General features: G+C 42.3%; 2 protein-coding genes across 5 annotated transcripts in view; one reads left to right on the forward strand and one right to left on the reverse strand.

Annotated features, from left to right (window-relative positions):
- Positions 1-31,441: 31,441 nt before the first annotated feature.
- Positions 31,442-85,805, reverse strand: HSD17B2 (hydroxysteroid 17-beta dehydrogenase 2). 2 transcript variants are annotated; one of them, XM_037040317.1, is made up of 5 exons: positions 85,401-85,802; positions 54,861-55,073; positions 46,148-46,333; positions 34,172-34,309; positions 31,442-31,882 (listed from the first exon to the last, which is right to left on the reverse strand). In XM_037040317.1, exons 1-5 carry the CDS (start codon positions 85,666-85,668, stop codon positions 31,521-31,523), a joined length of 1,167 nt encoding a protein of 388 aa, XP_036896212.1. In that variant the 5' UTR covers positions 85,669-85,802; the 3' UTR covers positions 31,442-31,520. The 2 variants fall into 2 exon arrangements, with proteins under 2 accessions (XP_036896212.1, XP_036896213.1); XM_037040318.1 differs by lacking the exon at positions 46,148-46,333 and having other exon boundaries at positions 85,401-85,805.
- A 28,345-nt stretch (positions 85,806-114,150) lies between these two features.
- Positions 114,151-117,107, forward strand: part of SDR42E1 (short chain dehydrogenase/reductase family 42E, member 1) — a 10,149-nt gene continuing 7,192 nt past the window's right edge. Inside the window, exon 1 of one of the 3 annotated variants that reach the window (XM_037040321.1) lies at positions 114,151-114,326. The gene's annotated coding sequence lies outside the window, so the exon portion shown is untranslated. The other 2 variants (XM_037040319.1, XM_037040322.1) reach the window with 2 other exon arrangements.

Raw genomic sequence — 117,107 nt, forward strand, 5'->3', positions numbered from 1 at the left:
GTGTCTCCTCTCTCTCTGAATCACCTTATTTTTTTTTTAAATCCTCACCTGAGGATTTGTTTTATTGATTGATTTTTATTTATTTTTTTTTTTTAGAGAGAGAGAGGAAGGGGGAGAGAGAAAGAGATACATCAATCAGTTGCCTCCCATACACATTCTGACTGGGACCCAACCAGTGATCAAACCCACAACCCAGGTATCTGCCCTGACTGGGAATTAAACCCACAAACTTTCACTGTTTGAGATGATGCTCCAACCAACTGAGCCACCCAGCCAGGGCTCTGAATCTCCTAAAATTTTGATTGCTCTGTGACCTTAGCTCCCAGGTGAATTATAATAGAAGTCACGAATTTGAAGTTAATCTGGCTCTTTTTTGCATTGTGACAGTAAGGGCAGTGAACGTTTCAGCTCTCTACATCCTGGGGCAAAAGTTGGAAGTTCTTACCCATACTCTGCTAGCACCACAATCCATTAATTTAGGGACTATCTTGTTCACCCTCATTTTACACAGCATTACTTTTGGTAGACAAACCCATTTCCCAGTAAAAGAAGAGTGACAGTGGACTTGTGCCTCTGGAATTCACTGGTCTTCATCCATGCCCCACAGACAGGAGCAATAGGTACAACACAATGGTGGAATGGTCTACTTAAGACTCAGTTATGGCCCTAGGTGGAATACAAAACTATCTTACAAAATGTAATTAGTGACCACTTAATGGGGCTGTTGCTCTGATTGTAGTCAGGATACAGGGTCCTTCTGAAAAAGTCCAGCCATTGTTAATATAATGAGAACTGTTTGTGCAACATTGACATAACCTAGCAGCCAAGGAGAGTGGACTGGAATGTGCTTGTGAGAACAATTGATGACTTCACTGTACCAGTCAGGGGGAGGCACTAGAAGTCATTGAGTGAGCATCTCTACTGTTTGGCCCTCACATTCAAAATGACCAAGCTAATAGAACAACACACTCGAATCAGATTTTGTGTTAAGCTTGAACATTCCTCCTTAAAAACTGTTCAGATGATTCAGAAGGCTGCAGCTATGGACAGCTGGTGATTGGCAGCTTCATCATGACAGCATGCCTGCTCACGCATCACATCTCATGCAGAGTTTTTTGGCAAAACATTAAATCACCCATGTAACTTAGTCCTCCTACAGCCCAGATTTGGCCCTGTGGCTTCTGGCTTTTCCTAAAACTAAAATCACCTTTGAAAGGGAAGAGATTTTAGACTGTCACTGAGATTCAGGAAAATATGACAGGCCAGCTGATGGTGATTAGAAGAACTTGAGTGAGGTCACAAGGTGCCTACTTTGAAGAGAACTGAGATGTCATTCTCTTATGTGCAGTGTTTCTTGTGTCTTCAATAAATATCTCTTTTTCATATTACATGGCTGGATACCTTCTGGACAGACCTGATATGTGGCGTGGAATCAAGCAGAGATGGGAAAGTGTCTCCTCTCACTCTTACACTCAGTAGTGCACTGAAAAATGTTTTCCTTCCCATATCTTAATTTTGAGCTGTGTTTGGAGGTCTGACTTCCCAAGGGAGAAGTGCTCCCACCAGGGATTACAACAGTATTAGAACAGGAATTGAAACAATCTGGACATTTTGCCACTAAACCAATAGGCAAAGGCACTTACTCTCCTGGCTAGTACAGGAGAACAAAGGGGTATCTGTGCTGTTCCTACACAGTGGGTGCTGGAGAATATGTAGAAGCCAGGGGCATCTTTTAGCACTTCCATGCCCAGTGACAAACTTGAATGGGAAAACAACTGCCTCAAACAGGGAGGAGTGATGTGGACCCCATTCTTTTTACTTCTCACCTGAGAACATGTTGATTTTAAGAGAAGGGGAAGGAAGGGAAAGGGAAACATTGGTATGAGAGAGAAATGCCAATCAGTTGCTTCTCGTATGCACCCTGACCAGGGATAGAACCCACAAACTCAATTTACAGGCCAATGCCCAATCCGCTGAGCCACACCGGCAAGGGCTGATTTAGACCCTTTAGGCCTTGAGGTTTTGAGTCACCTTACAAGGTAAACATCCTAAGCATCAGAGATCCTGGCTGAGGGAAGAGGAAACATGGAACGTGAATAGGAAGAATTAAGCTTACTAGTTACAGTCTTGTGGTCACTTACAAATTACCGAGCAATTATGCATAATTTCTCCTATTTTTCTTACTGTATATGGGATTTAGAGGGTTACTTTGCTATTAAGTCTTAAAATAATATTCAAATGGGTCTGTGACTAAATTCTATGTAGAGTAAGTTACATGGTCAGGAGATGAGATGAATAGTGTGACCGTTTCCCAGAAACTGCCATGATGTCTGCTGGGACTTTGTCTCCTCATTTTGGAGAAAGGGTGAGAACATCTTTTATACAAAAGATAATTGCAACTTGTTTAGTAAAAATAGAGTTGTTTTTCTTGTGGGAAGTTTATGTTTAGAAGTGCATGCATGTGGATGCTGAGTGGCCCAGGGAGACAACTGTGGTAGATAATTAACCTGTTTCTCAGACTCAAACTTGCCCTTCCATACAGCTTTTGGTGCCAGGCTGGGATTCAGCAAACCCCATTTCTCCTTTCTAGGCTGCCTCCTTATTGGGATCAGCCAATGGAGGCCCAGATGGAGATGGCAAGGCCAGAGGAGGAAGGAGGAGCTTGGCTCTTTCTGTCTGCTTCTTTCTCTTTGCTTCCTATTCCTTTTGTCACCCCAAGACACCTCTTCACCCCAGCAGACGCTGGTGTTTCAGTCACAGTCACTGATACCCACCACTTGGTGCTCCTTCCTCAAGTGTGCAGTACCCTGGCCCACAGGACTCCCTCCTCCCTATTCAGCTCAGATGCTAATACTGGCCTTACCTTGAGTTTAAGCTCTCGGAGTTCTCTCCAGTCTCCTAAAATTGAACAATTTCATTTTTTTCCTCTACAAGTGACAGCTTCCTGCATGATTCCTTCAAATGTTCTCTTTTTGCTTTTTCTGTTTTTTAATACCCAATTAGCAATCCTTTATATTGAATTTCCTCTGTTGCCATAAGGGAGGCTTTTATCTCCTGACTAGATTTTGACTGATACAGACTCATCCCAGAGCATCTGTGAGCTCATGGGTTTGGTGGGCTGCTTTTTCTAATCCGTGTTCAAGTTTACGGCTATTAAAGTAAAAATGTTCAACCATTTACAGCTTCTTGGAAGTTATCTCATGTAACCAGTAGTTAGTATGCCACATTTGGGGAACCACTGTCCCAGCACAGTAACACCCATTGACTCCATTGCTGCATCATTCACATTCATCTCCTTAATTGTCATGCTACTGTCCTCAGAGGTAGGGACTGTCCCTTTTTCCCATTTGCCCCTGTGCCTAGCAAGGAACATGGCTCATATTAAAGCTTTCAGTAAATATTTCTTCAGTGAATGAACAAATGAATGAACGATAGTTAAATGATTTGGAAACCAATTGACCTACAAAGCCTACTTAAACCACAGTGCTTCCCTGGCTGCTGTGGCTCAGTGGGTTGCGTGCAGGCCTGTGAAATGAAAGGTTGCCAGTTTGATTCCCCGTCAGCACATGCCTGCACAGCAGGTCAGGTCCCCAACTGAGGACATGAGAGAGTCACTGTATCTCTCACACCTCAGTGTTTCCCTCTTTTCCCTTCCCTATCTCTAAAAATAAATAACTAAAGTCTTTTAAAAAATTAATTTAAACCACAGTGCTGTGGAAATAAAGACTAACCAAATGAGAAAAAGACTATTCAGTACATTCCATATAGCAGGGGAGTCAGCCACCATCATTTGCATTTTGGCAGAATCAAAGGCAGAGGAATGGGAAAGCCTATCGTGGAAAAAATGAGAAAAGGCCTCAGGTATGCCTTGATTGAAGGCTGTTGGCATGGCGGAGCTGTAGGAGGCTAACTAGAAGCAGGGTATACTATGTCATTGGTTAGAGATGCATATTTGACCTCTGGTTGGTCCTAAGATGGAAGTAGGGACAAAACTTAGAGAAGATGTCACTTATTAATAAATCCTTACCATTTGGGGCTTATTGTTATAGAAGTTATTGTTTAGCTTCCTAGATTGTCCATGGAGATTCCACCTGACCTCCTCCTACAAGGCTGACTCCCCAAGTTCAGTGGAGAGAAAGAGTTGGTTTCTTGGGCAAGTTGCTGCAGGGTATGGGTCCAAGTTCTATTTTATAGATAGTCTGGCCATTGTTTGTATATTCGGCCTCTCAGTGCTTAAGTTTATTTCTAATCATACTATAAAATACAACTGTTAGATCACGATTCTGTGGAAATATGCACTCAGTTTCAGAAGACGCCACTAGTGACATCAGGGATATTTGTGGCTCCAGCCATTAGCCGAGGAGCTGCCTATGCTGGAGGCAGACACTTCAGCAGTTAGTGTCGCAGAAACAAGGCCACCAATCAGGTCATTGAAAAACTCTTGCTATTCCAGATCTTGGGGAGGAAAACTGAATACCACTGGCTAATGGACAGAGAAGTCAATTTAACAGATAATCATCATTTCACTCATCGATTCACTGACATTTATGTTGGTTGATGAACTTTATCAAAGTGAGCTATTTGGGGAGGGAGAGAAGATGGAGTAATAATGGTTTCAAGAAAATCTGTAGAGCCATGGCGGGCATGGCTCAGCTGGTTGAGTGTTGTCCCACAAAGTGAAAGGTCACTAGTTCGATTCCCAGTCAAGGCACACGCCTGGGTTGCCAGCCTCTTCCTTGGTTGGAGTGCAGCAAGAGGCAACCAACCGATGTTTCTCTCCCACATTAGTGTCTCTTCTTTCTCCCTCCCTTCCCCTCTCTCTAAAAATAAATCTTTAAAAATTTTTCAAAATCCCCAGAGAACTTTCAGTTTTACATGTTTTTTATGAAGATATCAGTTTCCCCACTTGCCCATGGAAACACACTTTCCAGTCCCGGTCTCAGAGAACACACAGGCACCATATCATTTGAGTCCAGGGTATGTTGGAAATCCTTAAAAAGAGTCTGCATTCTGACATGTCTTCTTCCTGTAGGAGTACATTTACGTGAGTGGTTTATTAAATTATTTGCTGGCTCTGTAAGTTCTTATATGCTTCTCAGTACACAGTAAGTTCTGATGTTAACTTCAATCATTATGAAATTATTAACCCGTCATGTACCCTGTTTAGCTCTGTTTGGACAAAGGAGCCATTTGTACAGAAAGGATACCACTTTCCAAAACAGCTCAATTTTATATCCTAGAGTTACCTTTTTTTTTTAACACATTACACTTATTTTCTCTGTGGCATATTTTCCTTTGCCCAAAGGAAAAAGTTGCCCTGGGCTTCAGAGATTCATTGTAAAGCAGAAGTCCCTGGACTTGTTCATAAAGTCACACAGTTTTCCATAAGGCACATTGAATCTGGATGGTACATCTTGCTATAATATCTCTTACATCAGCATTGGATGTGAGAAAATCCTGCTTTCTCATACCTAGCAGAGGTAACACTGTGTCGCTGCAAAATTGCAGCAGGATCAAATAAGATCATGCAAATAATAAAGATGACAATCTGACAAATACTGGCAGGCTGTGATTTCCAGTAACTTCTCTCCCCCCTTTCTCACTCGCATTGGGCTCTCACACCCAGGTCCCCTTCTCTGACCTCTGACCAGATCATTGTCCCTGAGTCCCTTCCCCACATATAACACCTGTGTCAAATGAATTCTATCCTTGAACCTGACATTTGTCATCTTGAATTCTCATTTAATCTCAAGGGGATGGCCACAGTTGAAAATGGAGAGCAACATAGGACCAAGTCTGCAGTTCAAATCATAGACCGGGTTCTAGAGTTCACAATAACAGAAAACCTGACTGGGGTCAGGAGTGTGAAGCACAAACTCACACTCGACCATGGGAGTGTCTATTAGGTGTTTACTCAGGAAGGGAGCTGATAAGAGTGAAACTAAGGTGTTACCTGAAGGGAAATAAAGGAAGGTGGAAGCATCTGCTCTGCTGGATGGTTCCCCAAAAGAGTAACCACTGTGACAGCTGTGTTAAGAAGATCTGTCATTAAGTGCCAGCAATGTACCAGGAAGATTTCAGACATTATTCATTTGACTTGGCCATGCACTGAATTAAGGGCCGGGGTGTAAAGCATTATATCTATTTTACCCTGAAGAAACTGAGGCACAATGAGGACATTCAGTAACCTACCTAATGTCTCACAGATGTTAAATGACAGAGCCTGGATTTAACCCAGATCTACTGACCTCAAATCCCATGCTCTTATGTCACACTGTAGGAAAAAGCAAAAGAATAGCAATGGGAAACACAAAAAATAGCCTAGCCCCATAAGAACCTGATTTTTTTCAAGTAGACCTTTCAGAATTATATCGTACTACCTGGCATTTTTTAATGTTGCCTTTTTTAGAAGTTGACTTTCTGCAGATGATATAAGTTAAATTCACATTTGCAATCACTTTTTGACACAAATGATTAATATTGTAAGTAAGTTATTCTCAATATTAATGATCCCATATTAAGAAAGATTATACATGTGAATCTATGGTAACAAAAACAATCGGGAAAACAATTTTTTAATGAGTGCTCACTTGGAAAATAACCATTTGTCATCACATATTCAGTTAGGTCAGATTCCATGAAATATCTAATTTGAAAGCAAGGATTATGCCTCGGTCTTTTTTGTCTAGTTCCAACCCCAAGTTCCTCAGGAGAATATTGTAAAAAGTAGGTGCTTAATAGATAAGAGCAAGTAGAATGAAAAAATTTTCTTATTTACCCAACTTCATATAAATGTTTTTTGCCACTCCCTTCTGTGAATTTGTTTAAAATGTTGAACTCCTCAAAGATTTGTGCATACTTCATTGTTTCACAAGATAATTCTATCTGCAGGCATGTATTCAAAAACTCAAAATCCTCAGTTGTTCAAGGCTTGAGAGTAAATAAAGTAGAATATTAGTATTTTCCCCAAGAAGTCAGAATTATGAAATTCTTTGGCTTCTTCTGGCTACCTATGGTAAAATACAAACCAGATATAAAGACAAACTACTGAAAGAACTACTTAATTTTGTAGCAGAATTTAGACAAAATGTGAAGACCCAGGGTAGTCTTTACGACAAGCAAGAAGTTCTCAAAGTAAGAAAATGCAAAGATCAAATCTGAAGTGTTGCCAATAAAATTTGTTCTCAGGGTAAATTTTGAGGTAAATCCTCAAAGTCAGGGATGTGACTGTGAAGTGGCTTTCCCATTTTGAGATGTCAGGAAGATTTAAGGGTATGCCTCCTAGACCCTCTTTTATATAAGAGGGATTCCAAAAAATCTTTAGCACATTGTCAGAGTTTGGGGTTAATTTGTTATACAACAATATAGAAGTGAAGCACCAACTTTAAAACATTTGCCGATCCTATGTGTACAAGGTGTGGTATCTCTATGTTTCTCTCATTTGCATTTTTTGGGTTGCCAGTGAGTTTGAGAAGCTCTTTTTGAATCCCTGTGAATTCCCTGTAAATTGGCTAACAGGGTTTAGAAGGGGGGAAAAGGTTTCTCTGAATTAACCCGAAGAAATCAGCCATGTGGGATCAACTACAGTGCAGATACTAATGGAAAGACATTTCCAAAGAAGAAAACAACCCCAGAATGTGGGGTTGGTGGTTCGTCCGTCCTTACCCAGTACTAGGAATGTTGTAGCTAACTTCGGGAGACTTATTCCACAGGTTATGGCCTCTGTCCCTTTGATTTTGGGGACGTTGGCATTTGGATTTTAGAAATTACAATCTCAGTGGTCAAGTGCACAATTCTGGGGTTGCTGCTATCGTCTGTACCAAAAGTGGCAGGAGCCCTAGAGCCTCCAGCAGGAATCGAGCAGAAAACCAGTGGGTCAGAAGCCTTGCTAATTAAAAGAAAGTGAGGCTGAAACTGTGCTCATGTTGCAGTGGAGACAGCTGGGTGACAGCAGAGGGGCTTCAGAACACCCTCCAGCCCTGACCAGTGTGGCTCAGTTGGTTGGGCATGTCCCGAAAAGCCAAAGGTCACTGTTTTGATCCCTGGTCAGGGCATGCATGGGAAGCAACCCATCCATGTTCGTCTCTCACATCAATGTTTCTCTTCCCCTCTTTCTCCCTCCGTTTCCCTCTCTCTAAAAAAATAAATAAGTAAAATATTTAAAAACAAAAACATCCTCCAGCTCCCATGGATTGGTAGTCAGCAATTTTCAAATCAGGAATTGGATGTTTCCAATGTTTATACTTGAGAGCAGAACAAGACAAATAAATACCTGCAGACTCTCTGAGCCAACTCCTCATATACAGAGAGATAACAATAAAACAATCCTCGAAATGTATGCCAATGAGTTCAAAGGTGTGAGGAAGCTAAGAAAAGCACTCTCTCTCTCTCATGAATGTGAATTATGCACATAGGAAGCTGACTGGCTTTTAATTCTTAAAGTGTTAGAATTAGTACCATCTTATTTCAAAAAATTTAATTCGTATTAAATCAACTCAGTATACAAATTCTAATATAAGCTCACTCTTCATTTCCTTGATGAAGAATAAATACTTCCATCCTTAAAATAGAAAAGTGTGGGAGAGGAAAAATGGAAAAGTCTTTCCTTACTGAACTTCCCTGAAAAGGGGCCAGGAAAGAAATTGGCTTCAAGTTGAAGGCTTTTAAAGTACTGGTAACTCTTTTGAAAGGTCGGGACCAAATCTTCACACTGCATAGGTCTCTTGTATTTTGACACTGTCAACTGTTAAAATGAATTGTTGTTTTAGTAAGTATTAAGGTATAATTTACACGTGGTAAAATGCACCCATTTGAAGTCTACAGTGTGATGAATTTTGACAAAAGTATTCACCTGGGCAACCATTACCACAATGAAGATATGCAATGTTTCCATCCATCCTAGAGATTCCCTCCTGCCTCTCTTTACTCCATTCCTAACCCGTTGAAGGCAATCACTGATCTGGTTCTGTCACATTATATTTGTTTTCTCTGTTCTAAAATTTTATACAAATGGAATCTTAGAGTATGTATTTTTTGTTGCCAGGTTCTTTTGCTCGCCATAATGTGTGGAGATTTATTCATGTGTTTGCATGTTTTGGTAGTTTTATTCTTTTGATTTTTGACTAGTATTCCATACTGTGGCTATCCAAAAAATATTTTATTTATTCATCTGTTGAAGGTCTGTGGCTGCCTCCAGTTTTGTTCTATCATAAAGGTGTTATAAATATTTATGTATAAGGTTTGTGAAAATATATTTTCATTTCTCTTAGATTAATACCTGGAAGTGCAATTGCAGGATTTTATGGTACGTGCTTCATTTTATAAGAAACATAGTGATTTTCCAAAGTGAGTAGACCATTTTACACTCCTATCTTTAACCTCTTTGAGTTCCATTTGCTCCTTATCCTTATCAGCACTTAGCATTGTCCATCATTTCAATGTCAGCTATTTCGTTTTGTTTTGTTTTGTTTTTCCCATTAAATGCAAATAGATGTGCACTTTTATGTAACCCATTCTGTAGTGCTCTTGGTTTTTTGAAATTAAATCTCAAATTTATGAAAAGAGTCCAGAGAGGCTGGACAGCCCAGCAGGGAACAAGTACAAAGCATTATGCACATTAATAAATTCAATCGGCAGAGCCAAAGGCAAAGGATTTCATCTGGGTTTCTCAGGGTAATCAAAACTCATGTTTGCTCTTGAAGGTTGCAGAAGAATGGCGAGGAGGTAGGGACAGTTGGCTCTGAGGTGAAAGGGTTCGACTTTTTCAGGGAAGCAGATACTAAACTACAGGAAGGCTGCCCTTAATCTGGGTCATAATCTTATCAGCCAGCACTGCCGACCAGGAAGAGGTCAAAGGGAATGATGGGGACTGCAGCACAGCAGAGAGGAGCAACCCCTATGCACCTTCACCAGGGGGCACTGCAGACTCAGGTGAGCTTTCAGAAAAACTCCAAATCTAAACCAGTAAGCTCAAGTTCCCCAGTTTTAAATACTGGCAAATAATTCTAGATGTCTCAAACACTGGATAGAGACAAGCCTGCCGACCCAATGTTTGCACCCTTGCCCTAAACAGACCCAGTTCTCCAGAACAGTCACTGCAAAACAGCCGCAGGACATCCTTCCTCCCTCCCTAGGGCCCCCTGGAATCACCTTCCCAAACCTGACAGGGCCAGATCTGCCGTGTTTTGCAACCCAAGCGCCTCTTCTGACAAACAGTCACATATACCCTCGCACACATCCACACCCCTGTGTTGAGAATCTTTATATCTTCTGGGTGTCGACAAAGCCGAGATTTGATGAGCTTTGCTTTCCTGAGGCCAGGATGATAAAAATGTTTGTTTTTGTGCTTGTTTTTCCAAACATGAAATGGTTGTTTTAAAATGTACACACATCTCAGATGGCTTTACCCTTGGCCTTGTATGTGAGGTATGCTCAGTCCCCTTCCACGTGGGGGTCAGGTCCTTCATTCCAACCCTGGCTTCCTGGTTGACACAACAGCACCGACCCCAGGCTCCTCCATGGCTTCCTTGCACTCATTCCCTGGGGCAGCCAAAGTACCCAGACTGGGTGGGTGGCTGAAACAACAGAAACTTGCTCACTTTCAGTTCTGGAGGACAGAAGTCGTCAGTGAAGAGGCAACTTAACTTGCACATGACCAATTAATATGTCTTTTATGTCCTTCTTTTGTTTTATGACACTTGTTGGGTCTTCCAGTTCATTGTTAAATGCAGGTGGTAAGAGTGGATATCCTTGCCTTATTTTCAATCTTAGAAACCTTTCTCCTAAAATAGCCAGGACATATCAGCAATGAGGGGAAAACCAGAGAGCAAATCTTTTCAAGAAGAAATTTCAAGGGAAACAATTCATCCCAGATTGTTAGGTTGGTGGCTATTCCATGCCTGCCAGGATTACAATAGCTTTGTGGCTGGTATCCAGAGAGGAGTATGACATTTTCTCCCTTGATTCTGGGGGAATGGATATCTCAGGTTTTTAGAAGTTATCTTCCAAATTGCCAAATTTACAAGTCTGAGGGTGCTTCTATTATTTATCCTAGCCAATGTGACATGGGCACCTGAGGGTCTGCAGCACTGAAATCAGAAGCCTAATTGGTTGCAAGGGAGGCTGAAACCTTCTGTCCTGACGGTTGAGGCAGAAACATCCAGGACGTTAGCAAAGGAGGTAACAGAAGGCTTCAAACAGCCTCCAGCACCCACTGACAGGCAGACCGCAACTTTTAAATCAGAAATGGAATAATTTCCCAATTTTATACGTAGCAGCTGGAGAGCAAAATTGAGAAAACATGAAGTCTTTTCTTTTTAAGAGTCATAGATCTTTACTGACTGAAGTGTTTTCATCAAAGGTGCATAATATTTTGGTAGATCATTTACCAAAATATAATTTCATCAGATATAGATATGATATAGACAGATATGGGCAATATAGGTATATATATATATGATGACACAACCTAACTTTGATTTATTTAGTGAGCCATGAATTCTTTTACAATGAAAAAAATCTTTGAAAGTCCATGAAGTAAATATACTTCAATTAGTCACAAATATTTTATTTCAGTCTATAATATTCCAGAATTCAAACATAAAATCTTTCAGGATTGAGTATTTTCCCAAACCTTGCCTCTTAATAAGTTTGAAAATAAAAAAGAGTAAAAGGGGAGGAAAAGAAAGACTTGTTGGATATTGCCCAGACCATTCATGTCTGAGGACGTTACTACATGATTCTCTAGGAACTTCTAGACTGAGGATAGGATGATAGAGAGAATGTGGGTGGCTTGTAAAGCTGGTGCCTTCAAGTGTATGTACAGAGAGGCCTGGTAAGTGCGGCAACTCAGCAGAAAACCATGGCCCTGCATCACATATACAAAGTTTTTCAATAGCATCCTTGTGCAAATATTTCCCACGTGTCATAATAATATCAGTGGAATTTCTAAGACAAGAACGTGCTTATTTTTTCAAGCTTTTGAATGATGTTACCAATTTTTTATCAATATTATAATCTAAATCTACTGTGTAAAACTTTGATTTTGCTTACAAAAAAATCACTATTGCATTCCATTTTTTAAAGAAAAGTTTCAAAAGGCATTAGTGTTTTGTTTGGTGTAGGAATTGTGAATGGCTCTGAAATCATCTATTAAATGGTTACCTGTTCACCCTGTGTATAAAACTTTCACATAAAACAAATTACAGAAGTCTTTTTAACTTACTCCTCCTCTTAGATAATCAGAGATCCAGAAGGTTTTTTTAAAAGCATTAAGTAGATTCCAGTGATTTCAAATACAAAAAAAAAAAAAGCAAAAATCACAAAGGAGAAAAAACTTGAGTATAAATTGTAATAAATCATATGGGTTAAAAGCAGTCTGATTTAAAACTTAAAATGTAAGAATTCATATTGTCTTTATTCAAAAACTCTAATTTATCCTAAATTACTTTTAGTTCAAAGAATCTAATGTAGCCTAGCTTACTCTTTATTTTCTTGCTGAAAAATAAACAGAAAGATTTTTTTATTTTAAGGGTAGGGGGAAAGCAGGAAGGAAGGAAGAGGAGAAAGGAGGGAAGGAATTTGGGACAAGGGAGGGAGAGAATAAAGGAAGTTAAAAAAAGGAAAAAAGAAAAGGAAGAAAGGGAGAAGGGAGCCATCAAGAGAAGCAAAGAGGTCTTATTCTTTCTATTCTCTATCTGACCCACAGAATCGTTAAGAAATACTATGACGGTACTGTGTATGCTCTAAGATTTGGGCCAGTTGGTTAGCTTCGAGAGTAGCAGAAATGTGGAATGAGTTCACATATTTTGATCCCAGATTCTATGCTTTTAACTACCCCAACTAGGCTGCTTCAAGATCCTGTGGACTTTGTTTTGGAAAGAACAGCAGACTGTGCTGGAAACTGGGCCCAGGACCTGACTGTGAGAATAACATAGATTGGTTTGACTCACAACCTCAGCAAATTTCCTGTGTCAAAATTGGGCCCTGATTAGGAGGAAGTGGGATGGAGACATCTGGGTGGATGCACTTGAGAACATGCTGATTTTCAACTTAAAGTGTTGGAATTTATACTGTCTTTATTTAGAACTGATTTATGCTAAATCACTCTTAGTTCAAAGAAACTAATGTAGCCTAGCTCACTCTCTATTTTCTTGCTAGAGAACAAACCAAAAGATAAAGAAAGGAGGAAATGCAGTGGTACCCTTGAACTCTCTGAATCTGTGGAACTGACCCATTTATTTTTACTAAAACCCATCTTTACCTGGAATATCTCCCTGACCTGTCCTGACTTCCTCACTCTCCTATAGGCTTCCCTTGTGAGCACTCCCTGATTAATCACTTGCACAGGAACCCCATCTCCGATTTGGCTCTACTAACCAATGCTCATGATTCAGGAAGGAAGAGGTCAAAGGAGGAGAGGAGAGTGTCCCCATGCCACCCCTTCTAGTGACCTACTTGGACAATGTGTGTTCCTGTCCTTTAACTTTAGGCATTCCTGGGCTAGAAGTTCTGGTTCCCAGGTGGAAGACTTCGACTAGGGATTACAGTAGCTGTTTCACTAAACCTAAAGTTACAGTTGCCAATCTTTTTGAACCCATCATGCCTGTAGACCAGTAGACCACTATACCAGCAGGAGAAATTCACGTGGATTATCCCATGAGAAGACAAGTTTGCTGCTACATAAGCAGAGCAAAGGGGAGTATGTATGGCGCTCCAGGAATCTACTGGGGTTTCTCCTGTTACTTCCATGTCCAGGGAAACAAAAAATGGCCATTTGCATGAACCGCCACCTAACAAGGACTTGGTAACCAGAGTCGCAATTTGCAGAGATAAGGCTCTGAGTTACCTCACTGGACAGGCAACTAGACAACCAGAAGTGCTGCCAAGTGTGAGGGGAAGCTAGAATTGGTGGGAAAAGGAGGGGAGTAATAAATATTCATTGTACTATCAGACCCAGCTGCAGCAGTAGGGTCTGTAACTTGTCTCACTAATCCTACTACTATAAGGGGTTTGTTTGTTTGTTTGTTTGTCATTTCAACTGGCCACCACGTTGTAGAAAAGCAATGACAGGATGCAGGGCATTAATGTGGAACACAGGTAGGTCTGAGTAGTGTAGAGCGCAGACTCTAGCAGATGTTATTTGTGCCCTGTCCCTTTCCCTTAGACCTTCCCATTTGGTGTACTCCAGCCAACTTCCAACTGCCAGAATCCACATCTCTGTGCTAAAGCCCTTTTCCAGATTGTGGGTGAGCATTCTGTCTGGGCACAGCACACTGGAAGTGCCAGAGACTTAACTTCTGGAAGCAGCCCCCAAGCAATCGCTGACCAGAGTTAATGTCAGAACATCCCATCATCACTCAGGAGTTGTGCGACACTATTTCAGAGTTAATTAGTATTCAGGAATTTAGCTCAAGTTGCCGTCAGTGTTGACTTACTAGATAAGGCAGCTTCCTGGCTGCTTTCCTTTATCTTCACTATCCTCTAAGTTTTTCCCACACCTCCAAAATAATTTGCTTGCACATGGGTACTCATCTAAGAGTCTGCTTTGGGGGAACATAAATTCACATAGCAACTTAGAACCGGGCATTTGAACAATTTTTATTAATAATGTAAAAATAGGCAGACAGATAAAAGATGAGGATAGATAGTTGATAGATAAGAGATTTCTTTCAAAAAACTTATTGTGAAGATTTTCAAAATTATACAAAAGTAGATAGAATATTATCGTAAATTCCCATGTACCCACTTTTCAGGATCCGGCAATTATTTATTTGTAGATATCTTGTTTCATTTATACATTCACCCACTTAACCTACTCTAGGTTATTTTGAATAGAATCCCAGATATTGTACCATTTTATCTGAAAATATTTTAGTGTATATGTCTAAAAGATAAGGGCTTTTAAAATAACTATTATCACTTGTAAAGCAAATAATTTCTTAAGTTCATAAGATATCCAATTAGTGTTAAATTTTCCAATTATTGAATAAATTTCATATTTTTTTACAGTTTATTATTAAAATTGAGATCCAAATAAGGTCTCTATGTTGTGACTGATTGATATTTAAGTCTCTTTTAACTATAAGTTCCTTAGTCCATCTCCCTCTTTTTCTTACAATGCATTTGTTGAATAATTACTTGATATATTTTAATTTAACAAAATATTGCTAAATCTAATGCAAATTATATTTTTACTTCCCATGAGTCATGCAATTTACAACCCAGGATTAAGCCAGTGCTTTGACAAGATTTCTTCTTTTCTTCAGTCTAATGTTGGAAACTTTTATTTACAATATCATGGGGGAGGCACTCTCAAAATGTAAATGCTTGGAAGCTGTGGAAACAGACATATGTATATGAAAGTAAAATTAGGGGCTCTCAGAAGCTAGATAAGTGAAGAGAATGAGAAAGCCAGCAATAAATGCCAAATTACTTTCTAAATCTGGAGATTGATCATGTCACTTTGCTTAAATATGTTTCTATGGTTTTCCATTGCACTGAGAATAAACTCCAAATTCTTACCCTGGACCATGTGATTGGGACCTGACTATGCATCTGACCTTATACGCTCTCCCTCTCCCTTAGAACACTACAATCACAGACCTTCTCTTCTAGCCTTTCACCACAGTAGGGTTCGTGCATGTGCTGTTTTTCCACCCAGGTAGTGCTGTCCCTGACTCTAAATGTGTCTCCTCAAGATAGAAGATTGAGCAGATGTGCAGAGTACTCCCCAGGTTTAAAAATGTATAGCCAAAGCTAAAAATAAGAGGAAAAATGCCCCAGTGTCCACCAGGGGAATTTAGGCACAGTAATATGCAGAAATCAAAACTGTGTGCCCTAGGAACATAAATAGTACAGCCACTTTGGAAGCCGGTTTGGAAGTCTCTTACCAAATTAAACACATTTTTATCATATGATCCAGCAATCACACATCTTGGTATTTACTCAAAGAAGTTGAAAACTTATGTCCACATAAAAATCTGCATATGGATGTTTATAGCAGCCTTATTCATGATTGCCAAAACTTGGCAGCAAGTAAGATGTCCTTCAGTAGGTGAATGGATAAATAAACGGTGGTACATTCGGACAATGGAACATTTTTCAGCACTAAAAAAAAAAAGAGCTATTCAAGCTATGAAAAGTCATGAAAGAAACTTAAATGCATGTTTCTAATGGAAAGAAGCCAATCTGAAAAGCCTGCATACTGTATAATTCTAACTATATGACGTGCTGGAAAAGACACAACTGTGGAGACAGTGGTTTCCAGGGGCTGGGGGCATTGGGGAAGAGGGGAGAATAAATGAAACATGGAGAACTTAGGACAGTGCAAATACTCTCTATGAACTACAATGATGGCATTATACATTTGTCCAAACCCATAGAATATATAAAACCAAGAGCGAACACTAAGGTAACCTATGGACTTGGGGTGATTGTGATGGGACAATGTAGGTCCATCAGCTGTAACAGAAGTGTTACAGTGGAGTGGAATGTTAGTTGGGGAGGCTGTGTATGTGTCTGTGAGAAATCTCTGTATTTCCCCTCAATTTTTCTGTGAACCTAAAGCTGTTCTCAAAAAATTTCTTTAAAAAAAAAAACAACTAGGGGGTTCATGCATGAATCTAGACAAGATAAATCTTTTGAGAACTATGCCTTGAATGGAATCACACCTGACAATACTTCATTTGAGTACGGGATTCTGGATCTAAATGTGTTTTTACAAACTTCGAGATCAATAGTCATTACCCTCCCTGGAAGAAGTACTGATGAATGAACTTAGAAAAGCAAAGACAGCATTGTGTCACAAGAGAAGAATTGGTGAGGACAGAAATCAGCAAAAGTTGGTTGGAAAAATCTAAATATGCACTGATTGTAAATTGTGTAATTATTTAGAAAGTTTTAATATTTACTTATAAATAACTTAATTGTCTGGTTTTAAAAAATAATATGAGAAAAATAACATGGAAGATGGCAAGGGAGCATTCTGAGAGAATTTAAGATCCTGATCTTATTCAAGAGGAGGCTAGAAATACAAATTTATGTACATATTATTTTTTAAAATATAACATTAAGTGCCCATGCTAAAGTTTTGAGTAACCATCAGAGGAATTAAAGTAGAATATGGTCACGTTAAAAACTAGAAGTCAAGAAAACTTAACTCGTCCAATAAGAGACAGAAAAAGAGAAATAAATAAGAAGCTTGTGGCATTGGCATAGGATAGACAGATAGACACATGGAATAGAGAATATAGCCCAGAAATATACCTGTATGTGTGTGGTCCATTTTTTTTACAAAGGCATCACAGCAATTCAGTGGGCAAGATCAAGTCTTTTCGACAAATCATGCAGGGACAACTGGATATCCATATGGAAAAAGTGTATGTTGATCCCTAATCCTGCCAATGTGGGCTACCCAGGTGTATTCATTTCTCAGAATTCCTCAAGACATATGCTTAAGGTTTGTGTGTGTGCATGTGTGCATAAAGTAATTGTACATTAAGTAATACTCAGTTTCTAAAATCTTTATTAGTGCCCTGGCCAGTGTGACTCAGTTGGTTGGAGCGTCATCCCATAACCAAAAGTTGCTGTTCGACTCCTGGTCAGGGCACAATACTTAGGTTGCAGTTCAATCCCCTGTCCAGATGTGGGCGGGAGGCAACCGATTGATGCTTCTCTCTCTCCTTTCCTCTCTCTCTAAAAAAAATGAAAAAAACAAGTCCTTGGTTGAGGATAAAAAAAGAAGAAGAATGAGATTTCATTAGAGATGATTATATCTAACTTCTCCACAACCTTTGTTCTCAGCATGTTACCTCCTCAGAGAAGCTCTCCATAATCACTCCCAACTGTCAGCCCCATCAGCATTCTCGACTGCACTGACTTTAGCCTGAAAGAAGTAAAATGTTTTCCAGCCAAGATCCCTCACCCTGTCACCCCTGCTCTACAGCAAGCCTCCATCTCCCACGTTCCCTGGCTCTTCCTCTACATGTTTGCCCCACTCCCTCCCACAACCTCCAGCACCTTGCACCACCCATGATCTCCTTGCTTCCCTTTCCAATCTCCTCATATTTTTCCACTGCAAATGCTTGCCAGGCTGCCCCTTACAAGGTAAATAGTAACCACAACCACTCCTGGTTGTTAGTTTGAACTTTGGGACCCCAAACTTGCCCTGCCTTCTGGGTGTCTGTGTAGTTTGTTCAGTACCTGATGAATTGCTGCTCAGGATCCAAATCACTTCTGGTGTCCTTCAAGCAGAAGGCCTTGCAGGAAGGTGGAATCAAAACTGGATTACTATGTTTTTTTCTCCAGTTGCTACTTGCTCATCCTCTTGAATCTGATGCTAACTCGGGTCTTGCAGGATGCATTCTAAGGAGGCAATGCCAGAAACTGTCCTTGGAGAACACAGAAGCTCAGCAAGGCTCACAGGCATGGTTGCAGAGGTTGTGTGTCTCACAATATGCCCTGCTAAGGCAGATGGAGGCGTCTGAAATCTAGCCTCGGCCCCCTTACCAAGCTATTCACGCTTGGGACTGTGTCTGTCTAGCAGACAATTTGTGAAATTGCTTACTAATTTTTAAAAAGTACCATAGAGGCCAGCATCCATCCTGGAATTTAGCCTGGGGAAGACAGGAACGGACAGTGGCTTTGGCTAGATTCAGAATTCCTGCAGCATTCAGGACGCTGGGATCCTGGGAGGCAAGGGCAAAGTGGCTGTGTTTTATAGGCTTCTTTGAGTAGGTCTGAAAGAAGACAGCCTGAAGACATGAGCCAGTTTTCAATGAGGCCCACTATCGATGTTCAGTGAACTAAATGATTTGCTAAAATCATCCACAGCCCCTTCCTGACAAGTTGCATTTGTTCACTCAGCTTTGGCCAACGATGCCCTCACTCCTTCTTAGGCCCATGTGACCTGGCCTATGCTCAGGTAATTCAAAACCAATTATCAGATCAAACAGATTCTGTAGCTTGTCACCTCAGACCAACACACAGGCTCCTCCTTGTGATCCAGAGACTGTGGACCTGGGTGCTGTGCCCTTACACTGGGGCTGAATTTATGATCAGGTCTGGGCAGAATTGTGCACCCACACAGGAATTAGATGGGGAATAGAGTCACTTCTAAAGAGTCTAGGAAGAGCACACATCTGAGTTAGAGTGAGTTGAACACCCTGGCATGTCAGGCAGTTATTCAGGGGAGAGCTGTTAGCCTTCTTAACACATCGTAGTCATAAGGGTTTCATCCTTTACTGGGTTCTTTCCAGAAGAGCCAATGGTGGTTGGCTTAGTAGTTGGAGCCCTGATGAAACAGCTAAAATCAGGAACCCCTTGGGTAGAGAGCTCTCTGGGCATTCAAACTTAATAGCAATGGTCACATGTTTGTATCAAACAACCTTATTTATTTAGTTGTTGCATGTTAGTCATCCCCCATTATACCACCAATTCCCAGAAGAGCAGGGTTCCATATGTTTTGTCTCCAGATGTGTCCCCAGTGCCTAGCATCATGCCTGGCACAAAAACCTGTTGCATTGGAAAAGGAGTAGGCAGGTAAGAAATGACAGAGAAAACCTGAGGTTTGGGGTTGAAGCAGGCCTCCTCCTTTGAAAAGTGTAGGCTAAGTGGCCAAAGGGGACAGCCATGGTCTGACTTGGCATTTGTACCCCTAGAGCACATCAGAGAAGACAGAGTTGTCAGGAATCACAAAGCAGAGACATTTGGGCTCCACTTGGGTCTGCAGGATATGGAATACATGAAATGCTTCCTCCACCAAACTCTACTTTGACTGGCATTGTATAGCTATACCAACTTATGTTTGGCTAGTGCTTGCATGGTGTATCTCTTTTGTCTTCTTACCTTCAATCTTAGGATGTTTCTCTTGCTGACACCCTCTCATAATGTCTTTGTGGAGACTGACCCTCAGAAGCCTGAGGTAAGTCTTGGTATGTTCCTGTCTACACAGAGACTCATTTCACTCTTATGTAACAATGAAGCAGAAGTTACAGGACACCAAGATGTAGAGAAGTCACGTGTTCCACTTTTCTTCTCCTGCATACAAATCACAATTCCAGGTGTCACCTGCTCAGCTTATAGCCTCTGCCTCCCTATCCTTTTCTTAGGCTTTTCTTTAACTGTCTATTCATAGCTGTCCTGACAGGGAAAATGTTCTATCCCCTCTGATCATTTCACACAGGACAGAAATGAAAGACTCATGATGACACTGAATGAGTGTTCTTTTACCTTATTTGAAACATTGGTAAGCCATCTTTTTCCCCAATTTTGCATACAGATATAAATGTCAAGTGTAATTTTCAAGCACAAAATTTTGTTGACAGTTTGAAAGCTGTGTAATTATAAGAAATAACATTTCGACAAGGGACATTGACACACTGCTTAAGTCTTCTTTCTTACTGCAGACAGACATGCCTTTGTGGTGAGAGGCACAGAGGCCTTAGTAGAGCTTGCTTAGGAAACTTGTAATAAAGTACTATACCACAAGGCCTCATGATCCTTCTAGGGGAGAGATTCTCCAATGGTTTCCAACAGACTTCAATAAAGCCAGGCACATAATAGATGCCTTGGAATAAATGAAGGATGGTTGCTCTTCCTCCCAGGTTCTAATATTCTTATTTCTTTTTATTACAACAGGTCCATGCACTGGATGGAGGGACCATACACTATAAATGTCACTAGCAGCACCCAACATAGCTAAGAGCAAACCTCCCATTTCCTTGCAAGCTTCGCTTAGCGCACAACCCTACACCTGATACAATCAAAACAACCCAGTGAAGTGAGACCAATGGCCCTGAAACCATCTAACTTATTTGTGCAATCCTGATTTAGGAAGAGCAAGCAAACATCCATCTAGAATGGAAAAATGGAGCTTTCTTTGACCTCTCACTTTCTTTTTTTTAAAATATTTTTTATTTATTTATCTTTAGAGGGGAAGGGGAGGAGAGAAGGAGAAAAATATCAATGTATGGTTGCCTCTCGGGAGTCCCCTGCTGGAGACTGGCCTGCAACCCAAGCGTGTGCCCTGACTGGGAATCAAACCGCGATTGTGTGGTTCACAGCCCGCGCTCAATCCACTGAGCTACACCAGCCAGGGCTGACCTCTCACTTTCTTTGACCTCTTACTCTCCTTCATTGAGAGATGTCTTTCCTCATGGCTAAGCCAGAGTTTTGAGTAGTCAAAATAGCTTCAGTCAGCCATAGAAGATGCTGTCTAGAAATTCTAAACCAAGCCATGATCACCATCAAGGGCTGGATGACAAATCAGTTTCTTCATTAATTGGTAGTGGCTATATGGAGCACAGTGCAGAAAAACCATCTGAGGCCTCATCTAGTCTTTGTGGAAAAAGATTTCTGATTGCTTAGTAATCTGTACCTTGGTTCTATTATGAAAAAATCATCCAAAACTTGGAAATAAGGCAAAGAGCTATCTGTGACTTTTTTAGTATCATGCCAGAACATTGTCTAAAAGACTATCTCAGGACCACTTGACTAAGGAAATGTGACTTTGCTCAACTTACCACTTGATATATTAACTAGGGATCCAGCTCTGTAAGAGTAAAGATTAGCCCTGGCTGGTGTAGCTCAGTGGATTGAGCGCGGGCCTGCGAACTACACAATTGCAGTTTGATTCCCAGTCAGGGCATATGCCTGGGTTGCAGGCCAGTTCCTGGCAGGGGACTCACGAGAGGCAACCTTACATTGATACTTCTCTCCTTCCCTTCCCCTCTAAAGATAAATAAATAAAATCTTTTAAAAAAAGAGTAGAGATTAATTTGGAGAAAATGTACAGGGTCCAAATTATTTTTATCCAGTAGAGATACATTCTGATCAGTAGAGAACATAGACGCAAAGATAATGAGTGTGTTGAGTGTGTTGCTCTGTAGAATCTTGACTAATTTTATATCTAATTTAGCAACCAAATTCTAGCACGCTTTTATTATTTTAAGAGCACTATATTTTATATATCAGTTTCTAAAATCCTCTCTGAAGCTAGCTGTGCCATCCTGCTGGTTCTCTCATTAATGGGTTAAATAAAAATTTGATGCATGCTCATTATGTATTTGTGTGAGATTTTAACATCTTCTGAAAATTACTCCTTGAAATGTGGAAGGAAGACAGAAGTGGAATGGAAGTCATGAGTTTTGCATTCCTGGCCTGGAAGGCCAGAAGGGGTGAGGGGTTTGAGAATGTTGCCCACACAGGCTTGCATTCTGCGGCTCGTCCCAGGCCCTCCATAGGCCAGGGAGCTAGCTGTGTCAGTAGAGATCTTCATGTGTGTTATTAGTGGCCTGCTGGGCCTACCCCATTCTCTAGCAATGAGAGAGACCATGTTATTTTTTAACACCAGAGGAAATTTTAGTGACCTAATGAAATCCCACCAACATTATGTAAGGAAGTGATATATCACTTCAAGCCTAACTCAAAGAAGTCAGTTTAAGTAAAACTTTATACAGTTCAAAACTTTTCCACATCCCAACATCATTCCTAAACACTCTGTTCTAGCTCCTGTGCCATCATTCCTACAGCACCCTATGATTCCCAGGATGGAGTAATTACTAACTAATGCTTATTGTGTGCCTACTATTTACCAGGTTGATAAAACCTGGTAAAACCTTCTAGGCACTTAATATAGATTAAGTTATTTAATATGATAACTACTCTAGAAGAGAGGCACCATTAATTATCATCCTCTCCATTTACAGATGAAGGTACTGAGGCACCAGGCACAAGTAACTTCCCCCAGATCTCATAGCTCATCAATGGCAGAACTGAGATTTGAACCCTGGAAGAATTCACCCCCTTACCCACTGCATGATTGCTCCTTTCACAAATTAAAACCTAAATGAATTCAGCTTAAAAGGCTCAGTTCTTGGGGTGATGGGAAAGTTCTAGAACTGGAGACTGGTGATGGTTGTACAACTTGTGAGTGTACTTAATGCCACAGAACTGCACCCTAAAAGTGTTGAAAATGGTAAATTTCATGTTATGCGTATTTTAACACAATTTTTGGAAATTAAAAATTCCATTCTACTACATACTAGCCATGTGACTTTGGACATAAGGTAACTGCTGAGAAGGTGATGATCGTACTACCTCACGAGGTTGCCCTAAGGATTGAACTGGTTAATCCAAGTAAATTGCCCAGCAGAGTTTCTGGCAGCACATAGGAAGCCATAAATGATTGTTAGCTTAAATATAAGGCAATAGGGATCATTATCAGGAAGTGTAAAAGGTATGAACTTTATTGTTTGTCCAGAAAAGACTCCCTCTGTTCTCCTAGGAGGGAGGAGCACTGAGGTCTGATGGTGGGAAAGCCCATCAGCAGTGACAGTTCCCGTTTGGATGCAGGAGTTCTTTAAGTCTCTACTACAAAGACTCAGAACCACACTGGCTTTCCCACCATCAGACCTCAAACTAGAAAGGACGTGCCAATGTGACCTCATCCTCACAGCAAATGCACTCGGATAGAAAGAAAAAAGAAAACAATGATCATTCCTACATTTATGGGACCCAGGTTCAATGCCAGGCATTAGTACAAAAACTTTTGTATCATTATCCTAGCTCATCATCACAACTTTATGAAAGTAGCATTACTACGGCCCCTGTTTTTAGAGTAGAAAGAAGAAAAAAGCTCCTAAGATGCAGAGAAGTTAAAAACCTTGTCTTTGGTCACCCAGCTATTGAAGAGCAGACTCGAGATTTGAACCCTAGACTATACACATCTTATTCAATTCTAGCTGCAACAACAAAATACCAAATCCTGGGTGGTTTAAACAACAACCATTTATTTCTCACAGTGCTGGAGTTTAGGAAGTACAAGATCAAGGTGCTGGCATCAAGATCTGGTGAGGGCCTGCCTCCTGTTTTGCAGTTGGCCATTTTCTCCTAGCCTCACATGGCAGAGAGAGAAAAGCACCATTCTCTCTCCATCCTTATAAGGACATGAATCTCATCACAATGGCTCCACTCTCACTACCTGTTCACCTCCCAAAGGCTCCACCTCCTCATACCATCACACTGGGGGGTTAAGATTTCAACATAGGAATTTTGAGGGGCACACCCAATCCATACAGTGTTATTCCTAAATGCCATATTATACCACCACTGTACTGCACTGCCACCAAGAATGGGACATGTCTGAAGCAGTAATTGCTCCAGAATTCAAAACACAAAACAAAACACTGCAGGGAAGGGGGAAGCAGTCCTTTCACCTTAAAGCAGGGAGAGACTACTAGAGTCCCCATTTTTTTATAAGCTTCCCTGGAAAAGTGTTCCCTTAAATGACCCTTTTCTTTCATTTCTCTTAACCTGCCCAGGTCAAATCTTAGTCTCGCCCCAGAGGGTATAACCCACAGCCTTCACTCTGGAGGAGGTCACATCAAGATCTGGGGTTATGAAGATGTTTTTCAGTAGAAACCAAAAAGAAGAGATGGGCATCCAGGGTCCATCCTACTGTTTCCCTGAAAGTGGAGCGGAGTCCTAGACAAAACAAAGAGGAGGAGAGAGCTCCTGGGGTGGCGCACAAGGGGAAATGTATACAAGATCCCTTTTTGTAGAGGGTACATCCTTCTCGAAGCCATTTACTCTAGGACTCGGGATTATATGGGGCTGTGTTTTAGGAGTGGGTTTGTATGTTGTGGTGATGATGACATAAATTAGAATGCTTGTGGTTGCAAGTAATAGAAACTGAGTTTGGACTGTCTGACCAAAATGGGAGTTATTTGAATATATATGAGGGTGGACCATCAAAAAACCTGGGGCTATCTTCTGGAGGGCAGGCCCCTTATAGAACAGGCTTCCCCTGCTAGGTGAGTGTTCTAGGAACCCATCTGTATCACTACACCAGCTGGCATTGTCATGAGAGGCTGTGTTCAGCTTCCACGAGTTTTTTGAAAACTCAGTGTGATTGGCCATTTCATGATGGGTGATTTATGAGCTCACCTACCCACACCATGCTGAAAGTTCAGCATTTTTTGACCAAAAATGGCAATGACCCCTCTGCTTCACCCTCCCTATTCACCCGATCTCTCCCTGAGTGACTTTTTTCTGTTTCCCAAGATGAAAAAGTCCTCAAAGGGAAACATTTCACCCATGAGGAAGAGGTGAAACAAAAAATGGCAGAAGCATTAAAAGGCATCAAAATCTGAGTTCAAAAACTGCTTTGAGCAATGGAAAAAATATCTCAGTAGGTGTATTGCATCAAGTGAAAAATACTTTGAAGGTGACTGAAGTTTAAACATATAAGAATAAATACACAATTTTTATAAATTCCAGTTTTTCAGAGTCTCCCTCATACATACACATGTGTATGTACACACACACACACACTCTTGATGGCAAGTTGACTAAGTCTGGCATCAGGTCAGGCTTGAAAAATTGGATTGTTGGGACCAAGTGTCTGCAGAGGGTGGAGAAAGAGGAAACACAACCATTACCACAACCAATACTCTTCATGTCTTTCAATTGATATTCTATATCCTAGGAAGGTCATACATTTGTTCATGATGCCAAAATTCTAGACGCTAAAATGCTAAAAAATGTAGAATCTAGACCTTTAGCTTCTGTACTGGGAGGAAAAGCATTGCTTTCCACCAAGATCTCACACCTGGGGAACAGGAAGATAAGTGGATGCTAAACAGTGCCCCTTCTCCCCCCACAAAAAAACATCTGGCCTTACAATGACAGAACCATGTATTGGCCTCCCCAACTTCTGAGTTTTCATTTGTTTTGCTATTCACCATGGTTATTCAAGATGAAAGTGAGTTTTGTATCCATCACTGATAATTTCTTACACGAACATTTGTCTTACCTAAAAAATTATACCCAGACCAAAGAGTGGTGTGTTTCAAGTGAGAACCTTCTCTACATAGAATCAGTTCATCTTGTATGGTCAGGGGAGAGAGCACAGGGCCATGCCCAAGAGGGCGGTTACACTACATCCATCAGTGAATCATTGCCTATTATCAAAATAGGAGGAAGAACAGGAAGGGAAGCTAAATAAAAATATCTCCGTGGTAAAATTTCTGGGGCAATTACCTAGGGCCAGAACACCATTATGTGGATGGAATGATGTAAGAGGAACAAATAATTTAGGACAAAAGCTTTCAGTCTACTTGTTGATCTTCCTCTTCCCCACAACTGGGATTCTCACTTTAGTCATCTCCATATTTTGCGATAGGGTAAAAAAGTTTTTTAATGACCCAAGACAGAATATTCTACCATGCTAGATGCAGTATGCTATACACAGTTATCCCAGCCAAGCATGATCCAGAATCTAGAATTGCCAGAGATCATCTGAAAACTTTTGTTTCTGCCCTGGGGCTCAGTGAGGATTTTGTTTCACCTTATTTCAGAAGAACCATGCTCACAGACTTTGGGGATAAAGCCCCTAAAGAAATTTTAACTGAAAGATGACTTTTCTGTAAAAGAGGGATATTGAATAATAATACTGCTCATCCAAATATCCTGTGCTTCTTTAGTCTCGTGTCTTTCTTTCTCCCCTAGGACATCGCTGCCTTGACTATTTTTTTCTTGCAAGCATTGTGTTATTCCTCATTCTTTACGGAACTCTTCCCTACAGCACATATTTGTCAGTAATTAATTCTATTGCAAAAGATAGAAACCCAACTTAAAATAGTTTAAAGGAAAGGTATTGGCTCATGTAACTTGAAATTCAATCCAAATGGTACATTTGTAATTATAGCTAGATGAAGGAGATCAAACTACATCATCAAACCTTGATTCTCCTCATAATTCTGCTCCATTTTCTTCTATCATGGCTTCATTCTCTACCAGACTCTCTTTCTGGTGGGATCTACAAACTTCGGTTTACTATGGTCATTACAAATACCCTTTTTCTCTTAGTGCCCATTAGTAATCCTCCCAACACTGGGAGTCATGATCCCATGGTTCCCTGTGGGTCATGTGCCCACAACTGAGCCAATCATTGGAGCCCAGGGTATAAATTGATTAGCAAGCCTGGATCACATGCCCGCTCTTATGGTGGGGAGGTGTGATGCCTTGAGTGACAGTCTCACCAAACCCACCCCCAGCAAATGCTAGGCAGGCAAAAAAGTAAGCAACTTTAGACTATAAACACATTGAGATCTCCTTATTTTAAACCTTCAAATTAGATTCCAATCTCTTTTCCTTCCCTTTGTTTCTTATTTCTTTTTTTTTTTTTGGAAATGAGATAGTAAATTTATTTATGAAATACACTTTATTATTTTTTTCTTTTTCTTCAATTTATTTATTTATTTATTTATTTTTAGAGGGGAAGGAGAGAGGGAGAGAAACATCAATGTATGGTTGCCTTTTGTGCATCCCCTGCTGGTAGTTAGCCTGCAAGGAACCGGCCTGCAACCCAGGTATGTGCCCTGACTGGGAATCGAACCGCGATCGTCTGGTTCGCAGGCCGGTGCTCAATCCACTGAGCTACGCCAGCCAGGGCATTGTTTCTTATTTCTTGATGTGTAATTCTGAGCTGGTATTGAGCTCAGAAACACCCATCTGGTCCTGCCATGGCCATCCATGCATCTGAGAAACCCGAGGGAAATATTGGCTTAAGAAACAAATTGGACCCTGGCTGGTGTAGCTCAGTGGATTGGGCTCAGGCCTGCAAACCACACGATTGCAGTTCGATTCCCAGTCAGGGCACATGCCTGGGTTGCAGGCCAGTTCCCAGCAGGGGACTCACAAGAGGCAACCATATATTGATATTTCTCTCCTTCTCTCTTTCCCTTCCCCTCTAAAGATAAATAAATAAAATATTTTAAGTTAAAAAAAAAAGAAACAAATTGGTAGAGAAACACTAATTTGAGCCACTCCAGAGCAGGTGTCTGGGGGTCCTACCCCTGAGTGGGCACTACTGTGTGAGCACTGGACTGGGGGCTACTACTGAGCAGGAGGTAATATTACCCCATCATGGGATTACTCTTCTTCAGAATTACACTATCCAGAATGGCATTCTAAAACAGTCTTTTTCACCAGTATGATGAAACTGAAGAAATGTCATGTTCCATTCTAATAAAATAGTAAAGTTTATTTTAGGCCTTTATTAGTTCCCTATGTAGTCAAAAAAATTATATTTTCACTGGATGCTTTTCCTGATTTCTCCCTGTTATCCTGAGTCTATTGTGAGGGTGGCCCACTTTCCTACTGCCACCCCTGGGGAAATGCAGAAAAGGACGAGATAAAGAGGAGTGGGTGGGGGTTTGCATGGGATTTGTATGTGATGCTGTGTGGCCAGGTACTAAATGTACCTCGCATCCTGCCCTTAAGAAGAACAGCAGGACTGGGTTTCAGGGAGGAGGATAAAATACTTTTTGCCAGAAGTCCTGTTTTTTAATCACCTACTCATCATGCCTTCCCCCAAGAATTCAACAAATCGTAGGCATACTGGGGGTTTCCCTCTGCCATTAGCTCTTACTGGTTTCTAAACAAGGAACATCAATGACTGTGCAGACATGGTCAGGGTATAGAGGCGTTTGGTCTGTAATACCTGTCTCTTTTTACCTGAGACTCGATAGGTATTTGCTAAAAATAAAATATATTTGAATGCTTATTAGTACTTTCAGGTAACTTGGTCTCTTCTGATTTACAACTAGATCTTCCAAATGGATGTGCCATGGAATTCAAGACCCACCTCTGCCTCTTTCTATTTTTCTCGCCCTTTTCCTCAGACTCTGAACTCCTAGGGCCTGGTATTTTTTCCTGGCACCAGGCAAGTAGCACTGTCTTGACTCCAATGAATTCCAGTGGAATTTCTCATCCTTAATTCAGCCCCCAAGTTCAAGGCCACCCTCTGGGTGGCCTTTGGTACACCATTCTCCCATTCACCTCTCAGGCACCCATATTCTTTATTCCCAGAATTTTTTCTTGTTTTTTCCAGGAGCCTCAATGGCATTTCCAGACCTCCCCACTCTGACCCAAACCCCTAGTCACAGGGAGTCATAATGGACATGACTCTGAGAAGCTGTCAGTCTTCCTCTGGCTAACATAGACCACCCCATGGTTTCTTTTCCTCCAAGGTAACCCAAAGAGAGTGTGGAAGCACTCCTGCAGAAACCAGTCAGCAGCTTCTCTGATACTAATTCTCAGACCCATCTGCATCTCTGTTCAGTACCTTCTGCCCATGCCTCAGAGTCTTTAACACCTAGAGGCTGCAGAACAGAAAGTAGGCCCCACACTCAGGTCTCAGCCTAATGTCTCCCGCTGTCCTCAAAGACGTCTCCCGCCTCTCCTGTGGCCTGGCCTGCTTACTCTACACCTTAGAGCTGTGGTTCTCAAACTTGGCTCTGCATCACCTGGAGGGCTCCTTAGGCCCTCCCCCAAATTGCTGGGCTCACCCTCAGAATTTCTAATTCATTAAATGAGTCAATAAAATAATGGTCCCTAGTAATGACAGTAGCATGAGTCCCCAGAACCTGTGAATATGTAACCTCACACAGTAGAAGGAATTATGTTGATATGATTAAATTAAGGATCTTTAAATGAGGAGACCATTCTGGGTTATCTGGGTGGGCCAATATAATCACAAGGGTTCTTATAAAAAGGAGGCAGGAGCATCAGAGTCAGAGAAGGAGATGAGAGTATGGAAGCAGACATCAGAGTAACGCAGGTGCAAGCAAAGGGATACAGAGGCCCTTGGAAGCTGGAAAACACAAGAAATGATGAATTCTCCCCTGGAGCCTTCAAAAGGAACAAGTTCTGCTGATAACTTGATTTTCATCCAGTAAGATCCATTTCAGAATTCTGACCTCCAGAACTGTAAGATAATAAACGTATGTTGTTTTAAGCTGCCGAGTTATTGGTAATGTGTTACAGCAGCCAGAGGAACCTGAAATGCAATAGGGTTGGCTCCTGAGAAATTGCATGTCTGATAGGTACTCAGGTGATGCTGATGCTGCAGGTGGAGGGACCACACTCTGAGAACTACTGGCGTATCATAAAACACACAGTCCCCCTCCTAACCCTGGACTGCAGGTACCACACACCCTTCGCCCTCTTAGTGCCTGAACCCTGTAACCAGAAGTGTTGGCCTTGACGACTCTTATTTCCCCAAAGTGCCTATGTTGGAAATCAATGCTTAGTTTGATTTTTTTCTTTTCTTTCTGTTTTGTCCTAAAGGAATGGTGGAGAACCTCTGGGCAGTTGCCGTTACCAGCCATTAAAAATATATTGAATTAGAGATGGACAGTTAGTTGTCAGATGGGTGGGTGGTTGGGTGGTGGATGGAAAAGGTGAGGGGATTAAAAAGTACATGTTGGTTGTTACAGAATAGTCACAGGGATGTAAAAATATGGCATAGGGAATATAGTCAATAATATCATAATAGTTATGTATGGGCCAGGCAGGTACTTGAAACATCAGGGGACCACTCTGTAAAACACATGATTTTCTAACCACTATGTTGTACGTCTGAAACTAATATAAAAAAATGCATGTAACATGTAATTGAAAAATACAATATAAAAGATATTAATAATTTTCTAACTATCTCACTATATTGGTACTTATTATTATATTTTGGAGAAAATAGCAGAGCACTGTCAGTTTATCTACTCTCCCCAAATTTCCATGAGCTTGGAAAACAGAAAAAGCACCTGCACATTCCTGAAAGGAAATGGGACAGAGGTTTGCCATGAGCAAGGTGTCTGGACTCCCCTTCCTTCATATCAAGCTAACATTTTTCTAATTCCTTTTGTGCCCCCTCTATTCACCAGCTCCTCCCCTTTTGCCTACGAGGTGAACTTGGCAACACCTCTCATAATAGCTGGCATAGCTCCCTTCAGCTAGTTTTCTCCACATGATAATGCCGGCTTTCCATTCTAGGGTGCTCAGGTGCAGGTGACAGGGATGGATGCCAACCAGCCAGTCACACAACCCGGGTCTGCCAAAAAGCCTCTGGGGCTTTGCTTGAAATAAGAGGCCTTGTCATATCACCTCCAGGGCCCCTGGTAGAGGAAGGGAGAGGAGGTGCACAGGACACTGATTATATACAATAACCCTAATACCTTGAATGAAATACAGTAGTTGTTGTGGGGTATCAGTGCACATTGAGAAAGACTCAGTTTGACTCTAGCCCATGACATTTCATCCTCCTCTCCTCCCTTTTCTCTCTCTCTCTTCTTCTTCTTTCATCTGTTTCACTTCCCTTGTATCAGATAGTGGAGTCCAACCTGGATTTCCACGTAAGCTCTGCCTTTTGCTAACAATGTGATAATGAACTAGGAACTTAGCCTCTATGGTCCTTAATTCCCTTGCCCAAGAAGCGGAGGTGAAGATACCTACCTCGGTTCTCTGATGAGAACTAGATGAGAGAATATCTGAAATGTATCTGGTGCAGAGTTGGTACTCAATGCTCTTCATGGTGGGCATTTCTACCCTCCAGCCTTCTCACCGCAGGTCCCATCCAACAAACAAAGTTCACGGGAAATGCAAGGTAGGAAAGCACAACTTTAATGGTGAGCTCTGGTTTCCCTTTCACTCCAAAATTACATTTCCCAGTTATTTGCCTACATGACCTCATTCTTCCATTTAGGCGTGCTTAATGTTCTAGGCGTACTATCTTCAAAGTTAAGAAATCTTTTGTTAAAATAATCAAATATGCCAGTCGGGCTAAAGTAAAAAAAGCAGAGCCATAAGTAAGTGCCTGGCCCCGGCGTATACAAGGTAAAGGGGCTCTTAGCCAAGATGGCGTGCCGGATATCCAGGAGCACAGGGGATACGTCGGAGCTGGAGTGCAGGTGTAAGGAGGTGAGAATATTCCGTTGCGCAAGGATATAGTCCTGGCCGTACTCCTCTTGCACGTCAGGGGTGAGGTGGTCCAGCATGTCTTTCTCCAGCTTTTCCAGCATTTCACTCGTGCCTGTGATATCTGGGATGCCAGAGGAAAGGGAGGCTCAGGTGCTGGGAAGGCCCCAACACGCACAGCGCACCCCTAAGGGGAAGCAGGCCCTTGTGAATTGGCTTCTGTTGAGAAGGAGCAACATTCCCAAACAACTTCTCAAATATGTGCTTTATAATGGTGGGGTGGGGTTTTTTGGTGTTTATTATATTTTTAACAGGAAACTGCACAGATAACTGGGTTTTCACAAACTGAATAGCCCACGTAACCAGCAACCAGATCAAGAAAAGGAAAACTATCCTCAAAGCCTCTATTCTCAGCCCCCCTCCCAGGACCCACTGTCTCGATGAACAGAACAGACTAGTTTTGCCTGGCTTTGGACGTTGTATACATGGAATCATGCATGATGTGAGAGATTCATCCATGATATCGTGTGGTCATTATCATAGCTGTATAGTTTTATATAAATATGCCATAAACTGTTTATCCATTAGTATACTGTGATGGACACTTGGGCTGTTTTCAATTTGGAGCGCTTAGAAATTGTGCTGTCATGAATGCTCCAGCACATATCTTTTCATGACTATTATATACAATATAAAATATAATGTACATACTGTAATATCTAACCTATGTACAATATGTGTGTACATACTGTGAATGAGTGAATAATAAGAAGATGTGTATGTTTTTAAAATCGATCTCCTCCATCTACAGTTTCGTGTGCCTTTCTACATTTCCCCCTTGTTTATACAAACATATATGCACATACAAGGCTTTGGGTCAATTCTATTTTACCAGAAACAAACAAAAACCAAAAAGGGCCATACTATGCATTTTTTCTAGGAGATTGCTTTCATGTTTGTTTGTTTGTTTTTGCCCTGTGATCAATGACTGCAGATGGAGACCAAAGCTGCAGAATTTTCCACTGATGAGCTTTTAGTCAACCACGTATCAACCTCTTTGATAGAGTCAACCTCTGTCAAAGGTCTTTCCAGTCCTTCCTAGGTTTCACTGTTTTAGGTGGCTCCACTGTAAACTGCCTTGCATATTATATCCTTTTGTATCTCGGAACTTATGTCTGTAGGTTATAGACCCCAGAGTGTAGCTGCCTGGTCAAAAGGCACATGCATTTTCAATTTTAATAGCTACTGTCAGATTTTTTTTCTTCCAGGAAGATTGCAGCAACTCATGCTCCCTCCTGCAAAGTATGTGACTGCTCAGGGTTGCTGAGAGGATGAGCCTTTGTTTGCGAGCTCAGTTGACACCCCAATGTCAGGACTGGCGGGGAGTCTCACTGTGAAATGTAAGCCAGTGGAATCCAATTATACTCACAGGAATATAAACATGGTTTCAATTGCTCATCTCTTTTTATGAAGGTACATGCCGCATTTAAAGAAATGATTACCCTCACAATTATTCTGGAGGTGTCTGGGTCATGAGAAATGTTTGCATGAACTATTGTTCCTCCAACTACCTCTCCTCCAGTCCCTGGTTTCACAGGAGCGGGGGTTCCTTTCCCTCTACATTTCCTCTTTAAATGCTCAGGGACTTTCTAACCTCTCTTGCACAGACCCTATCTAAACTCCCCGGAGCTCTCTTTATTGGTGTCAAAGCCCTTTGTAAACCCTCATCCACCACTTTTGACACACACCCACTCATCTCCTGCCACTTCGAGCTACACACAATTGTTAAAACTATCTCAGTTTACAACCCATCTCTGTCTCATATTGCCTTCCTTAGATAACCTCTGCAGCTTGGGAAATTTCTTAACTTCTCTGAGCATCAGTTTCTTCTCTATAAAACATGATTATTATAATACCTACCTCAGGTATTATAATACCTACCTCTCACTTAACCTATTAAGTGAGATTGTGCATGTCGGGTGCTTAAAACCTGCTAAGTATGTAATATGTTTTAGGTATTTGTATTGCAGGTACTAAGAAATCGGCTGTGTCTCCTTGAATGCCTTCAGAAACTAGTTGTGTCCTCGAGGATTCTTATTCTTGCCCCCACCTTCAAGCACTGGTCTGCAAACTTGAGTCCTCAGCCTTCCATTGGCTAATCTCTTGCCTTCAGAGAGCCCATCAAATATCAGCTTTCAACTGAGGTTAGTGTGGTGTAAAAGGAAGAATCCAGCACTACATCTTAGGATTTGATTTTAAATTCCCCACCACCGTGGTGCGCCAGACACCCATACCAGGTGTATATTACCCACCTCACCCCAGTGTCCTCACCTGGAAAATTACGTCAATTAAACCTGTCCCCTTCGTCCCTCCGTGGACGAACATTGCAAGGCTCTTAGGCTCAGGCACCTACTTGTTTTGAAGCCTCCAGGCTGGATGATAGAGACTTTAACTCCCCATTTGGCAAGCTCTTGTCTCATGATTGCCGAAAACATGGTCAGAGCTGCCTTGGATGAGCTATAGGCCGCAAGCTTTAAAAACGGGATCTCTCCTATGGAAATAATGGGAGGAAAAAAATTAGGTCTGATGTTTTCAGGTATGGTGATGACTTAAGAGTCCCTTGATAAATGATCCTTAATAAATGTCAGATATATGGGCATGAGACAAATGCTGTGGTTTCCAATGCTCTGGCTGAAAACTTTAACTTTTGGATAGAGGTGGGATTCAGGCAAAAGAGATGTTCTCCCAAGGATGAAGCATGCCCAACTAAAAAGTTAAAAGAACAAAGACAAGCACATGTGCAAACCTAGTGATGAGAATTACAAGAGGCTGGAAAAGCTGGTGGAACCAGGGAGCACTGGAGGTCTTCCTTCCAACCCTAGATAGTTGCACAAATGTCCTGGGGATTTAGGCAGAGCGACATACCCCTGTCTGGCATTTGCTGAAATGTCTATGGCCTTTTGAAGCCAGGTGGTTCCATTTAAAAATAAAACTTTTTAACTGAGATATAATATGCAATAAACTACTCATGTACACAATTTGATAAATTTAGATATATGCATGTACTCAGGAAACCACCACCACTCAATCAAGATAGTGAACATGTCCATCACACTCCAAAACTGCCTTGTCCCTCTTTCTATTCTCTCCCCTGCCTCAGAGTGGGTAAATATTTAGTGCATGATTAAAAAGAAAATGAGATGATGAAATGTGTGAAACAAAATATACACACAAGTATAAGTAAAACTGGGAAAATCTGAGTAAAATCATTATCAGGATGCTGGTTATAATATTGTACTATAGTCTTGCAAAATTCTACCATTGAAGGAAAATGGATAAATGGTGCATAAGATCTCTCTTACTTCTTCTTACAACTTTAGTAAAATCTACAATGATGTTAATAAAAATTTCAACGAAAAAAACAGCACAGTATGTGTACCGCCACATTCACTGCAATGTTATTTACAATATCCAAGAAATGGGAACAACCAAAGTGATCATCAACAGTTGAATGAATAAAGCAAATGTGGTACAATATATGCAAAGGCATATTATTTAGACATAAAAAGGTAGGAAATCGTGCCATTTACAACAACATGAATGTACCCTGAAAGCCTTGAGGGCATTATGCTCAGTGAAATAAATCAGACAGAGAAAGACAAATATTGTATGATCTTATTCATATGTGGAATCTAAAAAACAAAAATAATAGACAAAGAGAACAGACCAGTGGTTTCCAAAGTTAGGGGGTGGGGGTTGATGGGACAGGATCACATGGTAGCTTCTGGGTGCCGGAAATATTTTATGGGGCAAAATGGGGCAAGGTGGTCAAAGATGTAAACTTCCAGTTATAACATGAATAAAGTTGGGGATGTAATACACAATAAGCCCTTACCATCATTGACAGGTCTCCAACTTAAGGAAAAGAGCTATAACAAAACCAGTTTTACTATAGGTCAATTAATATAAAGAAGAGTTAAATTCCCATAGCATTTGAGCACCATTAGAATGAAACTAGTTGATTGAAACAGCTGTTTCATTATTTGAGGACCTACTACTGTACTGCATAGTGGTCATAGCTAATACTATATTGTATATACTAAAGTTGTGAAGTGTCTTAACAAAATTATCATCACAAGAAAAAAATGTGTAATTATGTGAGGTGATAGATGTTAACTAACCTTATTGTGGTAATCATTTCATAATGTATACATATCTCAAATCATTATAATGCACACCTTAAACTAATATAATGTTATATGTCAACTACACATCAGTCAAATTTGGGGGTGGGGAAGAACACAGGCATTGAAGTAGAGACACATGGAATAATGAATATCAGTTATCATCATTCTTCTTACGTTATTATTAGAGCTTTGGCCTGGATCAAGTAATTTCCTTTTGGGAAATACAGGCATACCTCGAAGATATTGTGAGTTCAGTTCCAGATCCCCTACCTTCAATGAAATGAATATTGCCATAAACCCAGGCATTATCTTTTTTGCTGGCAGGAGGTCTTGCTTTCAATACGTAAAAAACACACCTGTGAAGTGCAATAAAGCAAATTAAAATAAACAGAGGTGTTCCTGAGCTCATCCTTACCTTCCTGCCTTTGGAAGAAGGCTGTCTAGTCAATGGTTCTGTCTTTCTCATTCAGACAGACAGGCCTGCCAATCAAATACTTCATCCCCTGGGGGCGGAGATTGGGTTGGGGCTGGGCATGTGACTTCAACTGAGCCAGAGTCCTGATATACATAGGTGGTGGTTTTTAAATATTTTCCTGGCCACTTAAGTGTGATAATGGTGAAACAAAGGAACCCCCAGAGGCTATTTTTGCCACCCCATAGGGTAAGCAAAGGAAGCAGAGGGGCAAACGTGGAAAGCTGACAGCTGGAGGCAGGGGGAGAGGAGGAAATGGTACAGGGTTAGGGGTCTGGGCCAGGATATAAGGGAGAGTTATAGTGATCCGACTTAAAACTTGGCCCAAGCCAATTGGTGAACAAATACATTTATTTTCCTTTTTTGTTTGTTTTGTTTAAGCTACTTCGAGGTTTGATTCTATCACTTAAAAGGAAGAAACCTGAGGCCTGAGGCTTACCTAATGACATTTCAATACAGCATCTGGCACCAAACATTAAGCAGTACCACAGATGACCAGTTGATTCTTTCTTAAGTAATTTTTAATTTCACAAAATCTTAGAGTTCCAAATCCAACTCTGGGAAAGGCCAAAGAACTTAAAGCAAGCAGCTTGTTTAAAGCGGCAACTCCACTCACAGGGTTCAACTGATCTCACTTCCCTGGGGTTTTTATAGCTGAGCGGCCAGCCAGGAGGCTGGTTAGTGAGGCTGCAGTTACAAGTGGGATTCTGGAACCAGCACTGTGTTCAAGCCCCAGCTCTGCCATGACTTAGTAAAATCAATTAAAATTAGGAAAATCACTTTATGTTTATACGCCTCTATTTTTAACCTGTTAATTAAGAATAACATTTGTACATACATCGTAGGGTTATTGACAAAGTTAAATAAATTAATATATTAGAATAGTGCTTGGCACAAAGGAAGCTCCATATAAGAGCTTTCCATTATTTGTGTTACTCAAGATTTTTGTAATAATATCTCAGTAGCCCAAAGGCTCTGTGTTTTTTAGGGTAATAACTGCACCTGCTCAGTATCTCCCATGACACTTGTTTAGTATGTGGATAACTAGGACCTACTGGATCATAATCTGCATTGAAAACCAATTCCCATGATTTGTTTGAATGCTAAATCTTAACCTATGACATTAGGGTGTTTTGATCACATATTTCTGAATATGTGCTTTCACGGTGATGCACTGCCTTTCGGATGGTATGGCAGGTGGTGAGAATTTAGCATATCAACCATTATCCATCTAAACAGAGAACATGCTTTGGAGCAAACACTGAAGACACAATTGTCTTGCATATTGTGTTGAACCCTGTGAAATTGCTATCAGACCATTTCTGACCTACAAAATGGCAGTTCTGTAGGATTCAACCTCATAGAGCCAACCTTGCTGTTAATGGCTTATATGAGTGTCTACTATCCCTGGGAGCATAAGATGATATATGTGTAGATATCCAAGAGCCACAGGGCTTCAGGGCATTCTCCCTTCCTCACCTCGTGCACCCCTTCATCATCTGTCCAGTTGGATTCTCTAATTTTTATCTTTGTTCCATTCAAGTTAAAATCCTATTGCCAGAAGCAGGTAAGCTCATTTCCAATTCAACAGAAAAAACTTGGATTCCAAAATAGAGAGAGCTTCTCTCCTGGGGCACTGGTAAAGAACTCAGCGCCCTGAAAGTGTGTGGGTCATAATCTCACTAACAGTGCACGTGTCCCGATGTTGCTCCCAGGAGGCTACGTCTCGGAAATGTACACATCCCTCCTCTGGCTGACATTAACTGAAACTCAATAGCTCGGTGCTTAGAGAGATGAATATACATGAATATATACATATGTTTGTGTTTTTTTATTTTGTTTTTAATTCCAGATCAGTGGTACATAACTCAGTAAACACAGTAGGATCACCTTGAGAACACTTTTTTTTCCACCTTAAAAATCAACTTTATTGAGATGAAATTTCCATACAGTAGTCACCTTTTTTTAATATATTTTATTGATTATACCATTACAGTTGTTCTATTCCCCCCTTTCATTCCCCTCCCCCCGCACGCTCCCTCCCCCACCATTCTCCCCCACTTAGTTTATAACCACGTGTCTCAAGTTCTTTAGATTCTATATTTCCCCTACTATTCTTGCCCTCCCCCCTATCTATTTTCTACCTCCCGTCTATGCTATTTTCTGTACCTTCTCCCCCCTTCTCCTCCTCCCACTCCCCTTTGCTAACCCTCCATGTGTTCTTCATTTCTATGGTTCCACTCCTGATCTAGCTGTTCTCTTGGTTTGCTTTTGTTTTAGGTGTGGTTGTTAATAACTGTGTGTTTGCTGTCCTTTCACTGTTCATATTTTTCATCTTTTTCTTATATAAGTCCCTTTAGCATTTCATATAATAAGGGCTTGGTGATGATGAACTCCTTGAACTTGACCTTATCTGAGAAGCACTTTATCTGTCCTTCCATTCTAAATGAAAGTTTTGCTGGATAAAGCAATCTTGGCTGTAGGTCTTTGGATTTCATGACTTGGAATACTTCTTTCCAGCCCCTTCTTGCCTGTAAGGTCTCTTTTGAGAAATCCGCTGACAGTCTGATGGGTACTCCTTTGTAGGTGACTGTCCCCTTATCCCTTGCTGCTTCTAGGATTCTCTCCTTCATTTTGGTCTTGGCTAATGTAATTATGATGTGCCTTGGTGTGTTCCTTCTTGGGTCCAACTTCTTTGGCACTCTCTGAGCTTCCTGGATTTCCTGGAAGTCTATTTCCTTTGCCAGACTGGGGAAGTTCTCCTTTATTATTTGTTCAAATAAGTTTTCCACTCGTGGCTGTTTCTTTCCCCCTTCTGGTACCCCTATAATCCGGATGTTGGAACGTTTAAAGATGTCCTGGAGGTTCCTAAGCCTCTCCTCATTTTTTTGAATTCTCATTTCTTCATTCCTTTCTGGTGGGATGTTTTGTTCTTCCTTCTGGTCCATTCCATTGATTTGAGTCCCAGTTTCCTTTCCATCACTATTGGATTCCTGGACATCTCCCTTCATTTCAATTAGTTTAGCCTTCATATGTTCCTCTAATTTGTGGCTATAATCAACCAATTCTGTGAGCATCCTGATAAACAGTGTCTTGAATTGTGCTTCTGAGAGGCAATTTCTTGGTCGCTTAGAGTTATTGGCTCTGGGACTTTGAGTTCTTCTTGCGCCATCTTTTGGGCTGTTCATGCCTGTTACGTAGCAGGATCGGAGCCCTAGGTGTTCACGAGAGCAGGGCAACTCAGTTGCTGGGTTGTGATGCTGTATGTGGGGGCGGGGTCAAAGAGGCACTATGGTGTCCTGTCTGCCACCGAGGCCCTCACCGGTGCCGCAGCTGCTGCCGTCACCGGGCCCATGCGTTTTGTCCCACTGCACGCGAGTGTGCCACCCCCATCAGCCCTCACCCCCTGGGGCCTGCGTGGTCCGTCTCACTGTGTGTGAATGTGTGACCGCGGTCAATCTGCCCCTCACCCTGACTGGGTCTGGGCCACTTGCACACCTAGGTCAGGGGACCTGTCCTGCCCGACCCTGCTCCGCTGCTGGCTCCACCCCTCTTACCGTCCCCGTTGAACGGTTAGATGTAGTCGGACTTCCGTATAATTCAATTTTCTGTCCTTTGGCTGTGTCTTTCTTTCTCCAAACCTTTGTCGTATTCAAACTTGGTTGTGGGAGAAGGCACAGTGTTTCCACCTATGCCTCCATCTTGGCGGAAGTCTTGAGAACATTTTTAAAAATGCCAGTGCCGAAGTCCTACCTTAGACCAATGAAATAAAAACTGACAGTGGAGTCAGGGCATCAGTATTTATAGAAACTGTAAGAAGGGTCTTCTGGCTGTGTGGTTCTCAGATTTGGTGAGTATCAGAATCACCGAGAGAGCGAATGAAGCGCTCTGAGGCCCAGGGTCCTCTCCAGAAGGGAGAGGCTGACTTTTTGTAGTGTTTCCAATTCTCCAGGTGAATCTGATTACCACTTCTCCCTCACAAGTTTGAGAACCTCTCATTGTTTAGAGCAATTGTTTAGAGCAACTGGGTAGTGTAATGGAATTTCCTGGGAAGCTTTATAAAAAAACCAATTCCTCTCTTCTCCCCAATATGATTTCATTGGTTTGGGGTATATCACAGGCACTGGGGGTTTTTAAAGCTCTCCCTGATTATTCTAATGTGCAGACAGGGTTGTTTAGCATTTCTAGAGAACACCTGAAATTTTTTCATTATTTCTGTCTTCTGGACATGTAAATGCTAACACAGATTGGGATCTGAAAAACAAACAAAAGAATTCTCAGTTTTGGTTATAGAAGGTTCACACAATCTCAGGAGTTGGATAGCCACCTGGCAATGCTGTTTTGTCCTTGACCTAAGACTTACAGATGCAGCAGGTTTGTTTATAAGTTGTATAAGCTTTGGTCAAAATATATTCTTTCCAAAAGAATATATGTGTATATATTCTTTTCAGGTTATGTTCAGTGAAAGCCAGTCTCCAAAGGTCACATACTATATGACTCCATGTATTTAACATTCTTGAAATAAAATTACAGAGGTAGAAGATAGATTCATCGCTGCCAGGAGTTGGGAAGGCAGTGGAGGTGGGGGATGGCTGTGGCTATAAAGGGGTATCTCAGGGATTCCTGCAGTGATTTAACAGTTTTGTATACTGATTGCGTTAGTAGTTACAGGAGGCTACACATGTGCTAAGATTGCACAGATCTATAAAAGCATGCATAATGAATGCAGATATAACTGGTAAAACCTGAATACCAGTCTATGCGTTGTACCAATGTCAGTCACATAGTTTTGATGTTGTATGATAGTTATGCAAGATGTTATCATTAGGGGAAGCTGGGTTAAGAGTAAACAGAATTTTCACATACATTTTTCTTGCAACTCCCTGTGAATCTATAATTACTTCCAAATAAAAAGTTTAAAAAATACTTCCTTTAAGATATGCTTAAGGAGGGTGAATTATCTAGCTCCCATATAGGTATCTGGATGCACAAAAGTCATAGGGTATCCTAAGTTTTGGTAAATAAAACAAAAAAATGCATTTTTTTGAACGTTGGGATAGGAAGCCAAAAATAACAAGGCCTGGCTTATTTGACATTTTAAAAGATGAGATAAGGCCCGAAGGCAAGCTACAGCTTTAGAAACATCTGCAACCCAATCTGAAGTGATGATATGCCCCTTCTCTCACTCCAGCCCTCATGCATCCATCGCACCAATGTGGCTGACATAAAAGTAAAACTTTGTACTATTAGAGCAGTACTTGCTAAGGAAGATATCAAAATTGAATGCTAGGTTTCCCCCAAATAGATTTTAAATAGCCAGCGACTCAGAACTTGGGCTCACCTATTAGTGGGTGACCTAACAGAATACCCAGTCAGTAATCAGACATGTTCTAACCAACCACATATGGATCTCTGGACCCTTCCCACCCTTCCTCACTACAGACCATCTATCCTTACTTAGGGTAGCCACAGTGAATGCAACATTTCCCCCTTCTGCTGCACCCTCCTTCCAGAAGGTACCACAATCTCCCATCCAGCTTTTCTTCTTTTTTTCTTTCCTTTTTTTTTTTTTTTTTTTTTTGGTCTGGGAAACTACTCAATGACTTTATTTCCTGGCAAGTGAGTATAGTCAGAATTCACATTGATCGCGCTGGCGGTCACTGCCTTTCCTTTGATGTTATGGTATGCCATTGGCCATGGCTAAAACTGAGGGAGACTTGAAGTTACAATTTTGGAGCTTGCAGAAGAATTGTGGAAACACTCTACTCACCCAAACCCTCCCCAACCCTGCAGTGGGGCCAGACCTGGTCTTTGCCTGACTCTCTTGGTGAGAATGTAAGAAGTAACATTTTCTGAGGTTCAACCAGCCAAATGTTCTTGTCCTTGGAGGTAGCACAAGGCCTCAGAAAACTGGTAGCCATAATGATCAACACTACCCAGAGATTTCTCTTTTTCCTAATCTAAAGCTAACATATGATTAGATAGAAATTATGGGAAGGATAGGGCTCTCCGAGTGAATACCCTCTTAATTCAGCAGGGGGCAGAAATACTGCAACTTTCCAACCTGAGGTTGTATAGGTATTGTGTGATATTTTGATTTATAATAAATATATATTTGGTTTTAACGTCTCTGGCACTGAGCTCCTACAATCCTTGGAATTTCTAAGTGATGAGAACAAGGAACTTGTCTTTAGTAATGTTGGTGAGGTGACTTGGAACTCACCTGAGGATGGGGGCTGGCTGTCCAGGGAGCCAACCGTGTGACTATGGGGTTGGAACTTTCAGTCCCACCCAACCTCAGAGGAGAGGAGAGGGGCACTTGCCAGCTGGATAATTCTAGGCCAGAGTATGCTTGATATAGAAAAGGTATTAATACCTGCATTCTGCTGACCCGGGATTAAATTACTTTAGGTGTGCAAGCATCTAATATAATTTAGCACAGAAAAGTTTACCCAATCTCGTTCTACTCTCTTTCACTTGCCCTACACTAGCCCTGGTTATTGTGCGAGTTTCAGGGAAGTAACTCAGCTTTGGTTTCCTCTCATGTCACGGAGCAGCTGAGGGACTACCTGAATGATTTGCCAGATGATTGATTTCCTTAAGGCAGCCAACTCAGCAAGAAAAAATCCAGGAATGATCCGAAATCAACTTTTCTAGACTAAGTAACACCAGGCTCAAAACTGGAACCATGAANTTAGCACAGAAAAGTTTACCCAATCTCGTTCTACTCTCTTTCACTTGCCCTACACTAGCCCTGGCTATTGTGCGAGTTTCAGGGAAGTAACTCAGCTTTGGTTTCCTCTCATGTCACGGAGCAGCTGAGGGACTAGCTGAATGATTTGCCAGATGATTGATTTCCTTAAGGCAGCCAACTCAGCAAGAAAAAATCCAGGAATGATCCGAAATCAACTTTTCTAGACTAAGTAACACCAGGCTCAAAACTGGAACCATGAACTCTTCCAGATACTGATAATTTATACATTTGTAACAATCTCCAAGGCCAATTACTTTAGTGTAAAGTAATTTTCATGCATTTTAACCAGTAACCATGCTAACCACTCAGAACCAGCAATGCATTTATATCTACGGCCAAGGTCAGAGGTTCTCAGCTCAATGCGATTTTGCCTGAAGACCACCCCCATGTGGCAATGCCTGAAGATTTATCAGCCACAGAGGTGGGTGCTGCTTACATTTAGGGGGTTAAGAACACAGATGTGGCTAAACATACTACAATGCATTGGACAACCACCACCCCCCCCAACAAAAACATTAGCCTTCCCCAAATATCAATAAGGCTGAGGTTGTGAAACATTTGCCCTAGACTCAGGTACTGGGTCACCCTGTCATTATCATGGACACATAGACAAGTGAGATAACCTGCCCCGGATTACCCAGCGGGTAATAGAACAGGATTCAAACCACAACCAGCTCAAAAGCCCTAAGGCCTGAGTTGTTTCATAAGGTTTGTTTTCAACCATTGTCATTCAAGTCAAGCTTGCAACTCTGCATACACAGGTTTTACTCAGCAAATTTTTAAGAGGCCAACTGGCAAGAAAAAGCTTTTAGACCTCTCAAACAAGAAGATTTTTCAAGTGCCCTTTGTGCAATCAGTCTAAGAAGTACCTCCAAATTCCCCCCTTCCTTGGTTAAATATTTATCTAAGTGCTTTCCTCACCAGGATTTGGGCTAAAGAGCTATTATTGCATTACTGTGGTAAGGGCAATAAACATGATTACAGGAGATAAGAGAAATATCTTATAATATTTAATATCTCTTATAATATTAAATATCTTATAATATTTAATATTTAATATCTTAAATATCTCTGATAATACCATATCAGAGATATGGTAATATCTCTGATATTACCATACCAGAGAAAGTATGGTCAACTCTAAAAGTAGTAATTTGGCAGGGCTGGTGTGTGACAAGGAGCAAGCAGCAAGCTGCACGGTAATTCATTGTCACCATCAGGGGTGGGGATGCCAGCAGTTGGCAGGACTAAAAGCCATAGAGGCACATACAGCCACCCTCTTCCCCGGATGTCATGGAGGATGGCTTTCGGGTCTCTAACTCACTGTACCTTGGGTGTGGCCAATGCTTAAACATATGTCATTTCATCTTATCTCACCATAATGCTAAGAAGCAATTATTATCCTCATGGTGAAATTGAGGAAGCTGCCACTCGGGGCATCAGGACTTTGTTCTAGGTCACTCTGTCATTAGTGGTAAAGACAGGATCATAACGTGGCAGTTTATCTCCACTATGTTTGGCTGGCTTCCTAAACTTTTTTTATATCCTCACCTGAGGATGCTTATTGGTTTGAGAGAGAGAGAGGAAGGGGGAGAAATAGAGAGAAACATCAATCAGCCTCCTATACGTCCCCAACCAAGAATGGAACCCACAACCTAGTTATGTGCCCCGACTGGGAATTGAACCCACAACCTTTTGGTGCAAAGGACAACACTCAAACCAACTAAGCCACCCTGCCAGGGTTCTTCTCCTTTTTGAAACCCAATTCTACTTGATGTCTCTTTCACTCTTTCTGTTTCTTGTTCCTTTCTTTAGGGATGGGAAATATGGGAGAGAAGGATGTATTCACAATGTAAAGAAGCAATGTTTCTCTCCTACCCCAATCCTTATAAGAGAAAGGCAAGAGTGTCAGAGTCAAGGAGAAATTGGAAGATAGAGGAAAAGGCCATGTGCCAAGGAATGCAGGTGGCTTCTAGAAGCTGGAAAAATCAGGGGACCTGATCCTCCCTTAGGGATTCTGGAAGGAATGCAGCCCTGCTAACACCTTGATCCTAGCCCAATGAGACTTCTCACCTTTAGAACTGTAAGATGAATTTGTATCATTTAGTCTCTAAATGTGAGGTTATTTTTCATAGTAGCAAGAGTAAAATGATACACCTGGGTTGTTGGTGCCTCTACCCTTCCTCCCTACCTTCCATCCCCTTGGCCTCTCCCTACCACAAAAAAAAAAACAAACCAAAACAAAACAAAAAACCTGTGGGAACTGGCGTTCATACCCAGCATTAGCTATTCATATTGAGTCACACTCTGTCCCAGGCCTTCTAAGCACTCTTAGATAACATCTGTTACTGTACACCTGTGATGTCACATACCTGGGCATTGTTATGAAAGAGAGGTCGGCTCAAGTTGTTGACTATCTCTTCCTTGACACGGAGAGAAATAAGTCATCAAATGTCTCACTCTCACCCAATTGTCACTATTGCAAAATGATGCAGAGGATTGTATGAAAAACACTAGCAGGCGGCCAACACTAGCAGAGCCCAGAAACATGGGGCTCCAACAGTCCCAAAAGGATGAAGACATTTGCCAACTCGCCTCACAGGGAGCAAAAAGGTTGCTGAGGTTAGAGAAGTTTGAAAAGAGGCTACCTGTAATGCTGACGTTAACTGTATGCAGGATTTTCTGTCCAGATCTAGGAAGTTTGTGCATTGGCAGTCACGTTGCAAAAGTAGGCAACAACCTGAAATCCCCAGTAATAGATAGGTTAGAAGGTATGTTAGAGTTTGTACATGAAAAGATTTGAAAGGAGAGAAAGGTTTCATTGTGCTAAGATCAACAGTAAACATACAATTCGACTAATCTTAACCCAGTCCTGCTTGAGCATGTCCTGCTTTCTTGCCAAGCTCACAAAGAATTCGGGCAGCCATGTCCTCCATGATGGGCACTGCATAACCTTGAGGGGAAAGGCCAACTCACCCCCCATGCTGCTGATGTTCACCAGCCTCCCCTTGGATTTCCTAAGAAGAGGCAAAAATGCTTTTGTGACTTCCACAGCCCCAAAGAAGTTCACGGCCATACATTGCTTGTAGTGGCTCATGGAAATGAGCTCCCCATCAGCAGGTAAGCCAAGGATTCCAGCATTGTTGATCACAGCCCACAGTCCTGAGAACAGAAAGGAACAGCTTTGAGGTTGGGCCAGATGAGAGAGCAGGATAGTTTATAACACTTCAAGTTCTGGAGTCAAAGTACTCCTCACATTTAGAATCTAGGCAGATAACTTAAACTCTTGAACCTCAGTCTCCAAGAATACCTACAACCACCTACCAAGAGAGGTTATGTGGGGAATAATTTGTGAAATATCAAGCAATATATATATATTTTTTTGCTTCAAAGCACTTTCCTACTATATCCATGCAGCTAGATAAGAGTCTACATCATTCTTCTGCCCCCAAGGAGTGTGTGGAAACAGCATATCTTTAGGACAATGCAGGATGACAGAAGAGCCTGTCTTCCCTTTCCCTTGGACAAGATTATTTTTCAGTCCCAGGAAATAGGAAAACTAGAGCACACGTGCCCATAGCTAAGAAGATTGCAGAGCCTTATTCTTTCCCCAACCAGCCTGACCCCCTTGATCAGAATCACTACGAAGGCTTATTCAATCACACATGGATGGGCCCCCTTCCAGAGACTGATTTGGGATCTCTGGGCCGGGGCCTGAGAATCTGCATAACTAACAAGTTCCCAGGTGATGCTGATGCTGGCCTGGGCCACACTTGGAGAACAACTGTCCACAGGTAGTAGTTTTCAACTTTGTCTGCATATTAGGCTCACCTGGGGAAGCTTTCTAATGCCTCAATGCCAAGGCTACATCCCCACCAATTAGATCAGGGATCTGAGATGGGGGAGGGAGGAGACCTTGACATTAGTAGTCGTCAAAATTTTCCAGGTGATTCCAATACACAGGCTTGGGAACAACTGCCATAAATAGTAGGAAAGATGTAAACAGAAAAATAACCTCTAGATATTTGGGGGGTTGAGGGATCTGAAGCAGAGGCCAGTGACATGGGACCTCTTTATCTGAAAGGACAGAGGTGACAGGACTCAGGGTGTGTTTAGCTGGACAGACCTGTAGCAGATGCTCTGAGTTCCCCAAGCCTCAGTATGATTTAGAACAGTGGTTCTTAAGGTGTTGGCCAGAACCAGCAGCTTCCTCATCCATTGGACCTTGTTAGAAATATCAATCCAGAACCCCACCTCCGGCCTGCTGGATCAGAAACTGGGGATCAGGAATTGTTGAAGCCCAGCACCTGATACAACCTGCCCTGCAGGTGACCCCTGCTGCATGCTCAAGTGCGGGAACCTGTGCTATGTGCAGAAGAGGAATGAGCCTCCACGCTGGCAGAGCACAGAAATGGCAGGGGGCACCACCCTTAACAGTGCCTTCTGATAGCATCTACGAGACAGGTATGTGCAGGCTGGACGGAGCATGGACATCTCCACAGGGGCCAGTATGAAGCACTGGCCATGCAAGAAGAAATATCCCATCCCCAGGTATGTAGATGCTACCCCCAGGGAAATGAGATGAAGCTCAAAATAAGAGAAATGGGTTTTGCCACATGGCAGAAAGATGGCTCAAAACAGAAATTGAGTTACAGAAAACAGGGTACACATCTTGCACACCTGAGTTGGTGACATTTACACACAATAATATTGTGTGTAAATTACACACAATAATGTCAGGCAACCAGAAAGAGGGTGCCTGACATGTAGTAAGAGTGTGACGGTGCAGCCCAGAGAGGGGCCCCAAATAGGGATTTGTAATGGGGTCCAGAAGAGCTTGGAGATGATTGGGTCCACACCACAGGGCCACACCTGCCTAGAATGCTGGCAGCTGGGGCCAGTTGTGGAAGGAGCCGGAAACAAGGCTGCAGAGGAAGATTGGCACGGCAGCAATTTGGTGTCTTTCGGAGAGCACGCGGTTTGGGCGAGAGTCAGGACCAGGCAGCTTTGGAAGTGCTCTCTTTTTGCCGCAGTCAGGGTGCCAGGAACCTCAGGACTTCTACATCTTTCCTGGGATATGGTGCCTCAGCCTGGGCAGAGGGAGAAGGAGGGACTGTGTGAGTTTGTGGGTGGTCTAAAGAATTTAGTCTGTACAACTTTTAAATGAACAAGAATTCCTTTCCTTTTCACCTTTCTCTGGCATTGAGAGGCATCTTTCCTCTGGTGTGGGACAAAGTGAACCTAGTATAGGGGAGGAACCCCTGGAGAAAAAGGGAGGGTCTTTTATATCATTCAGCACCCCCCTACCACAGTTTGTTCCGTAATGAGAGTTCGTATGAGGATGATGAGGGGTGAAGAGGATGCCTCCACTAACATCCTCTCACTCAGTGAGGGTTTGAAGTCGCTCAGTCTGATGCACACCTTTAACCTGTCAACATGCAGATGGCAGCTTCAGAATGGCGTAGAACAGAGGTCAGCAAACTTTTTCTATGAAAGGCCAGATAGTAAATGTTTTGGTGTTCGAAGTCCTACTTTCTCAACTCTACCATTATCCTGTGAGAGCAGCCAGACGATACGTAAGTGAATGGGTGTAGCTGGGTGCCAATAAAACTTGATGTATAAACACTGACATTCAGATTTCATATAAACTATGTATCAAAATTTTTTCTTCTTATTTATTTGAACCACTAAAAATATAAAAATATCCTTAGCTCACAGGCAGTACAAAAACAGGTGGCAGAGCCATATAATAGTTTTTCAATGACAAAGTTAGAGGTAGAGAACAGATTAATAATTGCCAGGCATCAGGGGTGAGAGCTGGTAGCATGAGAAAGTCTGGTGGTGACAGAACAATTTTGTATCTTGTTGTGGTGATTTTTTTGCACAAATCTACACACAAAGAATTGCAGAGTTACACACACATTTGCATGTATAGCTAGTAAAATCTGAATAAACTCTGTGGATTATATCAATGCCAACTTCCTAGTTTTGCTATTTTACTATAGTTATACAAGATGTTAGTAATGGGGAAGGCTTGCCCTGGCTGGTGTGGCTCAGTGGGTTGAGCGCTGTCCTGTGAACCACACAGTTGCTAGCTGGATTCCTGTTCTGGGCACATGCCTGGGTTACAGGCCAGGTCCCCAGTTGGGGGCTTGTGAAAGGCAACTGATTGACATCTCTCACACATTGTTGTTTCTCTCCCTCTCTTTCTCCTTCTCTTCCCTTTTCTTAAACAAAATTTTTTAAAAATTGATTCTTGGCAAAAGGTGTTTAGTATTTCCTTGTACATTTTTGCCACTTCCTATGAATCTACAATTATTTCAAAATGTTTAAAAAAAGAAAAGAGAAAACTATACTTGAATAAGAATTAAATTTAAAAAAAATTTTATTAAAAAGAAAGTATTTCCATGCAAGACAGTCTAGAGCCTTGTTTCTTAAAGGCAAAGAGTGAGAGTTGTTTTGCAATCTGGTTTTTCAAGTCTTCCAATTTGCCAGAGGTAAGAAACTGAAGCTGAGGTAGAGCAAAACCAAACAGCCTTTCTGGAACCTTTTCATGGAAAGCTGTCCAGGGGTCATTTCTGTGAGCTTGTCTTAATTCTTTTCTGAGGCCCTCCTGCTTTTTTCCCCCAAAACTCTTTATGCCGTGCAGCCTCCTTTGCCTCTGAACCTTGTAGCTTGCCTTCCAGCCTTTGCTCACTATCCTTTCCCCCTTCTAAAGGTCAGAATCCAAGTCCTTCCCATGCCACGTTTGTAGAAGTGCTCATTGCAGGTTTATCACACGAGGAAGTGATTGCTACAGTTGGATGTGGGGAGAGAAATAATCATAATCAGAGGCACCAAAGGAAGGCAGAATGCAGTACCCAACTGGGGAAGTAGGCAAGTAGAGGAAGCAGTTGATGTCATGGCACTTCTGGAAAGGAGGGTAGGACAGGGTCAGAACCAGTCCCTTCACCCTCTTTCTACATTATTTACAAATCAGTCACTTAAATGGAAACACAGATTAAAAGTGGGAGCTTAGCCCTGGCTAGTGTAGCTCAGTGGATTGAGCATGAGCCTGCAAACCAAAGGATCGAGGTTCGATTCCCAGTCAGGGCACATGCCTGGGTTGCGGGCCTGTTCCCAGCAGGGGATGCACAAGAGGCAACCATACATTGATATTTCTCTCGCTCTCTCCTTCCCTTCCCCTCTAAAGGTAAATAAATAAAATCTTTTAAAAATGGGGGCCTAGAACTCTAAGAAGGCAGAGTGAAGGTTCCTCAGAGTTCTCTGGCTCCTTGTACAAGACGGAAGTGAAGCAGCAAAGGGTGATGATTTGCTTAAGGTCAGCCACGACTTCCATGACAAAGATTTGCAAGTCATGGGCAGAAGCCAGGAGGCCAAGGGTGTCTGAGATTCACTGGGCACACAATTGCTAAAGTCTTTTAGGTTATATAATGAAGAAAAGGTTAATGTCATTTAGTCATTTATGAATAAAGGAATGGCATGAGTCAAAAAAAAAGAGAAAAGAATGAGGTAGGGCCATAGTTTGCCAACTCTTATTCTAGAATTCTAAACTAGCCAATAAGCTCATTGTACCTATAGGGCTTTAAAATAGTTAATGTTAGTTAGTAATTAGTAATATGTTAACACAAATTATTGGCATGTTGTGTAGTAACATTGCACAGTCTCTGGCCCTCTTCCAGGAGCAGAGGTTTTCTGGTTTATCTACAGGTCCCAGAAGGTTCTTTAGCAAACATCCTTCTTGGTGATTTTTAACTCCCCTTTTTTCACTGCTCCACATCTTTTTGACTTGACAGCTGAAGTTGAAAGAGACCTTGAGAAGACCAGGTAAAAGGTGTACTGATAATTCTGTCTCAGAAAAGGATTGCTCTCCAGAGTGCTGGGTCCCAAGTACCCAGCTGGGTACCCACTCTGGGTCTCCAGAGTGCTGGGTCCCTTTTCTGGCTCATACCAGAAAAGGTGATTCACCTTTTGTCAAGAATCAATTTTTTAAAAATTTTGTTTAAGAAAAGGGAAGAGAAGGAGAAAGAGAGGGAGAGAAACAACAATGTGTGAGAGATGTCAATCAGTTGCCTTTCACAAGCCCCCAACTGGGGACCTGGCCTGTAACCCAGGCATGTGCCCAGAACAGGAATCCAGCTAGCAACTGTGTGGTTCACAGGACAGCGCTCAACCCACTGAGCCACACCAGCCAGGGCAAGCCTTCCCCATTACTAACATCTTGTATAACTATAGTAAAATAGCAAAACTAGGAAGTTGGCATTGATATAATCCACAGAGTTTATTCAGATTTTACTAGCTATACATGCAAATGTGTGTGTAACTCTGCAATTCTTTGTGTGTAGATTTGTGCAAAAAAATCACCACAACAAGATACAAAATTGTTCTGTCACCACCAGACTTTCTCATGCTACCAGCTCTCACCCCTGATGCCTGGCAATTATTAATCTGTTCTCTACCTCTAACTTTGTCATTGAAAAACTATCATATGGCTCTGCCACCTGTTTTTGTACTGCCTGTGAGCTGATATTTTTACATTTTTTAGTGGTTCAAAGAAATAAGAAGAAAAGGGATACTTTCCACATTCCTTCATCCCTGGACACTGGCATGGTATTCCCCCTGCTTTATAGTTCAGTATAGTCAGTACTGCCCCCCTGGGCCTCACTAGAGGAATCTGTATTGAATATCTCCTTGAATACAACACATGAAATCAAACTTCTAAGAGAAAACTGGTAAGAGAGCAAAAGACCAGGCCAGGAAAACAACCTTCCTAGAAAATAATTGCACATGGCTAAACTTGCTGAAAATTGATTCCTGATAACTAACAACCTATTTTTTCTCTTGTCTTCTCATTTCTTGTATGTTTATTGAACACTCACTATATTGCCAGGGACTTTGCTTATTGTTGAATGAATGAGAAATATGAGCCCTAACTGAATACTTGCCTCATGCCAGGACTCTCCTAAGTGTTCTCTATATAATAACTATGCCTTTAACTATCAAATGAGTCAGATAACATTACTCTCTTTTTGCAGTCAAGAGAATATAAGCAGAAAGAGTTTGAGGCTTCCATGGAGCGCCCTGTAATAAGACCAACAGAGGAAACAGAGACTGGGTCCTGAATCCATTGCCTGGATTCAGACATTCCTGAAGCCAGCTGGTCTTATCAATAATCACATAAGCCCACATATTCCCAGTATGCTTTAGCAGTTTTGAAGTGGGTTGTCTCACATGTGTCTGACAGAATGCTGCTGGAAACAGGATTCTGGTTCTCTAGCAACCTAGTGGTGAGGAGTGGTGGATGGACAGATACAGTCATCCCAGGTGTCTTGAGCAAGACCATGATACAATGAAGCCGCAATAAGTGAACCACGATATAGCGAGGGACAACTGTATATTTCACTGGTGAGTACCCATATAGAATTTTATATGTTGTTAAAATTATGTTGGTTTAAGAGTGTAGAAAGTGTTTATGAGTGTGGGGAAGCTTAATAAGAGAGTAGGAAAGGTTTATAGGAGTGTGGGGAGGGTTTATAAAGCCCTAAAACATATATAAATAATAAAATAAATATAACGCTGCTACTTTGATGATTTTCACCTATCGTGGGGTCTCTGGAACTTAATTCTGCTATAGGGGAGGGATCACTGTATTTAGTGCAGTGATACAGGGGTGTGCAAGGCACGAGTGTCCAGAAGAGTGAAGTGGATGATGTGGCCTGGATTACCAGGAAGGGCACGGGAGCGATGTTGTGTTTGAGCCAGGCCTTCTGTGGGAGTGAGTCTGCGGTTGGATGAAGGAAGAGTCTTAGAGAAAGGAAATGGAGGCAGGAAGGAAACTTTGGCAAGAGGAAGCAGGATACGCATAGGTACAAACCAGCACACTCTATTCTGGAAACCATTCAGAATTGACTGAGTGGACCAGCCAGCACTGCAGATTAAGAGTTTGGCTGGGGGACACTACCCTGAAGGGCCTTCAAGCCCTTCTTAAGGTGTTTAGAATTTATTTGGTGGTGGGTAGAAAACCACTGAACAATTTAATAAGATGAAGCAAAACACCTATCAGATCTGGCTCATGGGAGGAACCTAAGACGTGAAGGCACTCTATGCCAAGAGGTTTTTAGGGGATGGGTGACCTTGTAAGATGTGCACTTTATAGAGATTACTCTCTGTTTGGAAAGTACTGGGGAAGGAGGTCATTGTGGGAGCCCAGGTGGGAGATGATAGAAAGGGGCCGGGGTGATAAAGATCTAGGAGGTAGAATGGACAGGACTCCGGATGAATAGGATGCAGGGATCAAGGTTAGCTGCAGGTCTAAGTGACCCCCAGGTTGCTGGCTTGAATGTGGCAGTGCCAGCCCCTGAGCCATGAGGTGCAAAAAGGTGAACTGATGTGCAGACTTCACAGCAGAGGTCAGTTTCTGGCTAATTGAGTTGAGATATATAATAGACAATTTTATATACGTGTAGTTCCGGACAATGAGAAGAGGGCTAGGTTGATAATGCAGATTTGGAAGTTACTTAAACCACAGTTGCTTAAATCTCAGTGTTTCTTTACTCTGGCTGAACATTAGCATTCCCTGGGGAGCTTTAAAATATACTGATACTTAGGATGCCCACATAGGATCTTCTTTAGTGCTAACATTTCCAGCACAAGGATAGCAACATTACCAGCCCCACTGTTGAAGGATTAGCTGAGTTATTGTAGGCAGATACCAACGTGATTGGTTGGGGGAGGGGTTCCCAGGCCAGGTAGGTATCAGGAGTGTGAGACCTGCACAGTCACACAGGATCCGTGCATCAGAAGGGCATCATGCTTGGTTGAGTTCTCTGCTGGCACCCTCTTAAAATCTTAATCGTTTTTTAAACTATAGGGGCCCCCCTGTAATTTTGCATTGGGCCCCTCAACATCTGTAGCATCCTCGGCCCAACGTGGATATTTTCAAATACTACCCAGGTGTGAATACCTGGTATAGGGAAAGAACAATATAGCCCCAAAAATGTGGAGTGGGAAGTTTGAGGATGGAGCCCTCGGTAACATTTACACTTTGATGGGGGGTTAGGGGAAGAAAGAAGTTCAGACAGGGGAAGCAGAAGGAATCGTCAGCAAACTAGAATGGCAACCAGGGCTGGTGACTCCAAAGCCAAGGCAGGAGGGGGTGACTGCCACATTTAAACAGTGCAGTGAAGTTAAGAGCTTGGTGTTTAGGATAATACTGATTAGCTTGGCCAGAGAGCCAATGTTGGATTGAAGGTGAAGAAGTCAAAAACAGGACAGCAAGCTTTCAAAGAGCTTGCCATGAAGGAATGGAAAGAGAAAGGGCAGTGACTGGGGAAGGACAGTAATTACAAAGATTTTTTTAAGTCTAAGCATATCAATATTGGTGGGAGAAGACAAATGAGGAGAGGGTGGGAGGCGGTGATTAATGGGAGAGTGACTGAGCAGGTGTTGGAGCAAACAGGGTAATGAATTCTGTGAGTTCTGTGAAGACAGACCATGCCTGACTTGTTCCTAATGTCCTCATGTCTACGAGAGGCCCCAGCACGTGGTAGGTGCTCTGTATAGGTATCTTCAGATGCAGTCAGCAGCTGGAATGGACTAAAGGGCAGCAGTAATTAGAGGCTGAAACCAGTGTTGGGCCTTTGCAAGGAGGTGGAGGGCAACGCAGGGCAGGGGTGGCTGAGGGCAGTACCTCTGTTCTGCACCTTCTGCACCACTGTGCCATAGGCATCTTTTATCTGCTGTGAGTTGGTGACATCCAGCTGGAGCACGCAGAGGTGCTTGGAGCAGGATCTTCGCAATTGCTCCGCTCCTGATCCATTTTCATCCAGAACTCCGGCAAACACAGTGAAGCCCAGCTGGTCCAGATACTTGGACAAAGCATGGCCAAATCCAGAATCGCTACCTGCAAGGTATCAAGGCAAGACAAATTAGTTCCAGCCAAGGGGGCAGGAGAAATTATTTAATAATTTTAACATTTGTGATGGTCTATGTTCTCAAGAGTGGGTCTTGAGGAATTTTCTTAATTTGCTAAGTGGGAAACAGGCAGAGAAGCCAAAACAAATTTTTCTGTGTAAAAAAGGGGAGATGAGGGAGAATTTGGAGTGGAGCCAAATATGGTAAGGGAAACACTGATGGAGGGATGGCCAGGAGTGGCTGGTGGCAAAATAATTTAGGAGGAAATAAAACCTCTCCTTACGAAATCTGGAATTTTTTTATTTGAAAGTGAATTAATAAAGGTAAAGTTCACAGGATGTCACCTGCTCTATCTGCTTGTACTTACCTGTGAGGAAGGATAGAATAGAGGCCTGGTGAGCCCTACCTGTGCAATGCCAATCAGGTTATTTTACTTCTCTGTGTCTCAACTTCCTCATCTGTAAAATGGGCTTAATAATGATACCTACATCAGTTCATATGTGTGACATGGTTAACAGGGTCCATCCCAAGCAATTACCATATAGGTCTTTTCTTTCTTTTTTAACAAAGCTATGCCATCACTCCTGATTTTTAGGCCTTTTTATGCTCAATATTGGTAGATGTGGAATTTGCCTCTTCCAACACTTGGACAAACATCTTGGTTAAGACTCAGACTGCCTGATTCTGCCTCTCCCACATATGAGCCTTGGGAAATGTTACATATATCTTGTGGGACCTCCACTTCCTCATCTGGGAAGTAGGGGATAACAGTACCTTCCCCCTAAGGTGATCTTGGAAGTCAACAAGACAGAGGAGACTCTGCACAAGGGCCAATATGTCATGCGTGACTGTTACCAGTATTGTGGCTCTAACCCAGATATGATTTCTTTTTTGCAATGTTAGAGGTCAGGCTGTACTGGCCCTGTAGTGAGGCTGGGTGTCTGGGCAGGTGTCAGAGGGCCTTGGAAAAGTATGTGGCTGGGAAGCCACTCCTGCCAAGATACAGTAACCCCGTGTGCACCAGAAACCCAAAGACAGGCTGGGGCCTTCGTGAAAAGGGAAAAGGGTTTCCTCAGTCACCCAATATGGAGTAGCCTCTGGCAATAATCATATCTAGTACAAAATGAATGCTCACCAACTTCCAGCCAGCCTCACATACACTAACTCACTGAATCCTCCAAAACCACCCTGGGAGAGAAGTCACTTTACTATTGGGGAGGAAACTGAGACACAGGAGGAACATTCAGTTGGGCCATGACAGAGGGTGGAACCCAGGCACGGCTTAGGATACAAACATCTCAGGAATGAAATATTCACTTCTTCCAGAGCACAGGGCTTAGCATAGTAGATGGCCAATAAAAAGCGTGTGTTGACGAAATGGACATTTAAGGACCCTGGGATATAAATTCTTTAACAACAGAAAGTGTCCTATTTCTCTAGTGTTGAGGGTGCCTTCCTCAAAATTAAGTGCTCAACAAACATTTCAGTGGAATGCTTGCCCCAGTAGAGTGTGGAGGAATGCTGGGGTTGGTTTTAAGCTATGTTCTTTGAAATCACACTCTGTCACGTGGCCTAGAAATCCATCAGCTTGGAGCAAGCAATGAGGACTAGAGTCCCATTCATGCAATTTTGGAATGAATTTGAAATAGTGATTCATTCACAAGTATTAATAACTCAATTAAAAGAAAAAATATTTATAAAGTCTCAGGTTATGTGCAAAAAGGAAGCAACATAATCACTTTAATTAAAAAAGACAAGAATTGTAGTTTCAAAGCTTATTTGAAGTGGATTTATGCTGTTGCCACCTGGGGGCGCTGTATTAGCTGGTGAACAGAACTATATCCCACCATTTGTTGGGTGAAGCCTTCAATAAGGTGAGTTGTGTATTACTGGAGCTCAGGAGTTCTTCAGGGCCGTGTCCCTTGAATGCAGCACACCCAGCCCATAAAAACAAGAGTGCATGTGCTCTTGGACACAACTGGAGGCTGCATTCAGAAAGAAGGATGAAGGGGGAACATTTTTTCTCAAGCCCATAAATGGTCTAATCATTATTAAAACATCATGTAAGTAAAAAAAAAAAAAAAAAACCTTGAGATCAACAATGAGATAAATAAAAAATTATCCATAGTCTTGCCAATCTGGCATAACTTTTAGAATTTTTATGTTTTTTCCTCTAGTCTTTTTTCTATACACTGTTCTTTAACATACAATTTGACAAACTAATTTTTAAACTGATATATAAACCAATTTTACATGTTCTACATAGTCTTCAAATCCATAAGTTTTTTACTAGATAAAATTCTCCCTATTAAAATACAGCAGAAAGAAATGGTGAGAGCCTGGATTCTGGAGCCAGAACCCCTGAGTTCAAATCTTGGCTTTGCCATATACCTACTGTGGGACTTCAGCCAATCAATCACTTAAACTCTGTGTCTGTTTCTTCTTCTATAAAGTGATACTAGGAGCTGCCACATGTGGTTGTTAAAGGATGAAATGATTTGACACATTAGAGTAATTGGAAAAGGGCCTGGTACATGGCAGTTGCTATCCCAGTGTTTAAGTGGCAACTCTTTGACATCCATTCATTGGTTACTTCTAATTCCTGGAACCAGAAAGGTTTCTGTGCAATTTGTATTTCAGAAGGTCATTACAGCTACTCTGACTGCAGTACTGAGTCAGCCAAGGACCGTGATTCTGCTTCCTGCCAGCAGTCCTGTCTCTCCCAGACCCTGTTCCTAAGTCCCCGCTTTGCCAGCAATGTCTTCAACCAATAGCAGTTTAAAGCAGAGCCTCTCAGCAGGTGGGTGTCTTCTCATCGTGGAATAGACAAACACAAACTGAGGACTTACTGTGTATCAATAAGAGGACACGTTTGGAATATGTGTTTTGTGCAGCCCACACAGCATATTTTGTAAAAATTTCAACTAATATTTCAAATGGGTGATTTCACCTGAAAATCCAGGTCAACTGTTTTTCTTGATTAACCAGGATATGGGCCAGCTGTGCGCTCTCAGTCCTGCAAGGAACCCATGAGCTGAGGCTGAGGGTTCCAAGGGCCGCACCCTCATTTGGGCCACTCTCTTGGTTAGAACAAAGCACATTGCTCCATTGTATGCACCAACGTTTCCATTGCCAGCAGTCCTCACTAACATGACCTGGCCCACCCTCACAGCCTTTGAGCCCAGGACCCACTCTGTCCCATTTGCACATGGCTTCTGGATCAAAAGTTGCTTATCTAAAAACCTGTGGAAAACTAAGGAGAAAAGGACTTTCCACTCTCTTAAGACTTAAGCAGTCTTACAGATGACGTGTTGTAGAATCATGCACCTGAAACTCGTATAATTTTGTTAACCGGTGTCACCCCAATAAATAAAAAGGGAAAAAAAGACTTTAGCAATTCATCAGACTGCCATTCTCATGTTGACACTCCTGTTTCCTATAAAAGATTAAGGTGTGATAAAATAATAGGTAAATGAAGTAAAACTCCAGTGCACTTAAGACTTCTCTGAGGGCCACACAATGCTCAGTTCCTACTTGGAGAAAACCAAATCCTCAACAATTGTCACCAGCACCCCATCTTCCTTACCTGTGGCAGTCTAAAAGGATAGTAACTGTTGGGTAGTGGGGCCCTGGAAAATAGACCTTCCACGTCAGTTTTTTTAATGGGAATAAATACATTTCCCTTGGAACATAACCTTTCTGAATAATTCTCCCATACTACTCTGTATTCCTAAATTAAGGTCGCGACCGAGATGCCTTAAAGATATTAAATACGTGTTCAAGACTGCACAGCTGGGGTGTGCCAGAAACAGTTCTCAAAGGTAGATCTGCTCTTTCTAAAGCATGTTTTTTTACTGCTATGGTTCATTGTCTCCTCAAGCACCTGGGCAGGGGGGAAAGGGAATACTCAAAGTGGGCACACCAATGATGGGAGCTGTCTGCCAGACAGGTGTCCCCATCACTGGCACCAGCTCCCTTCACAGAGGATGCACTCCCATCACCCATGCAACAGCACAAAATACTCACAGCTGCTCTTCCAGAAGAAAAAATGCAATGGATTTGTTCTCGGTGCTACATGAGCATGCAACTCCTAGCCTTGCTGCGAAAGAAGCAACCAATCAAAGTAGCTCCGCTGGGGTTGACCAACGGCTGGATTCCCAGACCACAGTCCTGTCCAGACAGCTCTCCTGAACTCCACCTTCTGTCACCCTGCCCTCAGGCAGAATTCATCACCAATTGTCCCCAACTACTTCACCTGTTGATTCCTTATTCTCCTAAATGGCCTCCCTCCTTCAGTCACCCAAGACCAACATGTTCTCTCCCAGTACTCACCTTCATCCAGGACCCACACTTCTCATCCCAAGATTTTTGAAAAGATTTTATTTACTTATTTATATTTAGAGAGAGGAGAAAGGAAGGAGAGTAACATCGATATGAGAAACATCTACTAGTTGCTTCAAACTGGGACTGAACCCACAACCCAGGCATGTGCAACCTCTTGCTTTGTGGGCGAGGCCCAAACAACTGAGCCACACTGGCCAGGGCTCCACCCCAAGCGTTTGACATGTATCTCCATGTCTCCTTTTCTGAACCCCATAACATAAAAAGCCAGCTCAGTTCTGCTCAGCCTGCCATCAGATTGCCACCAAGGCGAGAATATGCATTCTCAGGAGCAGCAGAAAATGACACCATAATTATCCAAAATTTCGTGCCACATCTGTTGAGAGTATTCCAGTTAGGAAACGCTGGAAATGACTCTCAGTAGTAACATCCTGAAATTGATGCTGATGGGGACGATGTGCGGTCAGCGGAGAGGGCCAGAGTTTCAAAGATCCTCAGCCAAAACTGAAGGCCATTAGACAGAGTTAAGTATCTGGATAAAGGAGGAAAAACTCCCTTTTGGCAGAACGTAAGGGACTCAGCCAAGACTTCCCAACCCCATTTCTTCTGTGGATGTCTTTGCAGAGACTCCAGGAATACTTTTAAAAAATCTACTAAATGCCCACTTCCTCGAAAAGAAAGAAAATGGAAGAGTTTACCCAACAGTTGGTATCCATGGCCATAAAAAAGAAAGGTGGTGGTCTGGCTTTCCCTAATGTCATTGTTAACATCTGACACTTCTCTCTGCCTCTCTTCACATTCATTCACTCATTCACTCCTTCGGGGATCACTGTGTTAGGTCCTAGAAATACCACTGTAAAAGAAAGGCACCTTCCTGCCTTCGTGGATCTTACTGCCTGAGACAGAGGTTCTCAGTCCTGAGTCCCACAAGACTCCCTGGGACACTCTGAAAAGTGTCAGCGCCAGATCCCACCCTCAGAGAGTCTTGCTTTGTTGATCTGAATGGAGCCAAGTACTGACAACAGTTTCTGAAGCTCTCCAGGTTATTCCCATGTGCAGGGAGGGTTGAAAACACTAATCTAAGGCAGGGATCTCAACCAGGGTGACTGTGCTCCCCAGGATATTTGGCAATGTTTGGAGGCATTTGGGGTTGTCACAACCCTGAGAATGTTATTGGCATCCAGGGTGTAGGTGCCAGGGGTGTTGCTCAACACTGTACGGTTCACAGGGCAGCCTCCACCACCAAGGGTTACCCAATCCCAGTGGCAATAGTGCTGAGATTGAGCAATCCTGGTCTAGGGGAAAGACAGACATTTGAAAATCATAATAGAGAGTCAGGAATGCTATAAACAGAAAAGTGTTAAGAACTGTGGGCCACAGTTTCTTCATAGGGAACTCAAGTTCCGTCCTTTAGTGGGCACTCCCAGGAGAAGACACAGGCAGAAAAGAAAAGAAACTAGGTCACCTCCTACAGGTCAAGTACTGTATTGTGTTATCTAGCTCACTGTTCCCTTCCCTGGGCCTCAAAACAGTCCTGGGCAGTTGCTGAGTTAGTTAATACNAAACAGAAAAGTGTTAAGAACTGTGGGCCACAGTTTCTTCATAGGGAACTCAAGTTCCGTCCTTTAGTGGGCACTCCCAGGAAAAGACACAGGCAGAAAAGAAAAGAAACTAGGTCACCTCCTACAGGTCAAGTACTGTATTGTGTTATCTAGCTCACTGTTCCCTTCCCTGGGCCTCAAAACAGTCCTGGGCAGTTGCTGAGTTAGTTAATACTTGTTGAATCATAAAATGATCAGCTGATTAAATAGAAGCATCACAGTCCAGGTACCTTTATCTTCCTGTCACCTTGCACTTGACCAATTTTCTGGACACCAGGCTGCCTGCCCTGCCCTGCCCTGCCCTGCCCTGCCCTGCTATCCATCTGGTCCATGGTGCCCGATTCTGTATCTCAAGGGTATTTTAAAGCCTGCTTTTACTTTTTTTGTGCTCCACAGCCTGACCGTAGAACAAAATCCAAGTTCTTAAGTCTGGCATCGGAGCCTGAGTGCAGCTTCTAGTCTCCATCTCGTGGTGTGTCTCTCACTGTCCTCCCACTTGTGTCCTGACCCCACGCAATACCACACCTGGAATTCCCTTTGCACTTCCTTACTCACACTTTTGATTCCCTCGGACTTCCTGTCTAGAATGCTCACTCATGTTCCTTTTACCATTCCTTACCATTCTAATAGCTTAGAAACTGTTTTCTACAAGAGATCAGAGAACTCTATGATAGACTATGTGCCCATCTTCCATCTATAAGAATTACTTATATTTTGTTTCTTTTATTTCTTCCCCACATACGTTTTTCCTTGCATTTTAAAGCAAATCCAACACTTAATCCCATGTTATCCATAAATCTGTAAACATGTGAGCACACACTACTAAGAGACAAGAAATTTTTGACCCTAACTACAAATGTTATTACAAATCCGATAAGATGCACAATTCTTCTTTAATGTCATCTAATACCCAGGTGGCATTCGAATCCCCCAGCTCATTTCAAAAACATCTTCTTTTTTTTTTAATGTAATTTTTATTTAATTCTTGTTCAAGTACAGGTTTCTGTCTTATATTCCCAACCCTTTCCGCCTCCCACCCTTAGTTATTGTCCATGTGTCCTTTATACTTGTTCATGTGAGTCCATTCCCTTTTCCCCTATGATTCTCTCCCCTCTCCCCTCTGGACCCTGACAGCCTGTTCCATATTTGAGTGTCATTGGTTGTATTTTGCTTGCTTGTTTGGTTTGTTTAGATTCCTGTTAACGGTGAGATCATATGATATTTGTCTTTCACCGCCTGGCTTATTTCACTCAGCATAATGCTTTCCAGTTCCATCCATGATGTTGCAAAGGGTAGTAGTTCCTTCTTCCTTTCTGCAGCATAGAATTCCATTGTGTAAATGTACCATAGTTTTTTAATCCAGTCATTGACCGATGGGCATCTAGGTAGCTTCCAACTCTTGGCTATCATGAATTGTGCTGCTATGAACATTGGGGTGCATAGGTTCTTTTGGATTGGTGTTTCAGGATTCTTAGGATATACTCCTAAGAGTGGAATTGCTGGGTCAAAAGGCACGTCCATTTTTAGTTTTCTTAGAAAATTCCATACTGTTTTCCATAGTGGTTGTACCAGTCTGCAATCCCACCAACAGTGAACTAGGGTCCCCTTTTCCCCACAACCTCTCCAGCACTTGTTGTTTGTTTCTTTGTTTATGATAGCCAATCTGACTGGTGTTAAGTGGTATCTCATTGTGGTTTGAATTTGCATCTCTCTGATAGCTAGTGATATCGAGCATCTTTTCATGTGTCTCTGGATCCTCTGTATGTCCTCCTTGGAGAAATGTCTGTTCAAGTCCTCTGCCCATTTTTTAATTGGGTTGCTTGTCTTCTTTGAGTGGAGTCGAGTGAGTTCTTTGTATATTTTGGAGATTAAACCTTTGTCTGAGGTATCATTGGCAAATATGTTTTCCCAAACAGTTGCTTCTCTTTGTATCTTGATACTGTTTTCCTTAGCCATGCAGAAGCTTTTAATTTTGATGAGATCCCATTTGTTTATTCTTTCCTTTATATCCCTTGCTCTAGGGGACGTATCAGTAAAAATATTGCTGCGTGGAATATCTGAGATTTTCTTGCCAATGCTCTCCTCTAGGGCTTTAATGGTTTCACGGCTTATATTTAAGTCTTTTATCCACCTTGAATTTATTTTGGTGTATGGTGTAAGTTGGTGCTCAAGTTTCATTTTTTTGCATGTAGCTGTCCAGTTCTCCCAACACCATTTGTTGAAAAGGCTGTCTTTACTCCATTTTATGTTATTGCCCCCTTTGTCGAATATTAATTGACTGTAGAGAGTTGGGTTTATTTCTGGGCTCTCTGTTCTATTCCATTGGTCTATGTGCCTGTTTTTGTGCCAGTACCAGGCTGTTTTGATTACAGTGGCCTTGTAATACAGTTTGATATCAGGTATTGTGATCCCTCCTACTTTGTTCTTCTTTCTCAAAATTGCAGCAGCTATTCGGGGTCTTTTCTGGTTCCATATAAATTTTTGAAGTGTTTGTTCTATGTCTGTGAAATACGCCATTGGTACTTTAATAGGTATTGCATTGAATCTGTAAATTGCTTTGGGTAGTATGGACATTTTGATGATGTTAATTCTTCCAATCCATGAACACGGTATATGTTTCCATTTATTTGTGTCTTCCTTGATTTCTTTCTTCAGTGTTGTGTAGTTTTCTGCATACAGGTCTTTTACCTCCTTGGTTAGGTTTATTCCCAGATATTTTATTTTTGTTTTTGCTATATCAAATGGGATTCAAAAACATCTTCTTACAGCAGGTGTGACTCAGGGTATAAGCAAGGCTTACACATCACATTTGGTTTTCACATTTATTAAGACTCCTTTATTATATAAAGTTTTACTGTCCCCCTTTTAATGCCACATATTTGTTGAAGACAATGAGGCATTTGTCCCTCTGATTTTCCCACATCCTAAATTTGGCAAATTGCTTCCTTGGGCTGTCAACATGCTCCTCTGTGCTCTGTATTTCCAATTAAGTTGGGTGTAGAGGCTTAGCTGGGTTTATGTTTTGGTTTTGGTTTTGGTTTTGGTTTTGGTTTTGGTTTTGGTTTTGGTTTTGGTTTTGGTTTTGGTTTTGGTTTCAAGACTGCCTGGTTGGCAGTGCTGGGTGCTGCCCTCCGTGGCACTGCATGAGGAGATGCGAGGCTGAGTCACGTCCCAGGCTGATGTCGATGGACCAGCTCTTCGATACAAAGGTCCCCAAGGAACGTTTTACATGAGATTTGACATTACTGACATTAACGACATGAATGACTATTGCCTCCACTCAATTTCATTCAGGATTCAAAAATAATTTTTCTACTTTGAGAATTTCTTCTGCAATTATTGGCTAAAATTGTAAAGACTGACAACCATTTTAAACTGCATTCATTAACCTTATTAGTAATATTGTTATGATTGTAAACGTTGCTCTTTTGAACTGTCATATATATATCATAAGACTAAAGATATATATATATATATATATATATATATATATATATATATACACTCCTGAAGAATAAAGCAAATAATATCACTAGGTACCAAGATCTTCAACATTAGAGAAAAGAGGCACAAGTCTGAAATTGAAGAAGTAAAAATCCAGTCATCTTAAATTTAATTGAAAGTGTCGATATGAATTCATGACTTATTTTCCTCTTTCTAAACATCATGCTCCCCCAGTTCTGTCCCCTGAAAAGGCCTAGGATCAATGATAATGCCCCAATGTGATGGCGTGAGGTGCCAGGGCCTTCTGGAGGTGATCAGGCCACGAGGGTAAAGCCTCATGAATGGGCTGAGTGCCCTGTAGGAAGCAGCCATAAAGGCCTGGTCTCTTTCTACCCTGAGATACAGCCTGGAAGAGGCCTCTCCTCAGAACTGGACTGTGCTGGCACCGGAACTGTGAATAGTACATTTCTGTTATTTAGAAGCTGCCCAGCTTAAGGTATTTTGTTATAGCAGCCTGAGCCAGCTCAGACAACTTTTAAGGTGTCAGCGGTTTAATAATCAGCTCCCAAGACTCCTGAATATTTAACAACTGACCCTCTAGTGCCTATACTACACAACTCCAGCACACCTATGGAGACATGCAGCAGTGTGGGAAACATGCAGTTAATTATCAGGAACCCAAAAGCAGACCTCAGGGAAGGATATTAACTTGGTGCCTAGAATGTGCCAAGTGGCTCATATCACAGATATCAGTACTAAATTCCTTCCTACCTCAGGACCTTTGCACATGCAATAATTAATCTTTTCTTAGCTTTACTAGCTCATTCTCCTTCTCCAAGCCTGAGCTTAAATATCACCACCTCAAAGAGACCTTCCTGACAATTGTGTTTAAAGCAGGTGTCCCCTCTTTCCCATGGTGGACAACCCTGTGAGGTACAACCCAGACTCACTTTGAGGAAGGATTTGTCCCAGGTGCTAGGAGTGCTGTCAACAGACACCCTTCAGAGGGCAGCTCCTTCAGGGATCGTCTCAGCTTCAGAGAGCCACCTCCCCAAATGTGTCCACATCCAGTAACTGATCAATGCAGAGGCACGAAAGCCTGGGCTTTTTAGACCAACTTGGGAGAAACCAGAAGGGTCATTCCAAACCTAGTGCTTGCCACAGGGTGGACCATCCTGCTGCTTCTTCCCCCTCCATAGGTGCATATCCTGGAACACTCCTTAACAAGCCCCTTACAAGCCCAATTCTGCCTCAGAATCTGTTTCCCACTGGATCCAATCTGCCACATCCCATCCCAAATCTCCTATCTCATTATTCTTGGTGGTTTCTTCTATCCCAAAGTACTATATTTGTTGATCAACCTGCTTTTTACTTATTCCTCTAGTAGAATATAAAGTGATGATTTATGCACAGAGGCTGTGTTTGTTCTTATATTCCCCATGCTATCACAGTGCTTGACTTGTAATAGGTATTCAGTAAGTGTTTTAAAGAAATTAAATTCTCAAACTATAGGCAATGGTGCACTGATGAGCCGCAAATAGATAAAATTCAGATCCTTTTTTAATGGCCACATGTATTCATTAATTTTTTTCATGCACCTCACTTATTAAGGGTTTCTCAAATGTTATATTCACAAATGAAACGAGAATACACAATGATTCTGATTTATTCAGCAGTCCCTTGTCATCTGGTTCCCATCGAATTTGCATTGCCCTTAGGGCACATGGCAACCGACACAGCTGGTGTGGGAATGGGTGGAATAGGTGGGTCCTAACAGTTCTTGCCCCACGTAAAGGAACTAGGCTCCACAAGCTTGAGAACGTTATGTTTACTGTATGTGTTACCTCATTTCATGCCAGAGGTCTCAAGGTAAAGTGGGTCTTTTTTTAAAAAAAGACATTAATTTTTAGAGTATTTTTAGATTTTCAGAAAATTTTGGAAGTACGTCCACATGCAGTTCCCCATTATTAAGGTCTTACAATGATGTCACATGTACAGTGTATGCCACATTTCTTACATGAATGAACCAATATTGGCACAGCATTATTACCAAATTCCGTACTTTATTCAGACTTCCTTGCTTGTTACTTAAAGTGCTTTTCTGTTCCAGGATCCCCTCTATGATACCACATCACCTCTAATCAGCATGTCTCCTCAGGCTTCCCTTAGCTATGACAGTTTCTCAGAATTTTCCTTGTTTTTGACATCTTTGGCGATTTTAAAGAGCCCTGCTCAGGTACACTGTGGAATGCCCCTCGGTTGGGATTTGTGTGACGTCTCTTATGATTAGACTGGTGTCCTGTGTTTGGGAGAGGAGACCGCAGAGAAGAGGTAGTACTTCCACCACATCGCATTAAGGGTACGCACTGGCAACACGATTTATGACGGTCGATGTTGCCCTTGATCATCTGGACGAAGCGGTGCCGTCAGTTTTCTCCACTATAAAGTTCTTTTTCATCCCTCCGCCCCCTTCCATGCTGTCCTCTTTGGGAGGAAATCGCTATGCACAGCTCACACTTGAGGAGCGAGGAGGTATCTCCTCCTCCTTTAGAACGGAGTGTCTGCATGAATTATTGGGAATTCTCCTGTATGGGAGCTTTGCCTCTTCTCCATTATTTATTAAGTTATTTGATCATTTACTTATATCATTATGGACTCATGAATATTAATTTTTTACTTTGGGTTGTAATCCAACACTACTTTGTTTTATCGCTCCAATTATTTCAGCTTTGGCCATTTGGAGCTGGCTCACATAAAAGTAGTGCATCTTTTTATTTCCATTTTATAAATGAGGAAGACAAGCTTCAGAGAATATAAAGTTTTGACCATCACTCAGTGAAGAAGAGGAAAGGTGGATTAGAATCATAAGATTCTTTTTTAAATATATTTTATTGTAGTTTTTCCATTGCTGTTTATACACCCCCAGAATTATAAGATTCTAAAGCACACATGGGTTTTTTTCCTATTCACCATATTGCATCTGAATGTGGTCAATCTTTGTAAAGCAATAACTAATGTATATTTCACCTGTTGGTTATTTAAGGCAATAATGGTTTTGAGACTATCAGTCTGCAATGTACATTATAGAAAACTTCATTATTTTTTAATTTACTATAGAATACACCTGAATGAATTTCCACAGAGTAAATCCACTCATCAGCTCAGAAACAAGAAACATCAGCTCAGCAGAAATCCCCCTTGCGCCTCGTTCCTGTCATCCCCACCCCACAGGTTACCACTGTCCTGTCTTCTAACAGTATAGATCAATCGTGCCTGATTTTTACTTTAAATAAAATCTTACCCTAGTGCCTTTTGAGGCTGGATTCTTTTGATCACTCTTCTATGCATTCATGTGTTTTGGTTAGTGGAATTTTTTAAGGTTCCGACCATATATTTTACAAGAAGTCTTACAAGCAAAGTAACACTTGTAAAAACATGTTAAGCAACTACATAAAACAGAGCACACTACTACATAAAAAAGTATATTTACTTAGGATTAATGTAAGACAAAGATGGAAAAACCACCCAGAGATGTAGTTAAACTTCCTCATTATGCTAAGGTGGCTTAGTTCTTCCTCCCTAACATTATCTATAGTTTTATCTACAAAGGGCTGCCTTAATAATGTCTCTGTGGGTCTTTTTCACAGGAAAGCTGATTCCTGACTGACAGGATGTCATTTTTGCTGACACACAGCCGAAAAATTTATTAGACTGCCTCTAACATGTAACGGTGCAGGTCACTACCTGTCAAATTTGACTAAACTACTGCCCAGAAATCCAAGAGAGCTCTGATCTACAGAAGCTCTCTATTTTCTGTTTCATTAACTATCACTGCCTTGTGACTGTGAATCTGACCTAGTTCCTTTCAACAGGAATGGCAAACCCTTGACCTACAGTGACCTAAGAAGAGAGTTCACCGCAGGCCTCCTCACAGTGTCCTCACACTGTGAGGCAGAGAGAGGGAGAGAGACAACTCTCTAGTGTCTCTTCACAAAAGGACGTTGATCTCATCATGAGGGCCCCCCCGCCCCATGACTTCATCATCTAAACCTAATCGTCTTGCAGAGGCCCGTCTCCAAATACATCACATTGGGGGTTAGGGCTTCAACCTGGGAACCTGGAGGGAACACAATTTAACCCACAGCACCATCCTCACAGAGTTTACAGTCAGTGAGGCATACAGAGAGTACGTGCATGACGTAAAAGGAAAATTATTTAGTTCTGCCAAGGAACTAAAATGAGTGCTCTGAGGAATAATTGAGGTGGAAGGGAAGGATCTGCCTTCAGGAGTCAAATCATGGAATAACATACGAATGAATCACCAAAAATGTAGTGCAATGAAAAAAAGCCCTATTAATAACTTTTATACTAATGACAAGTTGAAAGGATAATATTTTAGACACACTATATTAAATAGATTATTCAAATCAATTTTACTTTTTTTTTCTTTTAAAAATAGGACTACTAGAAACATTTGAATTATGTATGTGGCTCACATTATACATTGGACAGCACTGCTGTTTACAAGCCTCACCCACTACAGACAGGAAAGAGGAAGGAGAAAGGGTGACGTCCCAAGGACATGAAGGGTGGGGAAGGGGAAGAAAGCAACATGCCTGGAGTTGGGAAGTCCAGTTGGCAAAAATGACTAAATGACATTTTAAGAATGGGGCAGTCTGCTAATGGTTACACATTTCTTTTTAGAGTGATCAGAATTTGGAATTGAACAGTGGTAAGGGTTGCATAACCTTGTGAATATACTAGAAACCTCTGAATTGTGTACTTTAAAGGGTGAATTTCATGGTATGAGAAGTATAGTGCAATGAAAATTAATATACAAAAATGAATAGGGCAGTCTAAAATCTGCAGTTTCTGCTGAAATAGAAGGCCCCTGACTATTTTCTGGAAAGCGTACTGCTTTCAGCTGACCTGAATGCATAGTTTGTAGGAGTGAGAAGGTGGTTGAGGGTGAGTAATTAACAAAAAGGATTTCTTACATGTTTCCACTGAAAGCAGGTAGACAATAAGGATTCACCTTCACTAGAAATTAGAGCCAAGGTTACCTGGAGAAAGATGAGCTTGGGAATTCGCAAACTTGTTGTGGAGGGTGGGGATGGACCTCTCACAGGGCATACCGTGGGGACTCAAGCAGATATTTTGACCTAATGGGGTAGGGTGACTCTCCCTGATATCTGAATCATTTTGATTATCAGAAACAACTGATTAATTAAGTCAAAATGGGGACTTTCATGTACGGTTACCTGGTCTCAGTTAGGACCAGCCTTGCATAATACAAAGGGGATAGATACCCTGCCCATCAGACATTCTCCACGCCCAGCCTTGTGTCGGCTCTCTAGTAGCAGCAGCACACACGGTCCTTTCCTCTGTGCAGTCTCAGAGTTGACTTAGAACACCTTTAGAAACCAGCCCCAAACAAACTGCCTCACTCACTAGTTCACTCAGCTTCTCTCCACCCCATACTGGGCTGGGTGCTGAGTGTAGAACACTCTTTGTTAGAGCTATTCAGGAGTCATGAAGCTCCCCTGTTTGTAGTGAAGGCAGAAAAAGGGAGCATTCTTGCCCCCAGTTGATTCCCTAGGGCTAAGGGACATTTGAGCAATATCATCATCAAATGTATTTGCCAAGCCCAGAGAGGAAGGAGGAAACAAGGGTGAGAGGGCCCTAGCCTCACTTCCCTGTTTCCTGCCAGAAGCCAGAAGCCCCACCCAAATGTGGGCCCACCAAAGTGGGGCTGGGGGTCAGGGAGAAAACAGCCTCCCCAGTCCCAGCACCCACCAAGGAGGGACCTGGGATTGGTCACTTTTCCCCAGGGAACACGTGCTCAAAAAGTGACACTTACACGAGTAGTGTTTCTACTGGCTGGTGATGCTGCCGCCACCAGACATTTGGCAATGTCTGGACATTTGGGGGTTATCACACTGAGGGGGGAGAGGTGCTATCAGCTAAACACCCTACAGTACACAGAACAGCCCCGACAACAAACAATTTTCTGGCCTGAAATGTTAATGGTGCCAAGACTGAGAAACCCTGATTTAGACTGAGATGTGAAGGTGAAGGAGAAACCAGGCCCGTGAGAGCACTCCAATCCCCTCCAACCATTCCAAGTAAAAGGAACAGTATGTGTTAGGGCCATAATGCCAGGAAAAGGTGTGAGATGAGAGGGATTAGATCTTGCAGGCCCTCTAGTCTTGGGCAAAACTTCTGATTTTTATTCTCTGCAGAGGAAAGCCTTTGAAGGGTTTCAAACCAGAAAGGAGCACCCTGGCTACCCTACAGAGAATGGGCTGGAGTGTCAAGAGTGAGATGCCAGAGGCTGGGAGCAGCCCAGGAAGAAATAGGGGCGTGTTTGACTAGAGCAGGGGTGGTGAAGAAGGAGGGCAGTGGGTGTATCAAGATGTATTCTGAAAGTAGCAGTCACTGATGGCAGGGGAGAAGTGGCAACAGGGATCTAGGCAGCTCTCAGGATTCTGGTCTTCACAGGGTGCTAGGTAGGGTGACTCACCAAGATGGGGAAGACAGAAGCAGGGCTAGGTAGGAAGGGGTCCCAGATCAAGAGCTTAGGTTCAGACATGTAAAGTCTGAAACAGCCAGTGGAATTGGGCATATAGGTATGGGAGAGAGGAATTACTTAAGCAAGGCACTGAGCTGTGGTTCATTCTCCATATGGGACTAACACTAGCTTCATGCAGGAAGGGGATTCTCTGAAGAAACACCAACACATAAGTCATATACCCTAGATTGGGTAAACCCGAGCTCTGGGAGTGGCTACCTAAGCATCAATGTGCTTCAGAAGGCTCTCAGGTGATTTTAATGCACAGTGATGGTTGACATCCACCAGACTCAAGATGCTACCCCAAGGTAGAGACCTTTGTGTTCCTGGCAACCCACAGTGGGCTGAGAAGCCTCACCGTTGTGCATTACCAAAGGGACTCTCTAGTTCCTGTCTACTTAACATTCTTTCTCTGGCTTTTTCAGTGGTTGGCTGAATTTTACCTGTCAAAACAATGAAGTGCTCATAGTCTTGGGTGTTCTTGTGTTACCTGCAGTTCCAGACCTTTTGTTCTGAAACTCTCTTGTTTACTGCAATATCAGTCTCCTGGTGAAGCCCTAGGGCCACTCTGCCTCTTTCCCTTTGAGGATAGAATATCTGCAATCTTCTTTGTGAACTTTTTTCCAAAGAACTCCCAGTACCCTCTGTCACTGTGTACTCAAAGCAGAAGAAAAATGCATTCAAACCTCTCTATTCTTTAAGATCCAGTTCAATTCCCATTTCCTTTTTTTATTATTGGGCGCTCATCATAGTGACTTACTCTGTAAGCGGTACTTGGGGAGACCACGATTAGTGAGAATGATATGGTCCCTGAGCAAGGGAGCTCAAACTCTAGGACAGGGTGACATCCACTACAGTACTGACATTTGAGATGAGGTAATTCTTTGTATAGGCGGCTGTCCTGTACATTACAGGATGTTTAGCCGCATCCCTGGCTTCTCTGCATCAAATGCCAGTAACACATTTCTGTGCCCCCAATTATGACAACCAAAAAATATTTTCAGACATTGCTAAAATGTCCCCTGGGAAGCAAAATTGCTCCCGGTCAACAACCACTGCTATGGGAGGAAGAAGACATTAAACAAATACTTATAAAGGATGACAAAGGTGATGAAAGGGGCATAAAAAGAGAAACCTAATTTAACTTGGCAGGCACTAAGAAATAAGAGCTCATAATGGAGATGACCTGCTCTAGCCCAGAAAATAGCTGGTATTATTTCCATCATCACACTCTCTCTGATTCCTGCAGTGTCTTTTGTCTTCTCCAATTTCTTGCAGCAGCATTCACCAATTGTATACTATGCAGCCAGGCACAGCGCTAAGCATTTGGCTCACTTTATTTCATTTTATTCTCATAACTGGCACCCCAAACCATTGAAGATTTGCCAAATAAGTACATTGCCTTATAACCAACAGCTTTGCATAATAGGCTATAAAATAACTAGACTGAAAGCTGAGATACCCATAGCTTCTACTTCTCTTTATCCCTTGGACGATAGCCCCTCACTTTATCAATTACCACAATACTTGTAGCACTGCCAGCATATTCTGATTTAATTTCACCTTAGTAGTTACAGTCTGGTTTGTATTGCTCATACCAAGAAGGCATGCAATGTTAACTCTGGGTCAATGTCTCAAAGGAATGTCAAGAAACTAAAAATGGTCCAGGAGACGCTGAGAAAAAGTTATGAAAGTTTCGGAAACTAGGCCATGGGAGGGATAAGAATATTTAGTTTGAAGCAGATTTGGTTGTAATATAATGCAGCCTTCACATTTTTTCAAGAGCTATCATGCAAAAGAGTGCTTTCTTTGGAGTATGTGACTTCCAGGACAGAATTAATGCATTGATGATTATCCAGGGAAACATAGTTTGGCTAATAGATGGAAGATATTTACAATTATTAACACCATACAAAAGTGGAATGATTTCTTTGAAGGGGTAGTGAGCTTTCCATCATTGGGGTTATTCAAAAAACCAGGCTGGATGAAAAGGATAATCCTGAAAAGGGTATTCAGGCATTGGGAGGCAGTTGGTTGAAATAAAGTTCAATATGACTATGTAAGCCCTAAAGTGGCAGAATGAGATGGTCTTGCCCCCTCACTATTCCCGCAATATCACAGCTGACCTACAACATGTGGAGTTGGCCAGGGGAGACCCCTTGCATGTTCTCTGCCTAGGGAACAGAATGCAGTGAAACCCCAACCCCTACATCATTGCCCCTAAGCAAAGTGCCCCTAAGATGACTTGAACACACGCTTCCTCTGGCTTGTTCTAGAAGCTTCTCTGAAACCTTCAGTAGAAAAAAGTGTCCACGTTGGGCAGGAGAATTCTGAGGAAGTAACTCCCTCTGTATTCCAAGGCCTGTTACAATCATGCTCAGTTTCCTTCTCTTTCCAGAGGTGGGTGGGGGTCGTGGGGTGGGGGGCACTCTTTTAGCAACCTCCTCTTTTGGCTTCTGGCCACAACGTCACTCATCTCTTGTAGCTGTGAATGAAAGTTACCATCTACAGATGACCCTTTATGTGTGTTCCCACATTCCATCCTGGCAACAATCCCAGTGAAATCAATATTATGATTATCTCCCTGCTACAGAGAAGGAAACTGAGGTTCAGACAGGTTAATTAACTTGCTCTAGGTCAAAAAGCTAGTAAATGGCTAGGCAGACAGCCCGATCAGTCATTGTCTTAACTGCGTATTCTTAACCCCTCACCCTCCTCCCACCCTGGAGGACAGTAGACAGACTTGCACTTAGATGCACATATGTTTCCAGAGAGGAACATAGTTTTGGTTTTGTTTCTAGTCCCCTTGCTGATGTCCAGGCTCGTTCTGACTCTGAAGGCCACGAGACCTCGGTAGACGTGAATCTTTAGACAATAGAGTTCAATGAAACCCAGACCCCTTTCCAGTGTTTCAGTTGATCTAGCAGAGCTGTTGACCCAGGAAAAAGGAATTTGGGTTCTATTCAACCAAAGACTGCATTGGGCACTTGTCTCAAATCAAAACGTGTTTGGGCCAGTCCTAGACCTCGAGTCCTCTGTACACCAAGGACATTGAATACAATGTTCCCCACGGCTTCTGTTCTTGAGTTTTAGAATTGTTTTTCAGTGGACATATATCCTTTCAATACCCTGTATATGGCACTAAGTCCATGGGAGTTAGCAGTTCTGAGCAGAGAGGAAGGATCTTGTGAAGTGAGCCAGCGGGCAAGGTGGGGTCAGGGAGTGCCAGAGGGCTGCATGCAGTGAGTCCTGAGTTAAAGAGCAGGTGCTGCTGTGCACTGACAGTGGGTGGGATGGACACCCCAGGGGTCCCTGGGTCATCCAAGTCAGACATGTTCCCCTACTCCACTCCATGTCTGCACTAGACCTCCTCGTGCTCGCTGCTTAGCTTGCCCCCAACTTGTCTTCTTTGGCACCTGGATTAACTCTCATTCTCAGTCATCTGTTTGTCTCCATTTGGTTCAGTACAACTACCTGTTAACCAGACGTCCATGGCCTTGCCTCAAAACCACTGCCTGGGCCATGTCCCAGCACCTGCACATATATTGATACCCCATCATCTACTCTAATCCCCAACTCTGAGGGCCCAACATTGAACCCTGAACTTGGGAAGGGAAGGAATGGGATGAAAGATCAGCATCCAGAAAAGGTTCATCTTTAGGAGCATAAATAAGGGATTTCAAAATCCATGGGGTTCAGATACTGATATAAACATGTGAGCATGGAAGCTTTGGCCATGAGGGTGTAGACAGAATAATTTTTTATCACTTTTTGAGATTAGAAATTGTTCGTACCATGGACCTTTCTAAAAACCTCAGGTTTTACCTCCTCAGCAGGTCTTGTTCTGTCTTAAAGGTAGTAATATTCTTTTAGTACAGTGCCTGGATAGCATGCAACTTTTGAATAGCTAAGAGGTATCCAGAACTTTCCTGGGAACTTGGAGAGTATAAAGAAAGTATATAATATGACCTCTATTGTCAAGGACCTTTGCACACAAGAAATTTGGGCTTTATATGGATGAGAAACTGTGGTAGAATTTTATACACAGGGGAGAGTGGATTGGTTAGCTTTATATTTTGGAAAAGCATTGATCTGGCTACAGAGTGAGGATGACAAAATCAAGGGCAGGGATAACAACCAAGACACTATCACAATAGTCCAAATGAAAAACAAGGAAGCTTTGATCAAAGGGAATAGCTCCAGGAATGAAAAGGAGAAGAGAGATTCAAGAGGTAGGGAAAGGTCATTGGGTTATGAATAAGTGATTGGCTGGATGGGGCAATGAAAGAGAAGAAAGAGTCAAGAAGAACTCTCAGGTTTGTGATATGGGTTAACTGAAAGGAGGGTTCAAAAATGACCATGGCAGCTGTGACTTGGGCAGATGGGATGGGTGGTGTTAGTGCCATCAAATTCTGGGCTGGTGGCGGGATTTAGGGGAAAGTGTGAGAGTCTGGGCCATGTGGACCCTATAACATCAGGAAGCAGTGGATATGTGGTCCAGAGTGCAGGAAACAAGTCTGGGCAAGGCGCTGGAGATGGACCATCACCAGAATATGGGAGGCAGGAGTTGCCATACATGGCAACAAAGATACTACACGAGAGTGTGAGAAGTGTGAACACATCCTAAAGGAGACACAGGGAACCGGAGGGGGTATAGAGAATGCTGGCACTTAGGAGGGTAGACAGTGAAAGATGAATCTACAAATAAGTCATCAATAAGGAATAGAAATAACCTGTAGAAAGCAGCTGATGTAAAGAAGTGGAAGGAGGGATGGGAAAGAGGAATAGACAGAATGGGGGGAAAGGTGAGAACTAGAGAAGTTAAGAAAAGAAAAAGAAGAAACGATAATAAGTTTGTCCCAGAAATGCCAAATTTAATGTTTCAGCCTAAAATCCTGAAAACATGAGTTAGAAAGTCAAAAGAATGTCAGGGTACAAAAGCATAGATTTGCTTGTCCTCACATGGATATCACAGGAGTCAGTAGGACTTCAATAGTAGAGAATGTGGCGAGATGAAGAGGGACAAGGACAGAGTCACAGGAGTCACATCAGGGGAGGGGGAGGAGGAACCTGGAGAATCAAGGGACAGAGAAGTGAGAGAAAAACATGGAAGTGCAATCTTTTAGAAAGCAAAGGAAGCCATGTCAAGAAGGCAAATGCGGTCAGCAGTGCTGGTGTGGAAGTCAAACTCTGGTGACTAGGAGGGCGCCAGCGACCCTTCGGAGAGCAGCCTCAGCAGCCTGCTGGAGGCCAGAGGATGCTCTGTGGGTGCCACATCCTGGGTAAGCAGAAGCACACTTCAAACCAGGTCATCACAAAGCCTGGTCCAGAGCAAGCCAACAGTTAAGTCATGGCAGAACAATGGGGCCTGGCCAGTTCAGCCATGTCACTTGGCCCTTTCTCCACAGTTGATCCCAGAAAAAAAAAAAAAACAGAGATAAGTACATGAGGAAGTGGGCAGATTGGGACAATCCCATTTTGTTCAGCCAATGAGCACAAAAAGGGGAAGACACGTCACCTGCTTGGTTCATTTACTTAGGGTTTATGCATTCATTAACACTGAATTGGGTCTCATGTGCTCTGACACTGCAAATAGGCATGTGGCCATAAAAAAGACATGGTCCCTGTTTGAAGAACAGCTTACCATATATAGGGCAGTGGGGCTGAGAGTGCTTTCATTCTATGAGGATTTCCCCCAACCAAAAAACCTGAAACCCACAGACACAGACAGCAGTACGGTAGCTACCCAAGGGAAGGGAGGTGAGGGCACAGTAAAGATGATTGGCCTTTGGGTGGTGGGCACATAGTGCAATGTACACATGATGTATTATAGAAATGTACACTTGTAACCTACATAATCTTATTAACCACTATCACCCTAATAAATTTAATTTTTAAAGAAAAAAAATACTCCATCTAGAATGCCTGATAAAATCACCATTCAAATTTTACAGAATTACCCAAGTTAAAAATACCTTTCTATGAGTCTCTGTAGAGGGCTAAGGTAAAGCTTAAACTGAATTACAAAAGAGGTTACATAGTCATATTTTAAAATTCGGATTGATTGGATTTTAGGCTCATTTAAATCAACTGTATTGATTCTTTATTATACACTTCCAGGACCGCTTCCCTTGCAATACTAATCATCACTTTGTTGCTTGTGTTTCTCCCATCTTTTCCTCCAAACTAACCAAGGTCTGATTCTCTATTTCCACCTGCCCATGACTTTCCACCTGCACTGCCCACTCACCGCCCTCAAAATGAAACCTGAAGTCTAAGGCACCAGACAGCATATCTTAAGACATCATCACCTTTTCTGAACATCCCTGTCCGTGTCCACGGTACCTTCATTTTATCTCCTCTCACCTGCATCTCTGCACCCAATCGATTGCCAAGTTCTGTATCAGCAGTCAGGGTGGGACAAAAGTAGGTTTACAGTTGTTTGTATGGAAACTAATACAATAATCAACAATTGATACAGGAGTAAACTGTTTTACATACTCACAACTGTAAGCCTCCTTTTGCCCCACTCTGTACATGTTCAACATGTACTTGTCCTTTGAATGGACACATTATCTATCCTGGATGCCTCTATAGCCGACTGGTAACCATGGCTGTAACACAAATAACAACAGTGTTAAGAGCATGCCTTTGGGTGGCAGAGGGTCTGATCTGGGTTTAGTCCCATTTATGCTACTTAGTAGCTCAGTGACTTTGGACACATAGTTTCTCCATTCACAAGATGCCATTTATTAGCATTGTGAGAATCAAATGTAAAATGTATGCAAATCTTTGAGCACAGAGATATTATTTTTCTTAGTCCTGTAGTCCATTGTCAATGTTCAGCTAGTTTAATAACCTAGCGTTACATCCAAAGGACACCAAATACCAAGCTGATGCCAACAGTATGCAATTTTAGAGCCTTAATTGGACTATTTAATAAATCCCAGCAGGGGTCACCACCCATCTAGGACTCTTTGTTTGCAACATAAAATAAGGGCCTTTGCTTAAAACAAATCCCTTTTCCCCTCCCTGATCCATCCTCCATTGCACCCAGTTTTGAAAATTCCAATTAAAAACTATCCAACATAAAAAATTTTAATGAGCGTGAGCTGTGTGTGTCAGAGCTGCTTGACCAATTAGCCTGAAAGACCTTATTTCTCCCCTAGAAAGCTACTTTTTAATTCATAAAATGGCTCCTTTTTAATTAACTTTTTCCCAGTGCCCTTTCGTGGGAGCTGTGCCCACTCTTGAGCTCCACCACACTTTGGGAATACTCCTGGAGGTGCCCTCTGTACCCCATTGCTCGGCTATAGCCACTCTGGCCAAATCTCTCCCATCGGACCGCAACGCCCTCCAGGTGTATGTCCTGCTCATGGTAGATACTGAGTCAGAAGTTAACAATGGAGGTGGGAGAGGAAGGCTAGAGGGGCCAGGTGAAAGGGCAGAGGACAGCAAGTCAAAGTTACCTTTGCTTCTCCTACCAAGTCCAAAGGATAGGCTAAGAAGGACAATGCACAATTTCAGAGGGAGAAGAAGGAGCCCCAGTAAACAAGATCAAGGAAATCTAGGAACTTTGATTCCATCACTTGCCGAACAACATAACAATTGCATGGTGCTTAATGTCCTCCCCCTTGCTTCTGGACAATACATGGCACGTACTAAGGACTCAGAAAATAGCTGTTGAATAAATAAATGAACGTTTCTTCTTTTCATTTCTTTGTCAGCCTTTTGTTTGTTTGTTTGTTTCCTTTTGGCTTCCCTAACCCCATTTCTCTACCTTTCCCCTCACCGCCCCAATACAGAAAATTATGCCCCCTCCCCTTCTTTCCTTCCTTTCTCCAGCCCTCCTTCCCTGTCTCTCATCACTAATTCCATCTATAAAAATGTGTGTGTGTTAATATTTCTAGTTTCCAGAAGAGAAAACAAAAGTTCAAAAGCCCAAAACCGGGTACCAAAGATCACACAGCTAGGAGCAAGAGCTATGTAGCAGATAATATCAGACTGCTCAGATCTCCAAGCCACAGTGTGCTTCCCACCCAGCAGCCAGTCCCTGAGGCTTTGCCAGGTGGCTGCCCCAGGATGCTGGAGTTCACGTTGCCAGTGGACAAGGAGTCTGAAGTGCCTCGAGTGTAAGCCTCCCCTCATCACCACCACCCAGGGGAGTGGGGGGTAAGAGGTCTTAACTAATGATTGACAGGTGTGAGGGCATAAAAACTACAGCTCCCAGGACCACAATGGGGGCAGCTGTCCTGTGTGACCCCCACTGTCTCCATATCTGCCCCAATGATTAAGCCAACTGACCCTCAGCAGATGCCCCTTGATGCTGCACCCATGTGGCCTCCACCCCTTCCCACCCATCTTCCCTACTCCAGGACCAATGTTCCTTAGAAACCCCCCTAATAAATCCTGTTCACACTATAGGGGTTCAGAACAGGCTTCCCCAAAATGCCTCTTCACTCCGGCATGTGAATTACTGTATTTTGCCGTGTATAAGTCACTCCCATGTATAAGGCATACCCACGTTTTTGGCCCAAATTTTCAAGAAAAAAGTCTTTAATTTTAATTTTTAATTCAGAATAAACCAACTATTATATTTAGAAACCAAACCAATTATTATATCCCAGAGTATTATTTTGCACACTGATATTGTTATTGCTTTCTAAAGTTATACTTTTGATGCATAAGCATAAACAAAAGAATTAAAACCATTTATATAGATAGGCAATTCTATATACATACAGAGTTCTACCCAGGTACAATGCACATCCTTATTTTTCCCTTAAAAACTTGAGCAAAAAAAGTGCACATTATACATGGCAAAATACAGTACTGGTACTTTGAGCTGCAGGTAATTAAGATTCTGTAGGCACACAGAAACTTTACCTCTCCCTTAAAAATTTGAATTAGAGGTCTTGCCCATAAAAGTTGTCACCAAAAAATAACATTTTATGATCTATTAATAGGACAGGGAAAACTACTAATTACTGAATATCTACTCTTCTTATTGTCCCTCGAAGCCTCCAAGGCACGCTACCTCATACTGAGCTCAAAATGGCAATATACACTTATTTGAACTTTCTGTCCCTAAATCTCCTATGTACGTGTACATACATAATTAAATTTGGTTATTTTCTCATGAAAATCTGTCTCATTTAGATTTGATTACGGCCAAGACAAAACAAAATGAAGAGGAAAGTTTCCTCTCCCCTGACAAATCCTCGTCTCAGGCGCTGCCCTGAAGCACCCAGCCTAAGACAAAGTAAATGCGGAATTCAAGCCCGGCCCTTTCGGGCCTCCCAATTTTTTTCCACTGTGTGATGCCTGAGATGCTGCTGCAGTCCAGTGAGACTGCTTCATCATTAATTTTACAATCATTTTAAAAATTAAATGGCCCTTGTAGTTTCAGGTACCTTAGAGACAAATATGTGTTCAAACTCTCTATGCTTGCTTATTTCTTCTTTGTACTATAATTTATGTTTCTGAGAGAAAAGATCTTTGAATATCTTAGAAAAATGAAATAAGTTGACTCCAAGAAACAAAGTTATTTTTTTTAACTTGTCCTCATAATTGTCCTATACCTGGGTCCATAATTAAATGGATTTTATCCTTTTAATGTGATCCCTTTTAAAAATAATAAGCCAGTCAGAAGAAGACAAGTACCATACGATTTCACTTATATATGGAATCTAGTGAACAAAACAAACTAACAAACAAAATAGAAACAGACTCACAGATAGAGAACAGATTGACAGCTATCAGAGGAGAGAAGGTTTGGGGCACTGGGTGAAAAGGTGAAGGCATTAAGAAAAAAAACAACCTCATAGACACAGACAACAGCATGGTGACTACCAGAGGGACAAGGGGTGAGGGAGGTCGAAGAGGGACAAGAGGGAATAAACAGTGACGGAGGGACTTGACGTGGGGTGGGGAACACAACGCCGTACACAGGTGATGTGTAATGGAGTTGTACCCCTGAAACCTACATAATTTCATTAACCAACATCACCCCCAATGACTTCAATGTAATTTTTAAGTAGAAAAAATATATTTTATTATGTAGATAATATAAGTACAGTAGAGAAATTTTAGGAAAAACATCTAGAGAAAAAAAGCATCCAAGTATCCTAATCCAACAATTTACAAACTATTTCCTTCCAGGCTTTGTTTTTGTTTTGTTTTGTTTTTAAATTCATGGGGCAGGGTTGCAGTCCTGCTCAAACACCTGGCTCTCCGGCAAGTTTTCCTTCCGCCTAGCTTTCCGTGGTGTAACACAGTCCTGTGGTCGTCATTTTTACTGGTTACCCATTTTTACTGGCTACTGTTCTACCGTAGGGTATACTATAACTTGTCACCATTTTTTTTAAATATATTGTATTGATTATACCATTACAGTTGTTCTATTCCCCCCCTTCAATCCCTTCCACCCGCACCCTCCCTCCCCCACCATTCTCCCCCACTTAGTTTATAACCACGTGTCTCAAGTTCTTTGGATTCTATATTTCCCCCACTATTCTCGCCCTCCCCCCTATCTATTTTCTACCTACCATCTATGCTATTTTCTGTGCCTTCTCCCCCCTTCTCCCCCTCCCACCCCCCTGTTTCTAACCCTCCATGTGATCTTCATTTCTATGGTTCCACTCCTGATCTAGCTGTTCTCTTGGTTTGCTTTTGTTTTAGGTGTGGTTGTTAATAGCTGTGTGTTTGCTTTCCTTTCACTGTTCATATTTTTCATCTTCTTTTTCTTATATAAGTCCCTTTAGCATTTCATATAATAAGGGCTTGGTGATGATAAACTCCTTGAACTTGACCTTATCTGAGAAGCACTTTATCTGTCCTTCCATTCTAAATGAAAGTTTTGCTGGATAAAGCAATCTTGGCTGTAGGTCTTTGGATTTCATGACTTGGAATACTTCTTTCCAGCCCCTTCTTGCCTGTAAGGTCTCTTTTGAGAAATCCGCTGACAGTCTGATGGGTACTCCTTTGTAGGTGACTGTCCCCTTATCCCTTGCTGCTTCTAGGATTCTCTCCTTCATTTTAGTCTTGGCTAATGTAATTATGATGTGCCTTGGTGTGTTCCTTCTTGGGTCCAACTTCTTTGGGACTCTCTGAGCTTCCTGGATTTCCTGGAAGTCTATTTCCTTTGCCAGACTGGGGAAGTTCTCCTTTATTATTTGTTCAAATAAGTTTTCCACTCGTGGCTGTTTCTTTCCCCCTTCTGGTACCCCTATAATCCGGATGTTGGAACGTTTAAAGATGTCCTGGAGGTTCCTAAGCCTCTCCTCATTTTTTTGAATTCTCATTTCTTCATTCCTTTATGGTGGGATGTTTTGTTCTTCCTTCTGGTCCATTCCATTGATTTGAGTCCCCGTTTCCTTTCCATCACTATTGGTTTTCTGTGCATCTCCCTTCATTTCAATTAGTTTAGCCTTCATATAGTCCTCTAATTTGTGACTATAATCTACCAGTTCTGTGAGCATCCTGATAAATAGTGTCCTGAATTGTGCTTCTGAGAGGCTGGCAATTTCTTGGTTGCTGAGAGTTATTGGCTCTTGGACTTTGAGTTCTTCTTGTGCCATCTTTTGGGTTGTTCGTGCCTGTTCCATAGCAGGATCAGAGCCCTAAAATGTTCAGTAGAACAGGGCAACTAAGTCGCTGGGTTGTGACGCTATATGTGGGGGCGGGGTCAAAGAGGGACTATGGCGTCCTGTCCGCCGCCTGCTGCCACTGCCCTCACCGGTGCCTCAGTTGCTGCCGTCACCTGGCCCACGCGTTTCGTCCCACTGCACGCGAGTGTGCCACCACCATCAGCCCTCGTCCCCTGGGGCCTGCGTGGTCTGTCTCACTGTGCGCGAATATGCGCCCGCGGTCTGCCCCGCACCCCAACTGGTTCTCGTCTGCCTGCGCACCTGGGTCGGGGGCCCTGTCCTGCCAGACCCTGCTGGCTCCGCCCCTCTTACCGTCCCCGTTGAACGGTTAGATGTAGTCGGACTTCCATATAATTCAATTTTCTGTCCTTTGGTTGTGTCTTTGTTTCTCCAAACCTTTGTTTTATTCAAACTTGGTTGTGGGAGAAGGCACAGTGTTTCCACCTATGCCTCCATCTTGGCGGAAGTCTGTCACCATTTTTATTGTTTTTGATATTTCGCTATTTCAAGTAAGAGTCTGTTGCATAGTTATGCAAATATGCCATCTTGTTTGGCATCTATCCTTTTTACAAATTTCAGATTATTTCTTTAAAAGAGATTTCCAAATCTTAAATTATCAACTAAAAGAATCATATTTAAGTACATTACCACTTTTTGCTAGTCACCTCACTCACTAAAACGTTCACTAATTTATAACATAAGCCATTCTGAGACAAAGGTTATTCCAAGTTATGGTGGCTTGTTTTTAAGTAAGTTCTGATCTAAATGAATTCATTTTTAATTTTTCCATTTAGAACAAAGGTCTTGAAATGTTCTTTAGAGTTATATTGAATCTATGGCATTCTTTTGAACAAAGAATGTGGTTCCTTTATTCATTCGAAGCTTTCTAATTGGTAAACATTTCACTGAGGGATTAGCCATTGGGCTTGAGTCTCCTAAATGATTCTGTCATTTTCCATACCACTGAACACAAGCCAGGACATTGCAATGGCTGACACGAGCTGACTTGGGTGCGCATTTTGTGACCATTTCTGCTTAGCTACATCTGCAAAACAGAGGGTGAAGAACATTGACAAGATAATCAAGCAAGACAGAATTCCTGTTTTTTTCCATTACCTGAAGTTTGCCTGAGTGTATCCTAAGGTTTAATATTCTTATTTATCAGCCTTGGAAGTGCTGCCCCTGAAACTGATTGCCCAGGAATGTTTGGACCTTGGGAGATCATGTCCTGTTAATGTCAATCACAGCCTTGCTGGTCACTTTTGTAACATGCTGACATGTTCCCTCTCCTTTCACACAAGTGGAAAAGTACAAAAAATAAATCCAACCTAGAATTATTTCCAAAGACCATGGGTACTTGTTACTACACAGAGAACAGAAGGATTGACTGTTACTATAGCTTTCCACCCAGCCCACCCAGAGAATTCTAGCGAAAGAGTAGAAACCCCAGCCAGTCCCCTGGTATCGCCTGCACAATTCCAGACACTCATGTGGATACACACCCCATTGATCAACTGAGCCTTCTACCTTTGAATTGTATGAGGGGGTTGTTTTGTTTTTGAAGAAGCTTGTTTCCCACAACACTTCAAAACTCAAACAAGAGCCAACTTGCATTTTATTTTAAGAGAAAATTTCATCATTAGATTAAAGTTAAAGGCAAAATAGACAAGTCACCTCCGAATCTATTTCTCTATGGATTGGGAAAACCTCTGTTCACTTCCATCCACACCTTGTATTTGCCCTCACCCCCAGCAGGTTGCAGTGGTGGGCTGTGGGATGATGACATCCCAGCAAATGATTCTACAATGGCCATTCCTCCTTGGCATCGTTTTCTGAGTTAGTATAATGCTAGGTAATCCCATTTAAAGCCCTGTCCAAGCTCAAACTTCACAACCAAGCAAACCAGTTTTACAAACCACGGGGATTTAATTTGGCCTCACACTTGCAGTGGAAAAAGAAACACAAAAGAAGAGGGAAAAAGGCCGGCAGCTCAGCTAATAAGCAACTGCCTTCTGAACACACTGCCAGCATGATCCAATTAAAAAATATCAGCCATCTAATGACAGATATGAAGACAAAGGTTCAGGTGAGGCCAGCAGCCAGGCAAACTGCAAAGTTTCCAGCCCTAGTGAGTCCCTTCAATTCCGAGATGGGCAAAAGTTGGTTGACAGTTGTTTGTATGGAAAAAGACATGCAAATTATTACAATAGCTTTATAAACTCAGAAGAATGTCATAATGCAACTGTAAGCTTTTTTAACAGTGGACTAAAATAGTTTTGCCCACCCCTGTATTTAAAAACACAGCTAGGCGCTCAGGGAACCTGGCTTTGTAAGCCTCCTTGCACTTATAGGAAATAAGAGCCAAAGCCTAGAAAACAGCCAAACCTAATTTTAGAACAAAATCCCATTTAAGCTTAACAAAACCTAGGGGACTTTCCTGGAAACACGAAATACCACAGGTTTGCCTATTAATGATTGTCCTGGAAAATTAATAAATCATGGCTTAGATGCACTTCACCTTCCCCTCCCCCCCAAGTACACCTCCTGAAGAAAGCAAACCAAAACAGTGTGGTGAAAACTCCTTGGGGGTGTGCTTTCATTTACTCTACAACCAAGCATTTTATTTTTAAACCAAATCCGAAAAAGTCCCACTGAGGCAAAGCAAGAGCCAGATCCTGCCCTGAGTGAGAATCGCAGTGTCGTCAACTTACCTGTGATTAGCACAGCCTTTTGATCCACAGGTAACAACTCTTGGCCAGATAAGTAAACGTACAACAGGAAACACAATAGGGAGAAGAGGACCAAGCCCCAGAAGAGAGACAGGCTGAGCAGGCAAGCCCCTCCCCAGAGGCCTGCCAGGCAGACCACCTTTCTCTGCACCTGCCCTGGGCTCTTCTTGAGTTGGCAAAGAACAAGTCCCCCCAGTGCTGCCGTGACAGCCAGGCAAAGCCACACGGTCTCGGAGTGGAGAGTACTCATTCTCAGAGACTGCTGCACCTTTTTTGCACTCAGGACAAGTGGGCAAAGGCTGGCTAGAAGCAGCCTGAGTTATATGAACTGAGAGCCAAGAAGGGAGGGGGGAAAACAGCCCTGACACACTTTGAATGAGCTTGGATTAATCATACCCACACAGGCACTTAGTTCCTAGTGCAGTTTGATATAAATACCAGAGCACTTCCTATGTGGCTGCTCTCCCCACACCCATTGCGTGCGTGACAAACACATGTTCTCACCACGACAAGTAAGCATTCATTCTTTAACGACCTCTGGAGAGAAAACTAGTTGGATAATTATTGACAGAATTTGATCTGAGGGGCGAGTTACAAAACCTCTAGCTCCTAGGAAAATATGCTTCTTTAGGACTCTGTGTTGCCTCTGTTTGTTAAATCCTGTTTCAGATTGGTGTGGGTGTACATGTGTGTGTGTGAGTGAGAGAGAGAGAGAGAAACCAGGCAACCAGTGAAGTTCAGAAGGTGGACCCTGGAGGGGGAAGGCATCACTGATCTTGTCCATGTTCACAGGATTCCTGCCACCTCCCACCTGAGTCAAGCTGAAGGGTGGGTGAAGAGAGAATAAAACTAGAAGAGATTCATGGAAGATGAAAAGTGCTTTGGTCTTGCCAGAGGGGAGATATGCCTGGGGGAGATAATAACAACAATAATACAACTAACAATGCCCCACACATACCTACCTTCTGGTACTTATTTGTGCCAGGGGTCATATTTAGCTACTTAGCCATTCATTCTCTGTTGAGACCCTATTCTCTGCCAAGCTCTGTTCCAGGCACTGGCACTCAATAGTCAATATGCTCAGTCTCTTTGAATGTAATATCCTTGTCATGGCAGATTCTATCATCATAGTGATTTCACAGGTGAGACACTGAGGCACAGAGAAGTAGAGAGACTTGCCCAAGATCACACCATACTGGAGCCAAGCAGGCTTGTTTCAGAAGCATATGCTCTCCCCGCTCTGCAGTACTGCCTTTTCTAGGCAAAAAATAAAAGACAATCAATACATAATATACCGGGGCTTCCTTACCTTGGGCTCATTTGTACCTTAGGAAACATTTCAAGGTGGGTATTGTTATGCCCACTTTACAGAGAGGAAAAAGGGGACTGGGAGAAGGTAAGTAGTGGATCTGGGCCCACACTCATGACTCACTGGGTTGGAAGCCAGCACTCAAAGCCGTGACACCTACTGACCACCAGAAGCAATGCTGACCGTCCGAGAGGGCACCAAACCACCTGGGCTATGGCAAGCCTATTCAGACACATTCTGTGTGCCAAGCACCAGAATGTCAATAAAGGCTAGGCATTGGCATATATGGAGAGACAAAAGTTCTCACTTGGAGGCCAGATCACCTGTTTTCAAACCCAATCTTAGCTCTGCTAAGATAGGGTATGTGGCAGAATACCTGCAATCAATAAAAGCCACAGAAGCTGTCAAGAAGATAGTAAAACCACACCCTACCCCCCCAAAGCCCCCATCCCCACTGAATTTATGGCTTAAAACTGTCAGAAACCCACTCAATCTAATGTGGCGACTAATTTCACCTAATGGTAACTCCTGGCCTCATTCTATGCTCACAGCAATGCAAGAGCATACTAAATGATACACCCCCAGCTGCCCTGATCAGAATAGTAAAAGCCCAGCCCTGGCTAAGTGACTCATTGGGTAGCTCAGTTGATTGGAACATGGTTCTGTGCACCAAAACTTTGCAGGTTTGATCCCCAGTCAGTTCACATACATGGCTGAAGGTTTGATCTGCATTCTGGGCAGTGCCTACCAGAGACAACTGACCAATGTATTGACTGCTTTTTCTCTTTTTCGCTCTTCCTTCCTCTCTCTTTAAAATCCACAAACATATTCTCAGGTGGGGATTAAAAAAAGAAAGAAACAGAAAGACCACATAGGCACACAAAATGGCTGACGAAGCTTCTCTGAGAAATCTTCCCTTTCCCTGAGAAGGTCCTAAATATTCTTCCCCTTCATTGAGTACCCTACCCCACCCCCGACCATTAAATGAACCTCCATAAAGAAAGCAAATTCCACTAAAGAGGGGCAGCTCTGTCTGTGGAGTAACCTATTCTCTGTCTCACTGCTTCACTTTAAACTCACTTTCACTCTAAACTCTAGCTGGCTTGAATTTTAATTATTTCCTCTGCAAAGCCAAGAACCCACAGTGGGTCATGGACTCTCAGGTCCCCAACCCTGAAACACCTACATCACTGCCACTTACTAACTAGGTTGTCCTGAGTGGGTGATATCACCTCCTTAGACCCACTATGCCCTTGAACCTGGAAAAGTCAGCATTTGCGCTGCCTGTCGTTATGAGAACAAGTAGAGACTAAGGATGAATCTTTATGGCCACTTTATTCAGACACTGGCTATCTGAGAAGATGATGGGTTTTGTACCCTCAAAAACCATCTTAACATCTCATCTCAAGCCAACCTTTTTATCAGGAGAAGAAAATGGTAAGGAATTTGGAAAGGAGTTGATCAGATAAGAGTTACAATCCAGCTGTGATTTTCCTAGTATTTTTTTATCTGCTGATCCAATAATTCTTTTTCTGCATCTCAGATGTTCCCTCCCTGGAACTCAGTGGCTCAGATACCATCTCAATTGATTGCTTGCAGACCCCCTAGGACACAAAGATTGAATTACTTGTTGACCTCCTGGAGTCACTTAGGTCATTTATTCCAGTTCTTGGAATAACAGCTTTCCACATGCATTAATCTCTTAAGCTTATCAACTATAACTAAAGCTAAAATCTTTAACTCTTGAGTTCCCCTATGACCCTCAGTTATAAAATAATAAAAATATCAAGGTAAATCACTTAGCATATTCTTCCTGAGACACCAGAAAGAGCTTCATAAATGCTGGCATTAATAATTTGTGTTTTTTAAACAGGACAGTGTGGGGGAGGAAAAACAAAATTTTCTCCCACCTCTCTAAGTTCTTTTGTCTGGACTATTGATCAAATTAACAGGAGAAAATAACCAAATTTATTACTCATATACACTTTTGGGTTCTGTAAGAATATGAGACCCCAGCACACATTGGACAGTTGAGGCTTATATGCCATCTTGAGCTTAGGAGAAGGTGGAGGGTGAGGGAGTCCTTTGGCACCTCAAAGTGGGAGAAGGCAATTCACATGGAGATGAAAACGCAAATGCTTGGGAAACTAACGTTCAATGGGCCATCTTTAAGAGTGGGACACAGAGGGGACTGTGATCAAATGGGCTAAATAGCAAGCTAGGTTCCTCCCTTTCTCTCATACCTAGTTCATATTAAACTATAGTTATCTACAAAAGCACCCTTCTTTGAGTAGGTCCTCTACATTCTTTTAGGCAAATTAAGGTGAAGGTTAAAAGTTTTTCCTGAGTCTTTTTTATTTTATTTACTTATTTTTAGAGAGAGAGGAAGGAAGGGAGAAAGAGGGAGAGAAACATAGATAGGTTGCCTCTCTCATGCCTCCAACCAGGGCCTGGCCCACAAACCAAGAATGTGCCCTGACCGGGAACTGAACAAGCAACCTTTGGTTGAGCACTCAATCCACTGAGCTACACAAGCTAGTGCTTCCTGAGTATTTTGTTTCTTGAAAATTATAAGCTTAAAAGAATCAATATCCCAAAAAGCATATTTTGTGGTGATAAACTCTTTCCCCTCACAGGAAGACCAAAAGGGTCTTTAGTACCCAGCATTCCCTTGGGTACTAAAATAAAGTACCCAAGGGAATGCTGACTTGTCCCAAAATATGGATGAAGTTAGCAGCAAATGTTGAGGAGCAAGGAGGAGGAAGGAAGAGGAGGACTTCGATTATGGATGATCTGGGGGAGGCAGGACTATGGAGGAGATGTACCCAGCTTCCTCTCATGTGAGAAGGTAGACAGGTAGATGGACAGGGAGTGGGGGAAGCTGGCTCTGGTCTCACTCTGTTTATTCACTCTGCATCAAATGCCTAGCCTAGGGCCTGGTACATGATATATACTTAATTAATTTTTTTAATGAATATGGGAAGGAGAAGGTCTCTATTAAGTGCCTTCCAGGTAGCAGAATTTTACCAGACAGGAAATTCAACAGGGAGTAATATGGACCCAGTTCTTGACCTTGGGGAGCTAAAGGAGGAGCTGCCACAGGAGCGGTGACTAGTGGGACTGGATGGTGGTGGAAAGGAAGGCTTTTACCACTTGGGAACACAAATGGAGTTGCAGAATTCCCAGGTGAAAAGGGGCCTTTCTGAGCCCCTGTGTCTGAATTGCTTTGATTGAGGACTTCAGGGTTCTAGTCCACTTAAGAGCTGCTCGGAGTCTGAATGAAGACTTCCTCCATTTGACTGAACTGAACTGTGTCTCGTTTTTACTTATCATTTTGTCCTAGAGCTGTCCTTGAGGCTCTCCTTGTTTGGCCAGGGTCTCATTTCTGTCAAGCTTGTTCTTAGCTTTTCAAGGGAGTAGAGCTAATTGGATCAACTCATTCTTGCTAATGATGCCAGTGAGTCAATGCACTGCTTCTTTCCTCTTTGAAAGCAACTCTGAAGACATCTTACCTAAAAGAGAGAACCTTCCAAGCTGGGCAAAAAAATACAAAATGCTGAGAATCCTAAAATGTAGATTTTCTTAGAATCGGTGTTTAGAAGGGAATTTGAAGAAGTAACTTCCCATCTATTGTAAAATGCAGCTTCTCTCTGTAACATCCCCACCAAGTGGTCATCTTGTGTACTGCCAGTACACCTGACTCCAGTCCAAGATAGCTGGATGTATTAGAAAACTCTCCTGGAAAGAGCTTGACTGTGGCATTGTCCTTTCTTTCTCACTTGAAGTCACACAGACCACATCTAGTCCCCATTTCTTTCAGATATTTGATGATTGTTATTATGTCTTACCTTCTCTAGTTCGATAGCCCTAGATTCTCTGAATTGCCTCATATATACAGTAAAATATGGTTTATCTGGTGCTAAGTGCCTGAAATGGTCACATTTCAATGTACAAACACTTTAAAATTATGTTGTTGCAATAACTAAAAATATGATATTACGGTTTGTGCAGCACGGTAATGGCATAATTCCCCAAGTAGAGCATGACGGTTTGTTGATGTCACGGTGACCCAAACTTCAAGATATAGACAGGGCAGTACAGGTCATAACAGATAATCTCAGGGATATCAGGATGATCTTTCTGGTGACACAAGGTTTTTTGTGGTTTTCCAGATTTGGAGTAATGACTAATGTTTCAAATGTTGAATCAAAGCATGTAAATATTATATATGTCATTCTCCATTTCATACAATGGGAGGATGGGTGAGGGGAAGCAGGAGAAAATAACTGGAGTTAGGGTTGGATCAAGTCATTGTACCACTGTCACTGAAATGTTGTGGCGTATAAATGTCTGAACTCCACAACATCAGGTGGAGTCAGATTCCAAATAAGTAAGATCTCATTTATTGTACAAAAGGTTTCAAAAATCCTTAGTGTGGAGGGGAAAAAAGGGTTCTACAGAAATTAACCTCACAGTGTGATCACAGATTCCTAACTGGGCAGGTCTCAGTGGGTAGTCACTGTCCAGGAATATTAACTTTTTAGTTAAAGGTTTATCTCTGCCTTCAGCAAGCCCTGTCCACTGTTTCTGTGCATCCAGGTTAACACACCTTTCAAATAAGAGAGAAGAGAGCACATGATCTTGTTAATTGTCCTGTAATCCAGTCCTCACCTTACTTTCTTACAACTTTATGTAATCTTCCTTACACTTTCTTATTTCCAAATGCATAAAGGAAACTGCAAACTTATTCTTGGGAGCACCTGAGATCTTGCTTTACAACAATTGTCAGTTTGGGCTCAAAAATTCTTATAAAAATTCTCTACAGGTTTGGATGTTTTTAAGTCGACATTGCAGCCTGGCCCTTCATAGAATGGAATTCAATTATATCTCCCCTGGAAAGGTTGGGACAGATGAGGGCACAGTATTTTCAGTACAATATTATATTATATATTTGTTTCCCGTCTCTTCTATTCTCAGTACTGACAACAGCAAGGACAATAACCAAAACAAGAATGAAAAAGTCAAACACACACACACACCTTTCTTTAAATGCAATAACTATGATTAAACACAGATTACAGGGTAGTTCTCTTCCTCTCAAAGACATTTGTAATCTCAGTTCAAAAGACATAAATGTTCCTCTACAACCCTGATGGCTTTATGTAGAAATAGATAAATGATCTGAATATTCCCAAGCCTTTGGCTTTCTGTGAATATTCAGGTCATTTATCTATTTCAGGTCATTTTCTTCTCACTCATATGGCCAGAGTCCTAATGCCCCACACAGAACTCTCCATTATCTCTGAGGATTTAGGGGGACTTACAGTTCTCATAAAGCGTTTCCTGGTACCAGCAGGCCCAGAGAGGTCTGGCTCCCACCAGCAATTCAGTTCCCTTGGGCCCCCAGCAATTCCCTTCAGACTGTTACCAAGACTCTGAGCTCAGAGTCTTTTCTTCAGCCAGCAGAGGGATGAGTTGGGACTGGCTGCACTCCCACAGTATCCTACAGCACCAGTGGGACCAGGCTCTTGTATACAATAGACTCTTGCTAGAAGCTGGAAGGTAGGGGGCGGCAACAAAGGGAGCTATACTAAAAGAGCCCTGGGCAGTGCAGCTCAGTTGGCTTGAGTGTTGTCCTATAGAATGAAGGGTTCTGGGTTCAGTTTCTGGTGAGGGCACATACCCAGGCTGTGGGTTCACTCCCCAGTCAGTATGTGTATGAGAAGGCAAAGTTTCTCTCTCTCTCTCTCTCTCTCTCCCTGAAGAAGCACCTATAGCATTGATTGGCTGACCATCATCGGTCATTGAGATCCCTTGGCCCTGCCTACCCCTGAAGAGCTTTCTCTGGATGACCCTCTCTCCTGGGATTCTGCAGTCTGCTTGTTTGCAAATGTTTTAAACCATGGGCCCTTCTGTGCAAATGAAATAATTAAGTGGAATAACAACTGGTGGAACAAAGGCAAGTTTAGCTGTTCTGGTGGAAGCCAAGGTGAGGAGGCGAGGTGACCATCAAGTTGGGCTTTTCAATCATTACTGAGGCAGCCCCAAGGTACCTGGGTATTTGGCCATTGATTTACCTAAACTCGCAGTGAGGAACCTGAGGAGCAGGGAGGATGAGACAAGATAGTATGAAGCTAGGGGAATTCCTTGACTAATGGAACAAAGGAAACTGAGACAAAATAATTAAACAAGGCCAAACCATGTGAGCAATGAATAGCCAGCTAATGAATCACAAGGTTTTATCTTCCCTAACTAAGGACACTTGGGTTTTATATTCCCTAACCAAGGACACTTGGGAGCATATTTCAGATTGTCTCAGGACAGAATGGCCTCGGTCCCAGTTCCTCTTCAAAAACATTCTTTAAAAATAGAACTAACCAGAAAACAATCCTTGACCCCACTATATGCACATTTTGATGGCTCAGCATATTGAAGGATACCCCTGAAAAGCCAATGAGTATTCTGTTAAGACCTCCCCTAGGGTTCCAGCTGACCAAAGAAAGATAAAAAGCCTCAAGAAAAAGGACACACAGAGAGCTCACGAGAGCATGCCCATGCCTCGTATCTCTTCTGTCTTTTTCCTAAACTCTAAGGGTTCCCATGAGACTTGCAACCAGGGGAGCACTGGGTAGCAGTAGGTCCTCCTGGGAAAACCCCCTGAACCTCTCTCCAAGACCCCTTTTTTCTCTGACTCTCCCAGTTGTAGGGGTGACTTTGCCCTCACGTCCCCCCGTCCGCCATGGATGAAAGTAAACACTACCAAGACATGATTTGCTTGGGGAGGAGAGGCAGCCAGTTTCTCAGATGGAAAAGGCTAGGAGCCCCTCCCTCCAGGGGTTTTTATTGAGTTCTAATACACAGGAATACAGGCAGTAGGGATCAAACAGTAGATAATATTTCAAAGAAATCTAAGGGCTTAGTCTGAGTCAGTGTCTGAAAAGGGGGTTGCAGAAACTTTGTGAGACATACTCATTTCCTGCTCAGACCCTTAACATATGAATGAAAGCACTCTTAGCAAAGCAGGTTTCACAGGATTTTTAGGAACTCTTTCTTATGCCTGACTTACCCTGGATCCTGCTCTAGCAAGGCAAGGAGCTGCACCACCTCCCCATCACAGGTTTTCAGGCTTAAGTGGATTACAGCCAGGAATCGCTTCTCCCAGAGGACATGGGGACTCTGGCTATGTTACCGAGCCAGGGGACAAGGGTCCATTGCTCCCTCTTTGTCACAGCCCCCCGAGTCCTTCCATGATGGCCTCTCAAGTGATCAGGTCTGGCTTAGGTTGCCCCTCGATGAAAGGAGTCTTACCTGTCTCTGACTTCTGACCATGCTTTGGGGGCAGGAAGGAAACTGAGGCAGCATTTGCTACCAGAGACAAGCCTTTGTCTCTTGTGGCTTGCATTTGGAGGTCACTCGCTCATCCTTAGCCATGGGTAGTTACAATTCCTGAAACCAGGCAGAGCGGTTCCCAACACCCTGCGAGCTCACTTCTTTTACTGTGACTTCTCTTTCTTAGAGAGCCAAAGCAGCCCACCTGGACTCTCTTCTGTTGCTTCTTCTACCTTAAGCCCTTCCTTTGTTTTACTATCCCAGCTTTAATAAACATACTCTCAAAGTCATCTGGACTTGTGTTGTGAAATCTTTCCTGCATGCAGTCAAGAATATACACACTACCGGCAGGCCTGAGGCAGACCCGCTCTTAGCCCAGACTCTGTCTGGCAACAACGGGACAGTGCTTAACCAGAATCATAAGGACAATGAGCACCAGAATTTGGTGCATAACCAGTGCTCTTGCTGTGCATGTGTGTGTGTCTGTCCGCCTGTGGGAGTTTGTGTGTGTAAACATGTGCACATGTGCTTATGTGTGTAGTATGAGTATGACTATGTGTGTGGGTGTGTGTCTGTGGGAATAAGTGGGTTTATATGCATATGTATATAGTGTAGGTGTAGTTATGCGTATGCACACATGTGTATAGGTGTGTGGGTATTTGAGAGATTGTACATGTATATGTGAGGGGGTGTCTCCGTGTGTTACATGTATGCATTGTGTATGTGACAGGCTGATGTGGGTTCCAGTTTTGCTCCTTTACAGTTCTCAAGTCCTGCTGCTAAGCATCTCCTTGAGCTCTGTAGCCTGTAAACAGGAGACAAAATTAACAATATTTCTCTCCTTGCGTTTTTAGGGAATCACGTGAGCTCAGTGCTTGCTGGTCAAGTATTTAGTACAGAGTTCTCATCAACAGTTATTGACTTCAGGGATGTCAACCTAACTTGTGAGTCAGGAGACCCCCTGACCTGGTTTTTCTCCACCTGTCCTACTGCCTTTCTGCCAGTGGGAACCATACACAAGCTGACTGTCTTTATGAGCTACTGATGACCACAAATACAAGAATGAGGCAATATGGATGGGGTGGGGTGATCTAAAATTAAGCAGTAGCGGATTTGCCTAATAATTGGCTTGTAGTCCACTTCATGTTATCATTTACCAAGTGTCCATTCAGTGCCAATAATTAGAGGCCCAGACCCCTCCTTGCCCTGAGGAACTCAAGTGTTAATGAGAAAGTATACTGATGAATCCACTGTCCTCACCTCCTACACGTTGTATATCAGAACAATAGTATTAGTAAAGGGCCATCTTGAAAGATCATCAAGTTCTATTTTTTTATCCATTTGGTTACTTACAAGGAATCTCTTCCTGTATCGCTCTACTTTCACAAACACATTAAGACATCAACATGTATAAAAATATTTCTGCCCATGTGTAGAAGGAAGTCTGTTCCGTGACAGACCACACGACCGCTGCGAGTCCTGACAGACCTGTCAGCTAGGTCCCGGTCAGGACAGCTAATGTTTCCCTAAGTCCCCTCAGAGGTTGTCTGCCTGACCTCTCCCCTCCATGTCCTGCCACAGCAGCTAGTTTATGCTGCCTCCTGAAACGGATCATTGCCCTGCCCCAGGCAAGCATGACAGGCACTTTCCCCTTGTCTGGGTGGGTCATGCCCCAGTACCCGCATCTATCCTTCCATGTCCTGTACAATCCCTTCGTCCCTGCTGCATGGTATAAAGATGTCTTGTGACCATGGTATAGCGTCTTGTGACCACCCAGGATGCCCTTTATAAGTAAGTTGCCTTAATACACTCTTAATGTAATGATAATGTTGTCAGCTTTTCCCTCTGGTCTCTCAGCCCTAAGAAATTTTGCCCAACACCATACATCCAAATATTTCTGTTTCTCTTCTTGACCACCCTCTTAAATGTCTTAAAACTAGTCTACATCCCCTGTCTCCACTTCATTTCCTCACTCTGGTGAAGTACAGGAGCCTGGCAATTCTGCCCTAAATAGAGGTAAATGAAGGCACAGTTGCTCCGCTCCCTGAGCTGAATGTTTGCCAGCTCCTCCCTGCAGAAGGGAGGTTGTCCATCTCTTTCCACGTTGGTCAGCCAAGCCAGCAACCAATGGAGCAGCCACCACCCCATCGAGGCAGCGCGGACAACAGGACTGCTGGAAGCAATCCTTAAACGTGGTCTAGAGATAGCGCCCACTTCGCACTGGTCCAAGATGCAATGATGGTCATCAGTAAGGACAAAGTCCTGAGTTTTCATAAGATTAAATTAATTTAGCTTAAAGGATTGTCTTCAGAGATTATAGCCTTCATCTCTTTCTGGAATTAAAATATCTTTTCATTTATAAAATGGTGGTAATAGAATATCACAGTTAGTTGTATCTGTTTTAATGCCCTTACTTTGCAAAATTAAAACCACGGTGAGATATCACTTCACACCTGTCAAAATGGCTACCATCGATAAATCAGCAAACAACAAGTGTTGACAAGGATATGAGAACAGGGAACCCTCGTGCACTATTGGTGGGAATGCAGACTACTGCCATACTGTGGAAAACGGCACGGAGTTTTCTCAAAAAATTAAAAATGGAACTGTCTTTTGACCCAGGGATCTCACTTCTGGGAATATACCTGAAGAATCCCAAATCACCAATTCAAAAGAATATGTGCACCCCCTGTTTTCATAGCAGAATTATTTGCAACAGCCACGATCTGGAAATAGACCAAGTGCCCATCAGTAAATGAGTGAATAAAAAAGCTGTGTTACATTTACACGATGAAATGGATGCTGTGCAGCAGTAAAAAGAACTCACCTTTTGTAACTGTATGGATGGACCTGGAGATTATTATGCTAAATGAAATAAGACAGTCAGAGAAAGACAAGTACCATATGATCTGACTTATATGTGGAATCTAATTAAAAAAATAAACTGACAAACAAAATAGAAACAGAGGCATGGATACATGGAATAGACTTACAGCTGTCAGAAGTGAGGGGGAGGGGAGACCAGATGAAAGAAGCTGAAGGAATTATCAAAGAACATATATGCACAACCCAGACACAGACAACAATGTAGTTGATGACCAGAGGGAAGGGGCAGCAGGGGCTGGGTGGAGGTGGGCAAAGATGGGGAATGGGGGTGGGGGAGAAGTTGGCCTATATATCTCCCCAAATTTTGATCTGAAATCTTATACGTGTTCAAAATTCAAAAACATGGGAGCCCCACTAACAGATCCTGGATAGAAATCCAACTCTGCTACTTACTTGACTGTGTGAACTTCCTTCTCTGCTTAGAGCCATAGTCTTCTTGAGACAGGCTAGTAAGACAGGACAAGTGGAATAGGAAAACTGAGCCAGACAGTAAAATGGCCAAGCAATTCATAGCATCTAGTAAGTTGCAAAATCCTATCTTTCCTAACTAAGGGCACTTAAGAGTAAATGGTTTACTCTTCTCCTCCAAAACTACAGTGTAAGTAGCTTAAGTCACCCTACTCAAGGAGATAGATAACAGAAATCCAATTAGTGCCACTGGTGCCCACCACACCCAAGGGGAGGTGAAGGTAAAGGAATAAATATCATTTTGGTGCCTCAGCATAAAGCTGACGAACAGTCTATAGACATTCTCCCCTAAAACCCCCACCTTTAGAAAGCAGGTAAGAACCCTTTGGAAAAAGACCCAGCTCTGGAGCACTCCCATGCCTTTCTTCCTTCTCAGGCATGCATTTTTACTCTTCTTTCATAAACTCTAAGGGTTCCCTAGAGACTCGCAACCAGGGGAGCAACAGGCAGCAGCAGTTCAACCCGGACTAATCCCCTGAAACCGTCTCCAAGGCCCCTTTTCCTCTGACTTTTCAGGGAGCTAATAACAACTCCCCCTGCAGTGGCTCCCCTCTTTCCTATAACATGTCCAGAGAGTCAAAGCAGAGCACCACCTGGGCTCTCCTGTTGCTTCTTCTACTCTAAGTCCTTCCTTTGTGGCACTGTCCCCAGCTTTAGTAAATGTAATCTCAAAATCGCCTGGACTCGTGTTGCAAGGTCTCTCCTGCACAAAGCTGAGAACCCACAGACTACCAGCCAGCCCAAGTCAGACTCAGTTTGGGCCCAATTCCTTTAACATGACATTCTCACCAACAGTGGGATAATAATTTATACCTCATATTTGTTGTAAAGATGTCTATGCAAATGCTAGCATATCAGAGTTTTCCATGGCATTCATTATGAAAAAACCTTTTTTGGTCTCAGTGAAAACTCCTGCAATGTAATTCTTTCCGTTTCTTTGCCTTCCTCTTGGAACTTACGAATTGAGGTTAGGAACTAAAGGCAACAAATGCACGATGCGGCAGGGCTTCTCTCCTCAAGTCATGGCTCCCAGGCGGAAGGTTCACGGAAGGAAACACACTCGCATCTGCATTTCCAGAAGGGAGATTAAATCTGGGATAAGTCTATTACAAAAAAGACATTTCAAAATTCGGGAGCACAGCTGAATACCAAAAGTAAATTACACTATAAGCCAGATGTTCAGGGAACTTCTTTTCTATTTTTTTTTTTGTTTTGCCTGAAGGAAAACTTTTAGTTCATAAAGACAACAATGAGCAGAAATTGCTATCACAAAATTGTTCATCATTATTTAAAATGAGCCCATCTGAAAATAATCAAAGATATGTACAATGATTTATAGAGAAAGTTGTTCATTTCAGTGTTATTTATCATATGTAAAACATAGAAACATTCCAAATGGCTTACCACAAAGGATTTGTTATATAAATTACAGTACTTTCATTTGATGTACTGCCATACAAACATTAAAAATTATGTTGTTGAAGAATATTTAATGACTGGAAAAAGTATTTGCAATATTTTCTGAGCAGGGAGAACAGGTTAAAAAATAGATTATATAGTATGATAATATTTTATGTCATTATAACTCAGATATAAGCTGGAACTTCCTAAAACTTTGGGATTCAGATAAAGTTGTCTCAAATTTCCAGTCCCATGGCTTTGGGACATTAAAGCCTTGCCAAGATTTCTTCAATATCATAGGTACCTGCCTGTCAGTTTCTTCTGCCTCTTGTCAGTCATCATTTCTGTCCTCCACTTTGAATTCAGTGTGAAATTCAACCTCTCTTCTCTATTTGCAAAACAAACTCTATAGCAGTAAATTAACTTTATCAAAGTTTCTCCTACATTTTGGGGTTTGGGAGTTGGGATAAAAGAGATGGAGTGGGTGGAAGAAGTATTTATATCACTGTAGTGGGGTGAATAGTGACCCCCCAAAACATACATCCATGTCCTAACCCCATGAACCTATGAATGTGATATTGTTTGGGGGAAAAGGGAATATTTTGCAGATGTAATCAAGAATCTCTAAATAAGATCATCCTGGATTAGAATAGGGTCATTGGACCCTAAATCCAATGACCTTGTAAGAGAGAAAGGAGAAGATAGAGGGAAACAGTCACATGAAAATGGAGGCAGAAACTGGAGCTATGATGACATCTGCCAAGGGACACCTTCAGCCACCAGCAGCTGGAAGAAGCAAAAAGGATCCTCCCCTAGAACCTTCAGAAGGAGCCTGGCCTCACCGCACCCTAACTTCAGATTTCTGGCCTCCACACCTGTGAGAGAATAAGTTTCTGTTGCTTAAGCCACCGAATTTGTGGGTTTTTTGCCATGGAAGCCCCAAGACTCTAGCACAATCACTAAAGTGCATATGATGACAAAAGGTACTCTGTTTACTAACGAGGTCTTTCATTTCCTCCCACTATGACCACTGCGGAGCTTTGCCAACATTATTGATACTTCCTTGAGCTTCTCTCTCTCTTTAACCCCCTCCTCTTCCTCCTTCCATTGTTGTCTAGTGGACTCTAACTTTTCTTCCCTCTATCCTGCAGAGTTACCAGCTCACAGATCACTCTAACTCCTGTTCCCCAGCTCACACATTCCAAACTTACTCCACCCACAGCCTTCCCCATCTCAGTGAGGGCAATTTCATCCCCACTGAAGCATGGCATACAAGCATTGAACTCCCCTTGAGGGCTCTACTTTTGGAATATATTCACTACTTCATCACTCTACTGCTAGTAACCTGGTCCAAGCTACCATCACCTCCTACCTGGATGGCAGATACAGCTTCCTAATAGGTCCCTCTAGTTCTACCCTTGTCTTCCTACTATCCACTCTCAATCCAGCACCAGAGAAATTCTTTTATAAACTTAGTCTTATCACATTACCCATTTGCTAAAAACCAGGCAAAGGCTCTCCATCTTACCCAGAGTAAAAGCCAAAGTCTTTAAATGCATCCAAGGCTGGATGGCCTGGCCCCTGTAGCTCTTACACCACATCTCAGACTTCTATCATCTCATCCACTCCATTCTAGTCACAAGGGCCCTCTAGCTACTCTTCAGACACATGGGGTGCACACCTGCTCTGGATTTTCCCTCTGTATGGAATACTCTCATCCATTTGCCCAACTCCCTGGCCTCCTGTAATTCCTTATTTGAAGGTCTCCTGCTCAAGGCACCCTGCCCCCTTTTCTTCCCCTTTAATGTGCTCCAAATTTTCCCATAAAAATAATCTAGGTAACAACCTCATGGTACCAACAAGAAACTCCTCAATCAGTCAGTCAATCAAATAATCTACCTACCAAAAATGAACTAGTTGTCATAAAGGTGCTATTATACTTATGTGAACTGAAATATGAAGTCATAGTTTTCTAACAGCTGACCATTAAGTATAATTTGAAGCATATAACTCAAAAGGAATTCAAATCTTTTGATCTGGCTGATTGATTTGACGATGTGGACTGGCTTGATCAATTATATGAAGAATATTTTCCATAAGTTAAATGAGGTTGAATGAGAACTTCAGTTATGAAGTTCTTTGAAAATATATCCAAGCCCTGGCTGGTGTAGCTCAGTGGACTGAGGGCGGGCCTGTGAACCAAAGGGTCACCAGTTTGATTCCCAGCCAGGGCACATGCTTGGGTAGTGAGCCAGGTCCCCAGTTGGGGGCACAAGAGAGGCAACCACACAGTGATGTTTCTCTTTCTCTCGTTGTCCTTCCTTTCCCCTCTCTCTAAAAACAAAAAAATAAAATAAAATAAAATAAAATCTTTTAAAAAAGAAAACATATTTAAGACCCATAATATTAAAGGAGTTTAGCAAAAAAATACTACATTCACAATACTGCATTTGTATTGAAGTTAACATTTCAATTTACCCAATTCTGAGTATACGTAGTTAAACAAGATGCCTCTGAGTGAAAGAATCAGTCATTCCACAGGGCCATCACACTAATAGAAAGAAAGTCTTTCCCCTGATATAGTCTCTCTCTCTTCTTTCATATTCCCGAGACCCTGTGGTCTGCATTGTGTGTCTGGACTCCCACAGCCTCCCCTACACTGCCCCATTCCATGTTCTCCTCCCTAAGGCTCTCTCTCAGCTTCATCTCATTCCACAGCACTTTGAGGAAAGGTGCAGGGGTGAAGCTTCTTTGGACCCTGGAAGTAGAAGGAAGAAGTGAGAGGCATCTGGCTTCAGGATGGATTGCCTAAAAGATGACCAAACCTTGCAGACTGCAAAGATTAACTTGTTGACCCTATGGGGTGTTACTCTAGTTAGGAGGCCATCAGGAAAACAGAGTGGAAGCAAAGGAATGGAAAGAGAGAGAGAATCAATCCAACAGACGTTGGCAGGCATATTTGGGAGTCATCAGCTCAGGGTGCAGAGTTGAAACCAAGAGTGTAACAGGGTGCAGCCAAGGTGGGAGGGTCCCAAATGGGGATTTGTAATGGGGTGCAGAGCTCAGTGTGCCCAGAAAATATTAAAGAAATATATATATATATTATGTCCTCACCCATACCAGTCTGAGCTGGGGGATAGGACTCATGGAACAGAGCCATTGGGAGCTGTTTTGCATAGCAACAGCTTTGCAGCTAACCTCAAGGGTGGTCATTTAACATATCTATAACCTTTAACTGGTCTCATAAATATGTTAAATAGCTGTGGCCATGCTTTGAGCCAGGAGGATGGAAAGGACTTCAACTCAGGAAGTAATTGGGAAGCAACCCACCCCCCCCACCCCCCCACCCCCCCGCCGCTGCAGAGCCTGAGTGAGAGCTTGGAGATGATGCATGGCTCCATGCCATGGGGCCATGCCTACCCCGACTCAGTACAGCAGCCCAGTAAAGCTGGAAGGATATAAGAATGCTGGCAGGTGTAGCTGATTGTGGGAGGAGCTGGAGATGGGGCTGCAAAGGAAGATTGGTGTGGGAATTTAAACCCAGATGCAGTAGCCATGACAGAAATCACCACATGGCTTTGGCAGGGGTTGGGACCATGGGGCTTTGGCAGTGTAGAAAACATGCAGCTTGGGGGAGAGTTAGGACCACTCGGCTTTGGGATGCTCCCTTTTGCCACATGGCTTAGGCAGCAGGAGAGACTTTGCCTGGAAGAAAGGGGGTGAATGGACTCTTGCTGGTGGGCCATAAGAAGGTGCCACATGGCTTTGGATTAACTGGAGATCTTGGCGGTGACACAGTTGATGGTGCTGGGAGCCTGAATCACAGACTTCTACTTTTCCTGAGATATGGTACCCTGTACTGGGCAAAGGGGAGAAGGACTGTGTACATTTATGGGTATTCTAAAGAACTTCAGTATTTTAACAAAGACATTAAGTCATTACTCTAAGTCTGTACAGCTTTTAAATAAATAATTCATTTCCTTTTCACCAATCTCTGGCATTGAGAGACATCTCCGCTCTGCAGGCAGGCAAAGCAAACCTAGTACGGGGGAGGAACCCCCAGAGAAAAAAGGTGGGCAGTCCTTTCCGTAATAGTATATCATTCATGCCCCACCCCCCCTCCCCCCCTCCAGGTCTGTTCTGTAACAAGAGTACTGAAAAGTTCTATTATGTGAAGGATGTAAACAGTGAAAGAAAAGAAGGCTGAAGATGGAATTTTGGACCCAGTTTGGAGCTGGAAAGAAAATAATAAAGGAGCAAAGGAAAGAAAATTGAGACAAAGGATGAAATATAAGGAAAAAGAGAAGATAGAGGAAGAAAAGGAAGAGGAGGAGGAGGTACAGCAGAGAATAAATAGGCGAGTGCTTGTTAAAGGAGAGGGATTTTTAAAAGTATATTATATTTATTATGCTATTATAATTATCCCTTTTTCTCCCCTTTATGCCCCTCCACCCTGCACCCCTCCACCAGTATCCGCCCCTCCTTAGTTCATGTCCATGGGTCATACATATAAGTTCTTTGGCTTCTCCGTTTCCTATATTATTCTTACCCTCCCCCTGTCTGTTTTGTACCTTCCATTTATATTTCTTATTCCTTGTATCTTTTCCCCCATCCCCCCCTCTCCCCCTCCCTGCTGATAACCCTCCATGTGATCTCCATTTCTGTGATTCTGTTCCTGTTCTAGTTGTTTGCTTAGTTTGTTTTGTTTGTGTGTGGTTTTTTAGGTTCAGTTGTTGATAGTTGTGAGTTTGTTGTCATTTTACTGTTCATATTTTTTATCTTCTTTTTCTTAGATAAGTCCCTATAACATTTTATATAATAAGGGCTTTATGATGATGCACTCTTTTAACTTGACTTTATCTGGGAAGCACTTTATCTGCCCTTCCATTCCTAATGATATGGATATTCACTTTGCTGGATTGAGCTATCTTGGATATAGGTCCTTGCCTTTCATGACTTTGAATACTTCTTTCCAGTTCCTTCTTGCCTGCAAGATTTCTTTTGAGAAATCAGTTTATAGTCTTATGGGCACTCCTTTGTAGGTAAGTGTCTCCTTTTCTCTTGCTGCTTTTAAGATTCTCTCATCTTCAATCTTGGGTAATTTAATTATGATGTGTCTTGGTGTATTCCTCCTTGGGTTCAATTTCTTTGAGACTCTCTGAGCTTCCTGGATTTGCAAATGTATTTCCTTTGCCAGATTGGGGAAGTTTTCCTTCATTATGTCTTCAAATAAGTTCTCAGTTTCTTGCTCTTTCTCTTCTCCTTCTGGCACTCCTATGATTCAGATGTTTAAAGTTGTCCTGGAGCCTTTCCTCATTTTTTTTGAATTCTTGTTTCTTCATTCTGTTCTAGTTTAATGTTTCTTTCTTCCTTCTGGTTCAAATCATTGATTTGAGTCCCAGTTTCCTTTTCTTCACTGTTGATTCCCTATATATTTTTCTTTATTTCACTTTGCATAGTCTTCACCTCTTTCTCTATTTTGTATTCCTTTCAATAATTACTGTGAACATGCTAATTACCAGTGTTTTGAACTTTGCATCTGGTAGATTGGCTATTCTTCATCACTTAGTTCTTTTTCTGGAGTTTTGATCCCTTCATTTGGGCCATAGTTCTTTGTCTTGGTGCACCTGTTACATTGTAAGGGGCAGAGCCTCAGGCATTCGCCAGGGCAGAGAAACCCACTTCACTGAGTAGTGGTGCTTTATGTGGGGGAGGGGTCAGAGAGGGAACAATGCCACTTGCTCCACTTTTAGCTGGCTTCTAATCACTTCCCCTGCCACCCACAAACAAATTGAGCCCTTCTGGCCCTGATTCTTGGGTGGGTGGATTTGTATACATTCTAGAACCCAGTGGGCCTCTCCAATGAACTCTCCTGTGAGGCTGGGAGTTTCTCCTGCCACCTCAACCCCCACAGATTTTTCCAGCCAGAGGTTTTGAGGCTTTAGTTTCCCATGCTGGAACTCTGGGCTGCTCAGTCTTTCCCTCTTCTCAGTTGTTCCTCCTGTTACCGNGGGGGGGGGGGTGAGGACATCTCAATATTTCCTCCAATATTCCTGTACACCTTGAGTTCTGGATACCATTCCAAATCTTTTCTGGGCCCCCCCTTGGCTGCACCCTGTATCACTCCCAGATTATCTGCACACAAATGTGGGAATGCCTGGCTACCAGCTGCTGCCTCACCTGCCTAGTCTGCCACTTTGCCATGGGTCAGTCGTCTCTTCCCTGGCTACCCATTTCTGCCCCTCCTACCAGTCTGGATGAGTGTGTCTTCTTTAAGACATGATTGTTGGTATGATCTTTTTTCATAACAATTTTATTGAGATATAACTAATATATGATACAATTTAATCCACTCAAAGTCCACAAATCAATAATCTTTAGATTCATGAGTTGTGCACTTTCACACAGTTCGATTTTCTGGGAGTTCTGGTCTTTGTTTTTAAATTTGTTGTTGCCCTTTTTTTTGTTGTGTGAGTAAGCAAAGCATATGTACCTATGCCTTCATCTAGCCAGGGGTCGGGAGAAGGGATCCTGCAGGATCCTAATTTAAATTTAAATATACAACCAGAGAAGAAAGGTTCTTTGCAAAAAGAAAATCTAAACAAATGGTAAGTTTTAATTTGTTTTATATGCATAAATCCCTAACGAAACATCTGGGAGAGAATTTCATTTAATACCATCTTATGAAGTCATGACATTCGTAGCCCTTCCTTTGGTTTCGTAGATGCATCCGAATGATATAGACACGATTTTCTAGAAACACCACCTGAATGTTCTTTACAAACAGGATGGAGAAATTAAAGCAGCTTCACCTCTGGACTGTGTGCCTCCTACTCACATTGTTTTTGCACTGCCATGATCAGTGAGGGAGGGAACACTTGGGAATGCTGTGGGTTAGGTCAACACCCACTAAATATTGATGCATGCCTAATTAGAGTGGCTAAAATAATCTTGGCATAAAATTAGAGAAGAGACTAAATGAAGTCATTTGATTATGAAAATTATTACAAGTTGACTCTTAATTCTCAATGTAGTTCATTGAAAGCCACTTGTTACTCAAACCTGACTTTCTCTCCTGGCTTGTACCTATTCCTCCCTTCTCTGAGAAAGAGGAAGGTGAGAGGATTACCAGAGGGGAAGCTGTCATGATGAGATGGTGGAGCAAGAGAATTATGCTTGTTTTTTCTTTTTAAGGCAGCAGCTCCTAAACTTTTACCCCTATTCATTTTGCCACCTATGACACACTTCAGTGGGCACATCTGGGGGTTGCTAGGCCATGCTGTCCCTTCCCCCTCAGACAACATTAAAATTACAATGACATGATCATTGGTGTAATCTTTTCTCATGACAATTTTCTTGAGATATAATTAACATATGATACAATTAATCCACTTAAAGTATACAAAGCAATAATTTTTAGCATTCATGAGTTCTGCAACCATTACCTTATTTCATCACCCCATTAGTAGTCACTTCCTATTTCACCCCGAAGCCCTGAGCCACTGGTAACCACCAATCTGTTTTCTGTTCTATGGATTTGCCTGCTCAGAACATTTCATGGAAATGATATCATGTAATATGTGGTTTTTGGTAACTGGCTTCTGAAATTGGCTAATAAAAATATGAGGGAAGGGTCAAGTCAAGGAACATATATAAAGGACCCAAGGACAAAGACAATGGAGGGGGGATTGAATGTAGGAGGTAGAGGGTAGGTAGGGCAGGGGAGAGTAATGGGGGGAAGTGGGGACAATTGTAATTGAACAACAATATAAAATATATGAGCATATTGTTTTCTAGACTCATCCATTGTTGTCACATGTATTAGTACCTCATTGGTTTTTATAGCTGATTAATAGCCAACTTGCATGAATATATCACATTTTCTTTATCTGTTCATTCATTGATGGATGTTGGGGCTGTTTTTTTCTTTGGAGCTATTATGAATAATGCTGCTGTGAACATTCTTACACAAATATTGCACCTGTAATCTTGATCTTGATCTCTTAACAAGAGCAGCTAACACTGCCCAGAGGTTGTCTGGGGGGAAACACAGGCATCATCTTATTTCCTCATTTCAAGAATCCTTTGTGCAAAGCTAGGGTTCAAATCTTTATTGCTCTGACTCCAAAGCCCATGCTTCTAATCTCCTTAAGTCTAAAGATTAGAGAAGTAAGTCATTCATTACTTCAAGTTAACTATATACCACCATATAGACAAGTTAACTAATATCTGACATTAGTTAAGACACCTCCTAGCTAATTATAGCACGTCCTATTTAAAAACCTCTACACCTAACAGTGGAGCTCCCTAGAGAAATTATCTACAGGGGCAAAAGGAGACCCCTCAAAGTGTATGAGCACAGTACTTTCAGATGCTGCAATTCGCCCTTACCACAGCAGAACTCTAAAGAAGCTTCCAGAAGCAGTCAAGTGAGTTATTCTGAGGTAGATGGTATGTCAGGAAAAAAATGGAATGTTGGATCCAGATTATGCCTTTTCCTCCTGCAGATTTCTATCTTTTTTTATTTTCACCTGGGGACGTTCTTTTTCTCATTGCTTTAAGAGACAGAGGAAGGAAGAGAAAGAAACACTGATACAAGAGAAAAACATCAATTGGTTGCCTCCTGTACATGTCTAGATCAGGGATCCTATGCACCTGGACCAGGGGACAAACCCACAACCTAGGTATGTGCTCAAATCAGGAATCAAACTGGCAACCTTTCAGTTACAGGATGATACTCCAACCAACTGAGCCACAACAGCCAGGGTTAGACTTCTTCCACCTTGCTGTGTTCTACTGGGCAATCCCAACACATGGACCAGGTGTTCTTCAGAGTAATTAATCTGAGCAATACACACAATGGTGCCTCCTTTTTCCTCCCAGCACAGATATAGCCAGCACCTCTTCACCTCTCAGAGACGTAGCACTTAATGCTGACTCTATGCTTTTGCCTATTATTTCTCCCACCAAAATGTCTGTTTCTTACTATCTCTTAGGGCAAACTTCTACACATTCCATTGGACTCATGTCACAGGCCACTTTCTCAATAGACACTTCAGGAATTGTGCCCAAGGAAATGACTGGGATAGGAGAGATACTACACAGCAACCTCAATATGAAGGGCCCTTAACAGGCAGAGTATTACAGGATTTTAGTGTGTATCATGTTGGGAACAAGAAAATAGTCTCAGCCCCAAGGAGCCTGCGTCCCTAGCAAACATCCTGTAAGTTGATTGCCATCTGTTTAGTTTCAAAATTTTCCTTTCAGTTGAGTCAGACCCCACCCTGTTCCCGCACCTGAGCTCTCTGTAAGCCAATAGGTAACCACCACATCTGCTTCTGTGCAACACTTGCTTGCTTGCCTCTATATAAGGACTTAGCTGTAAGCGCTGGGCGCGACTCCCGTTTGCAGCCCCTGCGGGCACCGTGTCTCCAGACGCTTTGAGAGTTCGCCCCTGCACAGGTTAAACTTGGCCAATAAAGTAACATCTTTGAAAACTTGAAAGTCTCCGACATTTGTTCTCATGGTTGGTGGATGCAACATATAATATACTGGTCCCCCATTGCCAGCCCCTTCCACCTGTCACATTGGTGCCTGCCTGCCCAGCTTCCAAGTGCCAGCACCTATATTGTTTTCCGTTGCTCTGTCATGGGAAGACCAGAAGTGACAGGGAATAAATACATTCATATGCTAGTACCAAAACATACCCTCAACAAATCATCAAAGTGTATTAGTGAGTAAATATGAGCTGCCTTGCCCTCCCCAGATAACTCTGAGAAAGTTGTTTACACCAGATTGAAGCATTTCCCCAGAAGTAGTAAGTTCCAGTTATCCTCCAAAGAGCTGTATTGTTTTCCCTTCCCTGTCTCACTTCTTCACTCCCCTACTGATATTTCCTGAGGTCACTTCCCAAATAAACTACTTGCACTTGACATCTTGCCTCAAGGTCTGCTTCTGGGGAAATTTAGAATAGAATATAGTGGCAATGTCTTACGATCCAATCAATGGGATTCCTTGCAAAGCCTATTCTGAGTTTCATCACCCCCTCCTCAGAGGAGGCACCCCACACAAGAAGGAAGTATTGATGGGGTTTGCTGTTCATTTCTTGGAGAGGGTTCAAAAAAAGCAGGTCTGGAGCAGATATTTCCCCGGGGACCTAGTCATTGTGGGAATGAGCAATAGGGAGCAGGCAACAGAACAAACTCCTGGTGTATGATAAACATAACCACTGCGGCTGTTGTTCCTAGGAATGTCTTACCTCCCAGTCCATTGCCCCAAACTCGACATGATGCTTTGTACACAGCTGATGTCCAGGACACGCTATCAGTTAATAAAGATATTCTTTTTGACTAGACAAGAAATGCAAAGAATATGGCTCATAAGCTGCATAAGAAAACAAATTTTCCTCTAGAGCTTCCAGAGGAATCAGACCTGCCAACACCTTGACTATAGCCCAGTGAAATTTATTTCAGATAATATATCTAAATATATTACAGATATATTGAGTATCTTCTGCCTTTGAATACACCATTCTTTCTTGGCACATGTTGTTTTCAACTGTCTTGTACTGGTATAAAGACTAAGCTGTTGTTAAAACAAAGCAAACACTTAAATTATAGTGGTTTGACACATAAACTTACACATGTGATAAAAATTGTAAAGAACTAAATACACAAACATACGCATGCATATACTTAAGTGAGTACATGTAAAACTGAGGAAATCTGAATATGATCTGTGTATTGTATCAATGTCAATATCTTCATTGTGATGTTATACCACACTTTTTGCAAAATGGTACATGTGAATCTATAATTCTCTTAACAAACAGTTTAAGTAAAATGTTTGACAACATAAGTAATGGTACAGGTAATCTAGTTTGGTAAAACAGTTCTACTACACAAGGACCCTCAGAGACCCCAGTTCCTTCTGTCTTGTTGCTCCAGCATCCCCTAGGGTACTATTCTCATCTACACTGTTGAAGCTGATTCACTGACTGGCTGGGTTTTTGCATCAATTTTGCATCACAAAATTTGGACACACCATTTTCACTCCCACTGTATTGGCAAAAACTTAGCCACATGGGCGCATCTAGCTTTAGGGTTTAAATGTAGTTTTAATTCTGGATGGTCATGTGCTAATAAAACACTGTTATTATGGAAGAAGGAAAAGACATATTTTCAGGAACAACCAGCAGTTTTCCACAAAGCAAACATTAGTTTTATTGGTTGGTTGGTGTGTTTTTTGGTTATGTACCAAGAATGCCTTTACCTGTCATGTTCTATAACAATCTTTCTTTATCCAGTGGTTGGGTGGAACTGGATCCCATCTGTGGTAGGCTGATTACTACCCCTCAAGACATTCATGTTCTAATTTCCATAGCTTCTGAATGTTACCTTCTATGTCAAAAGTGATTTTGCTGGTATAATTAAGGATCTTTGGATAAGCACATTATCCTGGATTATCTGAGTGGGCCCTAAATGTTACTACAAGTATCCTTATAAGAGGGAGGCAAAGGAAGTTGAAACTGTAGAAAACAGAGAAGGCCGTATGAAAACAATGGGAGCAAAGAAAAGTTTAATGTTGTTATGTTATTGACTTTGAAGATGGCGGCGAAATGGGCCATCAGACAAATAATGCGAAGCAAGGACTGATGAGCATATGGCTCATAACTGCAAAAGACAAGGAAACAAATTCTCTTCTAGAGCCTCCAGAAGGGACCAGCCCCTTGATCAACACCTTGATTTTAGCCCAATAAAATTGATTTTAGATTTGTAGCCTCTAGAACTGTTAGAGAATAAATATGTGTGATTTTTCAAGCCACCAAGTTTGTGGCAATTTGTTAAAGCAGCCATAGGAAACTCGTTCATCATCTCACATAAATAATATTCCGGTCTCAGTCAATCAGATATATCATCTCCCAGCTACAGTGATTGGTTACAAGATGATCAGGTTACACACGAATATCCAATCAGAGTCCTCCATGGGACTTTTGCTGGAAGAAAGCGGGGGCGGGGGGGGGCAACTTTTCTCAAGGATCTAAGAAGCATCTAAGGTATTAGAAAGTTGTTGGCTTTGACTGCCAATGAATCCCATCTCGTTGCCTCAGGAAGATTACCAGCCAACCACTAGCAAGAGGAGCTAAAATGGAGAGACAGCCCTGATGATATTTGAGGCCCTGAAGCCAGAGCCACCTTTTGAGTAGGGGGGCCTCCTCCTGGTAGGTGGTAATGTAACTCAGAATACAGGAGCTAATCCGGTTAGAGGAGCCAATCATTCCTACCTTTGATTTACCTATCCTGGGATAAATTTCTATGATTTTTAACCCAAAGAGACCAGACTAACATAATTGGTATCCACACTTTTCAATCTCTGAAAATAGTAAAGAACAAAAGTGGTAGAGGTAAGTTCTACTCTCTCGGCAGGTTCTTTGTGTCCTTCAAAGAAATCTCTAATGCTTGAGCCCTAAACAGAAAGCCTTTGGTCAAGACACTCAAAATAACATTTTGTTTTAGTCAGCACTATTTAAATACATAGGTTAATCAGTACCGAGAAAGGCATCTCAAATTCCTAAAAGGAAAAAGAAGAAAAACCATTGACCCAAAACAATGCTCATTAATTCTGAATCAGTGCTATAAATGATTATAAAAAAAATGTTAAGATCCCTTAATTGCTAAGTAAATGAAATATAAACATTTATTTTATTACTTGAAGCATTCTTTATTATGGGGAAAACATTTTATCAAATGCACTGTAACTGATAAATGCTAGTTTCTCTTTCTAAACCAAATCAATTCTTAAAACCATTAACCACCAGTTAAATGTAAGTATTTTTTCTATTTATTTCTTCCTTTTAATTTTTTTTTCACTAATGGAAGAAAACAGATTTATCCAGAAGATAGAATGCATAGCAAAAGGAGCATGGAGTATAGAAGAATTTGGAGTCAGAAGCCTTGGCTTTTAGTCCCAGCTCTGTCACTTACTGATTCTGTGACCTTGGGCAAGTCACTTAACTTCATTTGACTTGCAGGTGTAGCATGAGACTACTGCAAGGAATCTTTTACCCACCTCAGGAGTTGCAGTGGTAAACACCTTTTAGGGCAATATGTCTCAGCCTTTATTGTACATAGGCACTAACTGGAGAGTATTTTGCTAGAATTTTTCAGATTCTTGTTAGGTTTGGAGTAAGACCCTTAAATCTGCGTCTCTAATAAGCTCCCGGGTGATGTTGATGTTGGTACTTCATACTTTTGTAGCAAAGTTTTATGTGTCTTCAAGGCTCAAATGACTTCCCTTCCCTGTTTACAGCAGCAGGCCATTAGTAGCTGTTCTCGTACCCCCCTTGCCACAGCTGACTATAATACGGGGGATTTCCGACCTAACCTTGGCTGAAAGAAGGTCTCATCTGCAGATCTGGTTTTGAACAGAGGCAACCAGAGATGTGACATTTAATCACTTGCTCATTCATTCAGCAGTTCTTCTCAATTCTATGTCAGACACTGTAATAGAAGCGGAGATGTGCCATCAGTCAAGCAGATCTCTCCCCTCATAGAGCTTCCTCTCTGGTAATATACAAGATAATTGTAGGTGGGCCAAGTGTGGTGAAGGGACTGGAGAATTTCAAGGGTCGCAGGAGACCTGCTTTAAATGGGGATGTTGGGGAAAGCCAACCTCTTGCTTCCCTTTCTGCCGAAACTGGAGGCCACTTTGAATTTCTGTGAGAAACTAATGAGCCAATAGGTGTGAACGTTCTCTGTAAAGTATAAAGTGTATGCCTGTGAGGAATCAGGACTGTGATTGATTTTTATGTATTGCGGTCCCTGTTTGGACATGTTAATGGGAGAAAGAAACTAAATAACCATTGACATAGAAACTCACACTGACATCAGTTTCTTTCTCTGGTTATTTCTATCTTTGATTTCTTGTTCAGGCCTTTACAAAATCAACTTTACTAAATTTCACTTAATTGCAGTAGAAACTAAGGAAGTAATTATAAAGTTTGTAATTTTCCTTTAAAACATAGTGCTTAGATTTTAAAAGAGTCCTTGGTGGCACAAAAACATTAACATTTAAATTTGCCACACTTACTCTCATGTGCCATCCCTCTATGTAGATCTGGGCACCCCTCAGAGACGTTGAAATCCCCAGCAGAAAATCTGTCTCTGAACTGTATCCTCAGAGGAGACTCTTCCTCTTAGACTATTGGTCTCATGAGCATGTAGCTCCTCGCCCGATCCCCTCACACATTAGAGGAGGAAAGCCTTCCTCTTTCCCTCTTCTAGTTTTTGCACATCCTGGGAAGCTAGAGCTAAGTTGCTCCTTAACACTATTTGGCACAAACACATCTCAGTCTCCTAAGATTTGTGGCTGGACACAGTTGAGGACAAGACAGATGGACATGATCAGAGAGGCCAATGCTGGGGACTTAGCTTCCTTCACCTGACCTTTATTAATTTTTATATTGCTGTTATCCTTGTGATTTTGTGACATACTTCATATGAGCCTCTTTGAATCTGAATGCAGCAAGAACAGCATATGAAGTCGAAATCTCCATCCTTTGAGCAACAAAAAGGGGTGGGGGCAGGGGGGCGTGTGTGTGTGTGTGTGTGTGTGTGTGTGTGTGTGTGTTTGCCACTTGTAACCAAATTATCACACAGAACCTGGTTCCATAGAATTAAACTCCTGATAAGGAAACAAAAGACAGACCTCTGAGGAAGACCTTTGAGTGAGGATGCCAATCTTTTTACATGGCTTTTTTAAGTCTTCGGTTCCTTCAGAAACAAGGGTTAGTCCTCGCCTTGTTGCCTGCTCAGTGGTCAGAAGAACTGGAACTGGAAAAAATAGTGAAAATCAGAAAAGCGGGGAAATACATGAATACATAAACGTGGAAACTCAGAGATAAATAGAAACTTTAAAAGATAGAGGGAGACTTTAAAATATTTAAGAGTCTCATGGAGCCTCACCTATCATCCATCCATCCACCCAAGCAACACTGACGGAGCTGAGCCTCTCCTCTTTATCAGGCAGAGTGCTGAGCTAGGCAGAGCAGGGTGGGGGTTGGGGGGAGGTGGAGGTACACAGAGATGCAGGTGAAAGTCCGAAAGCAGAAATTGCTGGTGGGAATAGCATTAGAGCTGACTCTGTAAGAACTCCCACGAAGTGAAATACAAAGGTTGGGCACGTGGGGGAGATTCATGGAGTGAACCAGCTGCCCTAGCACAGGTGAGAGTGGGGAGAAAAATAAAAAAACAAAAACAAAACCCTGTACATCATAGAGATGTCAAGACCTCCGGGCTTCCTAGAGAGAACAGGAAGTGGCTCTAGGAGGCCGGTCAGAAGGCTTGGGAGGTGCAAGCTGGGCTGGCCACCGGCAATTGAGTTCCACCCTCCCCGGTCTCGCACAGGTTGCTCTTGCGGTGTCGTTTGCCGTGGCTGTGAGTGGACTAGGGTTGAGAGGGCCGCCACTGCTTGGAGACTCTGGCCGAGCTGGCTGGAGCGCCACAACTCCAACTCGGGTGGGGGAGGTAGGGGCGCCGAGGGCGACCCTGGCTGTACCTGGGCGGGGTGGCAGCTCAGGTGGGATGAGCTCATTGACAGGGGTACGGACCGCAGTAGTGTGTGACGCTGACCCTGGTGGCCGGACCGCAGTAGTGTGTGACGCTGACCCTGGTGGCCGGAAATCCTCCCCTTTTCAGTTCTTTAGGATTCTAAGGAGCCGAGCCCAGCGTGGCTTTCTAGAATGTCTCTGAGGCCTGAAACGCTGCCTAGTTGCTGCTGTTCTTTTTTTCTTGATTTTAAAACAAGCTCAGAGCTCAAGTTTTTGAGCTCAGCACGCCCAAGCTCAGAGCTTTCAGCAGGCATCTGTGTCTAGCCAGATTCGTTTTCACATCTTTGGTGTTCATCTCACTTTTGGGGGAGAGATTACCCACTACTTGCAGCAAATGATAGTGGTTTCCCATTTAAACTGTCAGAGTAAGGTTAGTAGATTTAAATAAAATATAATAGGTAAGTGATAGTACCAGAGGTACCAGGTGTGACAAGAAATGATGAAAGTGCCGAGGGAACAACACTGCACTGTCCCAACCCAGCTGGGGAGCCCTACAGACCTGGCTTTGAGCTCCGGGTCCAGCTCAGTGACTTAGGACATGTATCTGTTTTGGGCCAGTTTCAGTTCGTTGTTTTTCTTTTTGTTTTTTAGATTTTTCTCTTCCAGGTTTATTGAGATATAACTGACCTTTAACGTTGTATAATTTTAAGCTGTGTGGTGTGATAATTCGATACATGCATATATTGTAAAATGATAACCACAGAAAAGTTAGTTAACATCTCCATCACCTCACATAATTAGACTTTGTGTGTGGTGAGAACTTGAAAGATCTCGTTTGGCAACTTTAAATGATATAATACAATGTTGTTAACTGTAGTCACCATGCTGAATATTAGACCCCAAGACTGCTCTGTCCATGTAACTGAAAGTTTGGGCCCTTTGACTGACATCTCCTCACCCCTTCATCTTCTCCACTCCCAGCCCTGGTAACTGTTTTATGAGTTCATCATTTTTTAGAGTCCACATGTAAGAGATAGACAGTATTGGCTTTCTCTGTGCGGCGTATTTCACAGCATAATGCTACCAAGGTCTATTGTCACAAATGGCAGGCTTTCCCTCTTTTTTATGACTGAATAATATTCCATTGTGTGTTTTTGTTTATCCAATCATCTGTTGATGGACACTTCAAGACATTTAGGTTGTTTCCAAGTCTTGGCTGTTGTGCATAATGCCGCATTGAATATGGGGGTGCAGATGTCTTTTTTAGGTAGTCATTTCATTTACTGCACGTGTATGTATGGGCAACGTTCTTAACCTTTGAGCCTTTATCCTCCCGTGAGCTGAAACTAATACAGGGTGAGGCAAAAGTAGGTTTACAGGCATATGTGAAACAGTTTATTCTTGTATTGTTAATTAATTAAAATGTTCTGTATGAACAACTGTAAACCTACTTTTGTCACACCCTGTAATAACTACCTCAGAAGATTGTTCCTGAGGTTTCAGTGGTAAATCTTTTAATCTCATAGCCCATAAAAAATAACAAATGTAGCTAGAGTTGTTATTCTCATTTCAGAGAGGAGGAAACAGGGTCAGGGAGATTCAGTGACTACTGAGGGCCACACAGGGAACTGGTGGGAGAGCCAAGTCTAAGACCCAGATTTTCTCATTTCCAACCTAGGACGCTTAATTCTGCATCCCTGTTACCTCTGTCTCGTGGGAGGGCATGGGGCACCTCTGTCCTGCCCCTCCAGAAAGTAGAAGGGCTCCTAGGAGGTTCTAGAGTATGTTAGCTGTGAAAGCCCCCACGGCACTCAGGTCAGTAAATTTGGGATTAACAAATAAGTACTTGTCTTAGAAGGCTGTTAGGAGCATCAGAAGAAATTGGTGGAAAGAGCTTAGTACAATGCCTGGCACACAGTAAGTGCTTAGTAAATGGCAGCAGGTATTACCTGGCTATGTTGAAGTGGCAGACGTGCTATGCTAGAGAGGGGAGGAAGTACAAGTGTAGTATTCCTTGCAGACATGGCAGACGGCATTTGAAGAGGTTGCAGAGCACCCATTCCATTTGGCTTTGCTGGGACTTTATGATCTGCCCGATACTCCTTGTCCCTGCAGATATTCCTGCATGGCCTGTGCCTGTATGGAGCTTGGAAACCAGATGGGAAATACCAGTTACAAAATTATGTAATTACTTTTCTCATAAGGAATTTTGTGAAGAATTGCAAGAATCTTTTGTGCAATAAATATTTGGGTAAAAAGAGGTTGAATGGGTAGCTGGACAGGAAAGTCTGATACAGCTAAGGGGGTGAGAATCAGCTGCCCTGCCACTTTCAGTTTTACCTGAAACTGTGTGTGCGTGCAGTTCCTCTTTCTTATGAGTATATCGACTTTCCACCTGACGCTGTGCCTTTAGTTAATTTCCTCCCAAATGTGTTTGGCCTCATGGTTTTACACCTCGCTCGTGTCCCTTTTACCTGTATCAGGGTTCCTCTCCTTACCGTCGCTAACTACTTCTGCATCTTTATGGCTTTGACTGCTTTGACTGTTTATTTGAAACACAAATAATTTTCAGATCTTGCATGGAATTTGAGTAGCACCATTTGTTGGCCCTGTGGCCTCAGTGTATTTTCTTGCTCTCAATTCACTAAGAACACATTTATCTTTTGCCTCTGGTCAGGACTCGGACAGTCATTTAAAATTTGTTCTCTTGGGGTTAAACTACCTGCAGATATTTTTATCTTCCTTAGAG

The sequence above is a fragment of the Sturnira hondurensis genome, unplaced genomic scaffold (assembly GCF_014824575.4).
Source record: "Sturnira hondurensis isolate 20B ecotype Veracruz unplaced genomic scaffold, ASM1482457v3 Scaffold0002597, whole genome shotgun sequence".
Classification (NCBI taxonomy): domain Eukaryota; kingdom Metazoa; phylum Chordata; class Mammalia; order Chiroptera; family Phyllostomidae; genus Sturnira; species Sturnira hondurensis.

Coding starts and splice junctions, on each gene's coding strand:
- HSD17B2 (XM_037040317.1), bottom strand. CDS start 85,668: ATGAGTACTCTCCACTCCGAGACCGTGTGGCTTTGCCTGGCTGTCACG. Junction 55,074..85,400: donor AAAGGCTGTGCTAATCACAG/GTAAGTTGACGA, acceptor GATACCTTGCAG/GTAGCGATTCTGGATTTGGC. Junction 46,334..54,860: donor GCAGAAGGTGCAGAACAGAG/GTACTGCCCTCA, acceptor TTCTGTTCTCAG/GACTGTGGGCTGTGATCAAC.